At 39.3% G+C, this 111973-nt stretch overlaps 6 protein-coding genes and 2 long non-coding RNA genes across 12 annotated transcripts; 6 read left to right on the top strand and 2 right to left on the bottom strand.

The window, feature by feature from the left end:
- Positions 1 to 1551: 1551 nt before the first annotated feature.
- Positions 1552 to 6905, top strand: LOC110954590 (lysosomal thioesterase PPT2-A-like). Its single transcript, XM_051957111.1, has 8 exons — positions 1552 to 1834; positions 3140 to 3293; positions 3691 to 3786; positions 3896 to 3991; positions 4076 to 4159; positions 4251 to 4335; positions 5000 to 5054; positions 5220 to 6905. The coding sequence occupies exons 1-8, from the start codon at positions 1682 to 1684 to the stop codon at positions 5361 to 5363; spliced, it is 867 nt and encodes a 288-aa protein (XP_051813071.1). The 5' UTR covers positions 1552 to 1681; the 3' UTR covers positions 5364 to 6905.
- A 3798-nt stretch (positions 6906 to 10703) lies between these two features.
- LOC110954572 (lysosomal thioesterase PPT2-A-like) lies at positions 10704 to 18414 on the top strand. Its single transcript, XM_022199157.2, has 8 exons — positions 10704 to 10966; positions 11925 to 12078; positions 12441 to 12536; positions 12644 to 12751; positions 12840 to 12923; positions 13013 to 13097; positions 16085 to 16139; positions 16306 to 18414. The coding sequence occupies exons 1-8, from the start codon at positions 10814 to 10816 to the stop codon at positions 16447 to 16449; spliced, it is 879 nt and encodes a 292-aa protein (XP_022054849.2). The 5' UTR covers positions 10704 to 10813; the 3' UTR covers positions 16450 to 18414.
- Positions 18415 to 18548: 134 nt separating this feature from the next.
- On the top strand, positions 18549 to 25513 carry LOC110948747 (lysosomal thioesterase PPT2-A-like). Its single transcript, XM_051956458.1, has 8 exons — positions 18549 to 19269; positions 21484 to 21637; positions 22033 to 22128; positions 22233 to 22340; positions 22427 to 22510; positions 22603 to 22687; positions 23985 to 24039; positions 24206 to 25513. Exons 1-8 carry the CDS (start codon positions 19117 to 19119, stop codon positions 24347 to 24349), a joined length of 879 nt encoding a protein of 292 aa, XP_051812418.1. The 5' UTR covers positions 18549 to 19116; the 3' UTR covers positions 24350 to 25513.
- Positions 25514 to 28690: 3177 nt separating this feature from the next.
- Positions 28691 to 33396, top strand: LOC110948746 (lysosomal thioesterase PPT2-like). Its single transcript, XM_022190434.2, has 8 exons — positions 28691 to 28944; positions 30078 to 30231; positions 30454 to 30549; positions 30660 to 30767; positions 30854 to 30937; positions 31026 to 31110; positions 32095 to 32149; positions 32321 to 33396. Exons 1-8 carry the CDS (start codon positions 28795 to 28797, stop codon positions 32462 to 32464), a joined length of 876 nt encoding a protein of 291 aa, XP_022046126.2. The 5' UTR covers positions 28691 to 28794; the 3' UTR covers positions 32465 to 33396.
- Positions 33397 to 33880: 484 nt separating this feature from the next.
- Positions 33881 to 45715, bottom strand: LOC127536475 (uncharacterized). The gene is made up of 4 exons (XR_007945469.1): positions 45471 to 45715; positions 44968 to 45158; positions 43773 to 43824; positions 33881 to 34155 (listed from the first exon to the last, which is right to left on the bottom strand). It is a non-coding gene; the product is annotated as an uncharacterized LOC127536475 (long non-coding RNA).
- LOC127536474 (uncharacterized) lies at positions 35582 to 39124 on the top strand. The gene is made up of 3 exons (XR_007945468.1): positions 35582 to 35752; positions 38248 to 38466; positions 38549 to 39124. It is a non-coding gene; the product is annotated as an uncharacterized LOC127536474 (long non-coding RNA).
- Positions 39140 to 48871, top strand: si:ch73-95l15.5 (repetitive organellar protein). The gene is made up of 9 exons (XM_022190472.2): positions 39140 to 39561; positions 39795 to 39941; positions 42561 to 42638; positions 43456 to 43572; positions 43973 to 44122; positions 45010 to 45171; positions 45579 to 45719; positions 47072 to 47263; positions 47999 to 48871. Exons 1-9 carry the CDS (start codon positions 39154 to 39156, stop codon positions 48101 to 48103), a joined length of 1500 nt encoding a protein of 499 aa, XP_022046164.2. The 5' UTR covers positions 39140 to 39153; the 3' UTR covers positions 48104 to 48871.
- Positions 48872 to 52718: 3847 nt separating this feature from the next.
- On the bottom strand, positions 52719 to 85254 carry LOC110948773 (interleukin-21 receptor-like). 5 transcript variants are annotated; one of them, XM_051956963.1, is made up of 10 exons: positions 84746 to 85254; positions 83162 to 83394; positions 59534 to 59627; positions 58406 to 58532; positions 58127 to 58287; positions 56442 to 56602; positions 56181 to 56349; positions 55663 to 55759; positions 55490 to 55574; positions 52719 to 53696 (listed from the first exon to the last, which is right to left on the bottom strand). In XM_051956963.1, exons 2-10 carry the CDS (start codon positions 83177 to 83179, stop codon positions 53157 to 53159), a joined length of 1452 nt encoding a protein of 483 aa, XP_051812923.1. In that variant the 5' UTR covers positions 83180 to 83394; positions 84746 to 85254; the 3' UTR covers positions 52719 to 53156. The 5 variants fall into 5 exon arrangements, with proteins under 5 accessions (XP_051812923.1, XP_051812920.1, XP_051812919.1 ...); XM_051956960.1 differs by lacking the exons at positions 52719 to 53696; positions 55490 to 55574; positions 55663 to 55759; ... (3 more) ...; positions 58406 to 58532; positions 59534 to 59627 and adding exons at positions 62452 to 64387; positions 69754 to 69847; positions 72851 to 72932; ... (2 more) ...; positions 74578 to 74762; positions 75666 to 76192 and having other exon boundaries at positions 84703 to 85254; XM_051956959.1 differs by lacking the exons at positions 52719 to 53696; positions 55490 to 55574; positions 55663 to 55759; ... (3 more) ...; positions 58406 to 58532; positions 59534 to 59627 and adding exons at positions 62452 to 64387; positions 69754 to 69847; positions 72851 to 72932; ... (2 more) ...; positions 74578 to 74762; positions 75666 to 76192.
- Between the last annotated feature and the right edge of the window lie 26719 nt (positions 85255 to 111973).

The raw sequence follows: 111973 nt of genomic DNA, 5'->3' as shown, positions 1-111973 counted from the left end.
GTCAGTTGTGTTGGACAAAATTACATAAGCTAAAACATTAATCACTCAGTCCAAAAAATACTAACAGAATAATAATAAATTACAGTAAATCCTGGTGGCAACCTTACATGAGTCTTTTTTGATCAGCCAATTTGGCGACTGAGGTATGGTAATGATTTTGCACAAAAATGACTTAGTCATTGTTAGGGAACTTCTTGTTGGCTTATCTATCTGCCCCAGCCTTACTCACAAGAGGTTTTGTGGCACAAATACAAAACTATAACAGGATATAGATGTAGTTCACATGAGGTATTTGAACAAACTGACAAAAATTCACATCGATTCAAATGTGTAATAAACTTTAAAACACATATAGATGACTATGACAAGTGAAAGAATACAAGCAACATGTGGCTTCATCATCCCATTAACCCTTGTGTTGTCCTGCGGGTCAAAACTGACCCGTTTTAAATTATGAAAATGTGGAAAAAAAAACTACAGTTTCACAGTGAAACTACTGATGTCCACATTTTCAACATTTTTGGGGAAATCTTTGAACATTTTTTGATGGAAAAAAGAAATGTTAAAAATGTTTCTTAAGAACATTTGTTGATTTTTTGTGAATATTCTCAAAGAAAATGTTAGACGTTTTACTGATATATATGTAATCACTTTAGATATTTTTGGAAGATTTTTTGCTCATTTTTTGAAAATATTTACAAGAATTTTCTTGCCAAATTTGGGGGATTTCTAAAAAAAAAAAATTAAAGGGAAATTTTTAAGGAATTACTGGAATTTTCTTGGGGCTGCACAGTGGAAGAGTGCTTAGCACTTTCACCTCGCAGCAAGAAGACCCCCGGTTCAAATCCCGGGGTGGGCCTGGGATCTTTCTGGATGGAGTTTGCATGTTCTCCCTGTGCATGCGGGGGTTTTCTCTGGGTACTCCGGCTTCCTCCCACAGTCCAGAAATATGCTGAGGTTAATTGATAACTCTAAATTGTCTACGACAGACTGGTCACCTGTCCAGGGTGCCCCCTGCCTTCACCTAAGTCAGCTGGGATAGACTCCAGCACCCCCCGTGATCCTAGTGAGGATAAAGCATTGAAAAGAGAATGGATGGAATTTTCCTCCTGAAAGTTCAGAAATTTGCATAATTTTTTGATTTTTTTCAGACAAGGAAACAATATTTTTTGGTGACCATACTGTACATGAAGACAAAAGGAGGGTTAAAGTGACAACTGTCATTCTGACAGAGGGCGCATAAATGTTTCTCATAGCTTCATTTACATACGTCCACCACAATGATTAGGTGAGATGGGGGTGTCAAAACTTAACATAGAAAGAGGAAGCCCTCCTAAACACCACCAAAACCTATACATGAAGACAACAGGAGGATTAAATAGACAACTGTCATTCTGACAGAGGGCACATAAATGTTTCTCATAGCTTCATTTACATATGTCCACCACAATGATTAGGTGAGATGGGGGTGTCAAACACAGAAAGAGGAAGCAGTCTTAAACACCACCCCAAAACCAGCTTCTATACAGTATAAAAAGGAGCAACTGTTCTCATGTTTTTCAAATCTGCAAAGAAGCAGTAGAAGGTCAATAATTACCCAGCAGCGCTTTCCTCAACGCAAAGTCTCTCCTTGGTAACTCCTCCGGTCCCTCCAGTGTGCCTCAGCTGAGTCCAGGCAGAAATGATGGAAACACTGCAGGTCCTCCGAGGTTCACTGCTGCTGCTGCTGCTGGTTGCAGGTGTTTGCATTGAGGGGTACAAGCCGGTCATCATTGTCCACGGCCTGTTTTCTGGACCAGAAGAGTACCATACACTGATTGATAACATCAAAAAGGTACAACTCTTACCATACTCTGCAGCTGTCAGCTATTAGATGTAATGCAGGTTTATGATGTGGTTAGAAATAACATTACAATGGACTGAATTTGCCAGTGATTCTAACCTCTCTTGTATTTTACCACTTTTCTGTAACTTTCTACAAAGTGTTTTATGATACTTTTTTCTACGTTTCACAATATTTCAAACAACTTTAGTTACTTTACAAATTCAAGTTTTTGCACACACAAATGACTGCTTAAGATCATGTTTGTTTTTTTATTTGTGAAATTTTGATACTGATTGATTTTATTTATTGTTTTGATTTACTCACTCGTTGAGCTCGAGGAGAACAGCTGAAATGATTAGTTGATTAATTGACTAGTTGAATGACAGAAAATTACTTGGTAATTATTTTAATGACCATCATTTTTCTTGACAAACATTTCCTGGTTGGGCTTTACAAATGTGAAGATTTGCTGATTTTCCTTTTAATTATAGAATCAGTTGATTAATGCAGAAAATATTCACTAAAATATTGTTCTTACATTAATGCAAGAGCAATAATAATCGAGTGATATGTAACAATCACAGGGGACATAGCTTGCATTAATACTTCAAGAACATTCTACAACATGCTGAATAACTTGAGTAAGTTTTTCAATGTAGGATTTTTACATGTACCACAACAGTGGCTTAAGTAAGTTTGAGTTGAAGTTCTAGTTTTAGCAAACATTGCTTAATAATACATGCTTTGAAATTCTTAAAAATTATAGGCTTATTTTTTCCCCTCAATATCAGTCTGTCCTCTATTAATATAGCAGAATCCATTGATGTATTAAAAGGAGCCAACACAGCAAGACTGTCGAAGCTGTTTGATTGCAAAACTAGTAATGACTTCCCATAACTAACCACCAAAATTTAAATGATTGTTAGAGTTCAAAAAGAGATGGCGTGATTCACAGATTAAAATTACATAAACAAGACCCGGGGTTACACAACTGAATGTTTTAAATGAGCTGAATTAGACGCAACTGCAAACAACTACGTAAATCCACAAAACTAAACACAATATGCAACAATTAATGAAGACAACATTTAAAATGTCAATTTGAATGCATCCCTTTCAGATTAAAGGTAGATTCCCAAAAAAGTAAGAATTAAAAAGTGATTTCAAGGTGAAAATTTCTATTTCTCTGTGAATTTCAACTCCTCAGGTTCAGAGTTATTTTTCAAGAATTCTTGCATCTGAGCAAACACTCTGACAACGCTCTCTCACACTCAAATACAAAGTTGTATTTCTTTTCTGTTTTTCAATTCACAGGCGCATCCAGGCACTGAAGTGAATGCAATCTCCTTGTACAACTATGCTGAAAGTACGGTACCACTGAAGGAGCAGGTCAAAGGCTTCACGAAGGTCTTAACCGACATCATGAACAAGAATCCTGACGGCATCCATCTTTTGTGCTATTCACAAGGTCCTCCCTCATCACACCCACTTTCAAAGTCACTCTTATTTATACATCTGAAGAAACATTGAAGAGAGTATTTCAACATGTTTCTAATAAAAATTTGAGATGAGCAGCAGAGTGAAACTCACTGCTGAGGGTCAAACATCAGAATTAAACTGTCTTGACAGAAGACAACTGAAGAGCTTTTACTCTAAAATTTAAGAATTTACTGAATAAAACAAGTATGGCTGTGGAATGACACTAGGAGGGAAGATAGTCAAAAATATGTTGCCAAGTCAAGTCAAATCTTCACTATGTTGGGTCGACAGAGGAATATAAAAACAGTGAGGATCACCACATTAAATCATGTACTACGTGTTGGTTTTGTGAGAACTTTCGTGTCTCGTGTCCTGTCTTTTAAAAGGTGGTGAAATTTGTCGAGGTCTTCTCTCCACCATTCCAAACCACAACGTGGACACCTTCATTGCACTGTCATCCCCACTGGCTGGACAATATGGAGGTCAGACAGCTTCACGTTATCTTTAAAGCATTCCTAAACAACCTGCAGGAAATGAAGTGGTTTTAAAACACAGTTAATTCACCAGATTTCTCGCTGTCTTGCTCCACAGCAACAAAGTTCCTCAAGTGGTTGGTTCCCAAGAAGTGGGTGTATCTTATCTGCAACACAGTTGGAAGCAAAATATCTATTTGCGACTACTGGAAGGGTAAGAACATCGATGGAGAGCCTTCACAGTGCCTTACGTTTCCTACTGAAAAGATGTTAAAACATATATGTGTTTCCTCCACAGACCCTCACCATATGACTGACTACTTGAAGAACAACCAATATCTGACACTGCTTGATGGTGAAAAACCTAACAAAGACATGGAAGGTAGTGAAATATAGACCGTCATGACATTCAAGCAATGTATATAAACAAATGCACTAAAGCAAACCTGTTTTCATTGTTTTCCCGTTCTCAGCATGGAGGAACAACTTCCTGCGCCTCAAGAAGCTGGTGCTGATTGGAGGACCAGACGATGAAGTCATCACACCGTGGCAGTCCAGGTTTCACTGTCGCCAAATTTTAAGACTATTCTGCTTATTGTCTCATTGTATTTGTTTTCTTTTCAAATAATAACCATAAGGTATTTTAAAAAACACCTAGCATTTTGCTCAACATTTTCTCATAAATGACAGAATGAATAAAACAAACAGAGCATTTCAACCAAGGGCTACTTCTGCAGTAACTAGAGTCAACATAGAGAGTTTAGCTCAACTGGTCACACAAATAAAAAGAGAAAAGTGAACAATTGAATGCATTAGAAAAGCAACAGAGAGCCAAATAAAAGGTATCAGTGATTCGAATTGATAAGAAGCAGAGAAAGCTGAAAAAAGTGAATAAACAAAATCCAATTAAAATTGAGTTTAAATAAGCATGTCAGATGATGCTTTGGAGGATCTGAAACCTGAAAGGTGAGAAAAGCTGCACCCCTGATCCTCAATTGTTATGTTTTATGTCCTGCTACTGTAACTGTACAACACTTTGGTTCAATTCTTGTTGTGTTTCAATAAATTTGATGTGACGTGATAATAAAACCGTTACCGAGGCAGATACTCAGGTGTAAGTAAATGAAGTAGTTACCAGTAGAGCTTTCAAACTGTGCATAGTGGGAAGAGTTTCTGGGTATAAAAGGACGCTTGATCTGATTGTTTCCTCTTTTGTGCACAGCCACTTTGGATTCTACGACAGCAATGAACGTATCGTTGAAATGAGAAACCAGGAGGTAAGGGTCAAACTAATTGTTCCTGTTTTCTGCAGTTATTACAACTCTGTCAATCTTTCACTTGTGATATTTCTACTTCAACTACAAACACGTCTTCATTTTTGACTTTAGGCCCTATATCATTCGGATGTTTAATTTTAATTTGGCTGTTTCTTCCTCTGAAAGTTTTACAAGAAGGACAAATTTGGGCTGAAGACGATGGACGATCGTGGCGACGTGTCGGTTTGTGTTCGAGCTGGTGTGAGGCACTTGAAATGGCACTCTGACCAGGCAGTGTTCAACAGCTGCATTGAGAAATGGCTCACATGAAAACCAGGTGTTGATATGAGGTAGAATCCTACTGAGGATCAATACAGCTTGCAGATGCTGTTATGCTTGTTAATGCAAAAGAAGAAAAGAGCAATCATTTTAACTGCTGCTTTTGTTATGCTCTTGATCCCCACCATGAAGGTCACTTCACTCATTTGAGCAAAACTTTGCTAATTTTACTGATAGTTCATGCTAGTGGGTAGATGGCCATGATCATAGTACACAAACAAGATTAATAACTTTGAAACTCATAGCATCATCAAGTCAATATTTCAACGTATCACATAGTTAATGACTTATAAAACAAAGTAGGTCTCTTAAAATTAAAGTTTTTGGTGTAAATGAAACATTTTAAACATGTGTTTTTGAGTCTGACTGAAAAAAAAAACACAGGAAGAAAAACTTTCCCTGAATCTCTACAGTGAGTGAGTGAGTGTAAAGTTAGAACGACCCACAGATCTACAAGAAACAATAATGGGAAATACAGCAGGTTGAAAAAACCACTCCTCTCTCAGTACAACTGAGAAAGTCTTGAGCATCAAAAGTTAATTTGGTGCCCTGTTAACACGCTGATGTTAGTATTAAGCTCCAAACACCACTGTGCCTTACAGAGCTCCTGGCATGGCTGCTTTTATTGTAGATTGACAACAATATATACATAAAAACAATAAAAAAAATAGAATCACTCAAAAGCACAACACCTATCATATTTAGTTTTTGCTTCCCTCTATGAAGATGGAGACAGATATTTTCAATTTTTCTTGATAGACTATAACTGATGTTTCGCCTTGTAAAGCGTTTTAGTGGGTTAAAGCAGTCGTGCCGGACTTTTACATAGAAATGAATTACATTAAAGACAAATTAATTTACACAATGTTGATTAAGCCTTTCAGTGCCTGGTGAATCTTTCTGTATTTCACAGTATGTTGGGGTTTTAAATGGCGTTTCTGCAACATTTATGAACATTTACAGAAATTGCAACAACAAAGGAGATAGAGTAGCATGAAGAACATAGGAAGCATCCAACAAAAGTCTCTGATGCTCCAGATTGAAAAGAAGCTCAACATTCACAGGAAGGATTTAAGTGTATTTAAGGAAGCAACAGCAAGAAATAAGCTCTCACAGTGTTTCTGTATTTACTCTCATTGCCACAAAGGGGAGAGAAAAGTTCCACAATGCAGATTGAAATTGCTCAAGTTAATCCCTTTATCAAACAATGAAATACATTTAGTTTCCAGTAGCAGGTCTATTTCATTAAAAGAAGCAGATTTTAGATTGAGTGAAGCCCGGTTTGTTTTTACTTTCTTCTCAACTAAATCAGTGTCTTTCATAAGCAAGTGTTCTTAGAAACATCCTCAAATATTAGTGCCGTAGTCTGAGGTGACTGTGAGCCATGCATGAGGGCGATGGTCGATCTGTTGCTGCTCTCTGCTGGACATTTGAGGTATTTTCTGTGAATGAAAACTATTGCACGCTGCCACAGCAAATGCAACATGATGCACAGTGTATTCTATGTGTATTAAAGGCTTTTGGCAAAATTCAGTCTGTTGGTTTGAGTGTGATTTTTTGTTGTCAAAATGACAAGATTTTGGCATTTAGTGTCGTTTTTCTAAATGACACTGTAAGAACCTGAAGATATTTATGTGCCTTTTGTGAAGCCATACTCAGAATTATGAAGCCAACTCCAAACTGTGAAATCTGGTTTGGCAGAAATCACACTGCACTCTAGTCCAGCATTAGCCTAGCCATGCTACACTCATGTTTCTGAAGGCACAAGGGTCTTGGGAAAGCTCGACAGGGAGGGAGGCGGGCTAAAAGGTTGTCTATCAAATCCCTCTGCAGCAATTGGGTAGGTATACAACCAATCAACGCAACGAATAGGCTGACGTAGTTCCCAGAGCACCGGCGGATTGTGGCTAATTCCCATTAGCTTCCCAACCAGCGGAGCCGCAGAGCCAACTGGTATATTAAGGATTTGCCATATCCCGTCGGCATAAGTCCAAATACGTCTTTCTTCTCAATGAAACACTTAAGTGCCGTCCTTTGTTTATCTTTCAAGTTGAATTTTAGCTTCAAATCTTTAAGGGCTGTGGCCAAAGCCGAGTCGAAAGATAACTGTTTATTGTGCGCTGGTTGTTTCTGTCAGAATCGTCACGCCTCTGTCGTCACTTCATTACGCCCGCCTTCTGACTCTACACTTCATTGTGATTGGTCCGGCCAGTTTTAGGAGAATCCAGCCTCGAGCCTTATGGAGGGTAACTAGACCCACCCTGGCAGAGAATTAAATTTGTTGCCGTGGGTTGTCTAGCGCGGCTAGGCTAGTCCAGCATGCAATTCCTTTGGAAAACTTGCACGTTGCCACAGCAAATGCAACATGATGCACAGTGTATTCTATGTGTATTAAAGGCTTTTTATGTAATTCCTTTGGAAAATTTACTACTTTTGCAGTTTGTGTTTATGTTCATTTTAATGTCCTACAGTACAGTGCTACAAAGCACAGCCTTAAACTGCAGTTAATTTTAATAAAAACAGAACATTTTCAACAATATTAACTTATTTTTACTGACTGCATCAGACTTTGTTTAATTTGCTGTGTAGATCTGTTAGTTTTAAGATGTTTTTGTAGTTTGTGCTGCTGCTGGCTTCAGAATGAACATGTTGACCCTTCGCCCTTTACACACAATTAGATGAATGCATCACAGTGGTTTGATTGATTAATTAGACGAACGGATTTTCCTCAATCAACCCATTCATGGGTGCTGTAAAAAGAGAAAATGCATCTATTTATTTAAGACAATTCAAAAATAGTCTTCATTTTCAAAAGATGTACTTTTTCATCAGCTGGAATTGTTCATAAAAGACAAAAATATCAATAACAACTCATAATTGTGAGATGATTAGCAATTACATTGTTAACAACTGATGTAACAAAGGAAACGCAGCTCGTAAATAACTCATAATTCAAAGATACAAAGTCATAATGTTCACTAACGATAAGAATATTGTATTTGTCCAAGTGGCACAAAATTTAAAAATCTCTGACACTTCATGACGATATGACCTCATAAATGTGAGATTATTCTTAATTGTTTTTATATAATAATGATAAGTCATATGATAAAACAAAACACTTTACCATTTTTAAATAAGTAATTATAATCACGACCTATTGCGTTATGACATATGATGTGAAAATACTCGTCAGATTAAATAGTATACATTAAATACATGTATCTTAATTTTATAACTATATTATCTCATATTTGTATGACTGTAATTGTTAATATAGTTTTCATATCATTGCAAGAAATAAAAGTCAGATAGTAAGAGCAATTCATACATATTAAAATAACAGAAATATAAGACTAAAAATAATAATTGTGACCTATTATTGAACTTTATGACGATATCAACTCGTAATTATTTATGCTGATGAACCATAGGTCATGAACTGATGGGTGGATATTCTCCAGGAGGAATTTCTGATAAAAAGCAGAATTCATGACTCCATCAAGAATTATAAGTTATGCAGGTCATGTGGAAGCAAAAACCCAAAACCATCACACGACCACCACCACAGTGTTTCACTTTTGAATTGGAGTATTAACTTTACACCAGATGTAACGGGACCCATGTCCTCCACAAAGTTCCACCTTTGACTCATCAGTCCACAGGATGTCATCCCAAAGTCTTGTTACTCATCTTGACATTTTTTTTGCAACTGCCAGATAAACCTTTATGTTCTTTTCAGGAATGGTTTGCGCCTTGCAACTCTCCCATCGATGTCATTTTCATCAAGAGTGTTAATTATTGTTGAATCATGTAGACAAACATTTACTGAGGCCAGTGAGCTCTGCAGTTCTTTTGATGGTCGTCTGGGTTCTTCTGTGACCTCCTGGATTAGATATTGACATGCTCCTGGAGAAATCTTGGTAGGTCGGCCGCTCCTGGGAAGGGTCACGTCTGTTCCATGTTTTCTCTGTGTGGATAATGGCTCTCACTGTGGTTTCCCTGAGCCTTAGCAATGACTTTGTAAACCTTTTCAGACTGATAAATGTCAATGACTTTGTTTCACATCGGTTCTGGACTGTCTTTAGAATGTGGCATCATGCTGCTTTTTGACACCCTTTAGCTACTTCACACTCAGTACATTTACAGGAGACCGTTATTTCCTCTTTAATTCGTAATTAAAGTTAATTCCGCTTTAAAATCTCCTTGCAAACACTTAATTCCAAATTAAAAAGTTAATTCCAAATAAACTTAATTCCGAATAAACTACTTGATTTATTCCAATGTTAATTCCGAATAAACTAATTCCTGTGTACGTTCTATTCATGTATACAGTTAATTCCGCTTTAGTTAATTCCAGTCATTCTGCGCATGCTTGGCTCCTCACGTAGCGATGTAGCGACGTACACGTTCTGCGACCTTACTGGCAAAGCAGAAGTTGTACGCCATTGTCGAGTTGCTGTTTCAAAACGACAATAAAAAGCAAAGCAAAAAGCGGGCTTTTTAGTTGTTCCTCCATGCTGTTGGGGAAAAGAAATGCCGCGGCAAATGGAGTTTGTTTTCTTCCGGTACACAGAGATACGTTACGTCCACTCCCTGTCCAGTCAGAATCCTTTCCAACGCCCAAGCGTTAAAGTGGAATTAAGGAAGGGGGATAAACGTGCAGTCCATGTAAACCTTAATTCGTTATTAATATCTCCACGTAAACACGAAGCACAAAACTTTAATTCCGAATGAGTTAATTTCGAAATAATAATTCCGAATTAAATAGCTTCATGTAACCGTGGCCAATGCCAGACAAGTTCTATTTAGTGATGTTTAGATTCTACAAATCTGGCAGTATTTAAATGTGGGTGTGGCTGCCAAGACTGAATCCAACAGTCAAATGAATTTGGTCATTTGGTAGATTGGCAGCTACAAGGACAATTATTTTTTCACACAAGGTGATCATCATATAAAAACTACATTTTGTCTTTCCAATTATAATCTGTGTCTTATATTAAAATTAGTTTGATGATCTGAAGCATCCAATGTCACAAACATGAAAAAGCAATTTTCCATGGCACTGTAGATGACTATGACAAGTGAAACAATACAAGCAATATGTGGCTTCATCCTGATAAAGTGACAGCTGTCATTAAGATAAAGGTTATATAAATGTGTCTCGCAGTGTAATTTACATTTATCTACCACAGTGACTAAGCAAGACAGACCATGGTGGGTTATCAAAATTTAACAGAGAAAACGGATGTGGTCCTAAACACCACCCCAAAACCAGCTGCTACAGTATAAAGAGAAAGCAAGAGTGCTCATGCTATTCAAACCTGCAAACAAGCAGGAGAAGGAGGTGGATAATTACCCAACAGCGCTCTCCTTGAGACAGTCTCTCCTTGGTAACTCCTCCGGTCCCTCCAGTGTGCCTCAGCTGAGTCCAGGTAGAGATGATGGAAACACTGCAGGTCCTCCGAGGTTCACTGCTGCTGCTGCTGCTGGTTGCAGGTGTTTGCATTGAGGGGTACAAGCCGGTCATCATCGTCCACGGCCTGTTTGATGGACCAAAACAGTTCCAAACGTTGTCTCAGTACATCGAAGAGGTACAACTTTGACTATACTCTGCAGCTGTCAGCATTTAGATGCAATGCAGGTTTATAATGTGGTTAGAAACAACATTACAATGGACTTAATTTGCCAGTGATTCTAACCTCTCTTGTTGTATTTTAGCACTTGCAAGAGTCATTAACTTACAACCAGTGCTGGAAAGTAACATGGAACATTTACTAAAATATAGTTAATGTGTAATTGTCTACAAAGTAGTTGTATTTTTCTGCAGTATTTCCCTTGTGTGCTACTTTTACTCTACAATCAACAGAATATTGTTCTTACATTAATGTACAAGTAATAATAATCTCGTGATATATAACAATTACAGGCATTTTTTTATTTTTTTACATTAAGTATTTTTACTTTTAAAATTTCAAGAACATTTCATAACATGCTGAAACTTTAGCAACTTTTTCGATGCAGGACTTCTGCTTGTATCATATTACTGGCTTAAGTAGGTTTGAGTTGAAATTCTAGTTTCAGCAAACATTTTTTAATCTCACATGCTTTGAAATTCTTAAAAATTATTGGCTTATTTTTTTACCCCTCAGTATCAGTCTGTCCTCTACTAATATAGCAGAATGCATTGATCTTTTAAAAGGGAGCCGACAGAGCAAGACTGTAGAAACTGTTTGATTGCAAAACTACTAATGAACTGAGACAAACTTCCCTCAATTAACCATCAAAATTTAAATGATTGATAAAGTTCAAAAAGAGATGGCGTGATTCACAGATTAAAATTACATAAACAAGATGCAGACACAACTGACTGTTTTAAATAAGTCGAATTAGACGCGACTGCAAACAACTACGTAAATTCACAACAATTTTAACTCCTCAGGTTCAGAGTTATTTTTGAAGAATTGTTGCAAATGAGCAAACACTCTGACAACACTCTCTCACACTCAGATACAAAGTTTAATTTCTTTTCTGTTGTTTTTAAATCAACAGGCGCATCCAGGCACTGAAGTGACCACAATCGACATCTATGACGACAAGGCCAGTGTAGTACCACTGTGGGTGCAGATCGAAGGCTTCAGTAATAAATTAACATCCATCATGAACAAGTCTCCCAATGGCGTCCATCTTTTGTGCTTCTCACAAGGTCCTCCCCATTACACCCACTTTCAAAGTCACTCTTACTTACACATCTGAAGAAACATTTACATTGCAGAGCAAAGTGAAACTCACGGCTGAGGGTCAAACATCAGAATTAAACTGTCTTGGCAGAACACAACTGAAGAGCTTTTCCTCTAAAATTAAACAATTTACTGAATAAAAAAGTGTGGCTGTGGAATAACACTAGGAGGGAAGATAGTCAAAAATATGCGACCAAATCATGTCAAATCATCTCTATGTTGGGTCGACAGAGGAATACAAAAACAGTGAGGATCACCACATTAAATCATGTATTACGTGTGGGTTTTGTGAGAACTTTCGTGTCTCATATGCCCTGTCTTTTAAAAGGTGGTGTAATTTGTCGAGCTCTGCTGTCCACCATTCCAAACCACAACGTGCACACCTTCATTGCACTGTCATCCCCACTGGCTGGACAATATGGAGGTCAGACAGCTTCACGTTATCTTTCAAGCATTCCGAAATGACCTGCAGGATTAAGACGTTTTAAAACTCAGTAAATTCACCAGATTTCTCGCTGTCTTACTCTACAGAAACAGAATACCTGAGTCAGGAATTTAGTGCCAGTGTTAAGACAGAAGTGCATCCTTTGTGCTACAACAAACTTGGACAGTTAATATCTATTTGCAACTACTGGAAGGGTAAGAACAGAGATGGCTAACCTTCACATTGCCTTATACATTTCATAATGACAGCATGCTCCAACATATATGTTTGTTTCCTCCACAGACCCTCACCATATGTCTGACTACCTGCAGTACAACAACTTTCTGCCACTGCTTGATGGTGAAAAACCTCACAAAGACATGGAAGGTAGTGAAATATAGACCATAGCCTTCATGCAATGCATACAAACTCGTGCACTAAAACAAACATATTTTAATTTCTTTTTACTTTCTCAGCATGGAGGAAAAACTTCCTGCGCATCAAAAAGCTGGTGCTGATTGGAGGACCAGACGATGGCGTCATCACACCGTGGCAGTCCAGGTTTCACTGTCACCAATTTTTAACACTATTCTGCTTATTGTCTCTCATCACAGAATAATAACTAAGCCTAATTAATCAGTTATAATAATCTCCGTCTCATATGTTCATTGTATTTGTTTTCTCTTGAAAGAATAACCTGGTTATAAATCCATTTTTTTTAAAAAGCACTTAACATTTTACACAACATTTCTGTAAGAAAAGATACTATAGGTTAGTAGTGATCCAGTGCATTATGACATGTACACTGCTCAAAAAAATATAGGAACACTTTTTAATCTAAGTATTGCATCAAATCAGTCAAACATGTGGGATACTGATCTGGTCAAGTAAGTAAAATGTTTTTAATCAGCTTCAGCTGCTTTGGTGTTCATGAAATTAACAACAGGTGCACTAGAGGGGTAACAATGAGACAACCCCCAAAACAGGATTGGTTTTACACATGAAGGCCACTGACATTTTATTCCCTTCTTGTCTTTTCTGACTGTTTTTCAAAAGTTTTGCATTTGGCTAGGGTCACTGTCACTACTGGTAGCATGAGGCGATACCTGGACCCTACAGAGGTTGAAGAGGCAGTCCAACTCCTCCACAATGGCACATCAATACGTGCCATTACCAGAAGGTTTGCTGTGTCTCCCAGCACAGTCTCAAGAGCATGGAGGAGGCACCAGGAGACAGGCAGTTACTCGAGGAGAGCTGGACAGGGCTGCAGAAGGTCCTCAACCCATCAACAGGACAGCTATCTGCTCCTTTGTGCATGGAGGACCAGGAGGAGCACTGCCAGAGCCCTACAAAATGGCCTCTAGCAGGCCACTGGTGTGAATGTCTCTGACCAAACAATCAGAAACAGACTTCATGTGGAAGGTCTAAGGGTCCAATGTCCTCTAGTGGGTTCTGTGCTCACTGCCTGACACCGTGGAGCTTGATTAGCATTTGCCAAAGAACACAGGAATTGGCAAGTCTGCCAATGGTGCCCTGTGCTTTTCACAGATGAGAGCAGGTTCATCGTGAGCACATGTCACAGACATGGAAAGGTCTGGAGAAGCCATGGAGAATTTTATGCTGCCTGTAACATGGTTTAGCATGACCGGTTTGGTGGTGGGTCAGTGATGGTCTGAGGAGGCATATCCATGGAGGGACGCACAGACCTCCACAGGCTAGACAATGGCATTCTGACTGCCATTAGGTATCAGGATGAAATCCTTGGATCCATTGTCAGACTCTACACTGGTGCAATGGTCCTGGGTTCCTTGTGGTGCACGACAATGCCTGGCCTCATGTGGCAAGAGGATGCAGGCACTTTCTGGAGGATGAAGGAATTGGCAGCATTGACTGGCCCCAATACTCACCTGACCTAAATCCAATAGAACGCCTTTGGAACATTATGTTTTGTTCCATCCAACACCGCCAGGTTGCTCCTCAGACTGTCCAGGAGCTCAGCGATGCCCTGGTTCAGATCTGGGAGGAGATACCCCAGGACACCATCTATCGTCTCATTTGGAGCTTGTCCCGATATTGTCAGGCTGCATACAAGCATATGGAGGTCATGCAAACTACTGAGTACCGTTTTGAGTTGCTGCCAACGAATTTCAGAAAATGGACCAGTCTGCCACATCAGTTTTTACTTTGATTTTGGAATGTCTTGAATTTAGCCCTCCTGGGGGTTGATAATTTCATTTCCATCAAACAATGTGGCATCTTTTCATTCCTAACACATTAACCAGTCCATATCATCCAGTTTGCTTTTCCCCGCATTGAAATATGATGTTTTCAAAGTGTTCCTTTAATTTTTTTGAGCAGTGTATATTTTTGTTTCTGTCCTTTAATTATGACTATAAATAATAACATGCAGTTGTTTTAAACCAGAATAATGTGCAGATGAGTTTTAAGTAGGAGATTTTTAAAAAACCCAGGGCTGCTGCAGCTTATAAAGACTAATTACTGTGACAGAAGATAACAATATTCAGCTTGACAGTATGTGTCGATTATGCTGACAGAAACTTTTGAGACTAAACTGATTTGAAATTTTAAAAGTGAGAAAAGCTGCTCCCCTGATCTTCAAAGGTTGTTATGTTTTATGTCCTGCTACTGCAACCGTACAACACTTTGGTTCAACTTCTGTTGTGTTTAAATAAATTTGACTTGATTTGACAATAAAACCATGAACTAGGCCAGGGATGCCAAACTCATTTTGGTCCAGGAGCCGCATACGGCCTAATTTGATCTCAGTGTGGCCAGACCAGTAAACCGAGTACCGGACCACCAGGGGGTCCGACCCGGCCCGGGGAATACATCTGCAATATCAAAAAATATTTAAAAAATTATGACCTACATTACTACTGCATCTCCCTGTGCATGCGTGGGTTTTCTCTGGGTACTCCGGCTTCCTCCCACAGTCCGGAAATATGCTGAGGTTAATTGGTTACTCTAAATTGCCCATAGGTGTGAATGCAAGAGTGATTTTTTTGTCTGTATATGTTGCCCTGTGATAGACTGGCGACCTGTCCAGGGTGTCCCCTGCCTTCGCCCAAGTCAGCTAGGATACGCTCCAGCACACCCGCGACCCGAGTGAGGATAACGCGGTGTATAGAGAATGGATGGATTACTACTGCATTTGTTTGATCAAACTGCGGTTCCCGCATCGTCTGCAAGGGGCGCTCTGTCTTATTCGGAGCGGACAGCGTGACGCAGCGCCATGGCTCGGCACTTTCAGCAGGTGGCAGCAATACGGAATACCGGTCTGTAGGTGGAATTCTGTCTGCTGGAGTGAAAGCCAGCTACCTAATTGCTAGCAAAACAGCATTAGCATCAAAGCCGTACAAACTTGCACGCTGAAGGTGGCAGAAATCGTTATGAGGCAGACACTCAGGTGTAAGTAAATGAAGTAGTTACCAGCAGAGCTTTCAAACTGTGTGTTGTGGGAAGAGTTTCTGGGTAAAAAAAGCACCTTCAGGATTGCTTGATCTGATTGTTTCCTCTTTTGTGCACAGCCACTTTGGATTCTACGACAGCAATGAAAATGTCGTCGAAATGAGAGACCAGGAGGTAAGGGTCAAACGAACTGTTCCCGTTTTCTGTATTTATTACAACTCTGTCAATCTTTCACTTGTGATATTTCTACTTCAACAACAAATCCCTCTTCATTTTTAACTTGAGGCCTTCCATCATTTTGATGTTTAAATCTAATTTTGTCCTTTTCTTCTAATTAAAGTTTTACAAGAAGGACAATTTTGGGCTGAAGACACTGGACGATCGCGGTGACGTGTCGGTTTGTGTTCGCGCTGGTGTGAAGCACACAGAATGGCACTCTGATTACACCGTGTTCAGCAGCTGCATTGAGAAGTGGCTCACCTGAAAACCAGGTGTTGATATGAGGTAGAATCCTACTGAGGACCCATACTGCTTACAGATGCTGTTATGCTTGTTAATGCAAAGAAGAAAAGAGCAATCATTTTAACTGCTGCTTTTGTGATGCTCATGATTCCCACCATGAAGGTCACTTCACTCATTTGAGCAAAACTTTGCTAATTTTACTGATAGTTCATGCTAGTGGGTAGATGGCCATGATCACAGTACACAAACAAGACTAATTACAATAACTCTGATGCTCATAGCATCATCAAGTCAATATTTTTCACTTATCACAGATTGAATGAGTTGCAAAACAAAGCAGGTCTCTTCAAGATTTTTAGTGTAAATGAATTATTTTAACCATTTCTTATCAAGTTTGATTGAAAAAAAAAACACAGGAAGAAAAACTATGCCTGAATCTGTACAGTGTGTGAGTGTAAAGTTAGAATGACCCAGGATCAACAAGAAATAATAATAGGAAATACTGCAGGTTGACTTCACCAGAATTCTTCTTTAACAAAGAGACTAAACATCTGCATGTTTGCCAGCGCTCCAGATTGACACCAAAATGATCACATATGCTACCTTTTTTAAAAATTTTAATCTCTGGTGGTTGAATTTATGTGAGTGTACTGGCACCATTAGCCTGAATGATGACAGCTGCCATATCAGCCATTGTGGTTGAAAACAGTCCTCTCTCAGGCCCCGTCCACACGAAGACAAAACAAGGTCTAAACGCATAAGTTTCATGCCGAATCTGCGTATCATCCACATGAAGACGGCGTTTTGGGGGTCTGTAAACGATCATTTTTGAAACCAGGTTCCAGAGTGGAAAGATTTTGAAAAGCCGTGTAAGCGGCTCCGTGTTTACTGGCTATCCGCTACTTTTCAGATACGCTTGCGTCATAGTTTCGTATCTTCACTGACACGCATGTGCCACACGCGGCAACGAAGCTAGTGACCCTATGAACTCTGTTGCAGCAAAATCTCCTTCTCAATCACCACCGAGTTGAACAAACAATTATCGAGGACACATTACGGCACTTTATTTATTTCTCGGCTTGGGCTCTGTTTACAGCTTTTGCTGCAAATGCGCATGCCCACTGTTTTTTCTTCTGTTTGCACGTGTTTCCGTCTTATCGTTACAGCGCCCCTAGAGGTGTGGCATGTCTTTTACAGCGTTTCCATGCGTATCGAGTGCATTCATGTAGACGCACACAGTTTCTGAGACGCCTTCGTCTTTATGGCGATCGTTTTTGAAACTGTTAAGCGTTTTGTCTTCGTGTGGATGGGGCCTCAGTCCAGCTGAGAAAATTTTGAGCACCAAAAACGTAATTTGGTGCCCTGTTAACACGCTGATGTTGGTATTAAGCTCCAAACACCACTGTGACATACAGAGTTCCTGGCATGACTGCTTTTATGATAAATTGACAACAACATAGACATAAAAACAACAAAAAATTACGAAAGAAAAGTCCACCTCTGCCTGTTAAATATGTAGAATCACTTTGGGAGCATCGAAAAGTTCCTTTGAGAAAGCAACAGCAAGAAATAAGCTCTGTCAGTGTTTCTGTATTTACTCTCACTACCAGAAGAGGGAGACAAAAGTTCCACAATTCAGATTTAAATTGTTTGTCCCTTTTTGAAATCATGAAACATGTTTAGTTTCCAGTGGCATGTCTATTTCATTAGCAGCAAATATTAGATTGAATGAAGCCCTGTTTGTTTTTGATTTCTTCTCAACTAATTAAGTGTCTTTCATCAGCAAATGTTCGTAGAAACATCCTCAAATATTAGTGCAGTAGTCTAAGGTGACTGTGAGCCATGCACGAGGGCGATGGTCGATCTGTTGCTGCTCTCTGCTGGACGTTTGAGGTACTTCCTCTAAGTGAAAACTATTGCACGCTGCCACAGCAAATGCAACATGACGCACAGTGTATGTGTATTAAAGGCTTTTGGCAGAATTTCATTCTGTTGGTTTAAGTGTGATTTTTTTTTGTTGTCAAAACGACAAGACTTTGGTGTTCAGTTTAGTTTTCCTAAAAGGCTCTGTAAGAACCTGAAGATATTTATGTGTCTTTTGTGAAGCCATACTCTGACCTGTGGTGTCAATAGATTGGTCGCTACAGGGGTAATTTTTTTTTTTTCACATAGAGGAATCGTCATATAAAAACTGCATTTTGTCTTTTCATTGATTACCTGTGTCTTATATTAAAATGAGTTTGATGATCTGAAGCATTCAAGTGTCACAAATATGCAAAAACACAAGATTTCTTTAAGAGAAAGCAATATTTTTTCATGGCACTGTAGATGACTATGACAAGTGAAACAATACAAGCAACATGTGGCTTCATCATCCCGATAAAGTGACAACTGTCATTATGAAAGAGGTAATATAGCTTCATTTACATTTATCCCCCACAGTGACTCAGCAAGATAGAGTATGGGAGGATTGTATAAATTTAACAGAGAAAACGGAAGTGGTCCTAAATACCATCCCAAAACCAGCTGCTACAGTATAAAGAGGAAGCAAGAGTGCTTATGCTTTTCAAACCTGCAAACAAGCAGGAGAAGGAAGTGGATAATTACCCAACAGCGCTCTCCTTGAGATAGTCTCTCCTTGGTAACTCCTCCGGTCCCTCCAGTGTGCCTCAGCTGAGTCCAGGTAGAGATGATGGAAACACTGCAGGTCCTCCGAGGTTCACTGCTGCTGCTGCTGCTGGTTGCAGGTGTTTGTACTGAGCGGTACAAACCGGTCATCATCGTCCACGGCCTGTTTGAAGGACCAAGACATTACCGAACGTTTTCTCAGTACATCAGAAAGGTACAACTCTTACCATACTCTGCATCTGTCAGCTATTAGATGTAATGCAGGTTTATAATGTGGTTAGAAACAACATTACAATGGACTGGATTCTTACCTCTCTTGTATTTTACCACTTGCAGGAATTACTAACTGAGAAACAGTGCTGGAAAGTAACATAGAACATTTACTAAAATACTGTCAATCTGTAACTTTCTACAAAGTAGCTGCATTTTTCTACGGTATTTCCATTGTATGATACTTTACGTTTCACTATATTTATGACAACTTTAGTTACTTTACTAATTGACATTTTTGCACTCACAAAATGGCCTTGTTCAACAGAATGTTCGACTCATTGTTTATTGTTATATTTAAACAATTATTGTTTCATTTTTTTATTTTTAATTAACCACTAGCTGAGCCCCAGGAGAACAGCTGAAATGACCAATTGATTAACTGATTAGTTGACTGACAGAAAATTATTTTGTAACTATTTTAAGTAGTACAATTTTTCTTTACAAACATTTCATGTTTGCAGAAAGTAATCATCAGACTATTGTTCTTACATTATCCATCATCTATACACCGCTTTATCCTCATTAGAGTCGTGGGGTGCTGGAGCCTATCTCAGCTGACTCGGGTGAAGGCAGGGGACACCCTGGACAGGTCGCCAGTCTGTCACAGGGCTACATATGCATACAGACAATCACACTCACATTCACACCTATGGACAATTTAGAGTAATCAGTTAGCCTCAGCATATTTTTGGACTGTGGGAGGAAGCCGGAGTACCCGGAGAAAACCCACGCATGCACAGGGAGAACATGCAAACTCTAGCTGCAAGGCAAGAGTGCTGACCACTACGCCACTGTGCAGCCCCTGTTCTTACATTAAAGCATAAGTAATAGTGATATGTAACAATCACAGGGGACATTTAGTTTGCATTAAGTATTTTTACTTTTAATATTTCAAGAACATTCTATAACATGCCTAAATACTTCAGTAACTTTTTCAGTACAGAACTTTTGCTTATAACATAGTACTGGCTTAAGTAGGTTTGAATTGAAATTCTAGTTTTAGCAAACACTGTTTAATACTACATGCTTTGAAATTCTTAAAAATGACATATTTATTGTTTTTTCTCAGTATCCGTCCGTCCTCTATTAATATATCAGAATGCACTGATCTACCAAAAGGGAGCTGACAGAGCAAGACTGTAGAAGCTGTTTGATTGCAAAACTACTAATGTCGTGAGACAAACTTCCCACAACTAACCACCAAAATAGAAATGGTTGTTTAAGTTCAAAAAGAGATGGCGTGATTCACAGATTAAAATTACATAAACCAGACGCAGGTTTACACTTGTGGCATGGACATCAAGGTGGTGACATGGTATAAATATTTAGGTGTCCACCTTGATAATAAGTTGGACTAAGCAGACTTCATCTACAAAAATCGCCAGAGCTGACTGTTTTGCCTCAGAAGACTTCGATCCTTAGACATCTGTAGTAAGATGCTGCAGATGTTTTATCAGTCTGTGGTAGCAGGTGTCCTGTTTTATGCTGCAGTCTGCTGGGGAGGCAGTATGAAAAACAAGGATGCAAAACGTCTGAACCAACTGATTAAAAAAGCGGGCTCTGTGGGTGGAATCAGATTGAACACATTGGAGGATGAGGTGGAGAGACGGGCACTGAGCAAGATGGAGGCCATTCTGACAAACATGGATCACCCATGTCATATCTGCCTCAATGAACAACGAAACATCAGTAGTGGACAGATCCTATCTCTGCGCTGCAGGACAGAAACATTCAGAAAATCTTTCTTACCATCAGAAATTAGATAATTTAATTCTAAAGTAAACACATGAGACTCCAGACAATTGAATTTAACTCCAAAGATTAATAAAGTTACTGTATTTTATTGTATTGTACACAACTGACTGTTTTAAATAAGTCGAATTAGATGCAAATGCAAACACTTACGTAAATCCACAAATATAATATGTAATAATTAATGAAAATAACATTTAAAATGTCAATTTGAATGCATCTCTTTCAGATTAAGGGCAGATTCCCAAAATTGATTTTGAAAAGATTTCAATTTCTCTGTGAATTTTAACTCCTCAGGTTCAGGGTGATTTTTCAAGAATTGTTGCATCTGAGTAAACACTCTGACAACACTCTCTCGCATAAAAATCCAAAGTTTCATTTCTGTTGTGTTTAAAATTCACAGGCGCATCCAGACACTCAAGTGACCACGATCTCCTTGTATAACCATGCAGCCAGCATAAAGCCACTGTGGATGCAGGTCAAAGGCTTCATGAAGGCCTTAACCTCCATCATGAACAAGTCTCCCGATGGCATCCATCTTTTGTGCTATTCACAAGGTCCTCCCTCATCACACCCACTTTCAAAGTCACTCTGATTTACACATATGTCGAAACCTTAAAGTGTATTTTAATATATTTCTGGTAATAATTTGAGATGAGCAGCAGAGGGAAACTCACTGCTGAGGGTCAAACATCAGAATTAAACTGTCTTGGCAGAACACAACTGAAGAGCTTTTACTCTAAAATTAAACAATTTACTGAATAAAACAAGTATGGCTGTGGAAGAACACTTGGAGGGAAGATAGCAAAAAATATGCGACCATATCAAGTTAAATCTTTTCTATGTTGGGTTGACAGAGGAATTTAAAAACAGTGAGGATCACCACATTAAATCATGTACTACGTGTTGGTTTTGTGAGAACTTTCGTGTCTCGTGTCCTGTCTTTTAAAAGGTGGCGTCATTTGTCGAGCTCTTCTCTCCACCATTCCAAACCACAACGTGCACACCTTCATTGCACTGTCATCCCCACTGGCTGGACACTACGGAGGTCAGACAGCTTCATGTGATCTTTCAAGCATTCCTGAGCAATCTGCAGGAAATGAAGATGTTACTCAGTTAATTCATCAGATTTCTCGCTGTCTTGCTCCACAGAAACAGAATACCAGAGTCTGAAATTTGGTGCCAGAGTTAAGACAGAAGTGCGTTCTTTGTGCTACAACAGACTTGGACAGCTGATATCTATTTGCAACTACTGGAAAGGCAAGAACAGAGATGGAGAGCCTTCACATTGCCTTATACATTTTATAATGAAAGCATTCTCCAACATATGTTTGTTTCCTCCACAGACCCTCACCATATGTCTAAGTACCGGCAGTACAACAGCTTTCTGCCACTGCTTGATGGTGAAAAACCTCACAAACACATGGAAGGTAGTGGAAATAGAGATTGTTGTGGCCTTCACGCAATGCGTACTAACTAGTGAACTAAAACAAACATATTTTCATTGATTTCACGTTCTCAGCATGGAAGATAAACTTCTTGCGCATCAAGAAGCTGGTGCTGATTGGAGGACCAGACGATGGCGTCATCACACCGTGGCAGTCCAGGTTTCACTGTCACCAAATTATAAGACCATTCTGCTTATTCTCTCTCATCTCAGAGTGACAAATAAGCCTCATGAATCAGTTATAATAACCTCCTTATAAGTTCATTGTACTTGTTTTCTCTTGAAATAAGTTATGTCTATTTTTTTTTAAAAACACCTCGCATTTTACCCAATATTTTTCTGCTCTAGACATGTATTATTTGTTCCCTGGCAAATTCATAAATAATAGAATGAATAAAACAAACAGCATTTTTTTTCTAAAGAATCAGTCTGAACAAATATGGACTCTGAACTAAGGGTTACTTCTGCAGTAACCAAAGTCAACGTAGAGTGATTAGCTCAACCTATATTATCTGTAAGAAAACAGATACTGTAAGTTAGTTGTGATCCAATGCATTATGGCACATATTTTTGTTTCTGTACTTTATTTATGGCTATAAATATGTTATGGGGAGGTGCTGAGATCTGAGTCCATGTGTGAGAAAATACAGGAGGGGGGAAAAGGGAGTCCAAAAAGTGGGGAAGCAAATCCAAAAGAGTGTACTGAGTCCGTCACAGGATATGAGTTTTTATGATGCAGCGAGGCGTAGCTGAATGAACAGGGCTTAAATACTGAGGAGGTGAGCTTGTGGGCAGGTGAGCTGATTACTGCAATGTGTGACACCTGCAGTAATCAGCTGAGTGCAGAGAGGGGAGCAGGGAGAGCAAGACACAGGGATGAGAGAGACAAGATAGAGAGAGGGAGCCAAAGGGAGGCAGATCAAAACAGAAGAGACAGATACAGAAAGAGCAGGAGGAAGAAAGAAAGACAGGAGCTGGAGCAGGGATCATAACAAAATAATAACATGCAGTTGTTTTTAAACCAGAATAACGTGAAGATGAGTTCTAAGTAGGAGATAGAAAACCCAGGACTGCTGCAGCTTATACTGACTAATTACTGTGACAGAAGATAACAATATTCAGCTTGACAGGATGTGCTGATTATGCTTAGAGAAATTCTTGTGTCTAAACTGATCTGAAACCTTAAAAGTGAGAAAAGCTGCACCCCTGATCCTCAATGGTTATTATGTTTTATGTCCTGCTACTGTAACTGTACAACACTTTGGTTCAACTCTTGTTGAGTTTAGAAGAATTTGATTTGACTTGACAATAAAACCACTACCTAGACAGATACTCAGGTGTAAGTAAATGAAGCAGTTACCAGCAGAGCTTTCAAACTGTGTGTTGTGGGAAGAGTTTCTAGGTAAAAAAGGAGCTTTAAGACTGCTTGACCTGATTTTTTCCTCTTTTGTGCACAGCCTCTTTGGATTCTACGACAGCAATGAAAATGTCGTCGAAATGAGAAACCAGGAGGTAAGGGTCAAACTAATTGTTCCTGTTTTCTGCAGTTATTACAACTCTGTCGAACTCTCACTTGTGATATTTCTACTTTGACTGCAAACATGTCTTCATTTTTTACTTTAGGTCCTCCTTCATTTTGATGTTTAAATCTAATTTTGTCCTTTTATTCCTCTGAAAGTTTTACAAGAAGGATAATTTTGGGCTGAAGACGCTGGACGATCGTGGTGACGTGTCGGTTTGTGTTCGCGCTGGTGTGAAGCACACGGAATGGCACTTTGATTACACCGTGTTCAGCAACTGCATTGAGAAGTGGCTCACCTGAAAACCAGGTGTTGATATGAGGTAGAATCCTACTGGGGACCCATACTGCTTACAGATGCTGTTATGCTTGCTAATGCAAAAGAAGAAAATAACAATCATTTTAACTGCTGCTTTTGTGACGCTCATGATTCCCACCATGAAGGTCACTTTGCTCATTTGAGTGAAATTTTGCTAATTTTACTGACAACTTATGCTAGTTGGTAGACGGCCACAATCACAGTACAGAAACAAGATTAATTTTAATAACTTTGCTGCTCATAGCATCATCAGGTCAATATTGTAACTTATCACAGAACTAATGAGTTGCGTCTCTTAAAATTAAAATTTTTAGTGTAAATGAATCATTTTAAACATTTCTTTTCGAGTCTGACTGAAAAAAGACAGAAAAACTTTGCCTGAATCTGTACAGTGTGTGAGAGTAAAGTTAGAACGACCCATAGACCTATAAGAAACAATAATAGGAAATACAGCAGGTTGAATGAACCAGAATTATTCTTTAACTAAGAGGATGAACAAGGCTAAACATCAGCATTTTAGCCAGGGCTCCAGATTGCAACCAAAATGGTCACACATGCTACCTTTTTAAAAAATTTTAATCTCTGGTGGTTGAATTTATGTGAGTGTACAGACACCATTAGCCTGAATGATGGCAGCTGCCACATTAGCTATTGTGGTTGAAAACAATCCTCTCTCAGTCCAACTGAGAAAATTGGGAGCATCGAAAAGTTCATTTAAGAAAGCAGCAGCAAGAAATAAGCTCTCACAGTGTTTCTGTATTTACTCTCACTGCCAGAGGGGAGAGACAAAAGTTCCACAATAAGATTTAAATTGTTTATCTGCTTTTGAAATCATGAAACATGTTTATTTCTAGTGGCATGTCTATTTCATTGGAAGCAGATATTAGATTGAACAAAGCCCTGTTTGTTTTTGCTTTCTTCTAAACTACTGTAATTAAGTGTCTTTCATCAGCAAATGTTCGTAGAAACATCCTCAAATATTAGTCTGAGGTGACTGTGAGCCATGCACGAGGGCGATGGTCGATCTGTTGCTGCTCTCTGCTGGACGTTTGCGGTACTTCCTCTGAGTGAAAACTATTGCACGCTGCCACAGCAAATGCAACATGATGCACAGTGTATGTGTATTAAAGGCTTTTGGCAGAATTTCATTCTGTTGGTTTAAGTGTGATTTTTTTTTGTTGTCAAAACGACAAGACTTTGGTGTTCAGTTTAGTTTTCCTAAAAGGCTCTGTAAGAACCTGAAGATATTTATGTGTCTTTTGTGACACCATACTCTGACCTGCGATGCCAATAGATTGGTAGCTGCAGGCAGGGAGCAAAAAATCAGCATTTTTGGCCCTGACCGGCCCACAACATTATCGGTTGACTGAATGAAGCACTAATTTTTAAATGACAAAAAACTGACAGAGCGGTCAGATTTTCAGAACAAAAATTCAAAAACATCCCTAGAGACCTATACAAACTTGTTGACAAGTTACAAAAAAACCAATTGCAATCCAGTAGAGCAGGGGTATTCAACTAAAATTCAAAATGGTCCAGTCTGAGAAAATGTATTAAAGCAAAGGTCCAGAACATCATAATGTCAAACCTGAATTAGTGCGATAGCTATATGTTTATGTAACCTACTAGTTTTATTAGCGTCTGCATGTAACCAATAACTGACTATCAAAACCAAATAAATTCAGTACGGTTCAAAAAACATTTTGGCAAATTTTTTTTTATAAATAACTTTTTATATAACTGTAAATGTTAAAATAAAGCGCAGAACTTTAAAAAAAAAATGACTGAACAACCTGAACCAACTTATAGACATTGTTAACAATGCCTAAATCTGAAAAATGTGAACAGCTGAAACAGGGGCAGATCCAGATTAATTTTAGTTGGGGGGGCACAGAGGGGTACAACAGATATTTTGGGGGGCCAACAAAAGTTGTAAGAAAAAATGAAAGCTGCAACTGACCTCTCGCTTTAAAAAATATTTTTCATGTTTTTTTTGGCTCTTTAAACCAATAGGAAAGCTGTATATGACCTTTCATTTTGGACTGTAAACATTCAAATTATGATGGACTTGTTTCCTTGTTTATGTGAATTACAGCATCATTAGCTGCAGCATCTGCCTGTTATGTAAAACTAGTAAGTTCAACGAGAGTATCCTGAGGGCAATTAAGTGACAAGTATTGTGCAAGAACAGCAACATATACAACCCTGTCAATTTCCACTTCTTAGAATGTTTACTGACAATTATCACACCTAAAATAAGAAATAATATTCTGTACTTTTAGCAACTAGTTCTCAGCTGAAAACCAGAAACATCATAGGGTTCTGTATACTAATCACTCTCAAGCAAAATGAGTACTACCCAATACACAGTGAACAACAACAATCTGAACCTTTGATCTGTGGTAAAATAATCCGAAATGTTCTGTGCAGGTGTATGTAAATTTTAAAATACAATAAAATACAGTAAGTAGCACTCTACACATTTAATAGTAAACCTGAGAACAATGTCAAGCCCAAATGAAAAATTAATCCATATTCTGGCTACATTACCGACAACAGCATCCACGGAGTGACCGGAAGTTAGCCAACCTAGTGGAAGTGCTAATGAGGTCTGCTCTGGCACGGATTACTAACTTCACACATGTAGATTTTAAAATAAATCTTCTACAACACACAGAGCTGTAGCTCAGTTTCAGTGTGATGTCTAATGTTTCTCTGTGTGATTGTGTCTGACTTCCTCTAATAAAATCCTCCTGTTTACTGCCAGCTGCAGCCACAGATATATATCTATCTATCGATTCATATGTACGTCCCGTCTACCGACTCATATCTACGGTCCTATCTACTAATTCATATCTATACTCACTAGTCCGGTCCGATGCAGTCTCGATGATGAAGTTTCATGAGTACGTCAAAACCAAGTACGAACAGTTACGTACTGAGAAACAGCCACAGTCTTCTTACCGCAAAGGTCCAAAGCTGCTCGTCTTCTCCTCCGGCAGCAGGAAACATCTTCAAAGCTTCTTCAAATCCCAGGGAAATACAATCAAAAGATCAAACTAATGTCATGGGTGCATTCAGGTGCAGTCAGACAATGAAGTTGCGTTTAGGAGTGTCAGAAATAGGAGTTTCAGTAATGTAAATTTCCAAAGAATTTGTTTGCTTTTTCTTTTGGTGGGGTGGGGGGTGGGGTGGGGGGGGCAATCAGATCACGGGGGTTGCACTGCCCCCCCCGTGCCCCCACGGAAGATCCGCCACTGAATTGAACACTTTCACATTTTTCCCCGTCTAATATCCCTCCCCTGCTGCTTCATGGGAGAACTGAGCTACAAGTTGTCCTGTCAGTATTTTGAATCGTGGTCTGAATGGTGTCAGGGTTGTTCTCAAACACATTTGGCGCTCATTGGTCAGTCTGGTACGATACTTAGTTTAGACTATATTCATAGTTGAGAAAACTGCCTCATAACTGTATGTTTAGCTGAACATAATCAGTATGTGTAGGGCTACTTTCTTCTCGATGTCACGTTATTTGTCTTTCCATCTACTCTGTCCTCTTGTCTGTCCTTTGCCTCTAAATTGTTTTCTGATCACTGAGCTTGCTTAGTGGCTACAATGCAGAGATTTCATTGGCTGAGTGGCGTCACATGGGATGACTGAATTCATATGTAATTAGTCTGTGTGTTTCCTGAGCTGATAACGACGTAAACACTGGAAAAGCTGCACTGGGATAATAGAAGCGACCCGTGAAATTTTAAATGTCATTACAATTTACTGATTACACGTTCGGGGGAACCTGTTGAGGAGCCCCACTAGACACCGGTCCACCGGGACAGTGCCCGGTATGCCAGATGGCCAGTCCACCACTGGCTACAGGGGTAATTGTTTCTTTAACATAGAGGAATCAACTCATCACATAAAAACTGCATTTTGTCTTTTCATTGGTTATCTGTGTCTTATATTAAAATGAGTTTGATTATCTGTGTGCATTCAAGTGTGACAAATATGCAAAAGTAGAAGATTTCTTTAAGGGGGAGCAAAACTTTTCCATGGCACTGTAGATGACTATGACAAGTGAAACAATACAAGCAACATGTGGTTTCATCAGCCCGATAAAGTCACAACTGTCATTAAGATAGAGATTATATAAATGTTTCTCATAGCTTCATTTACATTTATCTACCACAGTGACAAAGCAAGACAGAGTATTGGTGGGTTGTCTGAACTTAACAGAGAAAACGGATGTGGTCCTAAACACCACCCCAAAACCAGCCGCTACAGTATAAAGAGGAAGCAAGAGTGTTCACACTTTTCAAACCTGCAAACAAGCAGTAGGAGGTGGATAATTACCCAACAGTGCTCTCCTTGAGACAGTCTCTCCTTGGTAACTCCTCCGGTCCCTCCAGTGTGCCTCAGCTGAGTCCAGGTAGAGATGATGGAAACACTGCAGGTCCTCCGAGGTTCACTGCTGCTGCTGCTGGTTGCAGGTGTTTGCACTGAGGGGTACAAGCCGGTCATCATCGTCCACGGCCTGTTTGATGGACCAAAACAGTTCCAAACGTTGTCTCAGTACATCAGAAAGGTACAACTCTTACCATACTCTGCAGCTGTCAGCTATTAGATGTAATGCAGGTTTATAATGTGGTTAGAAACAACATTACAATGTGTTGAATTTGCCAGTGATTCTAACCTCTCTTCTACCACTTACATGAGTTATTAACTTAGAACCAGTGCTGGAAAGTAACATAGAACATTTACTAAAATATTGTCAGTCTGTAACTTTCTACAAAGTAATTGCATTTTTCTACAGTATTTCCATTTTATGCTACTCTATAATCAACGGTAATATTGTTCTTACATTAATGAATGAGTAATGATAATCTAGCAACATACAAACATCATGGGATTTTTTCTTTTTTACAGTAAGTGTTTTTACTTTTACTATTTCAGGAACATTGTATAACATGTCTAAATACTTTAGGATGTTTTTCAATGCAGGATTTTTACTTGCATCATAATGCAAGGTCTGAATTAAAATTCTAGTTTTAGCAAACATTGTTTGATATTACATGCTTTGAAATTATTTTTTAAAAATACAGGTTTATTGTTTTTCTCAATATCCGTCCGTTCTCTACTAATATAGCAGAATGCACTGATCTATTCAAAGGGAGTCGACAGAGCAAGACTGTAGAAGCTGTTTGATTGCAAAACTACTTTTAAACTGAGACAAACTCACCACAAAGAGTTCAAAAAGTTCAGAAAGAGATGGTATGATTCAAAGATTTAAATTAGAGAAACAAGATGCAGGTTCAACAATTTTTTTAAACAAGGTGAATTAGAAGGAAATTCAAACAACGTAAATCCACAAAACGTAACACAGTAAGCAATAATTAATGAAGACAACATTTAAAAAGTAATGCATCTCTTTTACTTATATTTTTCATTTGATGTTATATTTCACATTTCAAGTCGTCATTAGTTCGACATTTTCTGGACTAACATGGCAGACTAAAGGCAGTCAGAGAATCAAAAAGCGGTTTCAAGGTGATTTCTGTTCCCCTATGATTTTCAATTCCTCAGGTTCAGGGTTCTTTTTGGAAAAGTGTTGGATCTGAGGAAACACTTTGCCAACACTTAGATTTACTCAGCGATTGCTGTGTATCTCAAGCTTATATCCAAAGTTTTACTTCTTATCTGCTGTTTTAAAATCCCCAGGTGCATCCAGGCACTGAAGTGACCACGATTGACATCTATGACGACAAGGCCAGTGTAGCACCACTGTGGGTGCAGGTCGAAGACTTCAGAGAGGAATTAATCTCCATCATGCAGAAGGCTGATGATGGTGTCCATGTTTTGTGCTTCTCACAAGGTCCTCCCTCATTACACCCACTTCCGAAATGACTGTTACACATCCGAAGAAACATTTAAAGAGAGTATTGAACATTTTTTCTGGTAGTAATTTGAGATGAGCAGCATCTGAGGGGTCAAACATCAGAATTAAACTGTCTTAGTGGAACACAACTGAAGAGCGTTTACTCTAAAATTTCATGATTTATCTAATAAAACAGGTATGTGTCCTGTCTTTTAAAAGGTGGTGTCATTTGTCGAGGTCTTCTCTCCACAATTCCAAACCACAACGTGCACACCTTCATTGCACTGTCATCCCCACTGGCTGGACAATACGGAGGTCAGACAGCTTCACGTTATCTTTCAAGCATTCCTAAACAACCTGTAGGAAATTATGATGTTTAAAAACTCAGTTTAATTCACCAGATTTCTCGCTGTCTTGCTCCACAGCAACAGAATATCTGAAGCGGATATTTCCTAAATATTTAAAGAAGACAGTGTATCGTGCTTGCTACAATCCAGTTGGACAGTTAATATCTATTTGTGACTACTGGAAGGGTAAGAACAGGGATGGGGAGCCTTCACATTGCTTAACATTTCCTACTGAAAAGATCCTAAAACATACATATTTTTTTCCTCCACAGACCCTCACCATATACCCCTCTACCTGAAGCACAACAACTTTCTGCCACTGCTTGATGGTGAAAAACCTCACAAACACATGGAAGGTAGTGGAAATATAGACTCTTACGGCCTTCATGAATGCAGACAAGCTCGTGCACTAAAAGAAACATTTCACTGATTTCACATTCTCAGCATGGAGGAAAAACTTCCTGCGCATCAAGAAGCTGGTGCTGGTTGGAGGACCAGACGATGGCATCATCACACCGTGGCAGTCCAGGTTTCACTGTTGCCAAATTTGAAGACCGTTCTGCTTATTCTTTCTCATCTCAGAATGACGAATAAGCTTTAATGAGAGAATGAATAAAACAAGTAGAGCATTTAGAATAGAATAGAATAGAATAGAATAGAATAGAATAGAATAGAATAGAATAGAATAGAATAGAATAGAATGTGCGTTATTGTCCTTATACAGTGTACAATGAGATTGGAGAGCTTCTCCTTTTCAGTGCAAACAAGAAGGCGCAGGATAAAAGTCTTAGAAATCTTAACAATAGTCCAAACAGTCTCGATCCACAAATATACAATATAAATAACAGAGAATATTGAGGTAGTATAGAGCAGCAGCAGCAGCAGAGACAGTGATGTAAATTGCATATTGTTGACTGGGTTGTTACATCTGAGAGTTTATGGTGATGATGGCTCTCGGAAAGAAGGTGTTTTTTGTCTGTTTGTCCTCCCTTTAATGCATCTGTAAAGCCTTCCAGAGGGCAACAGATCAAAAAGGATCTCTTTCTAAAGAATAAATTCGCAAAAAACATGAGCACTGATTCTCAACCAGGGGTTACTTCTGCAGTAACCAGAGCAAAACAGAATGCATAACTGATTCTAATAGAGAAGTAGCAGAAAAAGAGTGAATAAATAAGATCCACTTAAAACTGAGTTAAAATAAGCATTTCACATTATCCTTTGGAGGATCTGAAACCTTAAAAGTGGCACAAGCTGCACCCCTGATCCTCAGCGGTTATTATGTTTTATGTCCTGCTACTGTAACTGTCCGACACTTTGTTTCAATTCCTGTTGTGTTTAAATAGTTTTGACTTGACAATAAAACTTCTACCTAGACAGATACTCAGGTGTATGTAAATAAAGTAGTTACCAGTGGAGCTTTCAAACTGTGTGTAGTGAAGAGTTTCTGGGTAAAAAAGCAGCTTCAGGATTTAAAGACCTGTTGGCTTGAACTTGTTTCCTCTTTTGTGCACAGCCTCTTTGGATTCTATGACAGCAACGAAAATGTCGTCGAAATGAGGAACCAGGAGGTAAGTGTCAAACGAACTGTTCCTGTTTTCTGGTCCGTAGCTACTGCAACTCTGTCAAACTTTCACTCGTGGTATTACTACTTCGACTATAAACCCCTCTTCATTTATTACTTTAGGTCCTCCATTATTTTGATGTTTAAATCTAATTTTGTTCTTTTCTTCTAATTAAAGTTTTACAAGAAGGATAATTTTGGGCTGAAGACGCTGGACGATCGTGGCGACATGTCAGTTTGTGTTCGCGCTGGTGTGAAGCACACAAACTGGCACTCCAACTACACAGTGTTCAGCAGCTGCATTGAGAAGTGGCTCACATGAAAACCAGGTGTTGATATGAGGTAGAATCCTACTGAGGATCAATGCTGCTCACAGACGCTGTGACGTCTGTTAATGCAAAAGAAGAAAAGAACAATCATTTTAACTGCTGCTTTTATGATGCTCATGAGGCATATGGGTTCTGTAAAGCGTCTTGAGACGATTTGACTGTAATTGACGCTATATAAATAAAATTGAATTGAATTGAATTGAATTGAATGATCCCCACCATGAAGGTCACTTCAGTCATTTGAATAAAATTTTGCTATTTTTACTGATAATGCTCGTTAGCAGACAGTCATGATCATTGTACAGAAACACCATGAGTTCTACTAATGTTGATGCTCGTAGCATCATCCAGTCAGTATTTTAACTTATCACAGAACTAATGATTTGCAAAACAAAGCAGGTTTCTTAAAACTTAGATTTTTAGTGTAAATGAATCGTTTTCGACATTTGTCACATTTCAAATGTGACTGAAAAAAAACACAGAGGAAGAAAAACTTTCCCTGAATTTCTGCAGCTCTTGCAGTGTTTCTGTATTTACTCTCACAGCCAGAAGAGGGAGACAAGTTACACACTGCAGGTTTAAATTTTAGTTTTGAAATAATGAAATACATTTAGTGTCCAGTAGCATGTCAAGTTCATTAGAAGCAGTTGTTAGATTGAGTGGAGACCTTTTTGTTTTTGCTTTTTCTGAACTAAAAAAAAAAAGTGTTTATCAAAAGCAAATGTTCATAGAATCATCCTCAAATATTAGTGCAGTAGTCTGAGGTGAATGTGAGCCATGCATGAGGGCGATGGTCCACCTGTTGCTGCTCTCTGTTGGACGTTTGAGGTATTTTCTGTGAATTCAAGCTGATGCACACAGCCATAACAAATGCAACATGATGCAGTGTATTTTGTGTGTATTAAAGGATTTTGACAGAATATCAGTCTGTTTGTTGAAATGTGATTTTTTTGTTGCTGTTGTTAAAATTACACAGTTTTGGTAATTATTTCTCATACGCCTATTTAAAAAGTTTCCCATAACATGCCATACTCAGAATTACATTAACTGCAATACTGTGAAATCTGGGTTGGCCCACAACAACAGAAATCATACTGTAATATAGTCCAGCATGCAATTCCTTTGTAAAACTTTGTATTTTTGCACTTTGTGTTAATGTTTGAAGCACCTTCACGTATCGTGCAGTCCTGTTCAGTGCTACAGAGTACAACCGCAAACTGAAGTAAAACACATTTTAAACAATATTAACTTATTTTTATGACTGGACCAGAATTAGTTTAATTTGTTGTTTTGATCTGTTAGTTTTAGGAGGTGTTGGAAATCAGCCTATTCTACAATTAACCAAGCCAACAGAATATGTATAAGGCTATTTCCGCCCAGTTCTTTTGATGGAGTAGTCAGGAGACCTCTTCTTAAAATCGAAAGCATTTATTACATCAAAATTGAATGTGCGATACAGAGCTCTGGGCCTGAATCCTCTGTCCCTAACCAACAACAAGTGTTCGGTCAGTTCGGATGGAATCAGACCGCTAACTGTACCTGGCCCAGTCTTCTTATACTCTAACAGCGTGTGTAGCTATCTAGGTCACGTTGCTGGCCGCCCCCTCCAGTGCTGCGTTGGTCCATTCTCCTCTTTCACAGCTGATGTTTTGTCGTTATCGCTCTCGTAGGAATGACTTCACCCCTGCAAAGCAAGATTAGAGACTGCACACACAACAAGCTCATGTTCTTTACTGATTACGGCTTACGTCAAAAACTGTCTGTACTTTTATTATCAATCACCTTATGTCTTGATCATCCTTGCATTCAAACACATGAGTAATAAGTAAAATAAAGCATAAGCTCCTTATTGTTTCTGGACTTTTCTTCTTCTCACACCGTGGTAATGATGCTCTTGACCTTCCTATTGCTCACAACCAATACAGTATGTACTCTTAGCAAATTATAAAACACACCATTTCCCACAGAGGTTTTTGCAGTTTGTCCTGCTGCTGACTGCAGCATGAACAAGTTGACCCTTTGCTCTTTGCACATGATTAGATTAATGCAACACAGTGGGTCTGATCAATCAACTACACCAACTGATTTTCTCAATCAATCGATTCATGGGTGCTGTATTACTGATTCTGAGGGAACACAAAAAGAGAAAATGTATCTATTTGCTTTTTAAAAATTAAAAAAATCTTCTAAAGATGTACTGTTTCATCAACGATAAGAATTCATAAAAGACAAAAATATCTAGAATATCTCATAATTGTGACATATTGGCAATAATACTGCTAACAATTGAAGAATTATAACATACAATGCCATAACCCTTATTCGACAATTTCATTTAGCAAACCATTTTATCCAATGCGATGTACATCGGAGAGGAGATACAACACAATTATGTATAACTATTTGTTTGGCTTAGTGGTTCAGAATATGAAAGTATCTTAACTTCATGACTGTTTTCAAATTATTAAGTCAAACAACATATGTTTAAAAATACACGAAATTTATAGTTCTTTTAAATGAAGAAAAAAGATTTAAAAATTCAAAGAAAAAATAAAGCAGAAATAATAAAGTAAATAAAATAAAATAAAATAATAAAAAACAGATGAGTCTTACTGCCAGTGCTGAGCAATCTACAGATAAAATAAAAATTAAGAAAATTTTAATCCAATAAAATTACTATTTAAAAAATAAAAACAAAGCAGTGTCACTTCAAGGATTTGGTAAGTGAAGCTATATGAAAAAATGAAATAAAAACAGCAGACTGTCACCACCAGAGGGCAGTGGGAAAAGCTACATTAAAAGATGAAATGTGTTGTCCTGATATTTGGTGATATGGTAGACACCCATCAAACCAAACGGCACCAGCACAAAATAAAGTGCTGATGATTCACAGCAGCAGTTCTAATGTGGCCTGTTAGTGTGTTCTGCTTCAGTCCTTTTTTTATTGTGCATATATACATTATTTACAGTGGGATATATTTACACATACATAGACTTCATTTCGTTTTAGTGCTTCAGTCCTGCCGTGTGAACAGGTATGACTGCTGACGTCAGAAAGGTGACACCCACCTCTCTTCCTCCTCCTCCTCCTGCTGCTGCGGATTCGGTGTGTTGAAACGCGACTGCAGCTGAGTTCCCGGTGGAGATTTCCCCGTTTGGAAACCTTTTTTTCCCCTTCCACTTGTCGTGACTTCGCCTCATTTAAGCCGCGACGATGAAGACTTCAGCCAGACTTTAACGCTTTTATCCCGCTGAACACGTCACACCCGGAGGATTGAGAGGTAAAGTTCACTCTGCGCCTCAGATTCTTCAGATAAAAGCTGCAACTGTGTGTCCGTGACGCGTCAAAACCAGATTTAACCAAACCGAGTGCGCACGGTGATCCGTCCGCTGCTCAAACACTGTAGCTCCACTTTGACAGGCTGACGCCACTTTCACACTGGATCGCCGCAGCCTCAGCTGCTTAAAATAGAATTAAATAGACGAGAGTTGAACTGTTTTCCACTGGATGGGGAAGAGTTTCCATTTGGGAACATGTTGCGTGGTGTTTGCTTTGGATCCTGACTCGTTATCCAACCGTTTTCCGTGCGTCAAAGCGCCTTTTTGTTGGATTAAATGAGTTTAGGATGTGAGCAGCGAAACGTGCTGGGAGGGGGACCGATTGAAAGTTTCGTTCATCAACAGTCTGACTGCCGTTCACTGTCAGCGTGGCTCAAAGTCGACGTGTCCCGCCCTGTGGGAAGCCTCTGTAACAGGCAGGCAAGAGAAAACTGTGAGGCAAAGCAGCAGGGAGCCAATTAATGTTTCAATCTGATGAGATTAGATGGTTTAATCAATCGAACTGCCCTGTTAAGTGTGTGTGTGTGTGTGTGTGTGTTTGGTGGGGGGGGGGGGGGGGGGGCGTTCTTTGTATTTTATATGAAATACAAAGAATATTAACTAGCAAAAAAAAATCAATTTACACATTAACTGTAAAACATAATTATACTGTATTTAAACTAGCAAAAAATACTATTTTAGATATTAGCCATTATTTTAAAGAAAAAAATGTACATTCAGTATTGGAAAATGGTTCAAAAATAGTAAATGAAAGTATTTTACAGATTTTTCCTGTTTTGTTAAATTAGAGTTAATCACTGAAAAAAAATCAGAAAATTGATTTACATGTTAGTGTGTTAACAGGCCAAATATGGAAATAATGACCACATTTTAAAGCTGTATTTTTACACATGGTAATTTGTATTTTAATATCCAAAACTATCCGAAAGTATATCCAATCCAATCCAACTTTATTTCTAAAGCACTTTAAAAACAACACTGTCAACCAAAGGGCTGCACACATTACAATAAATAAATAAATTATACAAATTATATATATAACAGCACAGTGAGGTGAAATGTATGTTTTAAGGCATTAAATTTGTATAAGAAGATGTGAAGCCTTGAGTATACTCTGGTGTGGATAGGGACATAATGACAGCTCTGTGTCCATGGGTGTTGGTAGTTGTCCTTGTGTGCATTCTCTAGAATTCCTTCAACAAATTCCCAATAGTGTCCCTTGCTTCGCCACATCATTACAGCTCGTCCTCCATGCTTGATGGTGGAACCACACATGCAGATACCATCCGTTCACCATTTCTGCATCTCACAGTTCAGTTCTTCTCAGGTCTCACGACTCTTAGTTGTGTTTAAAAGTCCAAGGAGCTGCTTGTTCAGTTGCTGCTTAAACTCTATCAAACATTCACGTGGCTCTAAACTGAGCTGTTGTTAATTGCCGATTTCTAAAGAAGTTCTCTACAACAGAGTGAACACTTGGTCTTCCTTTCTTGCAATAGTCCTCATCAGAGCCACTTTCACCAGTGTTTAATGCTTTTTGAACAAACTTTCTTGAAATCGTCTGGACTGACTGACCTTCATGTCTTAAAGCAATGATGGAATGCTGTTTCTCTTTACACCCCAGTTGACCGCTTTTTGCCACAATATAGATTAGTACAATGGTTGATCAGGGCTGTTTGCTGGAAACCAACACTAACCTGACACAACTGATGGTCTCATTCAGAAGGAAGAAACTCCACCTGGTAACCTCTGACTGCCTGTTAAAGGGGAACTTCGTTTTTTTTTCAACCTGGGGTCTGTTTTCATTTGTCATTTCATACATGTGAGTGATGGAGAAATGAATTTTCGACATAGCTCCAGTATTTAGCCAGGCAGGCAGCTTTGCAGCTCAGCTAGCAAAAAGTATGGAGCAACTTGCCCCCCGCGCCAAAGTCCGCCCTAACGTGCTTTTTTCCCCACACTGACCGGCTCGGATAGTCTCAAGGAGTGTCCCACAACATACTAGAGATGAGAAGTGAACAAAAACCTCCACATTACTTGGTGATCACTATTTGTTGTGGTCTGTATCCAAATCTCAGGACGCGAGAAAGCAAATCTCGTTCCGAAATCGCACGATAGTTCGTGCCAAAACACCGGTTTTGGAAGTTCCCCTTTAACTGGGGATTATTTCAGGTGTTGCCAGATCTAAACTGAGAGAGTTTGCACTTTATTTACGACATAAATCCAGATTTCATAGTTCTGACATCTTCCAACAGTAAAACTTAACGAGCAAGTGTGTCTGGTACAGTTTGTTCAAACTCTTTCAAACTTGTCCTGAAAATCTGCCAGTATTTGTTGTGACATTTCAGTTTACCTAAAGTGGAGCAATTCAGCTTTTCCTTGTCTTCTCAAGATCACAGCCGGGTTCAGAACCAATGTTGTGAATTGTTACATTTCACAGATAATTTCCCACATCTGCTGGAGGGTAGCGTCAGCCCTTTATCCACAATGTCCTCCAGAGGTAAAAATGACCTGTGCCGAATATGTGGTGGAGCTCTCCAGGGAAACCAGCGGCGGTGGCTGTTTGGGGGCCAGAATAAGAAGACCAGCCACCTTCAGACCCAAACAGAGTCCCTGAGAGGAGGAAGCCGATCTCAGTCCTTGCAGAGCAGCCCCTGGGGTGAGTCTGAAGCATAAAACAATACTTTACACACTCTATCCCTGTTGCCAAGTCTGAAATAAACGTCTGTTTCCATTCACAGGCAGCACATTATCTCTGGGTTCCTCAGGATCGCTCTCCAAGTCCCAGTTATCAGTGAACTCGCCATCCAAAAGCGTGGATGTGCTCGCGGTGTTGACCCACATCCTGGGGCAGTCTGTACCACGGGGCAGCAGGCAGGGGGAGTTTGTTTGCGGCAAATGCGTGAGCGCCCTCGAGCGGGTGTTCAAGTTTGACTCGGTCATAGCAAGGGTGAGGGTGCTTTCGTCTGAGCGGCTTCAGAAGCTGACGCAGGAGAGGGATAAGATCAGGCAGTGGGTGCGCCACAACTACCAGCAGAGACACCTGCAGAATGTTCCAAACAGGGGTAGCACCAGCGAAGAGGATGGCGAGGCAGAGAAGGAGGGCTACAGGGAGATGCTCAAAGAGAATATGGCGCTCTCTGAGTATGAGTGCTGGTCTGAGAAATGGGACACGTGTCCATACTTTATAAGAACGGGTAAAAGATGCAGAAAGGGCAAAGGATGCGAAGGATGCGATTCCTTGCGGGTGTCGGACTCAGATTACGAGTCAGTTTGTGGGGTCCCTCGTCATTTACCTTTCCAACCTTTTTCTCCACTGGCGCTGTCACGGGACAAATCCCAGAGCATGCCCCTCCACTGGCAGAGAGTGCCATCCCTCGGCTCCAGTCCAGCTTCACTGGCGGGATCCAGTCTGTCCCTACGAGCACCTTCACGCACCGAGTCCGTTCAGTCTCTGGACTCTCTCGATGGGAATGACCCGTTCGACACACCAAGCGATCAGTCAGTCAATTTCGTGCTGAAGGAGCTGAGGAGTATTGAAGGGAAACCGGTTAATTCGCCATCAGGGAGTAGGATCCCAGTTCTAGAGAGGAGGGATGGGAGGTACACTGGAAAAGGTGAAGATGTAGCATCACCCACAGTGAACAGGATGCTGAACTTTGAGGAAATGAAGAATGGAGGACAAGAAGTGGATGAAGAGGACGGAGATGTGCTGACAGAGCTGAGAGATGAGTTCATGCCGCTCCATCGAGAGGTGAGTGTTTTCTTTCCAGTCTGAGCATGCAACAGATGATTATATGTAGGAATGAGAGAACTCTGACCAGATGCTGTGTGTGCTAGTGGCTGTAAATATTGACACAGTGCGCTGCAATAGGTAATCCGGGAGCTGCTGAGGGCAGTACAGCCATCCAACAAGATTAGAACGCATTTCACTTGTGTATTTCTTTTTGCAGTCCATGTTTACTATGATCCCATTTGCCATTTCAGAGCACGACTGCCAGAGTTCACCATGCTATCAGGCACTTGCGAAGCCAGCTCGACCAAGCTGCATCCCGCATCAGGACCCTAGAGGCTGAGCTGAAACATGGGAAGAGCAAACCAGCTGAGATCAATGGATCAGAGAACTGGACTCCTGTAAGCTTTTACTTTCTCGCATGAGGTTTGAGATGGTTAAATGTTAAAGGCTATTTACAGTTTGCTTAGCATGAACACAGAAAGACTCGGAGGACCTAACTCTGGATGCGACCCACAATATCATAAAGACTCGGACTGTTAAAGAATCATATTGGCATTATTTATACTTTACTTATACTTAAGAACCAGAAGGCCAAACTTTCTGCAAGAAATCAAATAAATTAATTAATTTCCCACAATACTAAACTTTCTTTAAACAGACTCAGGGTACTCAAATCAAACTTTCACACATTAATTTTCAAAAAGAGGAAGAACCAAGCACCGCTAGAGTGGATGAGAATATTCCTGAGGATAATTAGCTGCTAGTAACGGTCACTGAGGCCTTTATAAGATTTCCAGCTCAAGTCTCTTTGTGGTATATCCAGATTGTAATGTTTTTTTTAAAGTCTGAACAACAAAAAAAATAGATTTTTTTTCAAATTATGTCCAAACCACATATGAAGGTAGTACAAGTTGTAATGATTGTAATCATATTTCTTATGTGTCTCTGTGTCGTTTAAGTAACTTGCAACTAGACACACAAGTGATGGAAATGCTGAACAGAATTAGTACAGCATGGAAAACAACAGTCTGTGGTCTGATGTCGAAATAAGTTGTTTGAACTTTGTGGAGAAACTTTTGTACAGACAAATCCGGAATAAACCTACTGCATCACCCGCATACTTAAATAGCGACTGACGCCTAGATCATTACTACAGCAAGCAGATAGGCTTGCAATGTCTGGACACACAAATCCGATCTGATCATTTGCAAAAAACAGACTATCCGTCCTAAAGATCTGATTTGTCTGCGCTTTGTACACAAACACAGGCAGCAGCAGGATGTGCTATTAATTAATTTGATCAAATAACAAGGAGCCATGGCAGGATGGAGTAACAATGCTACGGTAGTAATCCTCCAGCAGACAAAACAGCTAAAAGAATAAGTCGATACGCTTCAAAGACAAGTAAATGCAAAGGATTTAAAGTTCTTTTTACGCTTTCTGTAGCAACAAAAAAGCTATTCATTGTAAAAATAATAAAATAAAATAGATAAAAATGCTACAGCACCTGCTTTTGGCCATTTAGATTGGGTAATGGACATACTAATACACAGAGCTGCAACAGCAAACTCAAATACCACCTCAGGTCTCAATTCCCAAAAGCCTCTAAGTGTAATAAATACTCTAAATATGCCGCAAGTGGAGATTGAAGTTGTGATATAGGACACATTTGCCCACAGGTATTTATAACCAGCTGTCATATCATGTAATTGCGTTTAACTGTTTTGTTTTTTAACCAGACAAACAGCTTTATTACACAGCAGCTCCTCCGTCATATGTCCAAACGGCTTCATGAGCTACTGAGTGTTGACTGAGCACAAACATAGAATTATGAAAGGAAGGGAAGGTGGGTGGACCGCGCTTTGTGTCTGCGGAGGGTGTGTCCACAGTTCCTCATTTACAGGTGCAAATAAAGACACAAACTCAGCCTCTCTGTGGAATCTGCCCCGACCAGTGGAGTTTGCCCCGGGCTTAGTAGTCTTATGATCGAGGATATCATTAACAGGCCTCTCAGCTGTTTTTGGAGAGTTCACATGACCTGATCTGTCAGAATGAGTGCTGCTGTGTTCACAAGCTGAATATTAATAGGAATTACTGTGACATATGCCGCAGGTTTAAACATGCAATAACCTTTTTTTTTTCCCCAGCTATTATGTTGAACTTTGTAGCAAACAGTTGCTTGTTCACCCCTACAGCGGTAACAGAACAAATATTGTCTTTCATTTGGGGTAGTATTTCCAGCCACCTGATGAATTAAAGTTCTTTTTTAGCTGTTCTAGGCTCTAGCAACTCCTGAGGAAAATATCTGACTCTTGAGCAGCTGTGTTCACAAGAAAAGTGGCAAAATTTTGTTAATACGGATTTTACATGCAACATTATCAGAATAGATGTTTATCAAGACAGTTTTATGGTTAGTGTCTGTTTGTGTGCATTATGGTATGTGAAAGATTATGGGATTTCGACAAGCACAGGTATCAGATATATTGAATTCCAGTTGTTCTACATGTTTGTCACTGACGTCAAGTGGCATTAGAAATCTGCAACAGACAGACTTGTGTTCTGCGTAGCACCAAGGCCAAAGTCATCATTGACTGATTGTATACAACTAGTTACAACTACAACTTTTGCATCAAGAAAGGAAAAACTAAAAAAGAAAATGTTTCAGATTAATTTTCTACTTACTTGACTGATTAATCAGTTTAAGTTCCTCAAACAAAAAAAATGTTGTCAGAAGCAAAGTCAAGGTATCAGTTTTCTTCAAAAGCTGAACATTTTTCAGGATCAGTGGATCAAAAGAAATGAAGTCTGTCTTCTATCAGCATTTTTTAAAGCATAAATACAAACACTTGATGGTTTCAGGTTCGCAAATGTGACAATATGCTGCTTTTAAGGTATTACTTTTTTTTAAGCCATTACTGTGGAACTGCACGTTGCTCAGTGCCACTCCACAGTTGTTTTGGTAACACCACAGTTGATGCTCTGACTTAAAAATAAAGCCACTTGTTTCTTTTCTGCAGCTCCTCCAGGAGGAAGGTGGCGGCTCCCTGCTGCAGAGCCTCGGCCGCTCCCTGCACAGCCGGGAGCGTCTGGTCCAGGTATGTGAGGCCGGTGAGGTGATGAGGGGAGACAGGACTCGCAGCAGTGGGATCTTCTGCTGCTGTGAGTCTCTGGCTAAAGGCTCAGTGGAATGTTGTTTGTCTCTGAAGTCGCTGAACGCCCTTGAAGTGGCAGCACACAAACTGCGTTGGCTCTGTGTGCTCAGCACTGATGAAAACTGTCCTGCTTTTGCTGCTTGTTATGTTAATGATTAATTGCAGGAATTTTATTGGACTCACTGAGTCATTCAGGATTATCAACCAAAACAAACAGGACGATCCAATCAGAGAGACTCATTTACCTCAACTAAAGCCTGATTAGATTAACTGCATACTATTGAACGCTTAATAATAAGTGACAGTGTAGCTGCAGTTGAACATGTGTTGAAACACGCTGGGCAGTTTTGGTTTTGCATTGTGCCTCACTAACCATTATCTGCTTTCTGGATTGGAGTAGCATGAGAAGACTGATACTCTCATATTTGCCTGTCAAAGGGGCTGCAACTACATCAAACACTAGCTGTTTGTATGCAGTAAACACAGAGACTGCAAACGTGAGAACAAAACTACGCTCAACCATCACTTCATATTCTGTATATCTACACCTCTACATTTTCTGAACTCCTGCAGTCCGTCTTGAGGATTTAAACAGATTTGAGCATGTCTGATGACTGCAGTCATTCTCCTTTGCGTACATATCAAATCACTGCTTCTGGGTATTCCTGATTTGGCTTGAAAAGGTTTCACAAAAGTTGAATCCAACAGTTAAACTGTGTTCTCTGAACATGTTTGCAGACAGATATTTCCTGTTTTTCAGGAGTGCATGGGTCTGATCAGAAGACTGTGTGTGGAGGAGGGAGCAGGCACTGAGCTGGCCAGCAAGTTGACTGAGAAACTGACTGAGACTCTGAAGGAAATTCTGTCGGACAACAAGGTTAGAGCTGCTATTGTCGGCCGTTTGATCCTCATTATTGACATTACAGCAGTGTTTGGTATGCTTATGATGACACATACTATCTGCTCACTGAGGCATGGCAGTTCCCAGCATAAGCAGACAGACTTTTGCTGATAGTCAGCAGACTGACTTCTTTCATCCCTGAAGGCTGGAGGTCTTGTGATGGGTATTTTTCTTACCTCAGCGTTGCAGGAAGTTCAACCAGTAGCACCTCAGTTAATTCCTCTGGCTCTGTGGAAAGAATACATTGAAATTAAACATTGTTCTGAGATTAAAAATTATTTAAATTGTTATTTTCTGTTGATCAACTAATTGTTTTACCTCTACAAATATTGTATTAAAATCAAAATGTGGACATGACACATTTTCTGACTTATAGGCTGCCCTGGAGACTCTAAAGTCTGAATGGACAGAGAAAGAAAAGGGCATGGAGAAAGAGATTGAGGCACTGAGGAAGGCTGGACGAGACCGAGAGAGAGACCTGGACACACTCAACACTGTGCTGCAGTGCAACCAGGACATTATCAATGTAAGAGCACATTAAAAATCAGTGTTCAGAGGACATCTATATGCTCTCCGCAAGGGATGTTCATCATTATTTTCTTAATTGACTATGCTCGTAACAAATTCTAAAATGAAACCTATGCAAATCAATAAGGCAGAAGATGGAGACCTGCATGTCAGAAAACATGTTGATTTGCTGCAGTACCTGGCAGTTCCACCAGGTAGAGCTTCTGACCACTGAATAAGATGGAGAGACTGGTGTGTCTGCTCATCACCTGTAAGGATCCATAAAATGAGCACTCCTCCCTGCAGTCTGTTAACTATGGCAGTCATGCTGATTAACTCTGCAGTATCACGTTGTAAAAAGGTGTCTGGTGGCTGTTGTTCAGGAACAGCAGGACTTTCACCAACATTAAAGTGATGAACTGTATTGGAGAAACTCTGCTCCAAGTATAAATACATTTAGAGGAGGTAGTAAATACTGACAGACCTACTGAAATGATAAAGTTGCTGAGACTGCATCATGTAGGTCAGATATGAGGATTTTTTTCTTATCAACTGACTGTAATGTAAATAATAACTTTACAGTGAGAGATTTAGTCAGGACTGTCATTTAATAGTAACTTAAAAGCACAATTGTTTTGCCATTTCATTTAGAAATTAGTAACCTGGTGTTTACCTTAGTTTTTAATGAAACTGAGCTAATTTCGCAGCAAACATTAAGTGTCAGTCGGTAAAAAATATTTTACTTCAAAGATTAACTGACTACTGATTTGTTGTAAACATGATCAACTATTTGCAAAGTGTATTCAATTTGCATCCCTACTCTCCACATTCAGTCACAGTGTACGTTTGCACTGTTGCAAGTACCTGACGCCTGGTTTAGATGCAGCATTTCATCCTTTCTCCCAGGACCTGCGAGTGGCTCTGGGGGAGAAGGAGCACCTTCTGAAGGGGGTGGAGAAAGAGAGGGAGGTGTGTAGACAGAAGGACGAAGCCCTCGCTGCTGCCCTGCAGGAGAAGGAGGCTCTGATCCACACCTTCAAAGAGCAGCTGGAGATCTGTCAGAAGGAGGTAATACATGTACATGAAAAACCAGCACTCGCAGCAAAAGCCTGAGAAAAAATGAACTTCTGTGATCTTTCTCTTGCAAAGCCAGCTAATCTATTTTCACCTCAGTGACAGCTTTAAAATAATCTGAAATGTAAGAAATTAAGAAGAGGACATAGTTGTGCTGAACTGATAAGCTTCAATTTGCTATCTAGTAAAGATACAAAGTTCACCTCTGCAAAATATTTGTCTCTGTTGCCACTGTAAGTAACTAATAGCTGCAGTCTCAATAGAATGTAGAATGGCAAAAGTGTTCATTGAACCTTCAAAGCTTTCAAGTTCTCTGTATGACTCAATGAGTCCTACAGTCCTCCGTCTCTCTTCTGTCCTCGGCTGAGGTTTGACTTCAGACGCCTGTCATTTTCCACCAGGCTGCCTCCGACTCTGTGAGTGGGCAGCGTTCTGCTGAGCTGGCAGCCCTGCTGAAGGACTGGGAGGGAAACGGCGCCATCTTGTGTCAGGAGGTCACCAAACTCACCACAGCCCTGCAGGAAAGCCAGAACATGGTGCAGGTGAGACATCCGCACGAGCACAAGATTTCCGAGTTGTCTACATCAAATACAACACTGAAAAATACAAAATAACAAGTTTTCCCTTTTTAACCTCATACTTCCTCCTTTAAACACATTTTGATAGATAATTTATGATGAAAATAAGACATATACGAGGTGTCAGAAAATCAGAATACTTCTGACTAATCTAACTGACATTTTTAATTTGACCAAAGTGACTACATTTTTTTTTTCTAAAAGTCAAAAATTCTCCAGTTCCAGCTTCTTAAATCAGTCACAACTGTATATATAGCACCTGGCTTTAACATAAAAAAAAGCCGGTGCTTTACAAATTGATGAGCTGATAATAAGTAAGTTTAAAGAAATAACTGGAACAATTTGAGACAGAAATACATTTTAGAATTAATAGTAAAAACTAAATAATTACAAGAAAAAACTCATTAAAAATTATAATAATGAAAGAACAAAAATAAAAAAAATGGTGCAAAATTAATAATAAACCCAACAATATACTGGTGCGACTAAAAATGTAACATCAATGCAAAATAAAGAGGGAAAAAGAAAACTGAAAACAAACACAATTAAAAAGGCCATTTAAATAAAATTAAATTGTGACCACAAAACGGGTAGCTTTCAAATTCTATGTTAAGCTAATTTTGAAGATGACACAACGGAGAATTATTTGGTGCTTTTTTTAGTCATATAATTTCAAAGCGGGTATTTTCGATCAAAGAAAATAAGACATCTGAAGATGGATATAAGATACTGAGCCTTTGGAACTGATACATGATTAATCCAAAGCTATAACTTCGGTTAAAAGATTTATCAATAAAAATCAATGACTGTTAGTTGGTGCAAAAATATGAAATACAATGACACCCAGTAGGAATGCAGCAGCACAGCATGATTTACATAAAAGCAGAATGTTCTTATACTTAACAGTTTGTGCGGCTTAAACACTAACTAATGAGCTAGCTGTTGTCAGTCGTTATTCTCAGCTAAGCTAACTGGCTGTGGCTTAATATCTCCTGTAAAGACAGCAGAGTAGTATCTATCTGCCTGTTTAAATTTAATAAGCATCACCCAAAACAGTCGACAGTTTCTGTAACTGAAATAAATTTTGGTTAACGCCAGAAAACCTACTGCCAAATGAAATAATAATTAAGCACACGGAAAACTAGATCACCCCTTTAGCACAAGGTGTGAGGGGGATGAAGCCTTTAACACTACCAGGATGGAGCAGCTCTAATCACCAGCAGACAAACACCCGCTACGTCCGGGCTGCATTACTGAAACACAACTGGACAACAAGAAACTTCAGCCTCTAACTGTTTAACTTGCTTCTTCATCAGAGTCAGCAGGAGAGTCACAGCCAGACGGTGTCCTCTCTGACAGATCAACTCCGAGACACTCGGCAGGAGCTGAGGCAGAAGGAGAAGGAGAAGAAGGAGGCTGACAGAGCCGGACGCAACAGCAGAGAGGACCAAGAGCGAGAAGAGAGGAGGCTGAGGGACAGTCTGGACAAAAGGAACAAACTCATAGAGGTACAGTGCTGCGTTAAACCCCCATTAGACAAATAAATTCTGTTGTTCTTTATATTTACCGTTATGGGACTCAGTGAATGAACTAAAAAGAGACTGAAAAGTGGAAAGCGTTTGTCTGTCTGCGTCAGAGTTTCACTACCACAAAGCACAGGAAAATGTAAAGTTTCATTTCTTTAACAAGAAGTGTTCCACCCTCATCGTTAGGGCTGAACAGTTCATCAAATCAGTCAAAATGGCAATTTCAAATTTGATGCCATCCTCATTTTATTGTTTCTCATGTGGTAATTCTCCTGATTGACATCTGTTATACAGTGAACACTCAACTAAACCTCGACTGTAAAGAAACATTGTGCTACAAATCCAACTGCAATATACGTCTGTAAAATCACAATTAAGTATTTTCCCAGTCATTCAGCTCTACTCATCGTACACAAACACTGCAGTGCTTCCTTGTTAATGAATGAAGCAGTACTCACTTTGAAGCAACAGCTGTCTACAGAATTCCACACTGCTTGATATCAGGAAAACCAATTTCTGAACTGATTAACTTTAAAACACGTTGTGCTCACAGCATGTGTAACTACAGTCTCTGCTGTCTCACACTCAGCTTCCAGCCTGCATTAGTGAAGAATCCAAACTTTACAACATATTTTGCTTTGCTCAAACTTTATTAATTTTTTGCCTACTACATGAAGCGTTTTAATTAACCGAGACACTTAATTTTCTTTAACGTAGCAAATCCTGTTGGATGCCGAGGAGCGGGACCACCTGTTCAGAGAGCTGCAGCAGAACCTGCAGAACAAACGTGAACCTGTGACGGCCATGAAACACACACTGTGATGGAGGACACACTGTACTGACCAGATGCAGACTCACTGCACAGACACGGAGAAATACTTTGCACTTTCTGCACCACCTGTTTGCCTCGTTAACATATTTATCGTGGTGCGCATTAAGTCTATTTATATTTATTTCTCTGCATTTAGGAGGTTTGCATTTGCAGCCCTGTCCTGCTTGGGCGTGTGCTGAAGGAAAGCTGATTTTTTTTTCCACACCCCCCCACAGTTACTACTTAACTTTCTGCAGTGAATCGGGAAATTCCAGCCTGATTGTTTTCGGTGGTGCAGGATGTCAGGTCCAGATTTTAATATCTGGATGTTAATTACTTGATTTAAAAATCACTGGATTACTGTATTTAGTTAAATTTGAATGTAATGGGTCTAATGATTACGCAGTGATTTCATTTCATGCAGTGGGAACTTTTCTTAACGGATGTGAGGAACATTCATGTCCTCTAGAACAGGAGCGGGTACGATATGTTAGAAATTAGAATTTTCCTTAAAATAATTAATGAATCTCTTTGCAGTGGTGTTTTAGAGAAGTGCCATATTTTTTGTTTACAGTGCTGGCTGAGCACTTACACAGGGGTAAAATTACAACCAAATAACATTTTGACCTGCTTTCACTCTGTTTATTTTTATATGTGTCTATATTTTCATTTTTTTGTGCTGGAATTATTCTTAATTTTCTTTACCGTTTACATGTCTTGTATAGTTATTCTGGGACTTTCTATTCACTCAAGAGAATTAAACACTCTGATCCAAATTACCTACGTTGACAGATCCTGTTTTATTCAGTGGTTGTCATGAAGATTTAATTAAATACGGCTTTAAAATTACTGCACAACAGTTGCAAAGTTAGCGGCCATTTCAGCATTTGCGTTTATCATTATCTTGAATGTTTCTTGGCACAATAGCACAAGACTTTCCTAGATAATGTATGAAGCTCATTATATGCATTTTGACCACAACTTATAAATATTTAGCATATCTCAGCTTTGTGAGAATTCATAGTTTGCTCAAAGTTTGTTCTGTGCCACCAAAAATACAAATACACAATCTAGTGACAATCACAGTGACTACAGTACCTGTGTGACCATAATACACATTTTTGCACATTTCCAAGTATTAGATTAGAAGCAGTTATAGTAAAAGCATAATATTAATTACAGAAAAAGATTTCAAAAAATGTTTTTACACTTGCTGGAGGTGGTTTCTGATGTTTTCCAAAAGGAGTTCATGTGAATAATAGTGGATGGAGACACCTTTTCTGAATAAGCAAACGTCTAACTTACATGAATGATCAACTGTTTCCACTTTTTTTTTTTCCATATTCTTTGCCTCTTGACAGCATGATATCCGCTAACATGAAAGAAGAAATACAACTTTCTGGATTAAAAAGTTTTCCGAAAAACTTCTCCCCATATTTCTGTCAAAGACGACTAAAGTTGGAGTTGTTTCTTCATCTTTAAGGATTGTTTATGGGCTTGCAAACAGCTGGTTTTGGTTTCAGCTTCTTCTACTCTGTTTATTATAGCCATGCATCATGTACCCGATAGTGCCAGCTTCTGGCGACACTGTGCAGCCTGGATTATTCTCCGTTTATTCACTTCAGTAAATGGAAACAAGCTTGTTCTCCGTTTTCTTTTTAAAAATGTTTGCTTCAAATTCTTGACAGTTACATGGAAACACAGCTAGTGACAGTAATCTGGACCTGCTGTTAGTTTAAGTAAATTTTGTTATCGTCTAAATGGGGCAATATATGGATAATAACTATTACTACGAGTCAGATGGTATGATGGTCACAGAAAGGCCAGGCTGGAGAACGCTGCAAGGTGTCAGACAGTATGGTTCTCTCTGAGGCTGTTCAATGATTTCAAGTCAGCACTTAACACCATTATTCCTCAGAAATTAGTTGAGAAACTCAGCTCAACTGATCTACTTCATTCTGCTGCCTTCATTACATGAATCTCGAGGAGATAGAAGGCTTGACAGAGGAGCTACAGCGTGTCCTTAATGCATCCTTGATGGCACACATGACAGCATAAGAGGAGCATAACACACAGTGGGAGTAATTAAACCATACCGGTAGCAGAACAGACAGACATGTCATTTTTTTTAAAAACATCTTTTGCCTTGACTCCTCTCTCCTCTGTCTTTTCTTTGGCTCCTCTTCTGACATCTCATGTGGGACAGACTAGACGAGAGGAAAGGAGTCAAGGAAAGTAACCGAGGACGGACAAAACTGAAAAATACTAAGTAGGGTATATCTTCATTTTCATGACAACATCCTCATTGCCAGTCCAGCAGCCTCCTTATTGTTCAAGATCTATTTTCATAAGTGAGACATCTGTCAAAATGACACACTAAGGTCAGTTTCCAGGTGACAGATAGGAGGATGAAGGAGGTTACAAGCTTCCTTTTTTTAATTTAAAAAGAGAGATCAGGGTGAGACAATGGAAGACATGAGCAGATGTGCTGAACACAGTAAATATAAACTACTGGGGGAAAATACGCACTTGAAAATGAAAAGCTCTCAATCCTATATGCCAGGCTAACTTAAATTTTAACAAACACAACATGTGACATAACCTTATTAGCCGCAAATAAACCTCCTCAAACAGTCTGTTCCGATTTACAGACTGAATTACACACAGGAACACTTAAAACAATTGCCACAGTGTCAGTAGCTTACAGACTAACTAGCTAATGCTAAGGGGGAAAAACATCACATAGCCGGCTCCATAAAACCTCTCTGGAGTTTAACTATGTAAATATACACGTGTAAATATCATTAAACCACGTCGTACAACATTTTGTGTGAGTTTTGCGTTGTCTTTGATGAGTTTTATCATTTAATTAACTGGAAAATGTTGAGTGAACGCAGCGGCTCATTCATTTTCAGCAGTAATTTGCTTTCTGAGCCTGAAGGGCACCCGTAGACACCAAGTCCAATCACAGCTGATCAGCGACACCTGCTGAGGTTAGAGAGGTATCGCATGACAACCTGAACACCGGGTTATTAAAAACTATTAATACGCCTTTTAAAGATCAAAACAGGTAAATGTATAAACTTTAGGCTTACACAATGTTCCTTCTGTTAGAATCGTCCCTCCATAAACAATAAATTAGTCTCATGACTAATATTTTATTGCCTGCCTTTGTAGCTCTCAGTTTACTATAGAACAAGAAAGTACAGTCCCATTTAAGCAATTAAACTCATCAAACGGTTAGATATGAATGCTGGTTACAGTGAGTTTTTCTCTCAAGTCTAAATGCTAAGTTGCAAATTATGAATACCTTCACTGACCATAGGCATCTTTTTTGCACTGTTTATAACCCACCAAATGATGCAGTGCTGTTTATTCCATTTTTATAATTTCATAGATTAAAAAAACAGCATCCTGACAGTTTGCATGCCACATTTTAAGCCTTTTTTTCACTTTTGATAATCAGTCTTCCTGGCAATGTGAGTACTGTAAAAACCGCCAGCTGTTTATTAAAGGGGAACTTCGTTTTTTTTCAACCTGGGGTCTGTTTTCATATGTCTTTTCATACATGTGAGTGATGGAGAAATGAATTTTCGACATAGCTCCAGTATTTAGCCAGGCAGGCAGCTTCGCAGCTCAGCTAGCAGCTCAGCTAGCGAAAAGTATGGGGCAATTTGACCGGGGCTGCACAGTGTGGTAGTGGTTAGCACTTTCGCCTTGCACTAAGAAGATCCCGGTTCGAATCCAGGAGTGGGCTTGGGATCTTTCTGCATGGAGTTTGCATGTTCTCCCTGTACATGCGTGAGTTTTCTCTGGGCACTCCAGCTTCCTCTCACAGTCCAAAAATATGCTGAGGTTAATTGATTATTCTAAATTGCCCATAGGTGTGAATGCGAGAGTGATTGTTTGTCTGTATATGTAGCCCTGTGACAGACTGGCGACCTGTCCAGGGTGTCCCCTGCCTTCGCCGGAGTCAGCTGGGATAGGCTCCAGCCCCCCCGCGACCCTAGTGAGGATAAAGCGGTGAATAGAGAATGGATGGATGGATATTTTGAACTATAATCACCAAATTAGAGAAGAAATTTTAAGTTTTAAATGATATATTCTGATTAATTATTTGAGTCTAATTCATACTGAATCCATGTTTACTGTATCAGTATGCATTTTTAAATTTAAATCTAAGAGATATCTATTATTTTGATCTTGCTGAGTCTGCCCTGTTGTAATGAAAATGTGGATATTCAAATATCAATTATTTCCATCTGTTTGCAAAACCCAGAATGAATTTGCTTAACTTGTAAGCCAATGTGGAAAGAGGACACTCTAAAATGCTCAGAAAAACATGCTCATTTGAGATATCTGGATTTCCATCAGGGGAAAAAGATTGTTTGGTATGAAGCTGAATAAAACACAGAAAACACTTTACTTGCCATTATCAGAGGAGAAATCACGAGTCAAACTGAGCATTTGAAACATCCTACATATTTTCTGAAGCAGTACCAACCAGACTTATCTATGCAAATGTTTCCACTGGATGTCTGTTGATGGATGGATGAAAGACAAATTTTGATCCAGTACATATCTAAATGCATCTCCATCAAGTCAGTAAAATCATTACACAGCAGCTCATTTGACCACAGATTATTTTATGTCTCTTTAGTTATTCATTAAAACATTTTGTAAACAAGACAAATAAAAAAATGCTACACATAAATGAAAACGTGATTCATAGAAAGCTGATGTGAAAATCACACACATTCGCATGTCAGTACATTCTGCAGCCAGTATGACCAGTGTATCAAGTCTAACATATGCAAGTCAGCCCAAGCAAAAGCCCCCCATATGTGTTGTGTTGGTGCAGTTTGTGTCATATAATAATAATAATGAGATACATTCAAATGCAGCAGAGATGTGCTGTGGAATTCAAGCACAAACCTGGAATTTCTTGATAAGAAGAGTGATTATGAACACAGAACAGAATGCAGCGAGACTTTTTGCAGTTACCAAGTCAAATCCTTGACCCTTTATAATATAGAGCTATTGTGCTTTCAACTGACGGAGCATTTAGCTGTCACTCTTCTCCAGGGAATCAGGCGAAACCTTTACACTGTTTTCTTTGGACACTAAAACAGGAACAACACCCTCGGCTGTCTTGTTGAGAATGCAGTAATCAGTACTGTAACACGGTGGCAGATTGTCATCAATGGGACTGCTTGGTAAGCTGCATTCTGGGCTTTGAGTGAGATCCTCACAGTTGCAACCAGAGTCGGCAGAGAGGATCTCTAAGAAATCTTCAACTGGAGGGGAGGAAACTTCTACTTTTGCTATGCCAAGGCCCCAGAGAGAGCAAGGGAGCTGAGTGTAGGAAGTGTCCTTTGGACAGATCATAGTTATAGGAGGCGGGGCCTTAGACATCCCAGGTAAGCTGACATAGGAGGTTTGACACTGAGTGAGTGCCAGTTGTGTTACTGAATGGTTGTGTAACTCCTGGTTCTCCTCTGGGTCCTTGGGGATGGATTTTGGCACAACAGCCACAACATCAGTTGTTAAGATCTCCTCAGTTTTGTACGTTAGAACAACTTGTCCATGAGGCGAAAGCCATTCCTGCAAATTAAGCAGAATGAAGACACATCGAGTGAGATATAGTAGCCTGTTACACACATAAACATTAAGCGTGTTGTAGCTAATTCCAAGTACACACCCATCAGCCACAATAATAAAACTACTGACAAGTAAAGTGAGTAATATTGATCATCGCTTTAAAATGCAGTGTTCTGCTGGGCATTAATGTCAATGAATCATTGCAGCTGACAGAGCACAACGAATGAAATATCTCAGCAACTGTTTAAGTTGCTCTCCAGTTGTTGATTAAACTCCTGAAAAATCAACTCTGTGAATTCACGTTTCATATCTGTGTCATTCCGATCTCAAATAATCATTGTCAGCACAAATTCTGCTTGACTCTCTCTGAGTTTCCTGAAAACTTTGGGCCACTTTAACCTTACTTTTAAAATTGAAATTTGAGACTATGTTTGAACAACTGTATCTCAGAAACTATTACAGATTAAAGCCTGATATTTTCACTGGTAGTTCTCATCATGTCATTGATTCAGTATCTGCATTATTACACAAGCAGACCAAATAATGTCTGATTATGGCTGAGCTGACACATGAGAGGAAAAAAAGGTGACGCTGTCATGAAAAGTCCCTTCTGAGCACACATTTCCAGAGAAACAGATAATGCAGAAGTCAGCTAGTCATATTTTTGGAACCATATGCAGCTGTATGTATCAATAATACAAAACAACACATATATAATACTTTTCAATATGAAATTCTTGATGACAAAAAACACCATTTTAAAAATCCATAGTTTCTGATTAAAACATTTTTTAAGCACATCAGAGATGGTTGAGCAGAAGGCCCCTGATGGTTTAAGATGGAATTACCCATTTAGAAGGTTATTTGCATTAAAAATAATCCCCTCCTGCTTTAAAACGGCTCAGAAGCAACTCTCCACTGTGTGTGAATATGTGGATCTCCTTACCTCTGGTTCCTCTTACCCTTCCACCCCATGCTGCAGCTTGAGCACACCAGCTCCCTTACAACTCTGCACAAACACTGTAAAACTACTCTACGCTACACAATGGTTGTTGTATTGGAGTAATCCAGCCATATGCACTCAAACTGGTAACTGATTTTGAGTAGAATAATGCGACAGAAAACCCCACCCTACAAGTTGACGGGACTGATTCTTTTCGTTTTCTCATTATGAAACCCCAAAAGAGAACTGCCATGAAAACAGTTTTGAAATATCTCAACAACTCGTGGGTAGATTGCCTAAAGTTTGGCATACACATCAATGGTTACCGGATGATGAATCCTGTTGACTATGATGATCCACCAATGTTTCATCTAAAGCCATGAGTAGTTTGAATTTTTAAATTAACCTAAGAAATATGCAAAGATGATCTGATATAGAATCTTGAATGAAACATCAGGAGGAACTGTCAGCATCAGAACTTTCCAAACGCTGTCTTTTAAAAACCAGTTGCCACAAAATACATGTTTAGTGTTCAACAAAAATAAAAATACAAATTTTAAACAGCATCACAGAGACACAATAGTGACTGTAAATTCATGGTGTTGCTTTACAATTTCTTCTACTGACAGTGGCAGTTAGCGTGTATGTGGAAAAGCTATAAATGCTGTTTTGGAAGGTTTAGGAGGCACTTGTTAAAATTTATTTGAGAAAGACAAGTTGAGAGGAAACCAGACAAAGTGAAACCATCCTTGCGGCTTTTATACTTCATCCCTGGAGTCGCTACTGTTCATGTCATGATTGAAAGTGAAGACAGGAAAGCAGACGACAGCAGGAAATCATATTGCCACCTCACCTGGAGGTTGCCGTGATGTTGCTGAAATAGCGGCTGAAAGAACGGTGCCGGCGACGGTGTGTGAGACAGAGTTTTTATCTTCATCCTGTGGTGCAAATCATGAAATGTCACAAAGATCAAAACACGTTTTACTTGTCGGGCATGCAGATCATCTCAAAGTGCAGACAAACTACCTTGCAGTGGGACTGTAGAGCACAAACAGCAGGACTCCGACAAACGCACACACTGGGCCCAGGCATTTGGCCAAAATGACAAAGATATTGTCTTGCTCTGAGAAGGTTTCCGAAATACAAGAGAATTAATGAGTCATATGCAGAGATGACAGTAAGTTGATTAATATCCATGAACGATCTGTACTATTCTTTGAAAGAGAAAAGGGGGCAGAGGTAGGCTTGAGGTATTCTAGGCTCTGACTCACGTTGTTTCCTACACACCACAGGTCTGTATCTTGATGATACTGATACACAATTCAGATACAACAAGGTCTCACACAGACTGGCACAGAGAAAAAAGCAGACTTTGCGTGTATATCATTAACTGATTGTCTAAGTAAAATACCACAAGTAGCAAAAACATAATTTTCACTCTGCTGTTATCAGACTTCTGGAAAGCACCGTGTCTGTAGATCAACAGATTTACATGCAATCTTGGCAGTCAGTGGTGTGAAGCCTTCTGTCCTCTATCACTTTACCTTCTGCTTTGGTTCCCCAGCACGTCACTTGACTCCATTTACTCCAAACTCCATTGTAGTCTTTATGATTAACCATATATCTCCCTTTAATGCAATGTTGCGCATTTGCTGTGAGTTGGGATTCTTCGTTGATCAACATGGACCGAGCAGGTGAGCTCAGGGGAAGAGTCTGGGGAAAAGGTTGAAGTAAACTTAGATCTTATTACAGAAAACAAGTTATCATAGCTGGGATATTTGTGGCAGTGGGCTTTTGGTACTTACATTGTTTGTTACCGTGTTTCTTTGAGAAGTTTGAAGCAGGAGCTCATACTTAAGGAAGTTGCCGATTGGTCGCTCAGTGCTGTCATACCGACTTTTAAAAGTAACGTTCAAAGTTTTGGATGCTCTTTGGACCAAAAGCTCAGGCGGTGGTGTCAGCTGAACTGATTACAAACATTTACATGTATCAAAAGCCTTGGAATGCAGACACTACACAGTGCAAAGACAGGAAATAATTTCTAATTTAGAATGCAGTAGCACTCTATAGTGTTGATTTCACAGTTTCGCTGCATGAAAGGTGTGTGCACATTCCCAGCTTGACTTTTTTTTTTTTTTGTTCAGAAAACATTCAGAGAAAATTTTTCAAAGTTCTACAAATATTTTCAGAAGGCAGTTTCAATTTAACTCCCAGAATGTTGTTCCTAAAGGTAGGATAACTAAATGTTTGCTGATAGACTGTCAGGCCTAAAACTGAATGTTGGACTGAGAATGTTCTTCCTTTGTTATCATGTTACATTGTGGGAACATTTTATAGATTCTATAATGTATTCCATCAAAAGCATCCTCAAAACATTCTCAGAACATTACAGGCAGAATGTCCCGTCTTTATCAGTATATATCATTACAGGAACGTCTCATGAAGAACGTTCTGTCATGTGAGGTCACTTTATAATGTTGGCATTACGTTGCATTAAAAACATCCTTCCTTTGTTATCATGGGTGGATTGTTTTATAGCTGAACCTACCACAATGGCTTCCCTCAACAACATCCCCAAAACATCCCCAGAACATTGCAGGCAGAATGTTGGACCTTTGTTAATACATCGCATCAAAAGAACGTTTTATAAAAATCCTCCAAGGTCTCAATGACATTCTTTGAATATTGGTTTCAGAACATTCCTCATTTGATATCACAGAACACTATCTGCATTCCTAAAAATGTCTTCTGATTGTTGTTATCAGACCATTATTTGAAATGAAAATATTGCTAAGACATTCTTTGAACATTAAACATCAGATGACAGAACTTTCCTAATAGCATATTGCTGTAACATGACATGGTAACAGAGGTGGAACATTATTAAAGATACTTCTATAAAATGTTCCCACGATGTTACAAAAGGAACAACATTCACAATGCAACATTCGGAAAATGCTTTTGAAAATGCCGATGCCAGAACGTTCTTTATAACAGTTTCTAATGTGATTTTTAAACAAAAATATAATATTATTTCTGAAATGTTTTAAGGATGTTTTTGAAGGAACACAGCGTGAAATCTAAAGCGTTCCCACAATATTCCACAGCGTTACATGATACCAAGAAAGAGGAACCTTCTCAGGGTACACAAGTTTAGAGCATAACGGTCTAACACTGTAATCACCAAACAATTTTAGAACATGTTTAGTTATCCTAGCTTGGAGAAAAACAATCTGCAACCTAAACAAAACAAAAAAATAAACATCAGCGAAACTTTGCAGAAATTGCTTGAAATGTTTTGAGAAAATCTAACTGGGATCACTCATGATGGGACTTTACAAATGTTTCAGGAGGCTCTGGATTTTTTTTTTTTTTCCATTTTAAAGTCATAGATCAGAACTTTTCTATCGCAACTCTAAATGCCATAAAGCAGTAATACCAGCACACATCAACATATAATCAAGATGCATTACAATGATGTCATACTTACTGTTTTCTGATGAGTCAAATTTTTTTACAAAGTGGCAGTCAGATTGAGCACAAACTTCTACACGATATATATCAGTATCAGAAAAATACTCTTGGCTGTGCTTGAGCTTACAGTCACATCTGTAACTGTGATTCACCAACGTGAGTGGACAGGAGATAGTCCTGAAGTTTGAAAAAACAAAAACACAACATGAACACGACTGAGAACAACGTCTGTAGGAACATAAGAAGAATTAAACATTTTCAAGGATTCATTTAATTCTGGAAGAAACACAGTTACCCTGGTTCCAAGATATCGATGAAATTCAGGCTGTAGGTGGAGTTGGACTCTCTAACTGGATTGCCAGAGATGTTCAATACACAAGTAACAGTGTCCCAATAGTCATTCACACATAAGAGTCCATCGGCTACACGAGCAGGAGACAAAAGAGGAAAAATTATTTGCACCATTTCTGGTGTTTTTTTGCATGCTACAACATACATTGCATTAAGTTCATGCTTGTAACACGGCAACAGAATAACTCAAACACTGAGTCATCCAATGGTGGAACAAGTAGACAGATCCCTGAAATAAGTAGCTGTGAGAGTTACAATATTATAAATAACATTTTGAGATTGATACCAATGCCTCATTGTGTGAGTCTTAGGTTCAGGTGCAGCCAGTTTAAACTTTAACTTTAGTGCAGTTCTTTTCAACCCAGTGATCAGTCTCTCTCTGCAGGGTCACAGCTCAATTCTGAGGGGTGGTGACGGGAGGCGAAAGGAAGCAGAAACCAAGAGGAAGAACAAAGCCGTGCTGCACAAATCTGTATCGCTTGCGTTTTACCAATCTCTGAAATATTGTCTGTTGAAAGAAAGTTATACATTTTTGCAGCTTTGAGCCCGAGAACGTGACTTCAAGTGTCTTTGACTGAACAACTCAGACATCCGAAGTTCAACATACTTCTTTTTCTTTCTTTCTTTCTTTTTTAAAGCAAACCAAGTTTGAGAATTTGGCTTAATCTTGTCCAAAATTTAATGAAAGTATTATGTTGTTTTTTTATCTGAAATCTTAATTTGTAAAGTAAGCAGCAAAATCCATCTGTCAGATCCTTAGCTGAGTAAAACAAATATGACATTTCTCTAAAAGCAATTTATCACAGAGTAGATAAAACCCAAATTATTTTATTCCATTCATAAAATGTCAAAGTCAACTGAAGATAACAGACATGTAATATAATACTGACATCATATTTGACATTTCTGTCGCCTTTTTCCATCAACCCCCTAATGTGGTTGATGACTGACATGTGGGGCACTGAATGTATCTGCGCACAATTTATCATAGTGAGAAAAAAAATGATGACCACAAGATGAGATATGCCATAGGCTGCCTTATTAAACAGCTCAGAGGAAAACTGCTTAGTACCTGTGATGCAGCTGGTCACTGCGAGGATGCTGGAGCAGCAAAGCACAAACAGGAGCCGCCGACCCCTCATGCCTTCTTGGATAGGAGTGTCGCTCTGTGGATAGGAGGAAAACATTCCTTATCATCGCCTCTTTGAATGTCTCATTATCCTGAATCTGCTGCTTTTGTAAATCCAGATGTCTCAGCAGTCACTTCTTTTTTGTAAATATTGAGAGTTGTCAAGCTGCCATCTTTTCAAAAAGACTGAAATCAACAGCTGCTAGGAGCTGTGAGATGTGTAGTGAATGGAAATGTACCATTACCTCAGAGCTGTGGTGCCGCTGATGCCTCAGACTGTGAATGAGCTGTGGAACTAAAGTTTAGCTTATCATCAGATGCATCACAGGAAGTCAAATCTTTTTAACGTCACAGGATTTTTTTTTTCTCTTTCTAACTTTTTGGCTTGGTTTTGGGCACGTGCTTTTGTTCACCGTGTCAATGTAATAACTTTTGCCTTATTTAAATTAATTTCTATCTTTTTTAAGCATTTGATACACACTGCACTGCCTAAGGTTGTATTGCTTTATTTAGTTTTAGTGAAAATAGAATCAAGTTTCATTTAAAGCTTTTAAAACTAAATTTTGTCAAAAAACATAGATTTTTGGACTTAATCTTCTCTCCCAAGGGGATGAACATCATTCTTCCAGAAGTTACTGGATATTTTTTGATGAAGAGAGCTTGTCACATAATGTAGGTGCTCAGCTGGGTTGAGGTCTGGTGACTGTGAAGTGTTTATGACTCATAAAATGATCACAAACCTTTTAGTGACACCCTACGCTTTGTAAGGCAGCATCTGTTTTCACTACCTCACTAATTGATTTCTTTAATTTGTCACCTGGCTGCATGTACACTGATAACACAAACAGCTGGAGATAATTAAATGTCCCAAATACAAAACTTCAAATCAATGCTTAAGAAAACACAACAAAAAATAAGAGTCATGTCCCTGCATACTGTAGGCACTAGTGCGCATACAATATACCGTATACACCCTGTCAAAAGTTTTAGGACACTCTCTCATTCAAATAAAGTAGAACCTGTCCTACAACTTTTGACAAGGGGTGTATTTCATCATATGGATGTGATCAGGGCAGGACTCTGATACATACATGTAAAGTTTCAGGCAGTTTGGAGCACGTTCAGGGCATTTACACAGCATTTGAAATTTCATGGCGAAGGATCAAAATTCCAGAGGCCGCCACAGACACACCCTTTGACTTTGGAAAAAGATTTTAAAAACTTTGGATCATTAAGGCCTCCTCTATGTACTGGCCGAATTGGAGGTGAATTGGAGTTTCCCCCTAGAAGGAGTTCGCTCTATAAAAAAATGAAAAATAGCTCACTTCCTGTTGGGTTTTGAATGTGGCTGTCACTGACGTTTTTGTTCAGCCTGATGTGCTGCATATGTGTACCAAATTTGGTAGATACACCCCCTGTCAAAAGTTGTAGGACAGGTTCTACTTTATTTAACTGAGAAAGTGTCCTAAAACTTTTGACAGGGAGTGTATGTGCAGTATCACTGATTTGTCTGTTTTAAAAAATTATACCACATTACAGTAATCAGATTGCTTAGAATTTGTGCAGTGTTCCCTATATGTAAAATAAAAATTGTTTAGATTTACCATCTATGAATGTCAAGTTTTGCACTAATACAGCCCCATATTGTCACACGCCCACGTCTGTGCTTCACTGTCAGGACTATGCATTCGCTGTTGTAGTCCTGATCAGGTTCAAGCCAAACACGCTGGACTCCATCTGAGACCAACATATTAGCTTAGCCTCGTGGGATCAAATGTGCTTCTAATATTCATCAGACTTTTGTCATGTTCTTTAGCAAAGTTTCATCTTGCAGTTTTGCGCCAAAGAGTATGTTGTTTTTTTTTGCTTCCATCTATAGAGATTGATGTTATGAAATGGCCTTCATGCTGTCTCAGCTCTCACAGAAAATTTGATTTCCTTTTGTATCAAGTCTGAAGTCTGACAGTAGCACACAGTCCATGGCATCATTTTAGTAGAATGACCACCACAGCACTGATTAGTGGTACTATGGCTCCTTTTATACCTCCTGATTACTGCTGCCACTGTGTTTCTACTTATTTGAGTTGCTCACCCATCTCCCTGTAGCCATATCCATTCCAATCTTTGAATTCCTCCGGCAATTCTCTTCCACATGGAACCATGATGCAGACATGCACATAGACAATTCATAGGTCCAAAACTCAGACAGCTCAGCTGTGTACCCATTTTAGAGCTGTATTCATGCAGTTAGGCTGATTGGAAATCATAAGTGGACTCAGTTCAGTTTCAGTGATCACAGGTTTTCAAACTTTGTGGCAGTTTCTACTTTGGAACCTGTATTTTCAGTGTAGATTTTCTAAAGTGTTTGATTACCAGTAAGAGAAAACACTCAATGTTTCAATTCAGAAATAATGTAACTCCTGTAAGGTAATAATTTTTTAAATCATTATTTTAACATTTAAGTGCATCTTAAATTAAACAGATGTAAAGTTGACACTGCATTGACCATTTATTTCATTTAGTGTATAAGTCTAATTATCACAGCCCCCCTCTGCTCATGTCCCTATTCGTTTGTCCTACTGTTCCTTGACTTGGATGTTAAACAGTCACTGTGCAGTATCTATGTATGTCTACGTGCATTTGACACGATAAGATTGTTTTCACTTTCATTTGCTACATATTTACAAAACCTGAAACCAGAACCTTGGAAAAGATTAAGCTGGCAGGCACTAGATAGTGAGGCTACATTAACACTCTCTTTCTCTTCGTCAGTCTAAAGTGGTTTGCTTTGTTTGCTTTGGTTGGCTTGGAGGAAAAACATGCTGACAAACCACAAAAAAATCAAAGGACAGGAATCAGTCTGAACACTCAAACTCTGTTTATCATAATCGCTGTTTGATTCCAGTTCAATGTGACACAGTACAGAGGCAAAAAAAACCAAAAAACAACAAGTCACTTTACTTACAAATGGGACTCTATGCAGATATAGATTTTACTTTGACTAAAAATATTAACCCAGAATGTTGCAGGCCCGCAATGTTGATGTTCAGCTGTTTTGTTGTACATATAGGATGCACAACACTGTGCATATTAGCTGGCACGGAAATTTTGGACTGGGGTTGGAAAGTATATATCTCAAACACTCCCCTCCCACAACAGCTGCCATTAGGAGGCATTTCAAAGGGAAAAAAATCCACCTTCAGACACTTTGACAATGTGTGTGCTTTTAGGTTCCGTTTTTCCCCACTAAAACAGTAAACACAAATGACTGCACAGACAAGTTTTCTTCAGCTGTGCATGAACATCAACAAGAGTATATACACACGTAAAACATTTCTATTTGATGAAAAACAGACAGCGACAGTCTGTAAATAACTTAAGGCGAGAGCATAGATTGTCAAAGCTTGTCGGACGACTTTCTCAAGTTCCTTCCGATGAATCTGGTCCAGGCCAGTGAAATAATCACCTCACGTTAACAGATTAGAACAGTTTGCACTTTTTACTGACACCGCACAAAAACAGATAACAGTGGTTACTGGAGAAATGCATGTGCAAGGAAAACAGACATTATCAGACATCTTGATAAGGCAGCATGCATGCTCGTGCTACAGTTCAAACCATTAAAGCATGCAAGAGCATGACCATTTGAATGTGTACATACAGCGACAAAACGGAAAAAAACTAAACATCTTTTTAGCTGTAGAAATTAAAGCAATACGCAACATTTTCACCTGGGGTTGCATTTCTGTAGAGTCTGTTAAGGAAAATATAGGGTTTTTGAGCTGTCAGAGTCCAGTCTTCACATATGCTACCACTTTCTCTCTGTTCTCTTAAAAGTTCAAGTCATCATAAAAATGTTTAAAAATAGGAACTAAATTACATACAAGACTGGCCAAATACACTGGATTGCACAGTGCCAGGACACCTAGAATCTACTTTCATTAAAGTATTTGTTGTAAAAATGTTAACTATTATGTCCATGTTCTAAACACGTCTGACAGTACAAGCTAAACTGTAGCAGTAAATCAGAAGCTAGGATCACTGGACTTCATGGGCTTCATTCTCCAAGTTGCTAGAGTCTTCCTGAATTGTGCTGCATACCATCCACTGCTTGACGTAGTTTGAATTTGAATTTTTGTGCTCCTGGAATAAATCTGAGTCCTTGTGCTCTGCTGTGTTTGAGTCTGAGGCGCTGGGGCTGCTGCACTCTCCAAAACCACTGTCAATGGTGTCCAAGTCTACATGAGGGTAGCCGTCTTCCGACTGCTCATTGGACACAAATGAGTCCAGCGATACCCTCTCTGGTTCATTAAACTGGCCATGTGGCTCAAAGTCTATATTTTCCACCAACAGGTCATTGATTAGATCACGTTGTCGAGCCATCCTGTTCATTTGAGGTTCATCCGAATCATAACCAGCGTTCTCTCTGTTGTCTTCCTCAAATGAACCGAAGCTTTCACCGTCTTGGTAACTTCTGAGGGTGTTGATGGAGCTCTGTGACGAGACCTCCTCCTCAAACTCTTCTCCGGACAGGGTGACAGTATGGATGGAGATGTGACCCGTGGAGTGGCTGGTGCCCTGCGAGCTGCCGCCGTCCTGGAGGTGCAGCAGCAGGTTGCTGGGAGGCTGCAGCATATTGACGAAAGAGCCTCCGACTTGTTTCGTCTCGCTTTCCTCGGTGTAGCTTTGCTTCTTGTTGTTCCACTGAAGGACGTCATGCTGCGTCTCGCTGATCACCTGAGCGTTGGAGCTGATCATTAGGTAATCGTACTCGCTGAAGACAGGCTTCACCCATTCCTACAACAAAGCAAATGGAAGACATTAACTTGAGTGCAGGTTTGAATAACTTGTAGCACGAAACTGGAGACTTCAGGAAGAATCTGTTGTTCAAAGAGTGAAGCTTGCTCCCCACTATGCTCCACAATCAATTCAATATTAATCTCAATCATGACTGTGGCTTGAACATAACTGACTACGACGACGATAGAATGACTGCTAAGATGCAACCACACTAAATCTGACGTTAGAACATTTTTTTTTCTACAGTAATTTTTGTTCCTATAGCTGTCTGAGCTGATGCACTACAAAAACTGAACAGGGAAACTACAGGCTTCTCTGCACATAGTCAAGTAGCTAGATCAAATTAAATGTCATTTTGGTGATAAATGCGAAGCTCCAGTGTCTACTTTAATAGATTTTTATTTCTCCTTTCCATACTTCTCCAGTGTTTTAGCCCTCTGTTTTAGTTTAACACTGGGGTTGCATTTTAGTCACAGCAGGCAGAAACTGACACTTTTGTGACCGAAGACACGGACACATGTTTGCTTCCTAATCGTGTCTTATCAGTTATTTTGTGTCCTTCCCCGATTCAACAGCATTTGACCCACTTCTGGACCAACAAAAACAAACAAAAAAAGACATCAACATGAAAAACCAGCAGTTATTTCAACATTGCTGACCTTGCCGTGCAGTTAAATTCAGAACTTTATTGTATTACCACTTGTGTCATGCACAATCAGCCAAACCTCAGTTTCATTTTTACACCAGCGTACACAGGCTCAGTGTCTGGTAAATGGTCATGTGACAGTGCTATGAATCAGTATGCACTTTAAGATCCTTGGACAGAAGTCTTTTGTCTGTTCAAGAGAAAACCAAAAGGAACAGTTCTGCAACAATGTGCCTGACACAATCACATGTATTGAGTGAGTGAACTCTTTTAGGTCGTTTCTTTCCTGATTTTGAGTGTTGATTTCCTTTAAGTTGTCTTATATTTCTTTCAAAATGTTTTTACCTTTTCCAACACTGTATTATTTTTTATATAAACACAATTATGGTTTTATCTGCTATGAATTGTGGCCATCTAAAGCCCTGTGAAACTTGGGCTTCATAAAGATTATTATCGTGATTTTCAGGCGTGTAAGTATGAACAGGGATTATTTCTGAAATGGAGCCAAAACAGTTGTTTGGATGGAGATAGTTTTTGTTTTAAAACACTAATGTAATTAAAAATAGTGTTGAAATTGCTTCAGTAAATAAAAACAAGCATCAAGAAACAGCAGATCTAACTATGCAAATGCAATAATATCTTTAGGCTCGAGCTTCAAAGCTAGCATGCACGACACAAAACTTGTCTTGATAAGAAGAAAGCGAATATTGTTTAACATAAAGAAGGCTTTCACACTGCTTCTGCCTTTGTATGTTTTGTGTTTGCTGAGATAAAAAGATTTCAGTTTTCTTTCATGACTCTGGACAGTAGACTGCTATGTTTTCACTGTTTCTATCTTTCTTGTATTTTTTAAGTAGTACCTACAGATACTGTGGTGTGTCTTTAAATAAAGAGCCATCATAATTGTGCCAACAAAGTCTTCTCCCTCCAGCTTCAATAACTAGGAATCACTGACCTCTACCATCATGAAGTGCTTTAAAAGGCTAATCATGAAGCACATCAAATCCATCCTTCCTCTAATTGAGCTAACAAGTCACAGAGGATGCCATCTCCTCTGCTCTTTACCCAGCCTTCACCTATCTGGACACAAATGACTCATATGTGAGCATGCTTGGTGGGACGATGACACGTCTGCCTCAGCCACTCTCTATGTAACCGATAGCCTGATTTCCTGACTGAGAGACCACAAGTGGTACGAGTGAGAAATAACCTTTCAATCACCATTTCACCAAGCATAAGAGCCCCCCCAAAAGGATGTGTAGTCTGTCCCCTGCTCTTCCCCCCACTAACCTACGACTGTATGCCCAACTACCACTCCAACCCACATCATTAAGATTGACACAACTGTAGTGGGCTGCACAGTGGCGTAGTGGTTAGCACTTTCGCCTTGCAGCAAGAAGATCCCTGGTTCACGTCCCGGCCTGGGCCTGGGATCTTTCTGCACGGAGTTTGCATGTTCTTCCTGTGCATGCGTGGGCACTCCGGCTTCCTCCCACAGTCCAAAAATATGCTGAGGTTAATTGATTATTCTAAATTGCCCGTAGGTGTGAGTGTGATTGATTGTCTGTCTATGTAGCCCAGCGACAGACTGGTGACCTGTCCAGGGTGTCCTCTGCCTTCGCCCGAGTCAGCTGGGATAGGCTCCAGTGACCCTAGTGAGGATAAAGCGGTGTATAGAGGATGGATGGATGGATGGACAACTGTAGTGGGTCTCACCAGCAACAACTAACTATGGAAAAGAAGTGAACCAGCTGGTCATGTGGCTTAAGAAGCACAATCTCTTCCTATATGTGAAGAAAACTAATTAGATTGTTACGGACTTCAGGAGAGCTCACATCTAATAAACCAGGGGTGTCAAACTCCGTTCCTGGAGGGCCACTATCCTGCATGTTTTAGATGTTTCCCTCTTCCAACACACCTGATTCAAATGATCAGGCTCGTTATCAGGCTTCTGCTGAGCTTGATGATAAGCTGATCATTTGAATCAGGTGTGTTGGAAGAGGGAAACATCTAAAACATGCAGGATAGTGGCCCTCCGGGAACGGAGTTTGACACCCCTGAAATAAACCCTCTTTCTGGCCATCAACTTTGCTGCTGTGGAGCAGGTGAGCAGCACCAGGATTTTGGGGGCAAGTATCGCAGAGAACCTGGACAAACACCACCACGTCACTGGTCAAGCGGCACCTCTACTTCCTAACTTCGCCTCACTCCCAACACTCATGGACATTTACACGACCTGTCCCACCACAAAGCAATGGACAACTGTCTCTTCAGCCTCCTGCTTTGAGGAAGAAAGTTCCGCAGCCTCCGGGCAAGCTCCAACAGTCAGAGACAGCTTGTTCTACCAGACCATCAGGATGCTAAATTCTCCCCTCTGTCTCCATTGGACTGTAATACATTTCCCCACCTGTACTTATTTGCACTGTATTGATATTTTGCATCTTTTTCTATCTTATATGTGGGTATATGCATACATACACATGTAGAGATACTGACAATCAAGTTCATTTTGAAGTAAAAAGTGCACAAAAGCTTTTATACTAAAACAAAGAGCCTTGTCTTTGTCGAAACTTTCCCCCCCACCAACTCTAATGTTTGAACTGTGGTTGAGACACTTGGGCAAGTACCTAAACGTATTTCAGAACGTTCAGCAGGATTTAAACATTTAGCTGCTATTGCAAAGGACAAACCTGATGGAAGACAGACATTATATTGATTTGACTAAATTCCCCAATAAAGATATAACATGGTAGCACAATGGAATAAAAACACGCAATGACTAGTTTTTAGGTAACAACATTAATGCTGCTAACATTGATCTACTTTTACTTATGTAGATTTTGTCATGCAGGGATTTTACTTGTAATGGATTCTTTTTACATTGTTGCATTTGTAATTTTACCAAAGTAAAGGATCTGAATACGTCTTCCACTATACTCTCCCACAACTGTATCTGGCTTTACAGCTGCTTTTGCAGTCACCTATAGCCTCTGTGCAGCACGCTGATGCCCAGATAAGCATGAATCGGTTCCTTGGTGCAAATACCACCACATCCTGAAGCACAAAGCTCATCAGCACCACTGAACTGTCTCTACAGTGCAAGCAGTTTGCATCACAGGGGTGAGAGATGGTGCAAAGTAGGCCATTCTGAAAGTGCAATTGAAATCCTTAACCTGTGATACACAACTGATGAGCTCTTTTTTTAAAACTTCACACTTCAGACATGTTTTCTTTCAGTCTCACACTATGACCCAGTAGCATTGATGATGTAATATAAGCTGTTGTGATCACCATTCAAATGAGTGCAGTCTGGTGCTGTTCCTTCATTCATGAGATGTTCCTGTTTATGATGAAGGGCTGGTGGCAAATAGATACTTTAAAGTATTTCGTACTAAACACCGGGAACAAAATCAGCCTGCCGCACATGAGAAAAGTTTCATAAGACAGTTTAAGGGGAAATGCAATGAATGAAATAATGAAATAATTATTAACTACCAAAGCTGTCTTCGTTCAATCAAATGCTTCTACTTCACTGAAACATTTAGAAAAATCTCAAATCTGTTTTCAACAGCGTTCTGTCGCTCTTAGGGTTGTATTTTGCATTTATTATTTTCAAGACATTGATCTTACAAGTTGTTATCCTGCTCTGAATTGTTATATTCATATTTTATAATTATTTTTATTTAGTTTAACACATTGATTTTGTAGGTCTTTAGTACATTTTCTGTCTTGCTTTTTTGCATATATTTTTGTTGTTGCCTGCCTTACAACGTGTGAAGCACACTGGGCAACTCTGCTGTTTTATCTTCTCTGTAGTAGTTCCCTTCTCTTAGCGTTTTGCCTCAGATATTTGCTGCAGCAGCGCACTCTGCTGAACAATATTTGTAACTGCAAACAGGTCTAAAATTAATGAATGGCGGTTTTTGTGCTGGTGTACTGTCTAAGGCGTAACTATAACTGTGACAGAAACATATCACAGAAATTTTGACAGAACATCTTCAGAAAATGAGAATCATGAGTAAGACATATGATGGTGTTTTTACCATCACTTTGCTTAAAGTGGTCAGTAAATTTAGACAACTGTATACCTGTAAAGCATTTGAGAGCACAAAAGATAAACTCATGTCTTTCTTGACAGTAATGGAAATAGAAATTGATTACTTTGAAGCCTACACAGACATTTAGAGATACAGTCTGCATTCAATCTGCTTTAAGATTTACAAAAAAAAGGCAAACATGAAGATTAAACAGATACAGAAAGAATAATTTACATATGGGGAAAATACAAATGATAATGGTAGATGCAGTAAGAAGATAATTGTAAAACATTAGTAAAACAGAAAAAAATGCTAACCACAAAGTTTTGCCTCTGTGTCCCCATCAGGTGAAAAACAGGCTGTTTTTAGAATGACACAATGGCAAATCAAAGGTCTGAAATACAAGCACCGGGGGTATTTTCCACTGGGGTGGAACAGGTCTGACTGTCATATACAAATATCTACCCACAGCATGTCAGACAGATAAATGAAAAGCCTCTTGAAGCCCCTACACAATGACTCATTCACATCATGGAAGCCCTTAAATGTGAAGTGAAGGGAAAGTCCCAGCAGACAGGGTCCAGATGTGCTGAAAGTCCCCTCTAGGGCAGCACCTGCTGGGCTGAACTGGAAATTACACACAGAGTAAAATGAGCCAAATGCGTTTTGTTTTCTCTTACCTTGAAGTTTCCATCGTAGTTGTGGTACAGGGGCTTGAAAAACTCATTCGGCTTGGGGACATATGTAATCAGCTTGAGCTTTTTCTGCCAACACCTGAAACAAATATGAAATGATTTTAGAAAAAAAGGAGACAGAGACTGAAAAGGGACATTCATATGTCAGTGCAGTGCCACTTTAAGATGGAGGAGATTTCATTTTCGGTATGTGAGCTGTGCAAAGGTGACATTTCGACCAAGACGCAACAGCTCTCTAAATCATATCCAGTAATACTGATAGCACAAAGTACAAACAGTACTAAGCTGAGCTCATGAGTCAAAGTCAGATCTGTGATAATAAATGAACCCACACTCAACCTTTCAGTGCCCTAAGATGAAGGCTGCCTCATAGAGTGACAGAATGAGAACAAAAGCTGTTCTACAGAAGCCATCACACACTGTATTCCTCAGATTCTCATCTAAAGTAAATGTCACTTTTAGTTCATCATTACAACTTCACAGTTTACCTAGATTCAATGTTTTACACTGCTGACAGACTCTCTAACAAGACACAGCAGTGTGGTGTGTTGGCTCATATAACAAACTGTATCATCATCAACACATAAAGTAACAGAATTTAAAAACAAAATACTGCCACGCAGCTCAGACCAACATTATGGCAAAGATGTGCCATTTGAAGCGCTAAATCGGTCAGACAGACACACTCAGTTTCCATTGAATTAGACACACCTAGCTAAAACTAAAGCAGTCACAAACAAGGGTGATGTAAAATGTAAGGACACCAGTCAGCAGCTGCCTTGTGAAACATTTCAAGGATTTTGAAGAAATTTTTTTAAAAAAGGATATATTTTGTTTTTGGGGTTTTCTCTTTTATTTCCTGTGTTTTGTTTTTTGAAACATCTGCCATCTCACAAAGCTGTAAGTCCATACATAAGGGAGTTACTAGCCCTGACTTTAAACACTGCTCCTTTGAAGTCCAAGCCGTTCTTTTGTTACTCATCTACCTCACAGTGTAACATATTTGCAAAGCACCCGACTAGCAGCTAGTCTGACTCTCTAAGAGTAAGCAGCTTCCTCACATTCAGCCATTATTTCATCTATGTACTTATTGATCTGGGATGGCAGTATAGCATCTTTCACTGGACCAGATGATCAATCAGAGGGACTCAAAGAGATAGGCGCTATAGCAGAGTGATTGACACAGAGGGGTGAAAAGATGTCCTGCACCAATGTTTTTTTGAACATCAAAGCATGTAAACATATTCTAGGAAACCCTCAAAATAAAATTCAACACCTGTAACTGTGTGCTCTTTAAAACAGCTTAGTCTGGTATGGTTGCATATAAGTCTAACACTTCTAGTAACCAAAAATCTCATCAAGCAAACCCTGTGACTTTTCCATATAAATGCGCGTCAGCTGCATTCAAGCCAACCAAGTTCACACAATGCTGATGAAGGCTGCCAGCGCTAAATAAATCTGTCTGTACATAAACTCGCTGAAGAGGAGAGCAACCATAGTAACAGAAAAGACTACAGCAGCTAAGAACACAGTGGAACCTATGGAGGGGAAACCTAGGGTGAATCCAAGAAAAACACTGAGCTGCTCCAGATAAATAAAGAAAATTCAGATCAAGTATTCCAGTAGTTGGTAGCACACATCCACCCTAGATGTTGAAATGTTGTTATAAAACAATGTAAGCCATTATTTGACAGACAGAGAGAGAAAAAGGAAATTTGAATTAGGAGAGCAGAAGAATGAATAAAAGCAGCAATGCACCAGGTTACCCTATAATAAAAACAAAACTATAGGATGCTCTTAATCATGTAAAATGAATATGCTGAACAAAAAGCACCAACTTCTGCACATTTATCGCTGTCTTGCCAATAATTGTGTTATTTTTACTATATTCACAGGGAAGACAGAGAAATGTCCTGAGCTACTGGGAAACTAAAGGTTAATCTATTTTATTGTGTTAGACTGAGCTGCAAGAAATCCATCCTCATGAAGGTTAAACTGTTCAGTTTTGTTGAAACTGTTTTGGAGAGGTGTGGAACAGAGAGGTGCTTTTTATATTTCACCTCTGTCTGGGTTTTTCCGCCTCAACATACACATTTATGGGGTGACTACACACAACTGTAAGCATGACAACGCTACGTGTGGTAAAGGCAATGAGTCTGTGGTACATTATTTGACAGAAATCTGTATGTTTCTCTGTTACCTCTGACCACCTGATCAACAAACTGTCTACTACGCCTCTGGCAATAGAACCCCATTTAACAAAACTGGTTCTAAAATTGATTTGCTGTTTGTCCTTAATTGCTGTCATTTGGTATTTGTTATTTTTCTTTAATGATTGCTTCACACAAAAACACCTTTCCAAATAACACAACCCAGTTCAACAGCTCCACAGACTGCAGCTTCCAAAATGATCATGAAGGTGAATCAATGCCTCTCTGAAACAGTTTCATCTCATATTTAACCTTCATGAATGTGACTTTTAGCTATGTGAACCTTATTCAGCTTACAACACAAATGTATGTAATGCATATGCGCACACTGTTAGTACTACAATAATTCAATGCAAGGAGCTTTTGTGCACTGTGCATTGAACCAAAACCCGATGCAAAAATCATATACCGCAGAAGAAACATTATATCAGCATCCGAACTGGATGCAAACTAAAACAGAAAAAATGAAAATACTGAGTACAAGTCCTTGTGTGCGTTTCTTGTAACTGTGTGCCCTTAATAGGCGAGGTGTTCTCAGTTCTGTAGCACTGATGCTCTGCATGACTTCCTATGTCTGCTAGCCATTTCAGTGCAATGAGTTGCTGCACATACAGCGCTGCAGTGGTTTCTCTACATGTGGGAGGTGATGCCAGGAAAGTGTAGATTGAAGCAGTGAGATGCTTTGTTAATCATTTACTGGAAGGCAAGGTGTTGCTGACCTTCAGTGTTAATATGCTTCCTCTCCAAGTCACTTTCCTGTACAATTTATGAAGGTTGAGTTGTGTGTAAACTCAAAAGAAATGTGTCCTTAAGCTCGAGTTGCGTTTATTTTATTTCAAACCCCAAAAAATCCAGTGTTTCAGAGTACTTACGGTTTTTGGAAATAAACCAGCAACAGGAGGCAGAGGAGAAGAGCGACGGGAACCGACACGTACCACCAAGAGCGAGCAATTCCTGAAAAGTGAACACACCAAAGATGTACGGAGAGATTATGATGAACAAACTTATATTTTATGTTTGTATGTGTGAGAAAACAATGCAGAAGAACACACGTTTGATGTGACGTGTAGAGACACATCAAAATAATCACAACTGTGATTATACCAAGGTTCAAGCATAGAAGGTAATATGCTCTTCTACCTTCAACTTCTGTAGCAGTTCCTGTTGTTCTCCATTCAGCAGAAGAACTAAATTCACTCCACGGACCCCGATGGGCATCATACACTTGGGCCTGAACATCCACAGTATAGCTGACATGTGGTTCCAGTAGCTCGCGTTGTAACGGAAAGTACATCTCTTCCACTTCACGGATAAGAAATGGATCCTGTTAGAAAGGAATAAAAAACACAACAGCTCTGAATGGGAGTTATGAGCAGAAATATTGACAATAATGTAATGCTCTGCAACAGAATCGTAAGTCAACTTTTTGCTCATTTATTACCTTAAACAAGTCTCTACTTTCTCTTATGCGCACCATGTATTTCAGCTCACACAAGCTTTTGCGGCTGTCCCAAGTGATGTTGTAGAATTCATCCATGTTTGTCACTTGAACATTGAAAGGAGGTGAAGGTTTCACTGTGAAAGCAAAGTCCCAGGGGGATATTATGAAAACGAATACATGCCAACAATGCTCTATAGCACAAATCGCAGCTGAATATTATTTTTAGCATTCAGAGGCTGAAGCACGTGGGTGGAAGTTTTCAAACCAATGACAATTCATGTGAATTGGGGAAGTTGTCAGTACGATTCTTGTCATGGCTGGATTTTCTGAACTTTCCAACAAAATAGAAAATGACTGAACCCTCTGAACCCTAAGCAGTTTCTGGGTTTGTTTGTTTTTTCTCCTGTTACATTTTCGCTCACTATGTGCTTATTTCCCATTGCAATATCACGTTATGCAAAGTTTTAAAGTCATTAATCGTAAAAAAAAAATACATAAAATGAAAGTAGAATTCACTTGATTTATCAAAGATCCTTAAAAATAGAATCGTTAGGTTTAAATTGCTCACACCTGTTAGTGATCTATTTATTTTCATTTTGAATTTGTACTCATTCTTGCCTCCTCTTTGGTCTTTGTAAACAAAGCCTGCAGTTCACCCGAATAGTCAAATGTTTGCCACGTACAAACATGTAGAAACAGTATATTTTTAGGAAATTCCTTCTACAAATCAGCATTATAAAGCAATTTTGATCACATATACATCACAATTTTAAGCTTTGATTTCACTCATTTTCTTAACAGAAGTGCGCCTCACGTGATTAGTTCAAACAGAATGTTCTTCATCTGTTTTTGCAGTTCCTGTCTCTTATAAATGGTGACATTTTAGCAATTTTTTAAAGATTACATGTCTTCTAAAGATGCCAGATGGTTTGGGCATCCAGAAGGTTAATGTTCTGTCATGTGTGACAACGATTAGTTTGGTTGTACTCAACAAGGGAGAAAATATGTGAAGTGTCTGAAATGCTCCCTCTTAACATCATGGGTGACCTATTAACTGTCTGACATCGTTTTCTTTCCTTTAAGGTTAGTGTTATGTGTTCAGCTGAAATGACAAATATTGAAATGTCAAATTGAGTAGTTACCATCAGTTGAACCTACCCACATCACTCAGTGCCCAGGTGGATGACTCACTGTTCGTCATTACTTGGTTATCTTGTTCACTGACTGTCGTAGTGCACGCTGAACCAACGAATGCAACTTCATAAAGTGTCTCCAGTATCATTTCGCACCCGGAGGAAGGCGGTGTGATAACACAGCTGCTATTAGCCGCCAATATTTCATCCCTTTAACAGACAAATTGTGGGTTACCATCAGTAATGACCTGTCTGACATCAACAATTCAAGAACAGCCCTGAGGCAGCAATGTATGCAACCAAAACAACACAGGGACCAAACAAAGACTCGTGTCGTTTACCTCCCTTGAAAGAACAACAGACATCTCACAGTAACACTTCTTGTTAGTCCTTTTCACAAATTATACTTTCCCAAAGTCCACTACAGCTGCAACAACTAATCGATTGTCAATAATGAAATCTATCACCAACTACTTTCATAATCAATTCATCCATTTGAGCAACCTTAAGAAAAAAAAAGACTAAAGTCTCTAATTCCAGCTTCTTAAATGTGAACATTTCTTGGTTTCTTTCCTTCTCTATTATAGTAAGTCAAATATTTTTGGGTACTAGACAAAATGAGATATTTTCAAGAATCATCTTAGGCTTTGAGAGTGGTTGACTGACATTTTTCCCCTCTTTTCTGACATTTTAAAGCCCAAAGTTATGTATTTAAATAATGTTCATTATTCTGTCCAAAAGTCAAACATATCTGATTTCTATTATCATACATTACAAAGAAAAGCATCAAACCACCACAATTGAGAGGCAGCAAGTGTTTTGTTTTTCTGCTAAAAAAGTATTAAAATGACGAAACAATGTTTAGTTCTTGCGAGAGTTTTGAAATAGTGCAGCAACCAGACAGCACTTATGAGTTCATTTTTAAACTATAAAAACGTCACCCACAAGTACATATAGTACCTTGGTGTCGGTTGGTGTCTAATATTAAGATTGAAAGCATTCTTCTATTGTTAACCCTTCGTTTCCCCCGGGCTACCATCTAAACTCAAGCATGCAGTGTAATTATGACTGTGTATTACACATCTTGATAAAGCATCTTTAAGTGTCACTTACGGCAACGTGTGCGTGCAATTCATTTGGAGGTGGACAGGATATGTCGGCAAGCTTGAACACGAACAGTTCACGGACTTTTCGTAGTCTGTCGTGCAGGTGACATTGCACAAAGACGCAACTGTAGAAGCAAAAAGAAAAATGCAGTCAGATGTAGAAGCTGTATTCACTAAATTTAACATTTGTCCTCCACAGATCTCTACTCCTTGAAATGATTTACTAAATACAGCAATGTCTGCCAATTCAGGAAGCTTATTTTCTACGAAAATGTAGCCGAAGAAGCACATCAAGACAAATACACAATAATGGACAGCAGGCTCGACTTAAATGAAGTACAGTAAACTTGGGACTTGTTCTTAGAAATCACTACAAGAAAAAAACAACAAAACACTGATAAGATAAGCCAACTTACCACTGTGAAAAAAAACAAGTGAGGCCCGACAGCAACAATAGGAACAGAGGTTTGAAAGCCATGGGGACGACCCACTGTTATCAGCCGCTATACAGACAGGCGGAAACAGCAGCTGAAACTAAATATAGAGATAGCCGTTGGACCTTTGTTTTGTGCTAAAAGCAACAATAAAACTGTTTAAAATAACAAAAAAAAAATTCCCTTGCTGAAATCTGTTGCTAAATTGTGCCACAGGCTGGTCATTAAAATAAGATAATGGATTAAAAAAAAAAATCCTAAAGACGGGAAACGTCATAATTAGCATCAATTAGCAGTTACACATTACATTAGATATAATTATAAATATATTCATAACAGAACATAACATTTATTTTCTAGAATTAAAAAGCGATCAATGAATTATTGAACATATCTGAAACCAGCAAACCTTTTAAAAAGCAGCACTTCTTAGTATTTTCTGTTCTCGTTAATTGAAAGTCAAGAGTCTTACCTTTTATTTTAAAATACTCCAACTGAATCAGTGAACAACCAAACCGAGTCACTAAACTACTGATGTCTGTGTGAGAAAAGCAAGTGGAACAGCGCTGAGGCTGTCACAGAGAAGGCGTCATCACCAGTTGCCGTGACTAAGGATGTGGTTTTCAGACCTATTGAGTGGTGTTGGTGTGGTGCCTTCCCACCACATCCACATGCTATGAATATGCAATAGATACACGGAGTGAAAAAAAGTCAACAGGAAATGATCAGGGGCAAAATAATTTTCATGTTTGTGTCACCTAATTCGAACAAAAAGGAAGACAAAAATAGATTTTTATAAAGAACCTAATCAATTTGAAGTTGGGGAGATGATGTATTTCAAGCAGCAGAAACCAGATCCTCTCCAAATGGTTTGTGTTTTACTGACGGTCAGAAAATGCATCATGGGGGAAAAAAAAACAAACTATAAGCTTTGATCATTTTAACATTTACTCAAAGCACAATCAATAAATGTTTCAATACTGAAACAGCTCTCAATTCTGCCTCACAGATGTCCTTTTAAAATCTCAATCACACAATAATAGTTAATCAGGAGCTTTGAGTGTAATGTGTCAAAAGTAATACAAGTTGCAATTCTGATGTGAATCCTGTCAGTGCTGACTAATTAACTCTCTCAACCCCAAAACCTCCCCAAAAAAATAAAATCAAAATCATACAAATCATGACCAGAAACTATTAAAACAGAAAGCATGGTTGGATTTTTTACTTAGTGACGGGAATATTAATCAGTTTTAAGCTTAAAATTGTGATGTTTTGTTTATAAATTTGGACAAAATAAACCGCCTGCACCAGATACTGTTAAAAAACAACACAAAATAACTAATCCTACACTCCATGCTGCAACATTATCAAGACTCTGAATATTCAGCTGAGTCTGCGTTTACACAGACCAGAGAGGAGTACAGATGTTAAACACAATAAACACACTGAATAACAAAATAACTGCATCATATCTCAAGAGAATAGTTTTAAGGTAGCAAAAATGTGAATAGTTAAATGTGTATAGCGTGTGGGCCCCTTATTTTTTCCAGTATTGGTCACACTTTTGGGCTCTCGGTTATTTGATGGGACATTCATAGCGCATTTTTAATGATTTATGGTATTAGGACTTTGTTGTACTGCACAGAAGACATGTTTGAGCCCTCTCTACATTTAGCCATGGTGGTGCGGTTTCCACAAAGATGTAGGACTTTGTATTGCAGTGAAAAATGAGCTGACGGAGTGAAATTTTGACAGGTGCAAAAAAAAAAAAACACCCAGAAAACTGTTAAAATAAAATCTTCCCCAAGTAGTTTGTGCGTTACCAACGGTCACAAAATGCATTAATTGCCACACGGCACCTCTTTTCTCATATCATTTCTAACATTTACTAATAACACGACCAATACATGTTTCAGTAGTGAAATGATTCTAAATTATGCATCAGAGATGTTTTTTCACACCTTTCAAAAGACCCTTATTACACATTAGCAACAACACTTATCAGGGGTTTCCAGTGGATTCCAGCAGGGTGCAACATGACTGAAGCTTTATGAGTCACAAACCTACTGCAGAGCCCCTCTGTGCTCATTTTTACTTATTAAAGCAGCTCTGAATGTCACTATGCAGGATTTTATGTTGGATTACATTCTCCACTAGGAGTTGAACTATAGAGATCACAATCCAGGTGTAAATAATTTTTAATCTGAACTATATTATTACACAGGAACATGTTTTCTGTGTAATGGAAGGGCCTTTGTAGGATTCACACCACCATGTAGGCGTGAAGACAACTCTCGTTCATTGTCACTGTATCGGTATTAGTCAAAGTCAAATGTCAGCAGCTTAGCACCTGCTGTGCTTTGGACCACGTAAGCAGGAAATATTCAGTATAACAATATAAACTCATGGTCGCCATCAGCCTATGAATAATGTCTACTACAAAAGAAAGAAAATCATTTATAGACAGAGGCATCAAAGAAATTAAAATAAAAGAAAGGAGAAGGTGTCAAGCTAGGCATGGAGTAAACAGTGGAAATATGAGGAACCGGTTGAGAAACTTTCAGCCCTGAGGTGACTGATTCACCCTTTATTAACCCTCTAACACCAAAGGGTCATGCAGGCCACCTGGACTTTTTTATTTGGGCTGTAAAAGAGTCAGAAATCATACTATGAGTGATTGCTTTTACCCTTTTTTCAGAACAACCTAAGCTTTCAATATCCGGCAATACCTGACATAAACTACACTCAACAAAAATAAATGTAACACTTTTTTTTTTTTTGCTCCCATTTTTTATGAGATGAACTCAAAGATCTAAAACTTTTTCCACATACACAATATCACCATTTCTCTCAAATATTGTTCACAGATCTGTCTAAATCTGTGATAGCACTTCTCCTTTGCTGAGATAATCCATCCCACCTCACAGGTGTTCCATATCAAGATGCTGATTAGACACCATGATTAGTGCACAGGTGTGCCTTAGACTGCCCACAATAAAAGGCCACTCTGAAAGGTGCAGAAGGGGGGATGGTGCAAATATTCGGATACCAAAATTAATATCCGGATAGTGCCGTAGCGAACAAATATTCGGATATTCGGGATATTCGGGTCCAGCCCTAGAATTTTCAGGAATTTAATAAATTATGAACTGGAGCTGAGCATGAACAAAATATTAGACAACAAAAATGTAAAATATGAACTATAAATATTTTCAAAAATTATATTTTTATAATACTTGTAAAATGGGAGCAGCACTGTTCCTGTAGGATTTTGTGATGATGTCGTTGCATGTGCTTCCTTTGACATACCGTAATACCCCGTAAAGTGCATCTTCTCTTCTTTCAGGAACCATTCGAATTTTCTCTCTAGCACAAATGATTAAGGAGTTACAGTAATTTAAAGAGCGCTCATTAAATGGAAGCAGCGCCGTTCCCATGGGATTTAAAGGGTTAAAGAAAAGCAGCACGACAGATCTGATTATGACTTGTATCAAAGTCTGAAAAGCACCATAAGTAAAATATATGCACAAAGGTGGTAATACCTAAATTCACTAAGATTTGTTGTGGAGCTGCAGAACTAATTCAAATATTGTAAAAACAGCAGTATGCCAAATACAACATCCAAATAACAGGATTTGCAATTTTTTGATTAAGCTTCAGTGTACCGCCGGCGGTACACCTACTAATTTGCATAGGAATTTCAAGAATGTCCGACGGGTGCAAACGCGATTATATAAACACTATACGCCGATGGAAAGCTTAGATTCTCATGAATCCGCCGGTATAAACCACTTTCAGATGCGATTACTACAGCGGGTGAGAAAAACACATTTGTCCGACAAAAACAAATATTCATCCATCCGTTCTCTATACACGGCTTCAACGCACACAGCGCGACTCACACTTCCGGGTTTATTATTACACACAAAAAAAAGATTCCACAAAAAACGGCCATAATCCAACCTTTTACATCCAGATGACACAAGCCAGTAAACTATTTTGTCCAAAACATGTCCTGAAGTCGGTATAAAATCCCCGAATCGGTCGTTTTCAAGGAAATGCACCTCCCGATGCACGTCCAATATTCCCCGTATTTTTCGTAATTTTTTTTATTTAAAAATAGAATATTAGCGATTTTTTGTACTGAAAACGGCTGGAATTGACTGAAGCTTAAAGGGTTAAGGTAAAATGCATCACAACAAACCATTAAAAACACATGGTGGTGCAACAGAGATCATATTCTCCAGAGATCGCGTCAAAAAACAAAACATAATTTTCACAATAGTTTTACTTGTTTTTTACTCACATTCCCTCTATAATGTGAGTAATGTTACTTTTTTATCCTGTCAGTTCCATTTCACAGATCAAGTAGCAACAATGATGATCTCAGTTTAACACAAAACCCTGGTCCTCCTGGTATTTCTTCATCTGTAATTTATATTACAGTAGATGTTGTCTTAATATGCTTATTATTTGATTTGCAAAAACAGTATCGGCATGTTTTTGACATCTGAAAGAAAGAGTAACGAGAAGTTGTACCAAACTTGGACTGCCCGGCGACAAAGATGACCCCTGTGACCTTGAAAATGAGGTCACGGTCACCAAATGCGAACTTGACCTGTGTCTTATTATGGTACACCTGTGTACCAAATATGGTGAGGCTACATCAATATTTTATGGAGTTATCGCACGGAAACCAAATTGTTACAGACAAACAAGCAAGCAAGCAAGACCATGCAGCTGAAAACAATACCTTCCGGAAAACGCAGTTTTGGCAGGCGGTAACAAATGCATCCTCTGACCAGCGGGCTGCAGCAGCACCTACATTATAAGTTCCAGAGGATGGAGGTCTGAGCTGCTGCAGTTGGAGCCTCTTCAGGCAAACAGCCTAAACACAGCTGCTGTGTCTTGTACAAACACATCACAACCACTGGATGTCACTGTATATGAGGTTTTACCTGCAGAGTTTTCACTTTTTCTCATTTTACAAGTGGAAATGACTGAAAAAAAAACTCTCTGTTTACTCAACATGTCAGTGAGAATTTGCAGTAAAACTTTTGGTCATAATCACTGAAGTCATGCAGGTATTTAAAAGGATCCACCAGCTTGGTTAACCAACAGAGAGGGAAAGAAAATGAGGTGAGAAATGGAGGCAGTCAGGTTTCCATGTTGGATAATGTCGTGTTTTCTGCATGGCTGTGGTACTTGAAATTAAAAATCCAAAGCTCACATTCAGGTCACTGCAGAAATGACCAAGTTATGCTGCCAGAAGTCCTTCCATCTAGCTGTGAAAGTCTGAAATTGCTGTGAAGGATGGAAAAGGCATGATAAAATAATAGAGACTGCCTAAAATGTTTTCTCATTTAAACTCTCAGTTTTGTTGGGCTCTGCGAAATGAGAAAACGGATTGTTGCCTTTTTGCTGACTTCATTGATGAGATCTTTGTAATCATGTTCTCTTTGAAATTCTGTGAATTTAACATTTTTGAAGCATTCATTACTGGACTACAGCTTTGTTTGGTTTCACTGGTTCTCCAAACTCAGTTCTCCAGTTTTAAAATTTTTAAATCACCCTTGAAAAACAGTACCTGAGTTTTAAGACCATTTCGAGTAGCATATTGTAAAAGGTGCCTTAGCATTTGTCAGGTCATTCTGAAGCTCGATGTAAATCATTCTGGTAATTTATCACACTCTTCTGCTTATTTTCATAGCAAGAGTAAATGTATACTATTAAAATGCACACTGCTGAGCTAAATCACTTGATCACTCTTGTCTAACATGTTGTGGTCCTTTCAGTGCAGCCAAAACTACTTGACATTCCTTGACAAGACTTCTGAATGTTCTTGCAGGTAAAGAGAGTTAAAAAAAAACATCAAATTACATTTTTTCACAGCAAGACCTGTCAAAACGGAAGGAACTGTGAGATTTTCAGATTTCAATGTTCCATGTGTGACAAAAAAAACTACTTAAAGTGTGATATCTTATCGAAATCCCTTTATTCTACATGTCCCCTGAACAAAAATAAAACATTTGCACCAGAAAAGCAAAGAAAGTCTGAGCTCCACAGCACAAACCAACTGTGAAGTGACTGTTGTCTGTGACCAACAGTCACTTCACAAAAAAAACATCAGGGACTTTTTAGGAGAGCTGTGGTACCAAAAAGGCCAAGTTGAGATGACTAGAGTGGCTCGGTAAAACATAATTGAGGAATGAAAGAAATGCGGCATGATTCAAAAATGAGATACAGTGGAGCATTTGTTGACACCTTGAATCCAGCTGAAGCAAAGACTTCTTTAGTTTTTCTGTTTTCATGGCATATGTTATAACTTTCATGCTACTACTAGCTATGGTTGTGCTGCAGAATTTTATATTACATGAAAAATGAGCCCACAGTGAAGTGAATGAACCAGCAGCCAAAATGTACTAAGAGGTTCAGTTGTGAACTGGAGTCACTGTACATCAGACTATTCCAAGCGCATCCCACAATGCTCGTGTGTCAGTGGTTTCTACCCTCTGAAAACTACCTAGTAGGAATTTCAACGGCTGCCCTGGATAGTAAACCCACCTTCTTATCGTGTTTCAGAAATGCATTGACCCTGGTGGGGCCAACAACACCTTTGGTCCCTGTCAGAATGGCTCAGGACTTCACATGCCTATTTTATGTTGTTTTCAAGAACTGACCTTACATAACGGTTATATATCCCAGGCACAGTCATGAGCTGTGTTGCAAGACAATCAAAATTTTCCGGTGGTCTAAAAGATCAGAATACTTCTTTGATAAGAGATACAGTTTTACCTTTCAGTTAATTCAATGCTGACAATATGCCCCACAGTTCACCCTTCTTAACTCTCTGGTGTCTTTGGTAAAAACAGGCACAGTTACCTGGTGCCATGTAATGCAACCATGCAACAATGAACACGTTTCAGCATTTATCCTTTTGTGGTCAGTGCAGCTTAAAAATGAGAAAAACCTATATAGAAGCACAAACAAATGACAGGTGATACCAAGAAATTAAGGAATGTTGATCAAATCACATGGAATATTAGACCACGGAGTTAAATAAACCTACCTTCAGAGATTCAGTCATGACATCCTCCAATGCTCATAAATATTCCCACTTGATGAGGACGATGGCAGGTTGGTGCTGTTGTACCGGTGGGCTGACGGCATTTCCGATATAGGAGTCTGTAGTGTTCATGAGGACGGGGGGGTGGGGGGATCTGTTAGGCTGAAGTGCCACACAGATAGATGGTGCTGCAGAAATGCCATCATTGGACTCTGTAGAGACTGGTGGAGGCAGCGCTGTTTCATGACAGAAAGAGAAAATGATGAACAAACAACAGAGAACCATGTCTTCTGTGAGGTGAGAAGGTTCAGACTGATACCAGGCAATCAGCCGTTCTTTTCAGTTGAAGTACCCAACTACATGTACTCAAGCGCAGTGCTTAAACACAAATTTAGCTATTTCTGCTTGACACTTCTTTTCGTCAATTCAAACATTGCACTTTTACTTAGCAAAATTTATCTGACACCTTTGTATCCTTCACATTTAAAAAAATGCACAAAAACATATGAACAGCTTATGAAATATGATTCTTTTTTAAAAATATAAACTATCCAGCAGATTATACAAGTCCTGCTGAAACCTTGAGTTCAATTTATCAGTCAACGACAGAAAGTTAGAATAGGTTTTGACAACTCTTCAGAGAGTCTGTCATTGCATTCTCACTGTTTTCAGGAATTGTAACAAATCAATCAGTTGATTAATGGAGAAAATAATCAGCAGATTTATCATGAAAACAATCTTACGCTACAGCTGGACGCAAAATATTTTAAAGTGAGCTCCGCTTCAGCCAACTACAACAGCAAAAACTTGCTTTTACATAAATGCATGAGAGATAATAATCAAATGATATAATATATAACCATATAACAGTCACATGGGACACTTTCTACATTGTCATGATTATGCTTGCTCGGCCTGAACATATCGTCGATTTAAATTGCAGTTTGAAGTCGTGTAATTAACAAATCACAAAAGCTGCAATTTAGGCATCGTTTTATAAATTCATGCTGTCCTCCTTATGTTACAATCGTGCTTTGACAATGTCTCGTGAAAATGCTCCACAATATGCTGTAAATCTGTTACACAGTGAATATTGAACTGAAGCTTCACTTGAAATCATGATATTGCAAATCAAATTGTCATATCTGCCACTGCACCTACAGATATTTTATCCAAACTGTTCAGCCCTCATACTTACATATTTTATAGTAAAGTGACATTCATAATGTAGGCGTTTGACGCGGAAGTGAGCTTTTACAGTATGATATTTGGTACTGTCACAAGTAAAGGATGTGATCATTCCTTCAATTGTGCAAGCAGTGCAATTAAAATGGTGAGACTACAAACCTGCAGTGGGACCTTGAACATGCTTTAAAAATCTGCTAAGCATGTAGGAATAAAAGCAATGAACGGCAAACTTCAAATAAGTGTTTCTTGTGAAAAATACCTGCCTTTCCAGGTCTGACATGATTGACAGTAGAGGAAAAAACAGTCCTCTAAGGATTATCAGCATTCACAATAACTACTGACACGCACAGACCTACTTTTAGTAACGGGAATAGAAGCATCCTCCCAGCTCGTACTTACTGGGGAAATCCGCCGTGAGGTTCGGCTTGTTTCGCTTTCACATCGTGGACTCATGTTGTGACTCCTTCATACAGAAAAACTATCACCGCAGTTTGAGTTTGTCTCAACCAGTCTTGGTCTATTAAAGCCACAACTGCGGGGCACTCGTGAAAATTAACCCCACCCGCTGAGTGGATTTTGGATCAGATTTGGATGACGAAAAAAACTTCTCACTTGACATATTCATTTTCAACAATAGCCTCACCGCTAGCTGTTTTAACTAACTGGTAGCTAGTTTTTAAAAGTCCGTTAGCTAGCTCAAAAGCCCATCAGCTAGTTTTAAAGCCCGTTTGCGTCTCGCTTCCGTCGTAAGCTTTGGCTGTTAGCGACTTTTTCACAACAAACGAGATATTTGTAAAAGAAGAAAATACATATCTAGTTTGACAATTTCGCATATTTTGTTAACAAGGGTTGAAAAAAGAAAAGCGAAGTTCAGCAGCTGCAGCTAACAGTGCGGACTTCTTCGTGTACGTTTTGTCCGTGTTTATATTTACAGACGCCATAAACCATAGCGCCACCTAGTGGTGTAACTGTCACTGCAGGCTCTGAGAAAATGCTGTAGAAAAGAAGTACAAGTTGCAATAATTCAAGTCATTCGATCTGTTGAAAGATACTGAACACAAATATAAACGCAACATGTGATATTTTATTAAATTTTGCCCATTATTTTTTAAGACAGGGGAGTGAGTATTTTAAAATATTTAGTTGGAGGCCTTTGCAACTGTTGCAGTAAGGACTGCTGCAGAAAGTTAATTTTGGCACTTGCAATAATGCTGTGCTCTGGCTTTCCTCTGAGCAATGACGGTCAGACTTTATATTTTATTTTATTCTATTTCTTATTATTCTTTATTTATATTATTGAAGGCAGATAATTTTTAAAATGTTTTATACATGCTGCTACAAGACTGCAATTTTTAGGGGAATAGAAAGTACTGTATTTGTTTTCCAACACAAGGCATCTTTACACTACTATGAAACAACCGAGCATGCACTATACTGGAAATTATGATGTGCAGACAGAGGCTGGGGTTAGTAACCAGTGTGTCTATCCAGTTGTGTTTTAAAGTGTCACACAAATACAACACAGACATGTCAATGCTTCTTGTCAAACATTGCGTCGCTCTTCCTGAAGGGCTCGATGAAGCTGGCAGACATTTTGGAAGATCAGATCATGTTGTCAAACATATTTTCTAAAATGTCTCTTCATAACTGTGAAGCCAACAAATTTGGGCTCTATGTATCAGACACGCATGGGAGAATTTCGGAAGACATTAAGTGTATATATACAGACAAACAATCACACTCACATTCACACCTACGGGCAATTTAGAGTCATCAATTAACCTCAGCATGTTTTTGGACTGTGGGAGGAAGCCGGAGTACCCGGAGAAAACCCACGCATGCACAGAGAGAACATGCAAACTCCATGCAGAAAGATCCCAGGACCACCCTGGGATTTGAACCGGGGATCTTCTTGCTGCAAGGTGAAAGTGCTAACCACTACCGCACTGTGCAGCCCATACATTTAGATGTATACTTTTTAAAAATAGAAAGGAATTTACATCAAAATGCACTTCCACAAGTATGTATAGCACTCACATACAGTGGCATATTTCAATATGTGTATTAATGGATTGTATGGGTTCATCCCTTAAATGTCGCAGCCGGTTAAAGTGTTAGCTACTTCATATAGTTTATATGATGCTTGTGAATTTCCATTCTGTGATCAATGAAGTTTTATCCTAATTTCTAATATTGTATCAACATTGATGTGCTGATTACATTTTGTATTATTAAATTAAATCTAAGGTTATCAGTAAAATGTAATTGAGTAAAAAGTACAACATTTGTCTCTGAACTTGAGACAAGTACTGGAGTAAACATTTATTGCCAGCTAATTAAAACTAAATAATAACTTAGCAGCAGCTGTAAAACAGTGGCTCAGGGACAATTATTTTCTTGAACCTGCTGTAAAAATTCTGGACTGCAACTCAATCAAATCTGATGAAGCAGAAATCAAGCACAACAATTCAGCATACATTTTAATCCCTACAGTAACAGCAGCCACTTCAGTAAATGTGCAACCTTTTAAAAATGGGGACAAACTGCATTTTCATTACAGGGTCCCCGTGCAACATACAAAGAGCTGAGATCACTTCACATAACACTTACTCTCAAGTACAGTGAAATTTCTATTTTAAATATGCAGTGAAATTTGATAGATTGGAGCTGCATCCAGCACTGAAACGTGTCATTTTAAAACTTGCAAATACTTACAGCGTAAGAGTATCAACACACAGTGAACTTCAGCATGTGAAGAAGAACAAGTAACCTCAGTGGTTAAGACAAATTAACCAAAAAAGAAGCATCCAAAAATGCAATGCAAATAAACACACGTGGTTTGGAGGCACATCTGGGCAACGCTCGCAGCCTAATGCATCAAAACCACAGTGAAATGAACCGTACAATCCCCAGTGTGCATTTTTACTTTTGATTCATTGCATTTCGGTATAAAGTCTTCTTTTTTGCACGTTTCATTTTAAATACAGGATGTTAACATTTCGGGACGAAATAGTTTTTGTAATTCAAAGCAAAAGTCAGGCCACATGCACATGCATTGCTTTTTCTTTTGTAATGGAAACACAAAGTGGTCAAGGTGCTCTTTGTTCAAACTCAGCCTATTCTGGTCGAGTTGCCAGAGGGACCGCCATTCGAAGAATCTATGAGTGAATTAAAAAGAATAAAAGAAAGTGCGGTTTGTGAATTTTCCCTTTGTAGACAAAGAATGATGTGCAGTCATAAGGGGTCACTCATGGGATGTTCTTTGTTGCATGCTATCCCTCCTCCTCCTCCCTTTGTTTTGGGTTCCCCTCTACACTGTCAACAGTTCAATTCATACAAAACTGCACAAAAGAGAAGAAGAGAAGAAAAAGGAAGACGATAGTCATTAATATCTCTTACACCCATCACTGCTCCTTTGATTAAGTTAATCTACTGTTTATGTTTAGGCCAGATAACCGATTTTTTCCATGTTAATCATCTAATATGCTCAAACGTCATCCTTTAATCTGACAAATTACAAATCACAGTTTTTAATATACACACGTGGACAAAATTGTTGGTACCCCTCAGTTAAAGAAGGAAAAACCCACAATTCTCACTGAAATCACTTGAAACTCACAAAAGTAACAATAAATAAAAATTTATTGAAAATTAAATAATCAAAATCAGCCATCACTTTTGAATTGTTGATTAACATAATTATTTAAAAAAACAAACTAATGAAATAGGGCTGGACAAAAATGATGGTACCCATAACTTAATATTTTGTTGCACAACCTTTTGAGGCAATCACTGCAATTAAACGATTTCTGTATTTGTCAATGAGCGTTCTGCAGCTGTCAACAGGTATTTTGGCCCACTCCTCATGAGCAAACAGCTCCAGTTGTCTCAGGTTTGATGGGTGTCTTCTCCAAATGGCATGTTTCAGCTCCTTCCACATATGTTCAATGGGATTCAGATCTGGGCTCATAGAAGGCCACTTTAGAATAGTCCAACGCTTTTCTCTCAGCCATTCTTGGGTGTTTTGGCTGTGTGTTTTGGATCGTTGTCCTGTTGGAAGACCCATGACCTGCGACTGAGACCAAGCTTTCTGACACTAGGCAGCACATTTCTCTCCAGAATGCCTTGATAGTCTTCAGATTTCATCATACCTTCCACACTTTCAAGACACCCTGTGCCAGATGCAGCAAAGCAGCCCCAAAACATTACTGAGCCTCCTCCATGTTTCACCGTAGGGACAGTGTTCTTTTCTTCGTATGCTTGGTTTTTGAGTCTATGAACATAGAGTTGATGTGCCTTACCAAAAAGCTCCAGTTTGGTCTCATCTGTCCAAAGGACATTCTCCCAGAAGCTTTGTGGCTTGTCAACATGCATTTTTGCAAATTCCAGTCTGGCTTTTTTATGAGTTTTTTTCAGCAGTGGTGTCCTCCTTGGTCGTCTCCCATGAAGTCCACTTTGGCTCAAACAACGACGAATGGTGCGATCTGACACTGATGTACCTTGGCCTTGGAGTTCATCTTTAATTTCTTTGGAGGCTGCTCTGGGCTCTTTGGATACAATTCCAACGATCCGTCTCTTCAATTTGTCATCAATTTTCCTCTTGCGGCCACGTCCAGGGAGGTTGGCTACTGTCCCGTGGGTCTTGAACTTCTGAATAATATGAGCCACTGTTGTCACAGGAACTTGAAGCTGTTTAGAGATGGTCTTATAGCCTTTACCTTTAAGATGTTTGTCTATAATTTTTTTTCGGATGTCCTGGGACAATTCTCTCCTTCGCTTTCTGTTGTCCATGTTCAGTGTGGTACACACCTTTTCACCAAACAGCAGGGTGACTACTTGTCTCCCTTTAAATAGGCAGACTGACTGATTATGAGTTTGGAAACACCTGTGATGTCAATTAAATGACACACCTGAGTTAATCATGTCACTCTGGTCAAATAGTTTTCAATCTTTTATAGAGGTACCATCATTTTTGTCCAGGCCTGTTTCATTAGTTTGTTTTTTTAAATAATTATGTTAATCAACAATTCAAAAGTAATGGCTGTTTTTGATTATTTAATTTTCAATAAATTTTTATTTATTGTTACTTTTGTGAGTTTCAAGTGATTTCAGTGAGAATTGTGGGTTTTTCCTTCTTTAACTGAGGGGTACCAACAATTTTGTCCACGTGTGTAGAAGCTGCACTTCTTGTTTTATATTTTATTTACTTGCAAGAGTGTACACATCTCGGACAGACTGAAAATATGGTAAAGAAAATAAAACAATTTAGATGGCTTTTTGAGACACTAAATACAGAACAGAGATCAACAAAATAAGAAACTTGTAGCACCTGAAAGAACTGAAGTGAAAGAGCAGAGCAAAATAAAAATGTGCAGCATGATAAAACTTGGGCCCAGTTATTTAGAAGTAATCAGATTTCAACTTTTAGATTGGATCAAATCTTAAAACTGAGTTCTTCAAAAGAGATTAAAAAAATGATTCTAAAGTTGGATTATATCATGTAATCCAGTTTATCTTAATCAATCCTTCAATATGTGCTGTTCAAAACTTTTTACTCAGAACCTCTATTAGGATCCTGAAGATGTGAAACATCCGGATTAAGAGTGGATTTCAGGGACAAAATGTCACATCACTTAATCATAGTGTGAAAGTATATTTATTTTTAAACATAATTTATCAAAATAGTATATTAATATTGTGAACAATCACCAGAACCTCCTAAAAATCAGAGCTTCAAAAAGCTGGACTTTCCACGTTTTTTAGTTATTTTATCCTCGCAGCCATCCTGTTTTCTGATAGATTTCTTCCACTGCAAAGGTTCTCACTGTGGTGAAGGAGATGCCTTGCTCCACTGGAGGGCAGTATAGGTAGCTTTGTTTCATGTAAAGTGAAAATCACAGATGTAGTTGGACAGCTTTGTCTTTTTGTGCTTCCGTAGAGCCTCTTCTCTATTTTTGTTCTGCAGAGCGTCTTTGCTCCACGCTTCAGTCCTTTTGCTGCTGTTCCAGTGACTCAGTATTTACTTATGTGGGTGAATAAGTGTCACGAATATCCAGTCGCTGTGCTGTTCTTGGCACATAAGGTGAACTGGGGCATACAATGCAGAACAAAAAATATCCTTTCAGTATCAGGATACCAAACACATGACTTATCTGTGGTGAGTAATAAGAAAAGTTCTCTGAGCAGAACTTTAGGCTTCATGTTCACTGTAATCCAGCAGATTTCATGAACTAAAGTAAAATCCCCCAGCTGTTGTTTCCTCAGTTTGTCTTTTAATAGTAATAAACTCTTATGAATCTCCGAACATGCCCAGAAGAACACAGCCTACACTTGAAAAAATAAAGCTTGGCCTCAACAACAGACAGTTTGTATTAATGTTGTTAAGACAACTTCTAATGCAGTTATGTTCAAACTACACTGAGTTAACAGAATTAGCTTTTCCTCCGCAATCAAGTCATATGTTATTATTATTTATTGATTAGTAGTATAAACACGATTCATTATGTTTAGGATTATTCAGAGAAAATGTTTCAACTAGTTTTTCCACTGTGTGTATTACATTTTTAATTATTAGCAGAAGTTTTTAGCTTGGCAAACATTTTTAAAAATTAGGTTGCTAATATTAGATTTTCTTCAGGAGCTTTCAACTTTCATGTTTTTCTTCATGCAGTTACTTCTGAGAAATCATTTGTTTTGAGCTGAAATTGCATAAGAGTTAACTTTTGAAAGCAAAAACAACACTAACTTAAATTTCCTCACAATTTCTAAATGTGCATAAAAAGTTCTCTCTAGCTAAGTGAATCTGTAAAATCAAACTTTTTCATCTGCTAAATCTGACCAGCTTTACCTACCAGTACTAGCGCAGCATAAACCATGAACTGTATTAGTGGGTTTAGCCAGGCCACTATTGGTCATATCACAGTTGTAAATATTTCTAAATTCATCGCTTTAGTAGAATTTATTTGTAAATGACATCTTGAAATGTTCTTTGTATCATATTTGCTCAGCATACAGGCCCACGAACATTCAGTCTGAACCATCTAAATTTGCTCAGGAATGTTTAGTAGATGCAAATTCTGAACCCAAAATAAAGATTAAGTTATCAAATCACTATTATAAAGCTACCTCAACTTCAGTTTAGCTTTAAATGAACTAATACAAAAGTTTGACCTTAACTTACCATGTGGTCTTCTAACTCAAATTCTAAAATTGTTCAGTAGAAAAGAGAATAAAACTGTAAACTCAAGAAAGCAAGCCAATTTTATTTACCTACTACAACTTGAATTTAGTTTTAAATCAACTAATGCAGAAGTTTGAATTTAAATTACACACAGGCTTTAAGTTGATGTAATTACCAATATTATGAAGTCAACACAACCTATCAAAAAGAGATTTGCGTTTATAAATCAGTTATCTAAATCAGTAAATTAGAATTTTTATCTTGTAATTGTGCAGTTAATGGTGGGAACTGGCTCTCAACTGGAAGAATTTCAGACAGATTTTATGCATGTCCACAGCTTTTGGCAGCTTCTTGTGTGCAGGAACAAGAGAAAAGGACAAATATAAATCATAAAGACTTCAAAAACAGTTACAACAAGTCTGTCTGACCTTTGCCAGTTTTTGTCATATCCGAGAGGGTGTTCCTGAGGGCACAGTGTGTGTATGTGTGTGTGTGTGTGTGTGTGTGAGTGTTCAGTGAGGGTGGCGGTGGTTGTGGTGGGAGACTTTGCTCTTTTTAGCCGAGGTGGCTGAAACGGCTCTCCTCAGGTTGAGAAGGGGTTTTATCCCTCTTGAGGGCTGCAGGCTCTCGTCGAGTTGTTCTGTGAAGTGACCCGCACACTGAGGCAAAGTGGTGGAGGTGTCTTTACGGTGAGGGGTGGCGAAGGCGGTGGCGGCGCTGCTACATGCTCAGAGGTGGCGGTGATGATGGTGGGGGTGAGGAAGTTGACCGCGCGTACGTGTCGGGGGAAGGTGTTTGGCTTGTAGTGGGTAGATACGCAACAGTCTCGCAGCTGTGCGTGTGCTTGTCCATGTCTGAGTGAATAAGAGGGAGGAAGGGGCGGCGAGGGAGAGGAGTGGAGGGGCGATTCAGGTTCAGAAGTGTTGAAGCATAAAATCTCTCTCTGTGTCTATGTCCCCCCTCTGTTGCCGGGCCAGATGCAAAGCAACAGCAATTTGTGCGATTTCACAGCTCACCGGATCCCTAAAACTCTGACAGCCTTGAGCTGAGGTGGGGGGTAATGAGGGACGGGAGGAAGAGGTGGAAGGAATGAGGAAGAGAGACGGATGGATGAGAGGCAATGAATGTGCCAGTGACAGTGGAAATTGAAGATGGACAGATTGGAGGTTGAGCAGGAGAGACGAGGAGATGATAGCTGATCAGATGGAGAGGAGGTTTCAGAGAGCAGACAGGCGCTCAAAACATGCATCTATATCTTTGTTCTGATGGCTCCATCTGCTCGCTCTTGGAGGGAAATCTAGTGACACCAGTGTCCATCTCTGACCAAAGAAATCAAGCATTAACCCAAAAAGCATGCTTCTTATTTGTTGCTCATTTGAAAGAAAATCCTAACCTAAACTTAATTCGTATTTGACAATAGAGTTTCTGTTTCACCTTATGGATAAATTTGGTCTTTTTGAGAACCATCTCAGCCCACCAAAGAAGCCACTACTACAGAAAATAATTATCTAAACACCTAATCTCACATTTGGATTACTCTCAGAAGATCTGTGAGAGTCTTTACCGACTGAAAGTAATTTTGGACTGTGCCTCCTGGAGGGATTTAATCCATTCATTGTTCATTGTGTCCTCCTTAGCCTTAAATGAGGCTCAGATTGGGTGGCCATTATTTTGGCCAAGACGTGACTTATCGCCCTGAAAAAGGGTCATAACCTTTAAGGACCACCGCTGATCTTATATAGCCAATCAGAAATCTCTGTATATTTCCTATTTTGACTGAGATGTGTCCTTCAAAATCACTCTGCCAGCGACTCTTGACCTTTGTGTCCTATTTGAAAACACACTCCAAGCGAAGAGAACAAAGTATTGCAAACGACAGACTTATTTCCATGCTGAAAAATCTACCCATGCTCGGTGTCAAAGGACAGACGACACTGTTAGGGAGCCCTCTCAGGACTATGGGGAAGAAGGCGAAAGAAAGATGTACAGCAGAGGAGATAAGATACCAATTCAAAGAGCGTGTGAGTGCTCTCGTGATACGAGATGTCACCTGAGTGCTTTGTTTTGGTTGTGAGGTTGAGGAGAGGGTTTTTTTTTTTTGAGTGTGTGCGCTGGTGAGTGTGTGGAAGAGAGGGGGGATCAGGACATCTGCACAGGCTTTGAAGAGGTCAGCCACAGGACAGGAACCAGTCTTAATCCCCCCAGCTGGGTCTGCAAGAGAGGATTTGGACCTCTGCTCACTCTCCGCCCCCACCCACAACAGTAGCTAATTGAGCTCCAGTGCTCTGATCACAGCATTTCCATGTAAAGCCCTGCATGCTTTCACAAGGCTTTGGAGTCTGACCGGGAAATCCGTTTTACTGTCTACCTGCTATTATCGATGATACCTGGGGTGGGATTAGCCACAAATGGACGGCATGCATGTGTATGCCTTCTATTAGCAGCCTGGTTGAGGGTAAGTGGGTAAATTACAGTGTTTTTATATAAAATAACTCACTAATGCATTTAACACCTGCTGATGTACAACTGATGTTCTTGGACTTTCTGATATGGCGCTGTAAAATGGGTATAAATACAGTGTACAACAGTAGGGAATACACCACTGTGCACTTAAATGCGAAATTATTCAAAATTTATCATCTCTCAGTGATTGTCTCATTTTTAAGTTCAACAGTAGAGGATTTCCTTTTCTGACCAATCAGAAACAACTACTTTGCAGCAAGGATGTGGAAAATACAGGCTTCAAACAAGAAACTCATTGCAACAAAACTGAATATGCCTGTGAATATTTAGACACTACTAAGGAAACCTGTGATCACTGCAACTAAATTGAGTCCACCTGCGATTTCCAGTCAGCCTAACTGTACGATCAGGATTCTAAAATGAGCTGTGAACAGCAGGACTTTCTCAGTTTTGAATCGACGGGCTGTTTCAATCTGTATGTCTGTACCATGGCTGCATAAGGAAAAGAATTGACAGGAAAGCTAAAAACCATGCACTACTTTTATGATCTAGCTATGAAAAACAGACGGGCTGCTGCTTTAGGCTTGCTACAGGGGGTATTAATGGAAAACAGAGTTTCTGTGACAGCTCAGGCAGTGTGAAGGACAATTAATTGCATCAATTTCTATTGACAGTGTCCCAGAAAAACATCTTCACTTGTTGTTCATTTGAAAACTGCAAGATCAAACTTTGCTGAAGAACTCAAACAGAAGCCTGATGAAGCTGATAAAGGAGCACATTCTTTGGTCAGGTGAGACCAAGGTAAATTTGTTGGGCCCACATGGAGTCTGACATAAACCTAACAGTGACTACCACAGTGAATGCATAGTCCTGACAGTGAAGCACAGAGGTGGGAGTGTGATGATACAGGGTTGTATAAGTGCAAAAGGTTTTGGGGAGATGACCTTTATAGATGTCATGAATGTGTGTCGATAAACCAAAATACTGGTTGACAAGATGACTCCCAGTCTCCTAGCTGCTATCATGAGCCAAACTCTTAGATCTGCCTGTCAAAAAACAACAACAGTGATCGAAGAAGGTGTCATTAGATCCTGTAGTAAGGTAAACTGGTAACAGTAGCAGTAATTAGTAGCTGTGTAAATATGTTAGCATCTCCTAATTACTTCATGTAGTACATCAATGTTTGCAGCAAGATGCATGGCATTTCATTAAAAATTACAAATGGAGCGCCACAATGGCATCACACAAACAAACAAAAAATAAAACCACAAAATTTTGTGCCAATCCATCCAAAGATCGGATTTCAAATTATTTTGAGCGAGAACTTTGACCTGGCTCTAGATCGAAGTCAAGAAATCACCAGAGTCATTAGGATTCATCCTTTGGGGTTCCCACATGTTTATGCAGTTTCCTGGCTGTAGTTATTGAGAAATTTTAGTCTGAACCAAAGTGGTGGACCACATCGTACCGCTTACATCTCTAAAAGTGCAGACTAAAGCATCACTGAGACCGTGGACGGAATCCAAGCACACACGAAGTGGAAATTTAAAAAAAAAGTCTCATATTTTTAGTTAGGTTTTTCATTTGCCTTGCACATCACTTCATTTTCACATTACAGATGCAGCGTGGCTCCTGGCCTTGAGGTCATGCTGCATGTCTGACCAGCACCCCTCCCCCTACAATATGAGATTACCATACAGACTGAGGAGGGTCAAGTGAAGGCTCTCGCCCTGATCAGCCAACTGGAAAGCTCACAGGTTCAGAGGTCATGGATAAGCCACCCTGTTGGATGCCTGGTCAGACAAATCAAATTAGCAATTGTGGGTGATCCCCCTCTTAAACCGCCACCCATGAAGAATCAGATGAGGCGGATTCATCTCTGTAGAATTTGATCTGCATATTTGGAGACAGGGTAACAATTAAAGATGCCCTACAGGTCACATGTCACACAGGTGTTTGTACTGTTTATACTCTAGAGTATCCACTTGTGCAGAGTGTTGGAAAATCATTTATTTCCACCAATGTCAGAATAAGCTTAGAGTAGCCACACCACACCACAGTGATTATAGGGGAAGAAAACACAGATTGCATAATAATTATGCAACCAGTAACTATCATGGTTAGTGCTCATGTCCTACTAAAATAACATCAGCAAAAGAGTATTGTCTAACAAGCATCTACGCCTGATAATTATTAATTCACAGTTGCATCTTTTTCTCAAAAAAGACAACACATGCTTCAAAGGTCTCTAGCTGTACACAAGCCCTTCTGCCACCACAAATTAAGTCCATGTTTAATGATTATGCACCTCGTGATTTGCTTCCATTGCCAATATAAGATGCTGTGTGCCCTTTATGTGGTGACTCAGACAGTAATGGTCTGGAGAGGACAAGCATGTTTGACTCACAGTGATCTCATCCTAACTACAACATAACATGATTCAGCCAGAGCTGAATTACATTTCTACATAACTAAGCTGCACTTTCATTTACATTTTGAAAGAAATCTATTCTTTCTCCAAAAGTTAAGATTGTTCAAACTGGCTTCCTGCTGGGAGAAGGTAGAAAGTCAGCAACAGGACTTTCACCCAGTCTTTAAGTCTGGTTTTCACTCACTGTCTCATTAAGTTTAGGCACCAAAACTATGTAGTTAGGTTTCAAAACAATTCACTACTTTGTTCCACTGCAATACGAAAAAGAAAAAGACAAATAAATTGCCTTGCACAACTTGCGGAAAAAATAAATAGAAGAAAGGTTTGTTTTCACGTTCTCAGAGTGGATCTCTGCTCTGCATACAAACCACTTATACCTTGATTATACTGCCTTGCAGATGGACATTTGTGAAAACCTACCGATGTGTAACTGTTGCTGTTTCATTTTCCTTGACTATGGTAGAAACGTGGTGATGCAGCCTGAACAGTCTGCATTAATTATGCCTTCAAATAAACCACAGGATAAACTGATGATACTGCCACAGTCAATGCTAATCAGTCAAAGGTATAGACTTTGTTAGATCTGAGAATTTTTGGACAAAAGAAAAGCTGAAGACTTTTTGGACCATAATATGCCAGTCTTGCCATTGTTTTCAACAGAAATAAATGCTTTGAGAGGCTCTGCACTCATTTAATTCCTACAGCTGGATGGTAAACATGTTAGTTCCGTTCTGCTACGTTGCAACTGTTCCTCTAATTAGCTGGAGACTGGAACAAACTGGTCAAACTTGAACAAAACAATGAGAGGATTATTCCGCTGACCAGCGTCTGTTGAATCCAGATACTTTCCTGTAGATGAAGACAGATAATGTGGTTCTTTACTGTATTAAGACCAAGTCTATAAGAGGACACTGACCATGACCTGCTCATTGTGCCTTCATTTAGTTAAACGCATACAAAGAATAGGTGGATCAAATCTCTATTTAAACTGCATATAAGCACCAAGTCAAAGGACATTGGTGTTGGCACTCAGCCTGACCCACTGTCTCTATAATTTCATTTTTATCCCCTTCCACAACTGTGACCTTGCACACCACCAGCATTTGGTAAGCAATGATTTATCTGCCAAATAAATTTGTTGGCTCCGTTGGAATGTGTTTAAGGTGTGGGGTCACTTACTAGGTCAAAAATGGCAGCTCATAAATTGAAGCTAAGCATGACTTTAAAAGGAAGCCATGAGATGGGGATTTTGAGGGGGGGAAAGGGATTTCAGAATGAAAAATTGGACAACTTTTTAATAATAAAAAAAGTAAAACAGTCTGGAGTGGAATACAGTGCAGTTTTGAGATGCATAAAAGCAAGACACATAAGGCGCCATCATTGGACACCTTACCTTGAGTGAGATCCAGAGCTGAGATGGTGCATCAGTCATGTTGACAGTGTGAGGTGAGAGGGCTCATTTCAGAAGTGAAGGCCGGTGTCCCTCTCAGTGATGTGAGATCATGAAGCTTTAGTTGCAGCTCACCTGCCTGGAAAATCTACTTACCTGCCTCTCATTCAAACTTATAAGTCTTGTTGGGGCAAATGTGTGCTGTCTGTTGTGACATTGGGTGTCAGCGAGCAGAATGATGAGTGGCTGCATCTTCGGAAACGACTAAGAGGCGTTTGTGAAACTTTGCTTGAACGTGGAAGACGTATTCAGATTCTTTACTCAAGACAAAAAGAAAAGAGGTAAATGGTGCCTCGTGTTCGAAAATTTCTTGAAGCCAGCTGTCATTTCAGACGTTGACATTAACATTTAATAAAAAGTAGCCGCTGTGCCTTTACATAACCACATCTTGATGGTCTGCTGAGCTCTTCGAAAAAAAGATCGCTACTTTTACAATTAAGAAGTTCAGTTGGATCAATACATTATTTGGTGATTCTCCTAGCTTGCATTTCACTCATTTTCAATTTTGCATGCGTTGCAGATAGCAATTACTTTCACACTACTCCCTTGCAGCACCAAGGAGCTGCTTTGCCAAGGTAAGCACAACAACTGCATAAAGTATGAGCATGCACCTGAAGACAGCATAGATGTTAGAAGTTTTACATGCCCCTACATGTAAATTCCTTTACACATTCTTACAATTCATAGTTTATCCACATTTGTGTGAAAATGACTCATGTAAAGATTGCTATGAAATTTGATACAAACAATTAATATTCCCGACAAGATTAAATGCCAGTATCATTACCAATCCATAAACTCTTCCTATTGTGCCATTATCGTATCCAAATCTTCCAGTACTTTAGGTTTGGATTGGCAAATATGAGCAAAACTAATGTAGTTTTCTATTCCTTATACGCAGCTGTCACCACTCAGCATCATCTAAGTTAATGGATAGTCACCAACTGAATCTGATATATTATTTTAAAAGTTGAGTGACTTTGCCCAAAAATAAGATTTTCAAAATGTCTTTTCCTTCATAGGTTCACTTCTATTACAGTTTCATGAGATCATACTTGAGTCAGTGCAAGAATATGATTGGTTGAGGGAGAATATCACACTTCTACATATGAAAAGCTTGATAAATGCTAGGAGCCAAAATTCTGACCTTTTCACCACACATTTGAAGCCTATCTACCATTTTCTGGGCTACCAGGGCGACAAATCCAGTCTTATCTAATATATGATTGGATGGTTGAAAAGGAGCTACGGTGAAACAGCAAAACACATGTCAAAGACACATTGGTTAGAAATGCATTTGTGATACAACAAACAAACAGTCACAAACACAGCAGAATGTTTCCTTTAAAATGTAATTGAGAATACAGTTTAGCTCAATAGGCTATTATCACAATATTAAAAGGAGCCCCGTTCTCTTATTTGACAGCTGTGTAGCTGCGATTTGACACCTACAGAGAGAAATCAAAGTCCACATTTGGATTTTGTCCCAAGACACTTGAGTTCAAGTTCAATCTCAAAATTGTAATTATAGTTGTACTGTTCTTGGGGTGGGGCTGCACACTGGTGTACTGGTTAGCACTTTTGCCTTGCAGCAACAAGATCCCTGGTTCAAATCCCGGCCTAGGCCCTGGGATCTTTTTGCATGCCTGTGCATGCGTGGGTTTTCTCCGGGCACTCCGGCTTCCTCCCACAGTCCAAAAATATGCTGAGGTTAATTGATAACTAAATTTTCCGTAGGTATGAATGTGATTGTCTGTATATGTAGCCCTGTGACAGACTGGCGACCTGTCCAGGGTGTCCCCTGCCTTTGCCCCAGTCAGCTGAGATAGGCTCCAGCACCCCCCGCGACCCTAGTGAGGATAAAGCAGTGTATAGACAATGGATGGGTGTTCTTGGGGGGTTTATTTTTTTCCTCATTTTGACTCACTGTTTTTCAAGCAGCGTTTATTTAAACCAAACTACTTGATTAGGCTTAGTAAAGTATGTCACTACATATTACAAACGTCCATTTTCTCCAGGTGAGATTTTACATGCACTGGATTTGAGATTTTATTCACACAACTTCAAGGGTTTGCCAATACTTTAGGAGATACTTTCTGTTTATGAGTGATCAGAGTAGATGAGCCTACCAGCAGCTGGAGAAGTTCCCCACTGACACATATATGGGAATGAAGTGCACTGATAATGTGCCATTTAATGCAATTTTAACATTGTAATAGTAGTAATTTCTCTAAGAAAGCACCACTTATCAACACAGAGGAATAAATGTTAAAAAAAAATGCTTAATTAAACATACAGAAAATATTAAAAACTTGTATTAATCTAAATTATGACACCAAGTTCAGCACTTTTACTGGGAAGGTCTATTGGTTCTAAATACTGGTTCTTTGATTGCCAGAAACTGATATAAAACATATCAGTTGACCCCCATATAAAACCGTGAACAATGGATTACAAGCCCAGTTTAAATAAGACACTGTCATTTATTAGCTCCACCACCAACTCAAGTCTGTTTTGGCTCTTAAGATAAAAAGCATTTTACCATGACATTTAAAGCAACGCTGAAGCTGTTCAAACCTTGGATGCAACATGAAAGTCAAAGCATTTACAAATGCATCAGGCTTTCTGGTGCCAGCACAGCCTCGGCCTTCCTGCAGTTGGAGCTTTGTTTGGTCTAATTTACCACCTGCAGTCTGAGGTGGTTTATTCCGGTGCTGGGGTTGGTTCACACAGCTCGGACGAGACCACGTTGTCGTGGGGGGAGATCTGACAGAGTGGTCCGTCCTCGGAGCAGATGTTGGGAGCCCAACTTTAACAACACATAATCACTACTCAGGGCTGGATTCTAATGAGGCCCGCTAACAAGAGCCCCAGCGAAGGTTCAACTCGAAAAACAACTCTAATCAAGCAAATAATTACTTGTACATTCACACAGTCATGTTTTCCATATGTGATAATCTAACAAAACAATATACTGTATTCAGATGCTCTAATAAATGGAGGGAAACCCAAGGAAAGAAAACAAAGCTAATGCTCTGCATTGTTGTCTTTGGGTTGAGTCATGGGTGCAGTGACTGGTGGGGATGTGAACTGTACCCGACCCGCGGGTCAGTCCCAGTGTTTGTTTGTATTGGAATATGACTGAGTTTGGTCTGATGATGCATTTGCCCTGTGGACCATTCGCGATGAGGAAATCAAAAGCGGGAGAGAGTGAGAGAAAGAGGACCAGATGGGAGACTGAGATGGATTGGCTGGACTAACAGGCAGATGTTTATGGGCCATTATTTACAAGCTCTTTAATCTGGGCTATTTCCTTGCCCTTGGCAATGGATAGGTCTGTGGGTCATACTGCCTGAACCCTTCCACCAGTGGTCATCCATCTCCCTTTCTAAAAGACAGGGAGTGAGAGGGGAGGGGAGGGGAGGGGAGGGGAGAGGGACGGGTGTGCAGTTAAGAAAAATATAAAGACGGCTCTTTCTGTTTTTTGTTGTTGTTGGCGTTGTTTTACTTGTGAACAGCCAAAGCCATTTAAAACTGTGGACTGGTAATTGCAATCGAATGGATTGAATTTTGCACTGAAACACCTAAATTATTTCAGTCATGGATACATCAGGCTAACATAGTAGACTTACAGTCCTATCCTCGCTAGCAAGGAGACATTCCTACAACATCAGCTAACATTACCTACATGTTTAAGGGATATATTCAGAGGATGTTGTCAGGGCCAAAGATTATGTCACATATTGACAAAGGAAGTATGTTCTGAGCAAATATTCTTTATAAAAGGTTCCAGTAAAGTGATACATTAAAGGCAGAACATTTTGCCTGCAATACTGTGAGGCTGTTTTTACGCTTGAAAACATTCAAGAAACCAAAAAAAAAAAAAAACTCCTATGCTGAAAGCATCGCTAGAACTTTTCAGTACTATCTCACAACATTTTAATGACAAAAAAAATCTAGCTGGGATAATAGCACAAGCAGTTGTTGCATCGGATCAGAAAATGGCATGTTTAACTGGATAAAAAGAACCATTTGGAGGTCTCACAACAAAGAGGAACGATAGAAGGCTATAAAGGCAAGAAGGAGGAAAGAAAAGAACAGGCAAAGTGATGAGAGAAAGTAATATGCATGATGAAAAGAAAATTCCCTGCCATCCTTTCAGAGGTTTTCGCTCGCTGTGCATACATTCAATTAGAGTCGTCTGAGTGATGCTATGACCGTTACCCAACAACGTCTCTCTCCATCTCCTGCAGGCAGACTTACGCCTAATTTTCCCATCTGCTCAATGAATATTAGCCCAATTGCTGTCCATATCGATTTGTGCTAAGGTTAAAAGCTTGCAAGACCTTGGCTTGAATATGAGTTGCCTGGCAACTGCTCCACTCGACCCCCTAAACCCCACCCTGTCTTAGCCAACTCCTACGGCTCCATGTGGGATGTGGGTGAATGAGGGTGAGGCTGGAGGTGATGGTGGGGGGAGGGTGGGTCCGGCCTCGCCAGATAGCAGAAGCCCGGGTCTTGATTTGGAGCCTCATCAGTGATTAAAAGCTCCCCCTTCTGCCTGACACTGTGACCTTAACCCCCGGACCTCCATGCTCCAGGGTCGCTTAACCTTGAACCCAATTACAAGATAAGGTTACTTAAGTGTGACCCTCACTGTGCTGCTCACTCAGTTAATAGGACAGGCTCTAGGAGAAAAAGGCCAGCACAGCTGATACGCCTCTAGGTTAATTCGCTGGGTTGACAAAGGTCGCGGGCAGCGGCCATAAAGAACGGGACGGCACTTCGATTTCTCATGCAAAGTGAGACTCAGCAATACGATATCGCGGTGGGAGCCAAAGAGCAGAGGCAGCAGAGCTCATGTTCTGATAAGATGGTTTCATCGCCATCACCAGGTGCCATTGCTGAGCCCAGAGTTTGGTCCAACTCTGCAAAAAGCTGTCCGTGCCACTTTTTCCTCAGAACTCTCCCTGTGGATGCTGATGTTTTGTAAGAGTGTGCTTTTTGAGAAGTTCATCCAGAAATATTCCATTCTGACATTTTTTAAAATTTTAACCTACTCACAACCTTTTAATCTCCACCACACACTCATTTGTATGGAATTTTAAAAAGTTATTTCTGAACAAGAAGATTCCACATGATGAGATTACAAATAAAAATGTAGTTGCAATTTATATCAGACCAAGCTTTAAATAATTAACTGAAAATGATTACGTAAATGAATATGTTGGGTAGTGTGGTGGATGGGCTACATCAGGCTAGTCAGACAGTGCAACATGCTGAGGGTTAAGACATCCGTCTCATCTTAACTAAGCCAATAATGTGTGACTGGTTTGTTTTGTCCTGGCTATATCATGTGGTAAACTCTTACCCTGCCTCTCACCCCTTCAAACTGGCATTATCCCACTCGGATCAAAGCCAGTGGGCTGGCTTAACAAGCTGGGCCGCTTCAGAGCAGACAGGCAGGGGGTGAGGAGGTGAGGTGAGGGGTGAGCACACTGTAGGATATGTTATGGCAAAGCCTGCTGTGATACAGACTGTGATTGGTGACGCCAAAACAGCAGTTCCTTTTAGTGGGTTTCCTAACAGCTGCTTATTAAGCTGTTAGCCCTCCAGCCACAGAGTTTGAAATAAAATTCACTCAAGAGCAACATAATGGAGGTCAGATAAGACCAGTCAACAAATTAAACAGGAAATTAATAGCAAAAGAGTTCACATCTAAATGAAGTTGATTCATTTGTCTCCAATTAAACATCTGGTCAATTATTGTGATAAAAAATTAATCCTTTGCTGTCAAATTCTGCATTTTTTTAAAATGATATTTTAGAACTTAATCTTTAAGAAGAAGAAAGAAAACCACTGAACATTTTGGGGCAGCCAGGAAACAGTTACTGGAAAATAATGAAGCTGGTCATTGTTCTTATAGCAATTTTTCACAGCATTTTCCAGACATGACATTTAAACATTTCTTACCTAGACTGGATATGTACATCAGATAGCCTTAATTCAATTCTTCCTAGTCAAAAAGAGACTGGCAGATATCCACAATGTCGTTCCTGCAGGACAAATGACATCATTTTGACCATTCATGTGTTTCTCATTACTGGTATCTACAATTGAGCTCAAATATCTGCAGCTGAATTATGAACAGCTGTATTCCAGTTTCAGTCAATTCCAGTTATAATTCCAACTCGAGATATCTTGAATTTCCCTCAGTTTAACGTGTACACATTGTCCAAATTAAATTTGAACTAGTCAGACTGATGCTGTAGATAACTCACACTGGAATTCTGGTCAGTCAAGATGTAGTTAGAGAGACCTTGATTTAGAGTTTTGATTCTGCAAAGTGATGCTGCAGTATTTAGTAGTTACATAAGCTATGGCAAGCGGGAAGCAGCGTGCTTCACAAACATGCTAGCGTAACTGCATATGGTGAATCGTTCTACCACCGTGTCAGAGCAGCCTGAGGCCAAAGGTCTAATAAATGTTGAACAGAAGCCTCCCATGAATAAAATTCTTGTTCTCCACAAACTCTTTACTAATGATTTCTTTCCATTTCATGGTGATTTGCAATGATCTTATCCTCTACAGCAACCACCATAACTTCTGCTAACATTGTTAAAATGCTTTGCTGGACTAATATCCCATGGAAAGCCTCACACAAGTAGTGTCATGTACGACAATACAGACTAGTCATAATGACATTTGACATTTGCACCTGCTATTATGAGTGACCAAAATCTCAATTACAGGTCTAATTCTCATTTTGACTAATAAAAAGTTGTTGCAATTGACCTAGCCAAACTAATGTTGATATCTCCAATTTAAAAGCTTGACAGTCAGCACAATAAATGTTAATTTTTGAGACCATCTGACATTGTGGTAACAATATCTGCCCACTGGAAGAATGATGAGGTTGTTTTAAAATCAATCCAGGTAAAGCCACCCCTTTGATTAGTAACAAGAACAAATCTACCTCTGTCATTACAAGAAATATTACATGTTAGAGGGCATGCAACTCAACTGAGTATAATATTTGCCAGCTTTTTAAATGTGATTTGTTGCATTTTGTTTTAATCTCGTCAGCCAGCTCAGGTCAGCCACTTTACGGGGCTCTACCACAAATAGGCTCTCAGACACTTTCGGCAGCACTTTGTTTGAGGTCAGCTGCTGAAATAGGTCATCGTTTTTGCTGTAATGAGAGACAAAGGGGTTTCTGATGAAATTTCACAGACATAACGGTCATCAGGCTCACGGCACACACTAGTGAAGCAGAAAAGGACTGTATGTCCTCATCAAAATTCCAATAGTAAAACCAAAACAAAAGCTTTCAGGTTCATTTACACGATGTGGATAAATGACCTGAAAAAAGGATTAATGCTGAGTCAATTCAAGCCAACAAATCAAAACTGTTGGCTTTCAGTGATAAGCACTTCGCTGTATGCTGATGTGTTATGTACTGAAAAGGGCAAATCAGAGGGAAGACTTAAGGCACAAACGAATACACTTAATTTCGCAAATAATATAGCAGTGAAGGACTAAGTGCACCAACACCTGCACAGATTTGACACATGAAGGTGTTTTAACTAATTCTTTTACTTTTTGCAAGCTACTTTGAGACAAATCTCCATCATCCTGTGATGGAAAATGAACTTTTATCTCTGAGGATGGTCACATACAGAACATATTTGTTTTTTAGCTTGCCACCTGATTTCTTCACAGCCTGTGTCAAATGGAAGGCAAAAGATCAGCTGAGGGAAACAGAGAGTGAAAGAATTTGAATAAAACGGTGGAGGGGGAGTGTGGTTATCTCTGAGTGCGTGTGGGGGGTTGGTGGTATTAGAGAGCCAGAGAGAGAGAATGAGGCTGCTCTAACAGTGGCCCGCTGACCGCCAGTTGAACCTCTCTCTGAACTGAGGATGAACTCTAAACTTGAGGATCTTCGGTCACAGATCTCCCTGGGAGCTACAAAATGCGGCAGCTAGCCCACAGAGCAACGCACACTCACACGCACAGAAACACCCAATCTGCACACACAATTTACCAATGTTGCACAGAGATAATTCCATCATCGTCGTCGTAGCGTAAACAAATCCACTTAAAACAGTTCCACTGGTGTGAAATCTGCACACACACAGACGTCACCGCGCGCACACACGCACAATGATCCTCCGTACATGCATGTTAACCTTGCCCTTCCCCCTCCTCGCCTTTTTTTAGCTGGCACATGCTAATCCACAGGGCTTTGCAATCATGTAGAAATGCAACACACTAAAACTCAAGGTGTGCCACACAAACACACCAACACGTGCAAAAAAACACCAAAAAACACACACTCACACACTCACATATGTGCTTTTGTGCCTATAACATACCAACACACATGTCAGGGGTTGTGATGGCTCTTTAACCAACTCCCCCTGGCAAACCCAGGAGGGCACAGCAGAATGCACTGTGGGGTCATGGACAGGTCACAACAACATATAATGATCCTGTTTCTGTCGAGTGCTCACCTGACAGACAGACAGACAGAGAGCAGAGGGGGGTGATGATGGCTGAGGTTAGAGCAGGAATAAAAATATACGCACACAGCCCTTTTTTGCCGCATAAAACCTGTTGGTCATATTTAAATTGCTCTGAAAGCTGCAGTAGAAGATGTTGCCCCAGGGTGTAAACTAAGATCTTTCAAACCTGCACCCTTGCCCTGTCCTAGACCACTCCTACAATGTCAGATCTGGTTTAGGATTCGTTTAAGATGTCAACATGACACAACAAAGCAGTTACACATCAGATCCACACTGTCTAAACCCTGACTTCTATTTTTTTCACCCGAAAATGAGAGTCAAGCTCTGCAGCCCTCCCAAATCTGGCAATGCGCTCGTGATATGAAGGATTGAGAAGTTCATAATCAGATTAAAACTGATGATTCGGCTAATCACCAGCAATGTGGAATTTCAGAAAACATGGCTAAAATGTACTGACCCTCCAGAAAAACTGCATTTGGTTTCATCACAATTTTGAAAAGAAAGATGTGTGTTTGCACCTTAACTCTTTGAAGCGAAAGTTTCAAAGAGTTAAGGTTTGCAGTTTCTGGGCACTGTTTGCTCTGGTCACATATTTCACTGCAAATTAAAGTCCTGCTTCTCTACGGGAACAACACAACCATGGATAGAAGTAGAGAACTCAAGCCTGTCTTTTGTGCAGTATGACATTTATAAGGACTTGAATCATAACAACAATGGAACTTGAATTCTTTTATTAGTTTTTTTTATTAGTTTTACAAAAAATTAAAAACCCTGAAGACAATCTGTAGAATATCTTTTCCTTTTTCCAAGTGCCAACGTGTGTTATCAATGCTTTGGAGAGAGGGGGCTGTATATGGTCAACAATTTACATTTTTACAACATCGACAAGCTGTGTTTTTCCACACAAATCTGCACATTCACTCCAGATGTTCCACCATGTTGAATGTGTCTTCCAACAACTTACTGACAACTCTGTATGCATTTTTTCAGACATGCATTTCTTTTGTTTGTCATATTTTATTTGCCTCTCAGTCATTTTTTATTTGTATCCATACTTGTCTCCTCTTTGCTCTGTTTTATACACTGCCTGCAGTTCAGCTCAAAAGTTTCTGAATTTTTGTCACATGACTGATGATCACAGCTGAGTCATGTACGGCATAGGTAAGCTTGCATTTGCTTTTGAAATTTTACATTTTTGCAACTCCTACAAGCTCAAGTTCTACAAGTTTTTTCCACACTCTGCACATCAAGTGCAGATATTTCAGCATGCTGGATGTATCTTCCAACAACTTGCTCCTCTTTAAAATATTTCTGAGCCACCTTGCATTCATTTTATTGATATAACATGTTTTGTTTTGCACTCAAAATAGAATTTGTTTCCATACATTTTCCTACTGGCAAACACAGGCTGCAGTTTAGCCGATCAGTCATTACATTTTATCATGACTGTTGCAGGTGACTCAGTCATGGCTTCTCAGTTTTGCTGAGAAGTACAGAATTTATTTGCTTTAGAAGGATCTGGTCCAAATAGTTTTATTGTTGCCACTTTTTTCGCCATGGCATGTGTAGAATTAGTTGATTTTAATGAAATATTACAATTGTAAGCAGAGATTTTTTTTGTTGTAGTTTTTCTGATGGAACTGCTGATCACATGATTAGTTCAAGGGTTTCTGGCTCTAATAAATGGTGTAATTCTTTAAGGATAGCATGCTCAGAGAGTTAATCATGTGCAATACTTCTGCTGTATCCTGTAAAAACAGTAGAAATACATGCATAAATTAATGAGCAGTGAATATCAATATTTTATAATAAAAAACCCTGCAATATAGCCTCTGATGTTTTCTCCTACTTTGTTTGACAGACGTGACACTTAAAGCAGAAGAATAATTTTGCGGCTACAGAAATGCATTAAACGGCTCCTCTTATGGGACAAAACTGCTTTCACCTTCCTCTTTGAAATAGGAAACAACTCGAGTTTCACATTCAGCTTCCTGGCGAAATCTGCCTTTCCTCTGATGACTTATTTATATCCCACAGGTTCAACGTGAGGAAGAAAGTGATGGTCTGTATTTCAACAAATGGACCTTAAAAGGAAATGGTAAGTAAGTGTTTAAGAATTTTTTAACCTTTACCCAGAGAGCAGCTTTCTCCAACATGCATGCTCATTTTCAACGCCAACATACCTCACAGTTGCACATTTACACACATTCACTCGAGGGAGCTGCTCTGTACAGCCACAGTGTACAACTGCAGGCTGCTGAGCGGCTCCAACTAAGCAGCTGGGGGTCAAGGGCATCTCAACAGTAGCTGTTGAGGGGCAGATTGGCATCTTAGTTATACAAACATTTCTCAGAGCCAGAGCTGTTCTGCAAGCAGAAATAATGTCCTTGGTTAAGCTATAGTGCAGAGGCAAGGAAAGTGTGTCCATGTAGCAAACACTCAAAGTGCTTTACAGACGACACAAAAAGGCCTAAAGAGAGATTTAGTAGAATAGTGACAACTTTAATTTAGGCAATAAAAGCAAGGAACAGACCTCACTTTTTCTATTTGTTGGTGAATTGTGAGAAGGAACTTCATCCATATCTATCTGACTGCTAAAAACACCCCTCTAATCTTAAATCGCCGCAAAAGCCCTTCATCAGCTATAGGGAGACATTGTTGTATTCCAGCTGTGATTTCAGTGCTCAGTTTGTTACTTAGTATGTAAATCCCTACTGTGATTTGCATTATGGCAGTTTGAGTGCTATCATTACAGGACTGTCTGCTGCTGTGAGCTTTCTGATCCTTCTAATGTTGAAAAATAACTGCTCCAGGTGCTGATCAGGTAAAGAAAGCCATTCAGTGACAGGCTTCAGAAGTCAATTTTTTTGTACTTTAATTGTTTCATGGCTGAGCATCAAGGCAATGAACTTTTTGATTTCCTCTCCGAGCATGACAGAGACAGACAACTTTGTATAACATAGGACTTTTTAATTTAAAAAAAATACTGTAAGGAAGCCATCACTCTTTGTGATGGATGCTTTGCAAATTCTGTCTTTCTCCCTGTTGCAATAGAAAAAAAAAAGTTACCAGTAACCCAGCAAAGTGTGTGTTTCATTTGTTCAGGTCATAAGAGTTTTTCCACAGCATTTGGGGTCCTGTCCGGGATTGCAAACCTGCTGCTCCGACTATGTCAAAAGAACCGAAACTGATATTCAGCGGGCTGATTTATTCATGGACTTCAAGCCTTTTCAGAAAAGCATTTTGATCTGACAGCCTTTAGACCTCCTTGTCTTTGGAAATATTTTTTGCCATCTATTAAATGCATTTTCACTGCTATGCTGACGACACCCAACTTTACATCGGCATCAAACCAAATGCCTCCTTCCTCCCTTTTTGTCCTGACAAGCCATCAAATTCTGGATGTCAAACAACTTCCACTGGAAATAAAACTGAGGTTCTCCTTATAGGCCCAAACACCACACTTTATGAAAAATATCCATTCACTATATTCCTGGACGAATGTCCAATATTTACCTCTAAATCAAAAGTTTGTGTCATACTGGATTGTAGACTTCCTTTTATCCCACAGATAATGCCCATTTTCACCTTCATAAGAGTTTGTCCTTCTTTCAACAATTTACTCAAGCTCTCTTTCACATCTTGGTCACACCTCACATTGATTATTAGAGCACAATTCTCTCCCAATATATTTCTCCATCAGTGCCAGATAATTCAGTCCACCTTCTTTATTTCACTCCTTCTCATCCAATTCACTGTTCAACAACAGATAAATTAGAAGATTCTACTAGTCACCTTCAAAAGCCTCCATAACCTGGCTTCCTGATACTTCTCAGACCTTCTCCATCCCAACAACACCTCCCAGACATTAAGATCTTCCTTTGCTGCTCTGCTGTCTGTCCCAACTCTCGTGATCTGCATTCAATACCTTAACTCTGCCCATAACTCACTACTGCTACACGTCTGATCAGTCAGCTGGACATTTCTGCATTTCAGATCTCACCTCAAAACTAATTTTTTTTTTCAGAATAGAATACTCATAACTCAGTTGTATCATCTACTGTAATAGTATTCCTGTTGCTTCATTATGATGTGTTTTGTAAGGTGGTATGGTTATTTTGGCATTTTCAAAGGCACCAACAAATTAAATGTGTAATTAATCATATCCAGCCATCTGGTGTTATGTGAAATTTCAAAAAGGTGCTCTTTGTCCTGATTTTATTACAGAAACGTCTCAGTTAACCGATTCACTCTCGTCTTGTCTCTCTTAACCTGTTTATCCAGTAGAAGAGGTGTCTAAACAATACAAGCTGTAGTCAGCTTTATTAGCATACTTACAAATCCAGATAAGGGACTGGATCTGGGTTGCATAAATATAAACCAGTTTCTTTTCCTTTGTATACACTAATTCAGGACCTTCATATCTTTAAGAATAAGCAGTAATCCATCAGGAAATAAAGACAGGTTAATTTCTTGTAATTTTTTCTGCAAATGTAACTGTTTGCCACTCTGACACCATTAATCCACGCTTCTCAGGGTTACATTTGGTTTGGAGTTTACTGATGATGCTATATGGAAGGTCAAGGTATTTTGAAATGTCTAAGAGCACAACAAAAAATTGAAGAAACTGAGATTTTTAAAAAATTCTAAAATTAAATAGGACAAACATATATGAGGATGGGCTACACAGTGGCGTAGTGGTTAGCAAATCCCGGCCTGGGATCTTTCTGCATGGAGTTTGCATGTTCTCCCTGTGCATACATGGGTTTTCTCCCGCCACTCCGGCTTCCTCCCACAGTCCAAAAATATGCTGAGGTTAATTGGTTACTCTAAATTGCCCGTAGGAGTGAATGTGAGTGTGATTGTCTGTATATGCAGCCCTGCGACAGACTGGCGACCTGTCCAGGGTGTCCCCTGGCTTCGCCCGAGTCAGCTGGGATAGGCTCCAGCACCCCCCGCGACCCGAGTGAGGATAAAGTGGTGTATAGAGAGTGGATGGATGGATATATGAGGATGATGGAGTGCAGTAAGAAATGAGATAGTAGAAATGTGTGAAACTGATTTTTTGCAAGGGGACAAAGATTTTTGTTGTCCAAAAAATTACTCTGAGAAAATAAAATAAAATTTGCTGTGGCCGTGTTGTTTAAAGATAGAAGCTTAACACGTGTTGGTCAATCTCTAAGTTAATTATAGAAGTCACTGAGAGGTCATGGCTTGTGGTGTAGTTGTGTACGGTGCTGCATACATACAAAGCTAAATCCACTGCTCACAATAATATTTGGATTTCAGACATGCTGGTGGTTACTAAGACGGCCGTGCTGGATGAAAAGAGGATTTCCCATTGATCCCTTGTTGTTTAATAGCTCTGCATTAACACTGTTGTTCTCCTCTAAGGTCACAGGGTGTGTCAGATGCAGACAGTGTGTGTGTGTGTGTGTGTGTGTGTGTGTGTGTGTCAGTCACATGCTGGTGTCCAGCCTAGAGGGCATCACAGAGTTCTGCCAGAACAAGTTGTGTTACTACACACATTGTGTGTGAAAAGGTCACAGAGCTATCCCTGGAGGAACGGCCGGGAGAC

This window comes from Acanthochromis polyacanthus, chromosome 12 (genome assembly GCF_021347895.1).
Source record: "Acanthochromis polyacanthus isolate Apoly-LR-REF ecotype Palm Island chromosome 12, KAUST_Apoly_ChrSc, whole genome shotgun sequence".
Classification (NCBI taxonomy): domain Eukaryota; kingdom Metazoa; phylum Chordata; class Actinopteri; family Pomacentridae; genus Acanthochromis; species Acanthochromis polyacanthus.
The sequence above is the reverse complement of the archived record's forward strand: the minus strand, read 5'-3'. Positions and strand labels throughout refer to the sequence as shown.

What these genes read in the sequence shown, in the direction of transcription:
- LOC110954590 (XM_051957111.1), top strand. Translation starts at nt 1,682, where the DNA reads ATGATGGAAACACTGCAGGTCCTCCGAGGTTCACTGCTGCTGCTGCTG. An exon ending in TCTTTTGTGCTATTCACAAG is followed by an intron (nt 3,294 to 3,690) that starts GTCCTCCCTCAT and finishes GTCTTTTAAAAG; the next exon opens with GTGGTGAAATTTGTCGAGGT. An exon ending in ATCACACCGTGGCAGTCCAG is followed by an intron (nt 4,336 to 4,999) that starts GTTTCACTGTCG and finishes TTTTGTGCACAG; the next exon opens with CCACTTTGGATTCTACGACA.
- LOC110954572 (XM_022199157.2), top strand. Translation starts at nt 10,814, where the DNA reads ATGATGGAAACACTGCAGGTCCTCCGAGGTTCACTGCTGCTGCTGCTG. An exon ending in TCTTTTGTGCTTCTCACAAG is followed by an intron (nt 12,079 to 12,440) that starts GTCCTCCCCATT and finishes GTCTTTTAAAAG; the next exon opens with GTGGTGTAATTTGTCGAGCT. An exon ending in ACTGGCTGGACAATATGGAG is followed by an intron (nt 12,537 to 12,643) that starts GTCAGACAGCTT and finishes CTTACTCTACAG; the next exon opens with AAACAGAATACCTGAGTCAG.
- LOC110948747 (XM_051956458.1), top strand. Translation starts at nt 19,117, where the DNA reads ATGATGGAAACACTGCAGGTCCTCCGAGGTTCACTGCTGCTGCTGCTG. An exon ending in TTTCTCAGTACATCAGAAAG is followed by an intron (nt 19,270 to 21,483) that starts GTACAACTCTTA and finishes TAAAATTCACAG; the next exon opens with GCGCATCCAGACACTCAAGT. An exon ending in ATCACACCGTGGCAGTCCAG is followed by an intron (nt 22,688 to 23,984) that starts GTTTCACTGTCA and finishes TTTTGTGCACAG; the next exon opens with CCTCTTTGGATTCTACGACA.
- LOC110948746 (XM_022190434.2), top strand. Translation starts at nt 28,795, where the DNA reads ATGATGGAAACACTGCAGGTCCTCCGAGGTTCACTGCTGCTGCTGCTG. An exon ending in ACTGGCTGGACAATACGGAG is followed by an intron (nt 30,550 to 30,659) that starts GTCAGACAGCTT and finishes CTTGCTCCACAG; the next exon opens with CAACAGAATATCTGAAGCGG. An exon ending in TCGAAATGAGGAACCAGGAG is followed by an intron (nt 32,150 to 32,320) that starts GTAAGTGTCAAA and finishes TTCTAATTAAAG; the next exon opens with TTTTACAAGAAGGATAATTT.
- si:ch73-95l15.5 (XM_022190472.2), top strand. Translation starts at nt 39,154, where the DNA reads ATGCCCCTCCACTGGCAGAGAGTGCCATCCCTCGGCTCCAGTCCAGCT. An exon ending in TCATGCCGCTCCATCGAGAG is followed by an intron (nt 39,562 to 39,794) that starts GTGAGTGTTTTC and finishes TTGCCATTTCAG; the next exon opens with AGCACGACTGCCAGAGTTCA. An exon ending in GCCGGGAGCGTCTGGTCCAG is followed by an intron (nt 42,639 to 43,455) that starts GTATGTGAGGCC and finishes CCTGTTTTTCAG; the next exon opens with GAGTGCATGGGTCTGATCAG.
- LOC110948773 (XM_051956960.1), bottom strand. Translation starts at nt 75,949, where the DNA reads ATGTGCTTCTTCGGCTACATTTTCGTAGAAAATAAGCTTCCTGAATTG. An exon ending in CTGGGCACTGAGTGATGTGG is followed by an intron (nt 73,554 to 74,577) that starts GTAGGTTCAACT and finishes TTGCTTTCACAG; the next exon opens with TGAAACCTTCACCTCCTTTC. An exon ending in AACTGCTACAGAAGTTGAAG is followed by an intron (nt 72,933 to 73,118) that starts GTAGAAGAGCAT and finishes TTCACTTTTCAG; the next exon opens with GAATTGCTCGCTCTTGGTGG.